At 42.7% G+C, this 121,896-nt stretch overlaps 3 protein-coding genes and 1 pseudogene across 7 annotated transcripts; 2 read left to right on the top strand and 2 right to left on the bottom strand.

The window, feature by feature from the left end:
* Positions 1–8,404: 8,404 nt before the first annotated feature.
* On the bottom strand, positions 8,405–35,325 carry LOC107979219 (annotated as a pseudogene).
* A 22,690-nt stretch (positions 35,326–58,015) lies between these two features.
* On the top strand, positions 58,016–60,817 carry Hsd17b10 (hydroxysteroid 17-beta dehydrogenase 10). The gene is made up of 6 exons (XM_027432118.2): positions 58,016–58,155; positions 58,513–58,677; positions 59,561–59,725; positions 59,842–59,970; positions 60,234–60,342; positions 60,512–60,817. Exons 1-6 carry the CDS (start codon positions 58,129–58,131, stop codon positions 60,700–60,702), a joined length of 786 nt encoding a protein of 261 aa, XP_027287919.1. The 5' UTR covers positions 58,016–58,128; the 3' UTR covers positions 60,703–60,817.
* Positions 60,818–60,938: 121 nt separating this feature from the next.
* On the bottom strand, positions 60,939–71,975 carry Ribc1 (RIB43A domain with coiled-coils 1). 4 transcript variants are annotated; one of them, XM_027432116.2, is made up of 7 exons: positions 71,832–71,975; positions 65,966–66,082; positions 64,205–64,286; positions 63,678–64,019; positions 62,091–62,209; positions 61,277–61,671; positions 60,939–61,180 (listed from the first exon to the last, which is right to left on the bottom strand). In XM_027432116.2, exons 2-7 carry the CDS (start codon positions 66,080–66,082, stop codon positions 61,099–61,101), a joined length of 1,137 nt encoding a protein of 378 aa, XP_027287917.1. In that variant the 5' UTR covers positions 71,832–71,975; the 3' UTR covers positions 60,939–61,098. The 4 variants fall into 4 exon arrangements, with proteins under 4 accessions (XP_027287917.1, XP_027287916.1, XP_027287918.1 ...); XM_027432115.2 differs by lacking the exon at positions 71,832–71,975 and adding an exon at positions 71,307–71,469; XM_027432117.2 differs by lacking the exon at positions 71,832–71,975 and adding an exon at positions 71,159–71,274.
* Positions 71,597–113,389, top strand: Smc1a (structural maintenance of chromosomes 1A). Of its 2 annotated transcripts, XM_027432112.1 has the most exons (25): positions 71,643–71,751; positions 77,481–77,669; positions 77,762–77,874; positions 80,947–81,150; positions 81,242–81,480; positions 82,716–82,974; positions 83,070–83,210; positions 84,701–84,783; positions 84,928–85,135; positions 89,147–89,332; positions 89,418–89,597; positions 89,695–89,841; positions 89,933–90,070; positions 91,113–91,229; positions 91,335–91,441; positions 95,115–95,256; positions 98,844–98,989; positions 99,082–99,235; positions 100,102–100,212; positions 110,089–110,245; positions 110,819–110,973; positions 111,096–111,247; positions 112,417–112,486; positions 112,677–112,787; positions 113,122–113,389. In XM_027432112.1, exons 1-25 carry the CDS (start codon positions 71,643–71,645, stop codon positions 113,203–113,205), a joined length of 3,702 nt encoding a protein of 1,233 aa, XP_027287913.1. In that variant the 3' UTR covers positions 113,206–113,389. The 2 variants fall into 2 exon arrangements, with proteins under 2 accessions (XP_027287914.1, XP_027287913.1); XM_027432113.2 differs by lacking the exons at positions 77,481–77,669; positions 77,762–77,874 and having other exon boundaries at positions 71,597–71,751.
* Positions 113,390–121,896: the final 8,507 nt, after the last annotated feature.

The raw sequence follows: 121,896 nt of genomic DNA, 5'->3' as shown, positions 1-121,896 counted from the left end.
ATTTATAAGCATGAAAATGTCACAAGGAAATCCATTTTTATGTTAACCAAAAAATAATGCACTGCTGGAGAGACTCCGTGGTTAAAAGGATTGGCTGGTCTTCCAGAGAACTTAAGTTCAAGTCACAGCACCCACATGGCAGCTCACAATCAATAGAGTCTTCTTCTGACCTCCACAAGTACAGGTATGCGCACGCGTGCGTGCGCACACACACACACACACACACACACACACACACACACACACACACACACACACACGGAATGAAAATAGATATCCAGGGCTGGAGAAACAACAGTTCCGGGGTTTCTGACACCCTCACACAGACATACATGTAGGCAAAACACCAATGCACAGGAAATAAAAATAAATTATATATTAAAAATAAATAATATTCCAGCGGACAAAACTGTGTGGTCTGTGAATGCCAGTCAATCTTCCATCACAATATTTGCTGACTAGGTACATGGACAAATTTGCTATAATAACAGGGATGGAAGTTGGGCTAGGGCTTAACAACATGACCTGTCTCTTATCGTGGATGGCATAGTTAATTGTATTACTAAGTGCCTGAACTACCAACCAGGAGAGATAATTTAGTTCCTGATGTATTATTTCCAATAAGACCCACCAGCCAGTCACATGATGGTAATTAGATCACTATATTGCACTTCTAACATTATTAAAGGGAACAGAGATGTATCCTCAGAGGAATAGAGAAATATTCTAGATAGTTTTCCCTCCCCTACCCATAGTACTTTTGTCAGCACAAGTACCAAAATGTGTGAACTCTTCTGCACAGCATTGCCCCAGATCCACAAACTCATCTAGAAGCAGAGCAAGTGCTGCTTTGGGTTCATGACTAACCAATTAACTGGTTTTATCATACCATCCTAAAGCACCTGACCTAACTGAAAGGATCATTTGCTAAGTAGTCAATTGTGATCCCAGTGGGGAACCAACTGAGAAGTGTGATTTTTAAGATATAATACATACTTCAATCTAGAGAAAATTATGTAGTATTGTATTTCATAGCCAAAATTTATTCCTAGAATCAAGAGGTATAAATGGGAGTAGCAACTCTCAACATTACAATTAGTAGCCCACTCAGAGCTTTTACTTCATGGCTCAGCAACTTTGAACTCTACCAGTTTGGAAATTTTAGTCCCCAAGGAACTAGATGTTTCCTACCAAAAGGCACAAAAATGATTCTACCAAAAGAGAAAGATAAACGTTTTTGGACATTTAGGGTTTCTTATGCCAGTGAAACTACAGGCAAAAGAAGGGGATTTGAAAATTAATTCAGCCTGGCATGGTGGCACACAGGTTTAATCTCAGCACTCTGGAGACAGAAGCAGAAGTATCTCTGTGTGTTGAGTTTGAGGCAAGGCAAGCAAGTTCAGGCCAGCCAGGGCTACATAGTAAGACACTGTCTCAAAAAGAAACTATTTCACTAGTTTCAGTTGTTGATCCTAATTATCAAGAGGAAATTGAGCAGTTGCTACATTACACAGTGGAAGCAAGGAGCAGTTGTGCAACCCAAAAGCTTAGTGTGCTTTTTAGTACTTCAGTGCCAGGGGCTAAAGGTTAAAAACTACAGCAACCAACAGTGGGCAGAATGACCAAGGCCCTTTAGTCATGGAAGTTTGAGAGGTTAGTCGAATACAAAAGAGCTTTTGAGGGTCTGTGTGAAAACAGGACAAATGAGAATGGATATTAGAGAAAAGATATAGATATTAATTATAACATCATGATTAATCACAGAACCAAGTGCTATAGTAGCTTTGCTTCTTTTTTTGTCTAAATATATGCAAAAATATATGGAAGCTGATTTTATAATTGGTTCTCTAGATAATGGGTGTCAGTGCAATTGTAATTAAATTTGAGGAATAACTAATATAGGCAATGATGAGCCAAAAACCCATTTCCCATAGCATGCAACAAAACAACTTTATTTCTATCGAATAAGATATATCTGGGGCTGGGAAGATAGCTCAGTGGTTAAGAGCACTGCGTGCTCTTCCAGATGTCCTGAGTTCAATTCCCAGCAACCACATGGTGCCTCACGACCATCTGTAATGAAGTTTTGTGCCCTCTTCTGGCCTGCAGGCATACATGCAGGCCAAACACTGTACACATAATAAATAAATAAATCTTCTTAAAAAAAAGATTAAAAGATATATCTGGCATAGCATAGTAGCACATTTCTATAATCCCAACACTTGAGAGGCTGAGACAGGAAGATTATGAGTTTGAGACCAGCCTATGCTGTGTCTAGCATGACTTTGTCCTAGAAACCTGACTGGGGTGATGAAGGAATGAAGGAAAGGACACACAGATCTACAAATGGAGAAATTGGGATCAAGTGGGCTGTACTCCCTCTGATGGAGCAGCACCAACTATGCACAACCAGAAACCTCAGTGCATCTATTGTACAGCATGAAAAGGACAGTGGGGGGCCTATGTAGGGGAGCTCTCTTGGGTTGCAGTTATCTGCAAAGAGGAGGCTGTGGTTGCCAGCTTTTGTATACAATGTCAGCATCTACAAATGGACCAGAGGAGGGCTTTTCCATTATGAGACTTACCTGAGAAAGACTTTGCCAATTCCCATGGATCTGAGGCCTTGGTCCTTGTCAATAATATACATTCACTCAAGGCTTCATTTACCCCCTGACACATTTATTCAAGACTTCCTCTACTCCCCCAGAGGCCTAGGCTACATAGTGAGAGAGATCTTGTTTCAAAAAAATTGAGAAGCTTCTTGGCTGTATTGAGAAGGTATGGTGGTGTAGCTCTGTTGGAAGAGTATCTGCTTACCTAATACATGAAGCCGTTGGTTGGATCTCTAGCTCCTCATAAACCGGGAATGGTGATACAGGCATAACACTGGGGAGATGGTGGCAGGAGGTTCAAAAATTCAACACCTAGCAAGCTCAAACCCGGCCTAAATACATGGGCCTTAAAAATAATAATAGAGGAGTGGTGAGGTGGCTCAGTGGGCAAAGGCATTTGCCACCAAGTCTATAGAACAAAGTTTAATCTCCATGACCCACAAGGTGGAGGGAAAGTACAACAAGCTCTTGGGTACTGTGGCACACCCTCCCCAACACACACACCCTACACACACACACACACACTAATTAAAATGTAATTAATTTCATTAAATAGAAAAATGGAATAGAGAATTGATGAGAAAGATGAATACAATGATTCTTAGGACTTGTCTCTCATTTGGTGAAAAGATTAATTCTTGCTTTGTGGCTTGTTTGTTTAAGACAGGGGTCTCTGTCCCCAGCACTTGGGATGCAAAGGCAGATGTATCTCTGTGAGTTTAAGGCCAGCATGGTCTATAAATTCAATTACAAGACAGTCAGAGCTACACAGTGAAACCCTGACTCAGGGCGGGGGAAAAAAAAGACAGGGTCTCATGTAGTGCAGGCTAGCCTCAAACTCTATGTAATGAGGCAGCTGACCTTAAACTCCTGATTTTCCCAAGTTCTGGGATTCCAGGAGTATGATACCATGCACTGCCAGATATATTTTATGCTTTAGCTATGTTTCTATTTTTGTGATAAAACACCATGACCAAGGCAACTTATAGAAGAAAAAGCTGATTTGGGACTTATAGTTTTAAAATATGAGTTTATGATGTGGAGCAAAGGCATGGTGGAAGGAACAGCTAAGACCTCACATCTTGATCCACAAATAGGAGGCATACAGAGATACTGGGAATGGCACTAGTCTTTTGAAAGCACAGAACCTGCTCCCAAGGGCAGACCTTCTCCAAAAAGTCCACGACTCCTAATCCTTCCCAAACAGTTCCACCAACTGGGCCCAAATATCCAAACATCTGAATCATTCAAACCACCATATCTTGTTAGATAGAAATAAAGTTGTTTTATATACTATGAGAAAGTTTTAATACAAAGATAATTAGCCTGGCAAGGACTCATATTTCCCAAACCTTCTGCTCACCCATTATACCAATTAGTGAAACTGTGAAACCTCACTTATGTCAAATATAAAATACAGAAGCCATGGTGTGTTTCTAGTCTCATTTTTTATTCTTTTTTCTTTTTGTTTTCATTCTCTACAACACTTTTTAGAAAAAGAATTGCCAGTTGGGCAGTGGTGGCACATGCCTTTAATCCCAGCACTCAGGAGGCAGAGGCTGTGAGTTCAAGGCCAGCCTTGTCTACTGAGTGAGTTCCAGGACAGCCTCCAAAGCTACAGAGAAACCCTGTCTCAAAAAAACCAAAAAAAAAAAAAAAAAAAGAATTGCCTTGGCAAGATACTTTTACTTTTCTGTTCTTTTGTGTAACACTGGAAATACTCATTTTGTCCAAGAATTTGGAGGTTCATCCTGGATTTCAACCCCATCAGGAAGACCATTCAGATTTCCTTCCCTTGGGAGATAGGTGTCCCCTTCTGAGTTGCAGTGACTCCTAAGGTCTCCGGTGAACTACTTCTTGGATCAATAACTATTCCATTACAAAAAGGGTTTTGGCAATGCAGGAAAGGGCCCAAGTTAGCACCATGGTGACCAGGCAAGTCTGTGCACAGGCCAAGAATAAGAAGTGCTGTTGGATAAAATATCTTGGGGTAACCCTAACCAAACAAGTGAAAGACCTGTATAACAAGAACTTTAAGTCTTTAAAGAAAGAAATTAAAGAAGATACCAGAAAATGGAAAGATCTCCCATGCTCTTGGATAGGTAGAATCAACATAGTAAAAATGTCAATCTTGCCAAAAGCAATCTACAGATTCAATGCAATCCCCATCAAAATCCCAACACAGTTCTTCACAGACCTTGAAAGAATAATTCTCAACTTTATATGGAAAAACAAAAGACCCAGGATAGCCAAAACAACCCTGTACAATAGAGGAAGTTCTGGAGTCATCACCATCCCTGACTTCAAGCTCTATTATAGAGCTACAGTCCTGAAAACAGCTTGGTATTGGCACAAAAATAGACAGACAAACCAATTGAATTGAATTGAAAGCCCTGGTATTAACCCACACACCTACAAACACCTGATTTTTGACAAAGAAGCTAAAATTATGCAATGGAAAAAATAAAGCATCTTCAACAAATGGTGCTGGCACAACTGGATGTTGGTTTGAGGAAGACTGCAGATAGATCCATATCTATCCACCATGCACAAAACTTAAGTCCAAATGGATCAAAGACCTCAACATAAATCCAGCCACACTGAACCTATCAGAAGAGAAAGTGGGAAGTACCCTTGAATGAATTGGTACAGGAGACTGCTTCCTGAACATAACACCAGTAGCACAGACACTGAGACTGACAATTAATAAATGGGACCTCCTGAAACTGAGATGCTTCTGTAAGGCAAAGGACACAGTCAGCAAGACAAAACGGCAACCCACAGAATGGGAAAAGATATTCACCAATCCCACATCTGACAGAGGGCTGATTTCAAAAACATACAAAGAACTCAAGAAGCTAGTCACCAAAACACCAAATAATCCAATTAAAAAGTGGGGTACAGAACTAAATAGAGAATTCTCAATAGAGGAATCTAAAATGGCTGAAAGACACATAAGAAAGTGCTCAACATCCTTAGCCATCAGGGAAATGCAAATCAAAACAACACCGATATACCACCTTACTCCTGTCAGAATGGCTAAACACCAAGGACAATTTATGCTGGAGAGGATGTGGAGATAGGGGAACACTCCTCCACTGCTGGTGAGAATGCCAACTTGTACAGCCACTTTGGAAATCAGTATGGCAGTTCCTCAGGAAAATGGGAATCAGTCTACCTCAAGATCCAGTAATTCCACTCTTATTAATATACCCAAAAGAAGCACATTCAAACAACAAGGATATCTGTTCAACTATATTCATAGCAGCATTATTTGTAATAGCCAGAACTTGGAAGCAGCCTAGATGCCCCTCAACTGAAGAATGGATAGAGAAAATGTGGCACATTTACACAATGGAGAACTACTCAGTGGAAAAAACAATGGAATCTTGAAATTCGCAGGCAAATGGATGGAACTAGAAAAAACCATCCTGAGTGAGGTAACCCAGTCACAAAAAGACAAACATAGTATGTATTCACTCATATGTGGATTTTAGACATAGAGTAAAGGATTACCAGCCTACAATCCACACCGCCAGAGAAGCTAGGAAACAAGGAGGACCCTAAGAGAGACATACACGGTCCCCTGGAGAAGGGGAAAGGGACAAGATCTCCTGAGAAAATCGGGAGCGTAGGGGAGGGGAGAGGGAGTTAGATGAAAGAAAGGGGTAGAAGAGGAAGAGAGAGGAGGACATGAGGTAACAGGAAGATTGAGTTGGGTGAAGAATAGAGGAGAGCAAGAAAAGAGATACCAGAATAGAGGGAGCCATCATAGTTTTAAAGAGAAATCTGGCACTAGGGAAATGTCCAGAGATCTACAAGAATGACCCCAACTAACAACCTAAGCAATAGTGGAGAGGCTACATTAAATGCCCTTCCCCTATAATGAGATTGATGACAACCTTATATGCCATCCTAGAGCCTTCATCCAGTAACTGATGGAAGCAGAAGCAGGCACCCACAGCTAAACACTGAGCTGATCTCCTGGAATCCAGTTGCAGAGAGGCAGGAGTGATGAGCAAAGGGGTCAAGACCAGGCTGGAGAAACCCACAGAAACAGCTGACCTGAACAAGGGGGAGCTCATGGGCCCTAGACTGATAGCTGAGAAACCAGCATAGGGCTGATCCAGACCCCCCTGATCATGGGTGTCAGTTAGGAGGCCTGGGCAATCTATGGGGCCTCTATCAGTGGAACAGTATTTATCCTTAGTACATGAATGAACTTTGGAAGCCCATTCCACATAGAGGGATACTCTCTCATCCTAGACACATGGGGGAGGGTCCAGGCCTTGCTCCAAATGATATGACAGACTTTAAAGATCCCCCATTGAAGGCCTCACCTTCCTTGGGGCGCACAAAGGGGATGGGATAGGGCGTTGGTAGGGGACAGAGGAGGAGGGGAGGGAGAAGAAACTGGGATTTACATGTAAAACAAGCTTGTTTCTAATTTAAATTTTAAAAAAGAATCTAAAAAAAAGAAATGCTGTTGGGAATATCAAAGTATTTCCTTCGTAGTTGGAATATTCTAGCTGATTTTGGGGTGTGAATGAGTGAGGGGCCATGCCTCTAAGGGACTCTCAATTTACATGTAAGAAATTTCCTCCTTAGGGATGGGGTATTGAACATCTAATGATTAAGGATGGGAAATAATCAGAAAAAAACTAGTAGCAAGAAAAATGAAGAAAGGAAATATATTCTTGCAGACAGAGGAAATCAACTCCTCTGGCCATCCCAGAGGCTCCCTCACCCTATTCAACATAATCCTGCCTGCCCTGACCAAGGAGAGATGGAGCAATGCAAGAGACCTCCAAAATCTAACTTTAACTCTCTTAACTTCCCTCTCTCTAGGTATGGGATGCTCCCTTCCTTACCTCTTTCCCCAGGTCCTGGAAAACCTTGAACTTATGTGTGGGAAGGGAGGGAAATAGTCACTTGGAGTGGTTAGACCACATGGCCGCAGGTAGCTGCTTTTCTAACTTAATAAAAATGCCACACAAAACTACTAACCTTGTAATTTAAATTTAACAAATTGTATTAATTTGGTTTCTATTTGTGTGATAAACACCAGGACCAAAGGCAGTTTGTGGAGGAAAGGGTCTTGTAGTCCATCATGAAAGAAAGTCATGGCAGGAACTCAAGGCAGGAACTTGAGGGCAGGAACTGAAGCAGAAGGAGTGGAGTTCTGATTACTGGCTTGCTAAGCTTGCTTTCTTATATAACCCAGGACCACCTGCCCAAAGGTGGCAACACCCAAAGTGGGCTCTCCCATATCAATCATTAACCAAGATGGGGGAAGAGCTCAGTTTATCATGGAACTGAGCTCACTATAAGCAAAAAGTAGCCATGTAGTTTGTCACCATCTTTAACTGATGACATCATAAAGATGAGACAATCATGTGACTCTGCAACCATGTGACATCTTGGTTAGTGATGTCATCAAGATGGAGACAATCACATGGCATGGCACCATCTTGGTTAGTAGCATCATGAAAATGGTGAAGGCCATGTGACTTCACCACTATCTTGGTTTAGTGCAGCCACTTCCCAGTACCTTTAGGGGATAACCACACCCCATTGTTATATCTGATCATTTGTTTGTTACTTTTTAAAAAAATGACTCACCTATTTTTATTTTATGGGCATTGGAGTTTTGCCTGCTTGTATGTCTGTGTAAGGGTATCAGATCTCCACATGGGTGTTAAGAACCTGGGTCCTCTGGAAGAGCAGCCATCTCTCCACCCCTCTTAAAGACTTATTACTGACTGAAATCAGAAGCACTCGGCTAGGACAGCCTACATCTTTTGGCATCCCCTGTGTTTTTCTTTGGCTTCCTCCATTCTCTTGGCAAAAAGTTTAGCATATTCTGCAGTCTCCTCCTTGTTTTCCTTAGTGTGTTGTTTCTTCAGAGCAATAGGTCAGCATTTGTGTCATACAACATGTGGAGTAACAAGACATTGAATCTTGAACGCATTGGTCCTGGGCTTCTGACCTTCTTTGTTTAAGGGCTTTCTCACAACATATTGGTGGACATCGTCTTCTTTAGATAGACTGAAAAACTTTCAGATTTTTCTAGTCCTTTTGGGCCCCAACTGTCAAGGCACAATAGTATCTGTCAGGCTGCCTTCTCTCTCTAGTAACTAAGCTGAGAACACTCAGATTGGCATCCGTAATGCATCTTCAAAAAGACATGGGCTTCTTCTTTCCAGTTCTCCTTAGTCTATAACAGGCATGCTGTTTACTCAATAGCAAGCACACTCTGCCATGAGTCAAGACCACTGATTCAGACCACATAACCCTTCCACTCTTCACCCAGAGCATCAGCAGCTACTTCTGTGATCTCGCACTGAACTCATAGAAAGCTTGCATTCATCATCTACTTCAACCAGTTTCTGACAGCCGTAGTTACATTTACTGGTTTCCAGGGGGGGGGGTCTCAAGAATTTTCTCAGAAATGTGTCTCCAACACTAGACAGATATCAAAGGGAGCTGATCCTTTGAAATACCTTAAGTTGGAAAGTTTGTGTGAATTTACCATAGGCCAGAGAACACTTAGGTGTTATGGAATTTCCTGTCCGGGTCTGCAGCCACATCAGACCCAAATGAACACTCAGAGACTTATTTATATTAATTATAGTACTATTGGCTGATGATTAGGGCTTCTTATTGGCTAGCTCTATCTTAATTATTAACCCATTTCCATTAATCTATGTATTCCCACATGGTCTTATCTTACCAGAGAAGGCCTCACTCTCATCCTCTCTTTCCTGGGCTCACATGATGATTCCCCTCTGCCTACACCTCCTAGAATTCGCCTCATCTCCTAGACCCACTTATCTTGCTGCCCTGTTGGCCACAGTGTTTTATTCATCAACCAATAAGAGAAACATATGCACAGAAGACATCCCCATCACTTAGGAAGTCATGTCCCAACCAGCACCTGAAGGATGGATTGCCAGATGCTAGACTTGCTTCTGCCAGGCATCAGCTACAACTCTTGGAAGCAAGAACTCCTGCTTGGGTGGTGGCTGGAGATGTAAGCTGGGCTGGGTTGTAGTGCCAGCTCCTTTGCCATTGTTTCTCTAACTGTGAACATTTTTTCCCTTCTTAAGATGCTTTTGCTCCATTCTTGTTTTGTACTTTTGTTTCTACCCTTGTCAAGCCCTGGGAGCATTTGCTTTGCTACTGTTTTCACTTTCCACTTACAATGACATTGACAGGCTAAGGAAAAGAACAGGCTAGTGCCATACTTTCCAGGTTCTTTTAGGTTTCATTATTTTCTGGGTTCCTTTAAGTTACAGGTACTTAATCCAAGACTGCATGTGGTAAATTACATTGTGGCTTTTCAAATCCACATTGCCTGTCTGGTGGATTCCTCTTTAAAGAAGGAAATTCACAAGCTTGGCATGAGGGTGTATGCCTTTAAACTCAGAAGCAGGCAGATCTCTGTGAGTTTGAGGCCAGCCTGGTCTACAAAATGAGTTCCAGAACAGCCGGGGCTGTAGAGAAACTGCCTCAAAAAAAAAAAAAAAAAAAAAGAAAAAAGAAAAAAAGGAAATTCACTCTGCTATCATTGCTATCATGCTTGCCTCCCTATCTAGATTGAGAAATATGATATGTACTGACAGATTATAAATTTGAGAAAAGTGGTCAAAGAAGCTGTTGAAAGGGGAATACTGGAGGTTCAACCCACAAAAGAACCAAGATCTTCTTGCTTCATATAATCATTATATTATCCTACAACTTGATCCCTTTATAGGAGGGAAAGTACTTAATAAGTTTTTCTTGTTGTTTACTTCCATTAGCAGGCACACCCAAAATAATTGTGGGTTCATGCTTCCAAGCAGTTGATCATGCTAAGTCTGTCTATGGAGGTCTCAGGTTAGACATTGGTAAAGGCAGACTCCTCTGTCATCTTGATAATCCTTGACCTTGGGTGCAGACTGACACTCACCCACGACCTTATAAAGTTTAAAAGTATCAAGGGGCGACACTTCAAAATCAAATGTTTTGTCTCACACAGGACTCTAATTGTGTATGTATGTGTGTCCTCTCTCTTGTTAATCTCACTTTCCAGTACGTGACCCAACAGATGATAAGACAAATCTATTCAAGTTCTAAGAAAAATAGGTGCTTTGAGTCCACCAGTTATCACTGGACTCAGCTACAAGCCTTCAATCCAGTGTAAACCAATGGGTTTTGTACACCAACATTTATCTCATAGTAGAAAGATGTCTGTGTTTTTAAAAAGACAGCTTGTGCATGGAGAGGGTAGGGAGGACCCTCTGTCTAACAATTTCTCAATAGTAACTCCAGCATCATAGTTTTAGCAGAGATTTCTTAGTTGAGTCTTTTTTTTTTTTTTTTTTTGAGACAGGGTTTCTCTGTGAAACAGTCCTGGCTGTCCTGGAACTAACTGTAGACCAGGCTGTCCTTGATCTCACAGAGATCCACCTGCCTCTGCTTCCCAAGCTGTGGGACTAAAGGCATGCACCACCACCATATGACCTTAGGTGAGTCTTGATGAATGTTGTAAACAATTATGTTTTGCTATAGCTTTGCTGCTTCTGTGTGTCTGCTACATACTCTCATCCAAAACCAACAAAAGCAGGTGGATCTCTAAGTTCAAGGCCAGCCTGGTCCACACAGTAAAATCCAAGATAGCCAGGGTTATAGAGATACCTTGTCTCAAACAATAACAAGACCAAAAAAGCATGGTTATGGTATATGGTTCTATGTACTGTACAAAGATTGTCTTTTGATTTCTCTAAGGTTTACAAAGGCTGATAGTTTAATAGTATATGCACTATTTATTTTATTATTTATTAATATTAATTAATTATTAATTATTAATTATTTAATAATATTTATTAATTTATTACATTGACCTATGTATGTGGTTTGGATTAAGCTTCTCATATTACGCCTATAAGCTAAATAATTTTGATCTTCATAAGACCAGCTGTGGCTTGTTGATTGCAAATGTTCCTTCATAGAAGGAGAGGGTAAGGAGGACCATTGGATTTTCACCTGAGTATAAGTCCTCTCCTCCAAGCCAATCATATGCAATTCTTCCTTAATCACACACAGCCTCATGGTTTGGGGAGGAGTCAGAGGATATAGGCTGGGAAAAACTAGAAAGAGGGCAGCTCTGCCTTTTTGGCTATGGGGAAATCATCATACATACTGGATGAAGACTTTCCAGTGTGGCTGCTTTCAGGTCATCCTCAGTCCTGTCAGGGACCCCTCACCCATGTTCTGTAAGGGTCTTACAAGGAGAGGATAGACATGTCTTAGTTCCCTCCACAGGGAAAAATTCTCACAACAAATGGTAAATTTATCTGTTAATGTTTTTATGCCTCATGGTAATAAATAAGAAAGAAAACCAGTAAATAAAGAAAATGGTAGCAGGATGCAAAACTGTAAACGGTTTTAGTAAAGAATTTGTGTACAAAGATTAAGATGTCTGGATGTTTCCAGAATAGAAAATAAAACTAGAGAGTTATAAAGTTCTAAGTAATTTATTTAAGGTATGTAAAGGATGAGACTTAGCGATGATGCATATGATTATGTTAGTTCCTTTTCTATTGTTGCAGCGGTGGGGGGGGGAGACGACATCAGGACCAAGACAACTAATAGAAGGAAGGGTTTATTTGGGCTTATGGATCCAAATGGTTAATAGTTCATGACAGAAGAGCAGAGGTGGCAGGCTTGCAGCTACAACAGTAAGCTAAAGGTTCACATCTTGAACTGCAAGGAGGAAGGCAAGAAAAAGCACTGGGAATGGCTTGTGGCTTTAAAAACCTCCAAGCCTACCCCCCAGTGACGTAGTTCTTTCAGCAAGGCCACACCTCCTAACCTACTCAAACAGTACCATTAACTGGGGACCAAGTATTCAAATATCTGAGCCTGTGGAGGATATTCTCATTCAAACCACTAGAATGATATTAAAATTTCTAAGTTCAAAGTTCAATATATTGATGACAAACCTCTGCTTAAATCAATAGAGATATTGATCTGTTCTCAATAACAATCACAAAGACTGGCTTAAAGAAAAAAAAATTTAGCTGGGCGGTGGTGGTGCACACCTTTAGTCCCAGCACTTGGGAGGCAGAGGTAGGTGGATTTCTGTGAGTTCAAGGTCAGCCTGGTCTACAGAGCTACAGAGAAACCCTGTCTCAAAAAAAGATTGATTTAAAAAGAAGAACAGAGGCTGGAGAGATGGCTCAGAGGTTAAGAGCACTGACTGCTCTTCCAGAGGTCCTGAGTTCAATTGCCAGCAACAACATGGTGGCTCATAACCATTCACTATGAGATCTGGTGACGTCTTCTGGTGTGCAGATATACATGGAAGCAGAATGTTGTATACATAATAAATAAAATCTTAAAAAAAGAACAAAAATGTATGTATAGTCAAAGTTTATTTATGAGTGTTTGGTTTTTGCCCAAGCTTTATCTAAATATTACACAGTATTTAAAAGTACCCGACTGATCTTCTGGATGTTCAGTAACCATATTTTGACCACTAATGTGGTCAGAAGGATTTAAAAGGAAAATATTTAACCTCTTGCCAAGATAAGGTCAACTAGGTCCCAGGGATCTGTGGGACAGCTCTCAACATATCCTGTAACTATTGCTATGAAAAAGCACATGGAGGACCTTGGTGGATTCCATGGCTATTGGCCAGTCAGCTTGTTTATTAAACCAATCACAGTGACATATTTCACACAGTATAAAGGAATATTCCACAGCATAACCTGACAGTTGGAGTCTTTTAATTAGGCCATCTGGAGGAGTACCCCTAAACTACCATACCCAATACTCCAAATTCAACTGGAAGAAACCAGAACAGTCACCACCCCAATCCTATAATGTCAGTGAGGGTTACCTCTTCAGAGGCAGTAGATGGAAAATTGACTAGGGTGTTTAGGGTAAAAAGATCTCAAAGAAAAGCAACCAATGTCTTTCTTGAGTAAAAGCCAAAAGATGTCCTTGGTACTGTTAGCAGCCCCATCTTGCCAGAAGCCAAAGATGCCAAAATTGTTTTGAGGACTCTGATTATTAATCTGGTTCCTAAACTTCTATAAGGTTACTTTTTCAGAAGGAACAATAGTAAAATAGTAGTAAAGGCCTGTTAAGACAAAACTCCTTCTGGTCAAGAGAATAGAATTTCTGGCCAGGATAAAAACCTCACATTTCAGTTGAACAATATCAATGACTTGGTTAAGGGACCACCTTAAACCACGCTTAAGCTATCATTTATCACAACAATAATTTACTGTTACTAGAGACTTGTTACTAGAGACTTCAAACAGCCAACATATGCTAGCAAAGGTAAACGTATAATAAAGAGGGGAATAAGCCAGGCAGTGGTGGTGCATGCATTTAATCCCAGCACTCGGGAGGCAGAGGCAGGCCACCTCTGTGAGTTCGAGACCAGCCTGGTCTAGCTAGTTCCAGAACAGCCTCCAAAGCCACAGAGAAACCCTGTCTCGATACCCCCGCCAAAAAAAGAGGAGAATAGTGAGAAACACTTCTTTTTAAAAAAAAAAATCAAAGGTACTTAGCCTAGCAAGGACTCATGTTTCCTGAACCTTCTCCTTTCTCTTTGTGTCAATTAGCCAATCACACCAGTTTGTGAAGTCAAACACCCACCAATGGAATTTGATGCATTTACCAAATACTTCAGGGAGAAAACACAGGCGCCCTGATGGCCCCTGTGTTGGTAGCCCCATTTGGATTGAGGTGCACTCTTTTTGAAAAGAGAATTGCCTTGCCAAAGTGCTTTCGCTTTGTGTGCCCTTCCGCTTTGTGCAACACTGAGACTATTCATTGTTTGTTTATGCATGTAGAACAGTGTGCATGGAAGCTGCTCGGCCAAAGGGGTAGATTATCACTCGCCAGTCCCCCCACCCCACCCCCTAACTTTCAAATTCAACCTTTTTTGTCTACTCTGTGCAAATGGATCTGGTTCTTTAAAGTATTTTTCCCTTTGTCAGGTGGCACTGAAGCCTTACCAGTAGAGGGCAGCGGAGAGAAACGTGAAGAAGGAGTTTGCTTTATTTGTGTGCCATCTTAGCAGATGCCTGTAGCACTTGCAGCTTCTCCAGTGTTTGGCTAAACGGGGAAGCTTCACATTGCCAGTTTAGAAACTAGTGCACCAACCCTCCTGAGCTCAGTTGAGGAGGGGAAGGAGGATAGGAGGGAGGGAAGAAACAGGGTATTGCCCCCCCCAAAAGGCTAAGGGGATGGGTAATTTCACATTGCAAGTTTAGAAGCTAGACTGAGTTTAGGAGCTAATGTTAAAATTTTTGCTTAAATTAGAAATAAAAAAGGAGGAGGGGCGGATGAGACATAAGACTAAGAGACATATTAACCGGTTTATTATAGGCCCAGTAGAGTAGGGAGACTAAGAGAGAAGAGAACATGGTTAATGGCTGACCACCATGGCCGGTTGCCAGAGAGAAGAGAAGAGAAGAGCAGGAGCAGGAAGAAGAGTAGAGAGAGAGAGTATAGAGAAGAAAGAGAGAGAAAGAGAGCATAAATGGGCAGGGGTCTGTCTTTTAAAGGGGTCCTCTGCACCTGTGTGCAGACTTAGTTCCCATGGAACAACCCTGGGCTGACCAGGGTACTGCCTATTCCACAGGTAACAGGGGCAGGCCAGCATAATGCCTGAACCTTTCAATCCCACCTTTACTTATTATTTAAAAAAGGTGGGATGTTGGACATGGCAGGTTAAGGAATAAGGACGTCGAATTCTCAAGACTGCTTCCTGCTGACGTGGGGGGCGATGACCATCTTTGGGGGACCTGAGAAGGTTGGGGTGCTGCCACATCCTGGGGCAGCTGGTTGTTTCATCACAGTCCAGGCTGTATGGAACTCCCTGGCGCCTCTTAGACCTGGCAAGATGTTACCAAGCACCCATATAGTGGCTCACAATCATGCATAACTCCAGTTCTAGGGGATCCAACACCCTCTTCTGAACTCCATGTGCTCCTGATGCACATATATACATGCAAACAAAACATTCATACACATAAACAAACAAATCTAAAAGTAACTTTTATAAAAGGGCTGGAAATGTTATCTCAGGGCTAGAGCATGTGCAATGAATGTCATGGTTCCAACCCCAGCACTGGAAAGGAGGGAAAGAAGGGAGCTGACGAAGAGAGGGAAGAAAAAGAAAGTGACTAGGGTCCCAACATCCCTGTGCACCTCTTTCTGATGCATGGTTACCAGCAGCACCTGGTAGTTGCCAACTGCATGCGATTTGCCTCTGGATCCAAAAGCATGCACAGCCTCTCCGCTTCCCAGCATTCGCACTGCATGGCTAACAGCACCAGTTGCCAGCAACTTTCCCTGGCACAGCAGTATTGCAGCAGAAAGTCTCCAGTTAGACTCCTTCTGCTATGGTTTGAATGTCATCCAAAAAATTCACATATTGGGGGCTTGGTCCCCACCCAGGGTGCTGGTATTATTATGAGGTGGTGGGATATTACACAGGGAGCCATTGAATACAGTGAATTATGCCTATTACCTCAGCTCTCAGAAGCCTAAGTTACATAGATCCTGTGGTTCAGCACACTGGCTATTCTTCCAGAGGACCCTGGTTCATTACCAACATGAACATGGTAGCTTACAACTGTAACTCCAGTCCCAAGACACCCAACCCCCCTTTTCTGTCCTCCTTGGGTACCAGGCATGCACAATGGTGCACAGACATACATTCAGGCAAAACACCTATACACAGAAATAAAAATAAGATGTGGACCGTTTATCCCAGCACTCTAGAGGCAACGGCCTTCAGAGCTTTTTGAACTCAAGGTAAGTCTGCTCTACATAATGAGTTCCAGCACTTCTGGAGCTACATTGTGAGAACCTGTCTCAAAAACAAAACAAACAAAAAGAGGTGGGGTTGTAGAAAACCCTAAGGTTAATTGATGGAGTACCATTGGAAGAGCTTGGGGAAGCCTGGTCTATTTTTTCCTTCTTATCTGGCAATGTGTTGGCTTGCTACCACATAGTCTTGCCATCAGTCAGGATCACCATGAGTTTCACAGCTAAAGGGGAGTCCTCACTAGAGTCTGTCCTATGCTGTTTAGACTGTCACCTTCAAAATGTGGGCTAAATAAGCCTTTAGAAAATGTTTATTTATTCTCTCTCTCTCTCTCTCTCTCTCTCTCTCTCTCTCTCTCTCTCTGTGTGTGTGTGTGTGTGTGTGTGTGTGTGTGTGTGTGTGTGTGTGTTTGCCTGTATGTATGTACACCACATATGTGCAGGTGCCTTTGGAGCTAGAAGGTGTCAGTTCCTATGGAACTGGAGTCACAAGCAGTTCTGAGCTGCCTGGGATGGTTGTTAGAAACAGAACCTAGGTCCTCTGCATGAGCAGAAAGCATTCAGGACCGCTGAGCCCTCCCTCCAGACCTATGTTAACCTCCCTCAGGTAGTTCATTAGAGTAACAAAAGAACTGACTAAGAAACATCCCATGAAATGCTTTCTTTAACATCCTAGAGAGTGGCTTCCTGTCAAGTTCCAAAAAGCAGACTTCCAGCAAGTTCTACCATTTGGTGAACCATAGCCACGTTGTCTCCAATAAAGACTGGTTCTCAGCCATGAGTAGAGGGCAGCAAAGGTCTGTGTGGAAGTTTCCCTTGAGTGTTGTTATTTCAACTGTGTTTGTACTTTTCAGTGCTTTCTAGAATATATGGAGTATATTTTCAGATGGGTTCTCATATGTAGCCCAGGATGGCCTGGAATTTAGTATGTAGCCCAGGCTGGTCTTGAACTCAGAGATCTGTCTGTCTCTGCCTCATGAGTGCTGGGATTAAAGGTATCCGCCACCACTCCTGGCTCTGACAGATATCAATAATAGTGTAACGTCCTTTTCTTTCTATTCTATCATCTGGGTCATTTTCCTGTGTTTTCCCCTACTGGTGCTTATATTTCTCTGCTTCTTTGCATGTCTGACAATTTTAATTTGCATTATAGTTTATCTTTTATTAATAATAATAATAATTATTTGTTTTGCTGAAAATGGAACCTATGGCCTTTTAAAATTGTTTTTATTACAAATAGTTATTTAGCTGTGTGTGCATGCATGAATTCATGTGTGTCTGCCAAGTCTCTTCCCCATCATGTAGGTCCCAGAGATCAAACTCAAGTCATCAGGCTTGGTCAGGCACCATATCTGCTGAGCCACCTCACCAGCCTTGGGCATACAAGGCAAATCCTCTGCCATGTGGCTAGAATTGTTGTTGGATGTCAGACATGAAATCTACCTTTTTAGTGCTGAATTTGTCATATTTAATTTTTTTTTCTGAGACACCAAGCCACACATTGGGAGCTTGTTTTCAACCAGGCTAAGGAAGATTGCTCTTCTTGAGTTTGACAACTAGTTCTTGTGAGATTTCCTCACCTGTGAGTGCTCACCAAGATCCAACTGGAGACATGAAAGCCACCACTGGAAGTCTCCAGGGCTTTCTTTGTCTGTGCAAGAGTTAGCTCTGTGTTAGTCTGCCTTGCCCTGTGAGTATTACCTGCCATTATCTCCAAATCCAAACTGTGTCTTCTAAACTCCTTTTGAGTATTAGTCAGAAATCTCCTAAGGAACAGAACTAGGAGGGAAGGGGGAGGGAGGTATGGAGAGAGAGAGAGAGAGAGAGAGAGAGAGAGAGAGAGAGAGAGAGAGAGAGAGAGAGAGAGAGAGAGAGAGATGATTCATTATCTACACAATTGCACAATCCTAAAAGGGAACTTATTAACTTATTAGATTGTCTGGCTGCACTCTCAGAGTGAAAAAAAACTCAGTAGCTACCAAGTCCAGGAAACTGGAAGTCTTAGAACAAGTGTGACCAATGATGCAGCTTGAGTTTTAAAGCTGAGGCTTTAAACCCATCCCCCTGGAGGGTTTGCTGCTGCCAAGTCTTCATTTCACGGCTGAGCATTCTGAGCCTGCTGTCTATGGAAGGAGGGGTGGAAGCAGCAGCAATAATAAAATGTTCCCACTCAAGTAAGGTCAAGGGCATGCACTTTTTCAAAAAGTTTCCTTTTGTTCTTTGACAATATCTGAAATGTATACAATGCATTCTGATTACTCTCACCCTCCACTCGCTCATCTCCCGCCTACCATTGTCAACCCTCCTCCTCAGTGCAATTCCCTTCCCGACATTCATTTCTCTCTTTAAGAAAAATTGTGACCTGTTTAGTATAACTAGGCCCATGTGTGGGACCATGGGTGAGGAACTAAGTCCATTGGAGCCTGGTGGTCTCTCCAGTGGGTATACAACTGAAGACAATGACAACCCCCTGCAAGAATCTGTCAGCTATGACCTCAGGTCTTGCATAGACCAGCTGACCTCAAACTTAGAGCAATCCTCCTGCCTCCACCTTCCCAGTACTAGGATTATAGGGGTGTGTCACTACCCCTACCTCCTTCCCACTTTGGTTTGGATGGTACAGTCCACATTCAGGGCAGGTCTTCCTGACTGCATGACAATTACTTCTCAGGAGACACCCAGAAGGATACTTTACCAATTTTCAAGGTGGCTCTCACTGCAGTAAGGCTGACAGCCAGGATTGATCACTGCACCCTCCCTGCAGCACTTGGGAGAACTCTCCAGACAATCAGGATTCATCCATTTGTTTTTCTTCTCTCAGGTAGCACGATAGCACCTTTCCTGTGGCCTCACATCTGGAAGCGTTTGCTTCACAGATATTACCTGTTTTTTTTTTTCCTTGTTGTTTTCTTGTTATGACAAGAGAATAATCTCTTCTCTGTTACTTCATCATGCATGGAAACAAAAGTTCCTCTTCTAATCTGCATCCTGAGATCCTGTCTTCTGGAACACAACATTGACTCGTCCGTAAAGCCCCTGTATCACAACATCTCTGAAGATAGGGGTCACTTTGCTCTTCCAATGGAAACATAGGTGGCTTTTTTTTTTTTTTGACAATACTGTAGCTCCCTCAAACCATGACCATTTTTCTCTCCCACCAGTGATTCTCAAGACACAAGTCCTTCTGGCACTTCATGGATGACACCCCCCCCCCACCTGCTCCCTCCTTCCTAGGGAAATCCCACAGCTCTCACTCTTCTTTATCACTCCCCTCTCCAGGCTCCTTCTCATTCCCCTTCAGTTTTTGAGGACTTTATTCATGAGTCACTACCACACTATACCTCACTTGTGCAGGCTTTTTTTTATGCAAGTGCTCATGTGTGCACATGTTTTGTGGATATATGTGCATGTGTGTGGTCCATGTGCACATATGCACACATGGAAAAAAGACAGGGGTTGATATCAAGTTTCTCCTTGATTACTATCTCCACTCCCACTCCCAAGACAGGCTTTCTCTGTGTAGCTCTGGCTGTCCTGGCACTCGCTCTGGAGACCAGGCTGGCCTTGAGTTCACAGAGATCCACCAGCCTCTGCTTCCCGACTGCTGGGATTTAAGGCGCTCACCACGAGGCCCGGCTCCATCTTCATTTTTGAGATAGGCTCTCTCACTTGAACTGGAACTCACTGATTGACAATGCTGACTGGGCAACCAACCCCATCATAGATCCTCCTATCGGTATCTCTCAACCCCCAGCACTGGGCTCATGGAGGCCATGCTCAGTTTCATTTTGGGGGTTTTTGCTTTTTGAGACCGGGTTTCTCTGTGTGACAGCCCTGGCTGTCCTGCTCAGTTTTTTCTGTGAGTGCTGGGGATCCAAACTCAGGCCCTTATGCTTCTGCAGCAAGCACTTACTTACCAAGGGCCATCATGCCCAGTGTTTGATTATGGACTCAAAATCCACTTTCTAATCGTCTGGCCTCTCCACTCATATTGTATTACTCTGCATCTGCCACCAACTACCACTGTTATATTGTAGGCTCTGTGGTTAACAATATCGTCAGGCCCTCAATTTCATTCATTGAAGGTTACACCTCCGCTCCTCCTAGCTTAGCTCACCTTTCTTTTATTAATGATAGTTCTTGAGACAAACAGAGGAAATACACGCATGTAAATACAGACAGATGCCTCTTAACTTACAGTGAGATTACATCCTAGTAAACCCAGAATCAGTTGAAAATATCATAGATCAAGAGGCATTTAATATACTTCAGCTACTAAATGACACAGCTTAGTATAATAGTGTGCTTAGAGCATTGGCTATTTCCCCTCATGACTGGAAGCTACCGCTAACCCGCTGATAATACCGAGCATGAGAAAGACCATACTGTATATTGCTAACACAGAAAAAGGCCAAAATAAAAAATCCCAAATAAAGTTCAAGTGAGTACATATTACTTTCACACCATAGTAAAGTAGAAAAATAGTAAATTTGACCTTCATAATTCTGAGACACACATACACATAAATAGAGAGAGAGAATGGGAGAAAGAGTATAAGGAATTGGCTACCATAATTAATGGGGAGAAAGCTCCAAGAGCTACAGATTGAGTCAGCAAGCTGGAAACTTAAGTTTGAAGGCCTGAGACCCAAGAGAATCACTGACGTATGACCCAGACATAGAATGGCAGGCTCGAGTTCTAGGAGGAGCTAATGTTTCAGTGTGAGTGCAAAGGCAGGGGAAAAGTCAACATCCCAATTCAAGAGTATTCATGTAAGTATTCTGTACTTTGGAAAGGTCAGTCTTTTTATTCTAGTAGGGCCTTCAACTAGCTGATCAAATGAGGCCCACCTATTAGGGATAGCGACCTTCTTCACTTAGACTACTGATTTAACTGTTAGTCTCATCCCAACACTCTATCACCATAACACTAAAAAGAATGTTTGACCAAATATTTGGGCATCCTATGGCCCAATCCAGTTAATACACAAAATTCATCATCACACATCTGTTCATTAGCAATTTGACACCCATACACATCCTTAAACCATACATAATCTTAAACCATACATAATAAGAATTGGGTGGCTCCACCTCACCCCTCCAAAAGTAACAGCTTAGATAGAAAGCCATCAAGAGAACTTTTAAAACTGTGATATGGATGCTAACGTGTAGCTCTCCACAATTGATGGCTTCTGGAAGGGGTGCTGGTGGGGAAGGACTCAGTTCTATTTAAGGGGCAACACAAATTGGATTGTTTTCCTTTCTTCTTTTTTTTTCTGGGTGGGGGAAGTTTCACAGGGGAGAATACCTGGGAGGATTGGGAAGTGGGTGTGCTTGGGGTTCATGAAGTGACACTCTCAAATAATAAATAAAATATTATGGAATAGAGAACTGGGTGTGGTTGCACACACCTGTAATCCTACCACTTGGGAGACCAAAGAAGAATGGATTGATTGAAATCAGTCTGTGCTACATAATAAGGTCATAAGCCCTACTCTCCAAAATAAAGAGAGAGAAAAAAAGGACAAGGACACTAACAACCTAACCACCTGTAATGGCTAATATTGGTTATCAACTTGACACACCTGCGCAAAAGGACCCTCTATCAAATTGGCCTGTGGCTATGCCTTTGTGTGTTCTCTTGATTGCTAATTGATGTAGGAGGCTCTAGGTCACTGTGGGCAGTGCCATTCCTATACAGGGCTGTATAAGAATGGTAGCTGAATGTGAGCAAAGTAGCAAGTCTGTAAGCAGGACTCCTCCATGGCCTCTGCTTCAATTCTTTCCTCCAGGTTCCTGCTTGAACTCTTGCCCTGGCTTCTGTTTCCTCACCCTGCTGCTTTTGGTCAGTGTTTGATCATGTTATAACTGTTCTATTACAAACACTTGCCCTCTCCCTAGAAGAAAAGGAAAAGTTCTCAAATGTTGCCTCTTCTTTTTAACAAAAAATGGTTTTATTACATCTTATGTACATGAATGTTTTGCATGCATGCATGCATGTCTCTGCATCGTGTGTCCGATGAGGTCTTAGGAGGGTGTCAGATCCCCCGGAACTGGAGTTACAGAGCTACCATGTGGGTGCTGGGAATTGATCCTGGGTCCCCTGGAAGAGCAACCAGTGCTCTTAACTGCTGAGCCATCTCTCCAGTCCCTATTTCCTCTTCTAAATATCCTATAACAAATACTGATATAAAATGAATACAGCTAATGACAATGATGAGAGAGGAAAGAAAACAAAGATACCTAATTCATAGATATACTCTTCTCACAATAAAGAGGAAATATGATTAAAAGCCTTGTTTCTGTAACTAAACTCCTAGTTATATGTAGTGTTGTAGAATGTTAAAGATGTGTTACATTCATTTATGCTGTGGAATATTTGTTTAATGATGCAAAGTTCTGTTGCATTTTTTATATTGCATTTGTTTAACTCTGGAAAGCTTTGTTACTTTGCCTGCCAAAACACCTGATTAATTGGTCTAATAAAGAGCTGAATAGCCAATAGCGAGGCAGGAGAAAGGATAGGAGGAGAAATCTAGGCTCGAGAAAAGGAGAATAGGAGGACGCCAGCCACTCAGTCAGCTATGGGGTAAGAAGGAAAGAAACATATACAATAAAGAAAGATAAAAAGCCCAGAGGCAAAATGTAGTTAAAGAGAAACAGGATAATTTAAATTAAAAAAGAAAAACTGGCTAGAAACAAGCCAAGCTAAGGCTGGGCATATGTAAATAAGAATAAGTCTCAGTGTATTTATTTGGGAGCTGGGTGACGGGCCCCCAAAGAGTAAACACACACACACACACACACACACACACACACACACACACACACACACACACACACTACAATACAGTACTACTCATGACTACCATCTTTCTTCTACTCATTCTTTCAACTGCTCCCGGTTCTTTACCTAGAGCGATTCAAACCTTCATTTCTGAAGCATGTGGGCCATGGGTAGTCCTGTCTGGATTAAGCTGTCATAGTTTTCCATTGACCTTTGTAACAAGTCATGTTAACTCTTAGAAATGCTCTAAGCCTTAAGTGTAAGTGATCCCCTGTGTTCCAGAATACTCTTCCTTACCTCCCTTTAGTGGTCAGGACCAACCACTGCAGCCCACACCATAATTTCCTTCCTTGTCTATTGGCTCTGGCACAAGGAACCCTAAATGGCTGGATGCCATTCTTCACTACTAGGGCAATGGAATCACTATTCTGTCTCTAGAATTCATTCCTCTAGCAGTAAGACCTCTAGGCCGCAGGAATGGGAAGCACCTTATGACTCAGGCAAGCCAACACATGGAATTAGCCATGTATACCCTGCAATCTATATTAGAACTGACAGGTTTTGTCTGCCCATTTAGCTTTTGATACTTTTATATGTATATATGATGCATTCTGATTATGTTCTCTCAGTCCTCTCTTAGCTCCCTCCCATTTCTGTAATTCCCCTCCCCATCTCTACCAGTCCCTTTCCCAGATTCATGACTTTGGATTTTGTTTAATGCTCTTTTATTTTATCCATGGCCATTCATGTGGCCATTGGATCGAAACTATCTATTTGAGCCTGATGGGATCACCAAAGGGCACACAACTGAATGTAATGGCCACCCCTATCCCTGAATCTATCAGCGTATAGATCCGCAATGGGAGGTAAGATTCCCCACAGCCTCTCCTCCATCTATGCCTGCAGTCATCTGCAGTTGCTGTGAGTTTGTGATTGCAGTAGCTGTGTCCTGCCCAGAAGATGCCATTTCATAGCACTTCTCTCCACATCTGGAACTCGCTCTGGAGACCAGGCTAGCCTTGAACTCACAGAGACCCACTTGCCTCTGCCTCCTGAGTCCTGGGATTAAAGGCATACACCTCCATCCCCACGACGAATAGTACACACTCTTAGCCATTGAGCCAGGCATGGATTTCTGCCTATGGTTTGGATTTCAAGTCCAATTCATAGCAGTAGTGCCACTATTGCACATGCCTGGCAGGTTGATGTTGGTGTGCATGATTCATAGCTTGGGCAAGACTATTGCTATCTTATCTCCCCAGCAATCTGCATAGCACTTTATGGCACTATGAAAGCTAGCTGGCAGTGAGGAAGCTTCCAGATTAGTGGAACCAACTATTTTGAAGATGTTTTAGGACATTAGTCATCTTTTTAAAAATAATTTTTATTTAAATTAGAAACAATCTTATTTTACATATCAATCCCAGTTCCCTCTCCCTCCCATCCTTCCCTGCCCCCACCCCCACCCCCATACCATTCCCCATCCATTCCCCAGGGAGGGTGAGGCCTTCCATGGGGATCATCAAAGTCTGTCACATCATTTGAGGAAAGGCCTAGGCCCTTCCCCTCGTATTTAGGCTGAGAGAGTATCCCTCCATGGGGAATGGGCTCCCAAAGTCCATTCGTGTGCTAGGGATAAATACTGGTTCTACCGCAAGAGGCCCTATAGACTGCCCAGGCCTCCTAACTGACACCCATGTTCAGGGGGCCTGGTTTGGTCTTCTGCTGGTTCCCCAGCTGTCAGTCTGGAGTCCGTGAGCTCCTCCTTGTTCAGGTCAGCTGTTTCCCCGGCCTGATCTTGACCCCTTTGCTCATCACTCTTCCCTCTCTACAACTGGATTCCAGGAGTTCAGCTTAGTGCTTAGCTGTGGATCTTTGCTTTTGCTTTCATCAGCTACTGGATGAAGGCTCTAGGATGGCATATAAGACAGTCATCAATCATTATAGGGGAAGGACATTTAACGTAGCCTCTCTACTATTGCTTAGATTGTTAGTTGGAGTGATCCTTGTGGATCCCTGGACATTTCCCTAGTGCCAGGTTTCTCTTTAAACCTATAATGACTCCCTCTATTAAAGTATCTCTTATCTTGCTCTCCTCTATTCTTCCCCCCGACTCAATCTTCCCGATCTCTCATGTTCTCCTGAACATAAGATACTAACAACAGAAAAACAATAGATGAAAAGATGTTTGTTTACTGTTATACTTTTTTTTTGAGACAGAGTTTCTCTTTGGCTTTGGAGACTGTCCTGGAACTAGCTCTTGTAGACCAGGCTGGTCTTGAACTCACAGAGATCCACCTGCCTCTGCCTCCTGAGTGCTGGGATTAAAGGTGTGCACTACCAATGCCCAGCTTACTGTTATACTTTTGAGAGGGGATTTCATATAGATCAAGTTGGCCTCAAACTTTCTATGTAGCTGAGGTTGACCTTGAATTCCTAATCATCCAGTCTTCACCTTCCAACTGCTGGAATTACAGATGTGTGCAACCACACCTGACCTCTTCAACAAAGGTCTAAGCACTCTAAGAAAAACAGTTAAGGCTAAAGAACTGGTTAGAGAATTCTCAGAAGAAACACAAAAGACCAGTAGTTTTTGGAGTGCTCAGTATCCTTAGCCATCAGAAAAATGCATACTACTTTGAGATTGCGTCTCCACCCCCATCATAATGGCTGTCATCAAGAAAATAAAAGCTAGCGAGTATGTAGGGATAGAGGAGCCCACAAATGCACCATTGACTGGCAAACTTGTACAGCCATCATGGAAACCAGCATGGACACTTCTCAAAAAGCTAAAAATAGAAATTCTGTATGATCCAGATGTACCACTTCTGGGCTTATACCCGAAGGGCTTTATATTCTACAGAAATACTTGCACGCCCATGTCTACCACTACTCTTTTTATGGTACATATACGCAATGGACTTTTCTGAGGCAGGGTCTCTTATAGCACAGGTTGACCTGAAACTTACTATGTTGATATGTAGCTAAGGATGACCATGAGCTTTTGATCCATCTACCTCTAGCTCTCAAGTTCTGGGCTTACAGGCATGTGTCATCACTCCTGGTTTTATGTGGTGGTGGGGCTCAAACCCAGAGCTTCATGCATGTTAGGTAAGAACTTTATCAACTGAGCCACATCCCCAACCCAGGAGAGAATTTTATTGAACCACAAAGAAAAATGAAATTTGGAGGAAAACAGATGGGAAAGATTATATTAAGTGAGGTAATTCAGGCTCAGAAAGACAAACACCACATGTTCTCTCTTATATGTAGATCCTAGTTTCTGGCTTTTATATGTGCATTTATGTAGGAGTGGGTGTGCATAGATCCCAGAAAACTATAAAGGAGCCCATGAGAGAAGAAAATATTCTTTCAGAGGGAGTAGTGGAACACATGTGATATGAAAGTGGAAAGGAGGATACTGGCTGTGGGAAGGTTCAAGCCAGGGGGAGTGGGTAGAGAGATGGGGGAGGGTAACCAAAACTAATGCTATATGAAATGGCCATAAGGAAATCTCATACCTGATAAGATAATCAAGAAATAATTAAAAAAAATACTTTGAGCAGAAGTACTATACCCTGTAGGGGTGGATAAAACAACTCTCAAAAGCTATAGGTTATTTAACAAAAACCCCAGTGCCAAAGGTGGGATACTTATGAGTTGTTATGGAGGTTTCTGAGGCCCCCAAAACAACATAAGTAATTACCATTGTTGTTGGTTGCCCACCAGAACTAGATAGTAAGGCCCTATTGCCGGAGACAACACGTATTTTAGTCACAGGACACAGCTGGAAGTGTCTTCCCTGCTGATTAACCCTCAGTGCCAGAGATGCTACAGAGAGTGAAAATTCTCAGGCAAGAGATGCAATGGCACCAAGTGTGTGGCAAACTTTTTCACTGGGTTTGATATCGTCTTCCAGGAAAGAATTCCTGTCTAATACTATAAACCTGGTCAAAAGCCCATGGCTTGGAGGGTCCATAGGTCCTAGTGGGGAAGTTACTGCTGTTACTTGCTAAGTGGACAATGATGTCCCTATCAGTCCCCTTCTAAATAACTGTTGCTTTGATCTACTATTTTGTTCCACTCAACTTCCTCTTGGGGGAGGGAGCGAGTAAGCGCAGACTCAAAGGGAGACATGCAAGTTGTAGCAAGCTCAGTTTGTTTCAGGAAGTGGAAGCCTTATGTACCCCCACCCGCCGAGAGGAAGGGGACACTGTAGCGCTGCCATCAGGGTCTTTTGTGGCGGCTGGAGACTGGTTCTGGGTCACCTTGTCTCATGGCATGGCAGCTGTTGCCAGGGGCTCCATTGGCAGACCTTGGTTGGCTCAATTTGGGGAAGTTACTACTGCATGCTCAGTTAGCTGGTTTAGTCCACTTTAGGCCCCCAAGGGCCTGTTGGCCCCCAGGCCCTTTGTGCCTGGGCAAATATCCCCCACAACTGTTTATGCTATATTAGTGATGCTGTCAGTTTTATCAGAGAAGCTTCAGTAGTGACCTCAGAGACTCATAATTAGTCGAAGTACTGAGAGTAAATGGCTGTTGGATATTCAGCTATAAATGGGATATCATTCTTTCTAAGGCTCAAGGAACATTTAAAAAGGAACAGTGTCCTGGCTAATTTTATGTCAACTTGACATAACCTAGAGCCATTTGGGAAAAGGACTCTCAATTGAGAAAATGACTCCATAAGACTGACCTGTAGGCAAGCCTGAAGTGAAGCATTTCTCTAACTATTCTTTTTTAAAGATTTACTTATTTATTTATGTATACAGGGTTCCATCTGCATGGATCCCTGAAGGCCAGAAGAGGGCACCAGATCTCATTATGAATGGTTGTGAGCCATCATGTGGTTACTGGGAATTGAACTCAGGACCTCAGGAAGAGCAACCAGTGCTCTTAACCTCTGAGCCATCTCTCCAGCCCCCTATCTAATTATTCTTTATCAATAAAAACTTAGGAGTCAGCTATCAGGGTAAGAACCTGAATAATCAGAGAAGCAGCAGAAAAGTGACTAGTGACCTCCTCTCTCTTTCCTCTATCCAAAAGGGCCAAGAACCTTTTGGTGGGTAGGGGGTTCAAGACAGGGTTTCTCTGGTTTTGGAAGCTGTCCTAGAACTAGCTTTTGTAGACCAGGCTGGTCTCGAACTCATAGAGATCCACCTGCCTCTGCCTCCCAAGTGCTAGGATTAAAGGTGTGCACCACAACTCGGCAGGGCCAAGAATCTTTCTAAGCCTTAACATACTACTTCCAACGTCTTCTATATGTCCTCAGTCCTCCAAAACCTCTCTGGCTAGTTTTGGTCAGCTAGTAATTAGCTCTACTGTCTGATTCAAAAACGATCTTTATTGGCAGTCTCAAAAGTGTCAGAGTGCTATCAAAATATCCCACAATACTAGGATATTTTTTTTCTTTTTAAAAAATTTTTGTTTGTTGTTTTGTTTTTTTCCTGGGGCAGCGTTTCTCTTTGTAGCCCTTGTTATCCTGGAACTCACTATGTAGACCAGACTGGCCTCAAACTCACAGAGATCTGCCTGCTTCTGTCTCCTCTGCTGGGATTAAAGGCATGTGCCAGCACTGCCTGGTGGCATTTTGTTAATTTTAGTAATTGATATGGAAGAGCCTAGGCCATTGTAGGTGGTGCCATCCCAGAGATGCTGGTCCTGGGTTCTATAAGAAAGCAGACTGAGAAAGTCATGTGAAGCAAGCCAGTAAGCAAAACCCCTCCAGGGCATCTGCATCAGATCCTACCTCCAGGATCCTGCCTTGTTTGAGTTCCTGTCCAGACTTCTCTCAGTGATGAATTCTAGTGTGGAAGCACAGGCTAAAACAAACCCTTTTCTTCCCAAGTTATTTTTGGTCATGCTTTTTTTCAACTTTTAAAAAAAGAGTTTATTTATTTATTATGTATACTACATTCTGCTTCCATGTATATCTACACGCCAGGAGAGGGCACCAGGTCTCATAACGGATGGTTGTGAGCCACCACCATGTGAGTGCTGGGAATTGAACTCAGGACCTCTGGAAGAGCAGTCAGTGCTCTTAACCTCTGAGCCATCTTTCCAGCCCCCTGGTCATGGTGTTTTATCACAGCAATAGAAACTAAGACAGACAGTGAGAACTGGAGAAACAGAGAGAGAAATGTGAATTTCTGATTTCCAGGCATAATATGGCTGTTGAACCCACAGCAACTGTGGATTATCTGTACAAGATGTGTATAAGATTGGGACTATAAAAAAACAGAAAAAAAAAGATTGGGCCTATCAACACCCTGTCACAGAAGGGGATGGCATTCCACTTCTTCTCCAAGGCTTTATATGTAGTTAATGGTTGATAGGATCTGAGGGGCAAGTGAAATGTCTCGGCACTTTCCACTTGCTACCAAAGAGGATACTGAGAATGGCAGGAATCTTTTGATACCTCAAAGCTTGCTCCCGGTGATGCATGTCCTCCAACAAGGCTACATCTCTCAATCCTTCCTGAACAGTTCCACCAGGTAGGGAACAAGTACTGAATATATTAGCCTAGAAGGCCATTCTCATTCAAACGACCACAGTTAGCATCTGTGGTCTTTCAGAACTTGGGGAGCATCAGTATAAACCTTTCTAGCTTTTAAAGACCCCATGAAAAAAAATAAGCTGTTCATGGTACTGGCATAAAACCAGATATATCAATCAGCACAATAGAACTGAAGGCTCACACAAAAATTCACACACCTACAGACAACTGATCTTTGATAAACCAAAAAAAAAAAAATCAGCCTCTTACAAAACAAAAAACCAACCAATCAACCAACCAACCAACCAAACAAACAAACAAAAAACTGGTGCCAGTGAGACTGTATAGCTGCATGTAGAAGAATGAAAATCGATCAATATCTATCACTCTGAACCAAACTCAACTCCAAATGGATCAAGGATCTAAGCATGACACCAGATACACTGACTATGGTAGAAGAGAATGTAGGGAATAGGCTTTATATGCAGTTAATAGCTGATAGGATCTGAGGGGCAGGTGCAATGTCTCAGCACAGAACACCATTAGCACAGGCATTAAGATCAACAACTAATAAAAAGGACATCCTGATGCTGAAAAGCTTCTGTATGGTAAAGGACACCATCATTTGGTGCAAAGAAATATATATATGTTGGCACAGATCTACTTGCTTATCTATGTTCATTATTGCTCTATTCACAATAGCTAGAAATTTAAAATAGTCTAGATGTTTAACTGAAGAATGGATAATGAAAATGTAGTATATTTACAAAATGTAACATTATTCAAAAATGAAATTATTAAATTCTCAGGTAAATGGATGGCACTAAAAGCAATCATCCTGAATGAGATTACCCAGACCCCAAAAGACAAATATCATATGCTTGCTCTTATATGTGGATGTTAACTTTTATGCTTTAGATTTTTATGTTTGGATTAGAATATCCACTGAGCTTAGGTAGTGTCTAAGGTTTCTATTGCTATAATAAAACACCATGAACAAAAGCAACTTCAGCAGGAAAATGTTTATTTCAGTTCCATATTAAAGTCTATTACTGAAGGAAGTCAGGACAGGAACTCAAGCAGGACAAGAACCTGGAGGCAGGAGCTGATGCAGAGGCCATAGAGGAGTGCTGCTTACTGGCTTGCTTTCATATAATCCAGGACCATCAGCCCGAGGGATGGCACCACACACTACGGGCTGGTTTCTCGGCTACTGATCTTTAACTGAGAAAATGCATCACAGGCTTTTGAAGAGACTGGAATTTTAGGGAGAGCTTGGGTATTTTAAAGAGACTGAACTTTTAGCCAGGTGGTGGTGGTACATGCTTCTAATGCCTGGGCTGGGAAGGCAGAGACAGGCAGATCTCTGTGAGTTTGAGGCCAGCCTGGTCTACAGATCAAATTCTAGGACATCCAAGGCTACACAGAGAAATTCTGTCTAGATTCCCCTCCCTAAAAACAGTGACTGGACTTTTAAGGTGTCTGAAGTTTTAAAGACTGGGAATTTTAAAGTTTGGAATATGTTTTATATTGTAGTATTGAGGAAAGGAAAGGTCATAGTTTAATAGTTATGTGTTTGTGTATCAAATTGATGGGGCATCAAAGGTGCTGTCTGGTTTTATGTCAACTTGATACAAGCTTGAATCATTTTGGAAGAGGGAACCTTAATTAAGAGGAGGAAGAGAGACTCAAGCTAACATACTTGTTCTTTCTTGCCATGTGATATCCCTAGCCATGTCATGATACAGCAGGGAGGCCCTGACAAGATATTAAACAGATGGTGGTTTCATGCTCTTGGATTTCCTACCTTCTAAAATCATGAGCCAAATAAGCTATTCTTTGTAAATCACCCAACACCTGATACCTTGTTACAGGAATAGAAAATGGAGCAAGCCAGTCACTATACTAGGAAATGCTCGAGTTTGCCTTTGAGATTTTACAATTTGGAATAAGGACTCCCAAAACAATTTACATATTTAGTTCTGCAAATAGATACTTAAAAAGCAATTTGGTAATTCAGTGACAGATATTGTAACAAAACAGTAAATATTTTGTTCATGATAAAGAGTTTCAAAGAAGGAATCTGGACCCCAGCTCAAAGGGGAAAGATAGTTAAAATAGTATTATTTACCTTAGTTGGTATTTATAATAAATGGCAACTTTATTTTATTTTTTGGTTTTTCGAGACAGGATTTCTCTGTGTAGCTCTGGAGACCAGGCTGGCCTAAAACTCACAGAGATCCGCCTGCCTCTGCCTCCCGAGTGCTGGGATTAAAGGCATGCACCACCAATGCCCGGCATAAATGGCAATTTTAATTACTCATAATCTATTTATAGTCTACCTCTTTAATTCTTCTAAATAAACCACAATTCAAACTGAAAAAAATCAATTTGACAGCACTCAGGAGGCAGAGGCAGGCAGATCTCTGTGAGTCTGATGCCAGCCTGGGCTACATAGTGAGTTCCAGGACAGGCTCCAAAGCTACACAGAGAAACCCTGTCTCGAAAAAATCAATTTTGGGGGTGGGGGTGGCTGAAGCGATGGCTCACCAGTTAAAAGTAATTTCTGCTCATCTAGAGCAGTGGTTCTCAATCTTCCTAATGTGTGACCCTTTAACACAGTTTCTTATTTGGTGACCCCCACCACCACAAAATTAATTTTTGTTGCTATTTCACAACTGTAATTTTGCTACTGTTATGAATCACAGTGTAAATATCTATGTTTTCTGATGGTCTTAGGTGATGTTGGACCCAAAAATGAAGTCCAAGTCCGGGAGACGCACCCCACAGAGTCACTCACAGGACACAAGTTCGATGCAAAAGCAAAAGGATTTTATTCCAACGCGTTGGGGTCGTTCCCTGGGAAGAGAACGACCCCGAGTTTCCAAAGCAGGCAGTTTTTATGTCTTTTTGGTCACTAGGCAGGAGTGTGACAACATATTGATTGGCTATAACATAGATGAGTCATTTACTGATTGGTTGGGAACTGAACTTACAATTTTGCCCACGAGGGGTTTGGAATGTTATTTTGGTTTTTACACCTGCAAGGCCATGGGATAGCTAGTGGTTTTTCTGGGAACTTATACTTATTCTCCAAACTTGGGTGCTCTGTAGCAGGGTAACCCATAACAATTTTTAGAAACCAGACAGTTGTTGAAGATAATAGAAACTAGTAATAATAACAATTTCCAGAGACTGGTCATCATGACCGACCATTTCATGTGTTCTTTGTCCCAGAGCTGTGTGTTCCCAGAGTGATTTTTAAATACATGCTGGTGGGTATCAAGCTAGGCTTGAGTTGGGGTCTTTCAGTGACCCCTGTAAAGGGGTCATTCAACCCCAAAGGGGTTGCAACCCACGGGTTAAGAACCACTGTTCTAAGGGATCTGAGTTCCAGTCCCAGCACCTGCATCAGACAGCTCACAGCTGCCTCTGACCCCAGCTTCATGGCAGCTGATGCTGTGATGGTTGGTCTTAATGTCAACTTGTCACAAATTAGAATCACCTGATTGGGGGGAGTCAATTAGGGAATTGTCTTAATTGAGGTGGGAAGACCAGTTCTAAATGTAGTTGGAAACTTCTGGTGTCAGCCCAGATATTTTTAAAGGGAGCACAACAAGAAGGAAGGTTATTCACCTTTTTCTTACTTGGCCTTCCCTCTTGTTACCAAATTGATTTACCTTGTTGCCCCTACTGTTTCCTTTGCTGATATCACAGACAGTACTTTCAGATTTCTACTCTTGACAAGCACCTCTCTAGGAAACCTCCTGGCTTTTGGTACTACATTGGGATGGCTGAGGCCCCCAGTGAGTGGCCTAAACAATGACCAGGTTCTGAGGTACTTATGTGTGATTCAGCTGTTCGATTCTGAAGTAAGCTAATTTAGTTATATGTGTATATTATTATATATAAAACATTCTATGTAAATCAGTCCATGCTGTCACTTCTGTCCCTTTAGAAAACCCTGACTAATACAGATGCCCTCTTCTGGCCTCTTCACTCACCCACACACGTGTGGCATATATTCCTACAGACACATACAGAGGTAAAAGTAAAAGAAATGTTTTATTTACAAAGGTCATTGACCACACATGTTTTGGTCACAGTCATTAAATCAGCACAGAAATGTGATTAATACATCTTAGAACAGTAATGTGATGTCAAATTCAAGGAGAATCTAAATATCTACAGTTAAAGAACCTGGTACTTAAACATACGAAACACTTAAGATAAAAATGAAAACTTAAAAATGCCGAGGACCTTATAACACAGGAAAAGGAACCAGAAAGAGTTCAGGGAATTCATAGCATGGCTGAAAACAAACCGGCACGGAGAATTCACACTCTTGAAGTATGCGACGTTACACATTTGGAAAGAAGAGTCCAAAAAGGTTCAGAAGAGTAATACTACAGGATACAGACTATATCCTAGAAACCTCATACCCTGAAACTCAGAGAACTCCAGCATTCCAAGGTATTTATAGCCCTAAGACGGAGAAAAAGAAAACATCTCAATGAACTCACATCCTCTGACACAGGCTTCCAAACACTTCAGCACCTCATTTCATGGGTCAGCAACCCCCAAATATTTCTTGAAAACATAAACTCCAAATGTTCAAGATCCTCATACTACTGGGAAGTGGAACATCAAACAGTTTGAAGACTTGCATAGTTTCTCCAATGGTCCAGAAATGTGATGGAAGCCAATAGTCCCAGCTGAGAGAGAGGCAGTTGATCCCTTGAGCTCAGATGCTCAAGGCCAGTCCAGGAACACAGTGAGACCCTGTCTCTTTAAAAAAAAAAGAGAGAGATGGAGCCAGGCAGTGGTGCTTTAATCCCAGCACTCGAGAGGCAGAGGCAGGCGGATCTCTGTGAGTTCGAGGCCAGCCTGATCTATAGAGTGAGTTTCAGGACCGCCAAAGCTACACAGAGAATCCCTGTCTCGAAAAAAGATAAATAAATAAATAAATAAATAAATAAATAAATAAATAAGAGATGGAGGTAAAATGACTCACAATAAAGGAGCTTGTCACCAAACCTGATCCATTGGACCCACATGGTTGAAAGAGAGAACCAACTCCTATATGTTGTCCTCTGACCTTCACACACATGCTGAGGTAGACATGAATCTACACACATTAAACAAATGTTAAAAAGACCAGAAGTCTTACATTTTCCTCATCAGATCCAGCCTTCTGTCCTCCAAGAACAATAGTCTAGGTGGTTTGTGTGACATGGTTGCTGTTTTCCCCTTCCAGCCAGGGAGCAGGCTTTTTCCAGACTTTCCCAAGCCTTGTGAATGCCTAGTGGTGTTCTTGGCATATAATCCTGCAAAGCTGTAGGAAGTCCCTGTAGTGGTTTGAACCAGAATGTTTCCCACGTGCTCAGATATTTGAACACTTGGTCCCCAGTTGATGGCACGGTTTGGAGAGGTTTAGGAGGTGAGGCCTTGTTGGAGAAGTATGTCACCAGAGACAGACTTTGCAAGTTGAAAGCCTCACACTCTACAGTTCGCTCTCTTTGCTTCATTCTTGCAGTTGAGATTTGAGCCCTTTAGCTTGCTGTTCTTATCACCATGACTACTACTTGCTGCCATGCCGCTACCATGATGGACCCTTATCCCTCTGGAACCACAAGCCCAAATAAACTCTTCCTTCTATAAGTTGCCTTGGCCATGGGGTTTTGTATTTTTATATTAATTTTTTTTAGTTTTTTTGAGACAGGGTTTCTCTGTGTAGCTTTGGAGCCTATCCTGGCACTCGCTCTGGAGACCAGGCTGGCCTCGAACTCATAGAGATCCGCCTGCCTCTGCCTCCCGAGTGCTGGGATTAAAGGCGTGCACCACCAACGCCCAGCTATTAATTTATTTTATATGTATGTTTTGCCTGCATGTATGTATACACATGGCATATGTGCATTATGCTTTGTAGTGAAGACCGCTATTTGACCTGATCTATATAAGATGGCTTGAAAATCGCTTCAGAAACCCAGAACTTCTCACCACCTTCTCACTGTTTCAACAAGAATCTCTTCACTCGCAGTGGTGGTGGCACACACCTTTAATTCCAGCACTTGGGAGGCAGAGTCAGGTGGGTCTCTGTGAGTTCAAGGCCAGCCTGATCTATATAGTGAGTGCCAGGACAGGCTCAAAAGCTACACAGAGAAACCCTGTCTCAAAAAAACTAAAAAAAAAAAAAAATCCCTTAGCTGGTTTGTTCCACTAGACCACTAGACACCAAAGAAGTTGCACTCTCCCACTTTTCCCTCCCTAACTGGCAATTCTCAGTATAGGGGTGAGAAGACTAATTCTAAATATAAAGCAAACCATGGTACTTCTCAAATTCTGGAAGAGCCCCCATCTCACATGCTGAGAATAAAAACCTTGTGAAAATGATAACTTTTGTGGTTTTCTAGTCATATTTGTTTGTAGGTGCATAAAGAAGTTCTGGTTAGGGCTGGAGAAATGGCTTAACGGTTAAGAGCACCAGCTGTTCTTCCAGAGGACCTGGGTTCAATTCCAAGCACCCACATGGCAGCTTACAACTGCCTATAACTCCAGTCCCAGGGGATCTGGCGACCTCACACAGACATACATGCAGGCAAAAAAGGAATACACATAAAAATAAATCTTAAAAAAAGTAGTAGTCCAGGTTAGATATACTAATAAACTAACAAGGGTGGCTGAAGAAGAAGAGTGCCTATCATTTTATGTTATTTTTCTACTGCTGTGATAAAACGCCATAACCAAGGCAGTTTATAGAAGGCAGGATTTATTTGGGATTATGGTTCCAGAGGGATAAGAGTTTGTCTTGGTGGGGAGCATGGCAGCGAGCTGCAGGCTGGAGCAGGATACTGAGGGATCACATCTTGAATCACAAGAAGGAAGCAGAGAAAGGAAACTTGATATGGCCCTTGGCTTTGAAACCTCAAAACCTACCCCTGGTGTCATACCTCCTCCACCAAGGACACACCTCCTAAATCTACTGAAACAGTGCCACCAACAGGAGATTGAGTTTCCAAACATCAGAGCCTATCTATGAAGGACATTATCATTCAAATCACCACATAGCTTTTAGTCCATTGGTTCTCAACCTGTGGGTTGCAACCCCTTTGGGTGTCAAATGACTCTTTCACAGGGGTCGAATATCAGATATCCTGCATACTAGATATTTACATTATGATTTATGACCACCATAGCAGAATTAGAGTTATGAAGTAGCAATAAAAATAATTTTATGGTTGGGAGTCACCACAACATGAGGAACTGTATTAAAGGGGCATAGCATTAGTAAAGTTGAGAACCACTGCTGAAGTTGTTCACACCTTTAATCCCTGAATTCAGGAGGCAGAAGCAGGCTGATCATTCTGAGTTCAAGGCCAACCTGGTTTATACAGTGAGTTCTAGGTCAGCCAGGGCTATGTAAGCGAGATCCTGTCTCAAACAAACATAAACATTAATTTGAGGGCACAGGAGATAGCTCAGTTGATACAGTGCTTACCATGAGAGCATGAGGACCCGAGTTCATTCCCCAGCACCACATAAAAAGCCAGGTGCAATGGTGCATGCACATCTGTAATCCCAGCACTGGGGAAGTAGAGACAGGAGGATCCCTGGGGCTTGCTGATCAGCTATTCTAGCAAACCCCAGGTTCAATAAGGGGTTTTGTTTCAAAGAAATAAGATGGAAGGGCTGATGAGGTGGCTCACATGGTAAAGGCACTTGCAGCCAAACCTAAAAACCTGAGTTTGATTCTGGAAACACATGGTGGGAAGAGGAAATCAAGAACGAACTCCTAAAAGTTGCTTCTAGCCCCAGAGCATGCCCACACACATATACATTCACATACAAAAGAAGTAAATAAATGCTAGTAATAATATGAATTCAACAAACAAGATGGGGAGTGACTGAAGAACACACCTATTGTTGATCTGACCTCTACATGCAATGTGCAAACAGACACCACACACACAAACACACACACACACACACACACACACACACACACACACACACACACACACACACCCTTGGAAGATCTCACAGATCGCTTAGTCTCCCACTGGTTTTGCCATGGGTAACATCTGACATGTTAGTTCTTATGATAAACAGTTGTCTAGGTTACTTTTTTGAATTGAAAGAGACTTTGGCTGAGGACATTTACTCTTCACATGGTCCTGAAGATGACTGAGGAGATGGGTTGGCATCTCTGCCCTTATTATTGCATCTGTCTCCTTTCTTGCCTTAACCCTTGTGTCAGATTCTACTCAGGTCTGTATATACACATGCCAACTATTTAAGAAATAATTTGCCCAGAATTATAACATAGGGTTCACTAGTCTTAGACTTAAGTTAGTCTTTCTTCTCCCCTTCCAAGGCTAATGACACCTACCCACCAGTAACCATAATGAGAACCAGCAGAGCATAAAAGGAATGACAAGAAGTAGTGTGAAGAAAAGTCATGTATATTCCCCTTTTACTAACCTGTCTGTCTCCTTCGTTATTCCTGTATTTATAACCTCTCGACTTGCTGCAGTTGAGACGTTTATTTGTGAGTGGAGCTCTCACTTCTCCATCTTTGTCCACTGAATAAAGCCTTTTCTGTGCAGTCCCAGGAAAACCCATGGTGCCACACTTAGATCACTGTGTTAATTGCCTGCACGTTTGTTGGAATTGTCCATTTGTACAGGCTTTTTCCAGACAAAGATTATCATTTTTTCTGTCTTCCTTCCCATCATAAAGGAAGTACTTAAAATGTTTGCTGAATTTTGTTACTCTGTGGGGTTGATGGGCATTCATCATGAAAAATTGTTGCTTTCTCCTTTACAGCCCTGATAACTGTGAACTACCCAAAGTAACTCCATTTTGTTTTCGTTTTAGCCAACTCCCGAAATGGACTGCAAACCCAGCCCCTCCAGTCCTCCTATCCCCCCATCCTTCCAAGCTAACCACATCCTGTTAAGCCGAACATTCTCATTCTTCAGCTTTGTGCTACGGGTCCATTATTCTCCAGTGTAAAACTGTTTGAATCAACTGAACTAAAACTTTTGAAAACACTTCCCCCACCCTTCACCCCCCATGGTAGCCTGCCTTTGGTATGATGTAATTGAGGTTTTTAGTTTATAAATCCTACCCTGCCTCCCTCGGGGTCAATAGTCTTTTCTGGTGTAAGCCTGCTTTCTACCTCTGGGAAATAAAGGACTCTTAATGTGACCTTCATTGAGTGGCATTCTTCCCTGTGTGTCGCGTGGGTACAACAACTGAACACTACCGTCTAAGACTGGTGTGAACAGCTCTAAGGATACCGGATTATCACCTTCATCTTAGCTCATTTCTATCAATAGACTGTAGGCCTAAGATCTCAATACCTTATTTATATCACATTATCAAGGCAGTCATGAAGGATTAAGATCTTATTAATGTTAACAAGCCAGTCTTTAAGTACTGCCCCCTCAGCTAATTCACTACCTAACAAATTGCCCTGCTTAGTCAATGGTTGCAACTCTGACTATACATTCAACTCAGCTGGAGAGCTTTTAAGCAACTTCTTACTCAGGCCTCCATACAGAGCAGTCATATTAGAGCCTCTGGGGTGGGAGCTAGGCATCAGTAGTGTCGAAACTCCCCAGGTGATCTCAATGAGGGCCAGAGTTGAGAATGAGAATCGCTGATAGCTTTAGAGAACTCTCAGCTGGCTCTGACTGCTTCTTTCCCCTCCCTTTGTCCACCCTCACCTCCAAGTTCCCTTCCTCTCCTTCTCCCTTGCCTGCCTTCCGGTTCCTCACCCCTGTTGTCTGATAATGTAGAGTCAGTAAGCCTGGGGCTCCGTCATCTTCGGGCAGGTCATACACTCTCAGGTTCTTGGTTTCTTCTCCAATCCAGTCATGACACTTGTGTTCACAGGAAATAAGGGGCTGTGAAATCCTTTGGCTGCTGAAGAACATGGGCATGTAAGAGATATCTATGCTCTGAGTACCAATGTACACTATGATGAGGGATTAAGAAGTCATCCACAGAAGGTGCCACATAGAGTTAACACAGGTCTAAAGTTTCAATGCAGGCAAATGAAACTGTATTGTGATTAAAAGCTACTAGAAAAATCTTCTGTATACATTCATGTAAAACGAAAGGGCAAAACATCTACAGGGATTATACACTCCACACTCAGGATGAACATGACTATGGAGGGGTAGGGGTGGAGTACATGATCTACCTAGGAAGTGGAGCAAATATATTTCTAATGCTTTATTTAAAAAATTAGTTTTGTGCGTGTGTCTGTGTGTATATGTGTTCCGTGTGCTTTTTGTTGTTGTCTTGTTTTTCTGGGTTCTTTCTTTTTCTGTTTTCTGTGCTGACTACTTTTATGTCAACTTGACACAAGCTAAAGTTATCTGAAAGGAGGAAATCTCAATTGAGAAAATGCTTCCATAAGATCTGGCTGTACTCAGAAATCTGTGGGGCCTCTTGTAGTAGATTAGTACTTATCCCTAGCATAGGAATGTACTTTGGGAGCCCATCCCACATAGAGGGATACTCCCTGAGCCTAGACACACGGGGGAGGACCTAGACCCTATACCAAAGGATATGGTAGACCCTGAAGACCCCCTACAGAAGGCCTCACCCTCCCTGGGGAGCAGAAAGGGAATGGGATAGGTAGGGTGTTAGTTGGTGGGGGGCAGGGGAGGAGGGGAGGGAGAGGGAACTGGGATTGACATGTAAAACAATCTTGCTTCTAATTTAAATAAAAAATAGAGGGAAAAAGATCTGGCTGTAAGGCATTTTTTAAATTAGTGATTGATGGGGGAAGGCCTAGCCCATTGTGGGTAATTCCACTCGTGGGCTGATGGTCCTGGATTCTATAAGAAGCAAGCTGAGAAAGCCATGAGGAGCAAGCCAGTAAGCAGCTCCCCGTTCCTGCCCTGTTTGAGTTCCTGTCCTGACTTCCTTTGGTGATGAACAGCAATGCTTATGTGTCAGCTAAATAAACCATCTCTTCCCCAACTTGCTTTTTGCTCATGGTGTTTTGTCACAGTAATAGAAACCCTAACTAAGCAGAGTGTTGGTGGTGCACGTGTTTAATCTCAGCACTCGGGAGGCAGAGGCAGGTGGATCTTTGTCAGTTTGAGGTCAGCCTGGTCTACAAGAGCTAGTTCCAGGACAGCCTCCAAAGCCACACAGAGAAGAAACCACGTCTTGAAAAAAAAACAAAAAACACAAACAAACAAAAAAAGAAACCCTATCTAAGACATTATCTAAAAAGAGAGAGAGAGAGAAGGTATGGAGTTGGATGCATGGGGGAAGTGGCAAGGATCTGGGAGGAGGTGAGGGAGAAGAAACCATGATCAAAATATATTGTATGAAAAAAACCAAATGACCCATTTAAAAAATGGGCTCTGGATCTGAACTGAAGGTTCTCAAAAGACGAAATGAAAATGCCTGAGAAATATCTCAAAAATATTCATGGTCCCTTGCAATTGGGGCAATGCAAATCCAAACAGCTTTCTTGCTAGCCCAGTCAGAACTGCAAAGATCAATGGAACAAATGATTAAGAGAATGCAGGGAAAAGGGAACTTTCATTCACTGTTGGTGGGATTAAAAACTGGTGCAACCACTGTGGAAATTCGTGTGGAGATCCCTAAAAATCACTAGAAATAGATCTGAAATATGATCCAGCTATATCCCTCATTAGCATATGCCCAAAGAACTCAACATCCTACTCCACAGACACTTGCTCAGGCTTCTTCACTGCCACCCTATTCACAATAGCCAGGAAATGGAAACAACCTAAATGTCCTTCCACAGATGAATGGTTAATGAAAATGTTGTACATATACACTATGAATACTACTCAGCTACAAGAAAATGAAATCGTGAATTTTGCAAGTAAATAGATGGAACTAGAAAAGATTATATTGAATGAGGTAACTTACACTCAGAAAGACAAACATCACATGTTCCCTCTCATCTGAGGTTCCTAGCTCCAAGTCTTCAATGTAAGTACATAGCCTGAAGTAACTTCCGAAACCAGGGAGGTAAAAGAGACTGTGGAAGGCGTGCAATAGAGAGGAGAATAATAGGGTATGAGTGATTTGAAGGCAGAAGTGGGAAAAATGATGGAGGGCTTTAATTAGGGAGGGGAAAGGAAGATAATTTACAAGGAGGAGAAAGCAAAGTAAAATAACAAGTATGCCTGAAAAGTTGTAAGGCGTCATATTATTATCTAGCTACCTATAATTACATATGATACATATGAATCTGTATATACATATACTTACATAGTTTAAATAAATTAAGTTTTTCCTGTCTGGGCTGACAAAGAGCCATAGACTACTTAACAAAACCCCTAACTCCGGTTATGAGAAGCCCTCTTTCAAGTTGTTGGTCAGTATTGTCTAAGAGACTCCCAAACATTCTAAGCATGGCGTGTTAACCTAAGGGTACAATAGTGGTTCACACACCCTGGCAGTAACCACCAGCTCACTAATTGGACCTAAGACCCACTAAACAAGAGGGTACTGGAATACTAGCCAGCTACCCAGGGCTAGTAAAATCATGCATGTTGGAGGTGTACGAATGACTATGATTTTTTAAAACCAGAACAGTTCCTAACTGCATTTTAAATATTTATCCTTATACCTAAAGATAAGTGCTTTTCTCACTCCTCATCAAAGAAACTTCTCTTTGCAACAGATGGAAACCATTGTAGAAAACCACAAGTGATCAAAATTTGGCAAGCAAAACATTGTATGCTTCCTAGTCCCAACTGATATGTCTGTCTATAGCACACATCCAGTACCTAAGGCTTGGGGATCATTGTGGAAGCGGGGGCAGAAAGACTGTGAGAGCTAGAGAAATGGTAAGTTTGCTGTGAGGTTGTGTTTCCAAGAAATGTCCAAGAGGCTCTATCCCTGAAGTCTCATCAATATGGCAGCTAAACATGACCTGAATGACAATGACGGGAATGGACATGTTATGGGGAAAGCTTGTTGATGCCTCAACCCTAGACAAAGAACTTTGGTGAATAATGAAAGTGGAAGAAATTATCTTCCATGGGAAAGAGCCCCCACATAGGATATACAGTACCAAGTGGTCAGCCCTATGATCATACACATACACGAAACATTACACAGACTGAACAGGTTTTATTTCTGTGTTTCTGTATATGTAACAACAATGAAAGGAGAAGAGGCTATGATTTGAGAGAGACAAGGAGGTGCATGTAAAGGGTTGGAAGAAGGAAAGGGAAGGGAGAGTTATGTAATTATAATTTTAAAAAATAAAAATTTATTATTAAAAACATAAATATGGTCTAAAGAGATGCCTCAGTGGGTAAGAGCATTTGTGGCTCCTGCAGAGGCTGGGTTCAATTTCCAGCACCCACATTGGGTGGCTTACAGCTTCATATAACTCTAGTTCCAGAGGATCTGGAGCCATTTTCTAGCCTCTGTAGGCAATATACACATATACACATATGGCACACATACAGACAAGTACACAAGCACACACACACATATACACAAATAAATAAATAATTAAAAACCTAAATATATAATATGCCAAGTATGGTCATGCACACCTTTAATCCTAGCACTCGGCAGCAGAGGCAGTGAGTCTGAGGCCAGTCTGGGCTGCAGAGTGAGTTCCAGGCCAGAAAAAAAAAAAAAAAAGATAGCCGGGCGTTGGTGGTGCACGCCTTTAATCCCAGCACTCGGGAAGCAGAGGCAGGTGTGTCTCTGTGAGTTCAAGACCAGCCTGGTCTACAAGAGCTAGTTCCAGGACAGCCTCCAAAGCCACAGAGAAACCCTGTCTCTAAAAAAACCAAAAATAAATAAATAAATAAATAAAAATAAAAGATAAAAGAAAAAGAAAATAAACCTACATGAGGTGGTAGCGCACACCTTTAGTCCCTGCACTCAGGAGGCAGAGGCAGAGGCAGGAGGATCTCTGTGAGTTCAGGGCCAGCCTGGTCTACAGAGTGAGTTCCAGGACAGGCAGAGCTACACAGAGAAATCCTGTTTCAAAACAATAACAATAATAACAAAAAACCCTCCAAAATCAAAGAACAAATCCTACATGAATATATAAACTTTATACAGCTGGGGGTCAAACATCACAAAGTTATCTGAGTTCTACCTCTCAGAGCTACAGCATTAACAGTTTTCTTTTCTTTTTTGGTTTTTTCAAGGCAGGGTTTCTCTGTGTAACTTTGCAGCATTAACATTTTTAAAGGAAAATAATAGGCATTCCTGTCACCGTGCCCCAGTTTATTCCTATTCTCCACCAAGAATAATGCCAGGAACAGAGAAATCTTGGAATTGATAGCTGCTTCAAATAATTTTTATAAGATCTATTAACTCAATTAAGTTGTTTTAAAAATCATTTTTTCTTGTTCCTTTGCTTGTTTTTGTTTGTTTGTTTTTTAGGTTTTTTTGAGGCAGAGGTAAAACAACACTGGCTGTCCAGGAACTCACTCTGTAGACCAGGCTGGCATTGAACTCACAGAGATCTGCCTGCCTCTGCCTCCCAAGTGCTGGGATTGAAGGTGTGCACCACCAACGCCCCACTGCTTGTTCTTGGTTTTATGAGACAGGGTCTCACATTACATTCCTGGGCTGGAATTCACTATGTGGAATGGCCCCAAACTTCCAATGTTCTCTACTTTTTTTTTTGTCTCCCACATGATAGAGTTAGAGGCATGTGCCACCACATCCAGTTTGGAAGCATTTTTTAAGATTAAGTTTTAAGTTTGTATCTATTTTGTGTTTTTTAATTAATTTTTTCATTTATTTTACATACTAATCAGTTTCCCCTCCCTCCTGTATTCCCGTTTTCTCCCCCCACTTTCCATCTACCCCCCATCCTCTCCTCCTCCATTCAGAAAGGGGCAGGCCTCCCATGGGCATCAACAAAGCATGGCATATCAAGCTGAGGTAGGACCAAGCTCCTCTCCTGCATCAAGGCTGGGCAAGGCATCCCAGCATGGGGAAGAGGTTCCCAAAAGCCACCTCATGTATGCACAACCCATGTATGGGTTCCCAAGTTGCGCAGGTGAAGGCATCTGATCCCTTGGAATCGAAGATCCAGGTCTTTGTGAACCCTCTGATATGGATCCTGGGCCTCTGCAAGAGCAGCAATACACACTTAACTGCAGAGCCATTTCTCCAGCTCCCTTGGAAGCATTTTGTGGTCATTTTTGCATTCACTGTACACAATAGTGTGTTGTGTTGGATGTTGTAAACAGCAATTTCATGATGTTTTGCTATGTATTATTGCTTTTCTCTATATGTTACCAGCACTCATTCAAAACCAGAAGCATAACAGTTTATTGCTCTGCTTGGTGGTGTGAACCTGGGAGAATGGAGCCTAAAAATGAGGAGGACTAAAGTCTCATGTAATAACCAACTTTATTCAGAGCGTCAGACAATTTATACTCTGAGGGTTAAGAGAAATCACATGAGTAAAGTGTCCAGTCTCAAGGACAAGTCCTACTTACTAGACAAGCTGCACATGGTGGACAAGTTGCACATTGCAAAAACCTGTTTTTCCATAGAGGCATATAAACAAATAACAATAGCCAGTTGCAATGAATAATCTAAAGTGAACTCACTCCTATCTGCTGCAACTGGTAGAGGCATGAAATCATAATCCAAGTGCAATTCTGTATCTTGGAAGAAACGGAGGCCACAAGACTCTTGTCTTGTTTTCTTGGAGTTTTCTCACAAGTACTAGGAATTCCCCTTGCACCACTACATTCTTGGACTGTGTTCTGACAATAGCTATGGTAGATCATTCTCTGGACTGTATGAAGTTCAAAAAGAGGCATTTTTTTTTACTCTCTTCTGTTTTCTGTAAGATTTACTTGGAAATTTACAAAGCTCCATAGTTTAGCAGTGTGTATACAGGTAATATTAATTTATTACATTTTCCCGTATGTAGCTTGGTCTCAGCTATCTTTTATTAACATGGTGTTAATGGTTTAATTAACATGTCCTCTAAGTCAAACAATTGCTACCTTCAAGACCAACTGTGTTTGCTTACAGATCATCACAGCTGGGTTTATGAGTTGTTGATAACATTAAGGAGGCTGGATATTTTTCCAAAATGAAAGAGGATTAAAAAGCAAGCTATAGCCGGCCGTTGGTGGCACACGCCTTTAATCCCAGCACTCGGGAGGCAGAGGCAGGCGAATCTCTGTGAGTTCGAGGCCAGCCTGGTCTCCAGAGCAAGTGCCAGGATAGGCTCCAAAGCTACACAGAGAAACCCTGTCTCGAAAAACCAAAAAAAAAAAAAAAAGAAAGAAAGAAAGAAAGAAAGAAAGAAATACATAAAGGTATGTAAAAGATGAAACTGTATGCATACAATACTGAAATTTCTGAAGTCAAAGTAAACTAAATTGATGTCAAACTTCTTAAATGCGTCTCTAATCAGTTTATTTAAAAGTGTTGGAGGGTGGGGGGTGTGTGAAGAGATGGCTTGGTAGTTAAGAGCACTTGCTTCTCTTCTAGAGGACCCAGGTTTAATTCCCAGAATCCATATGACAGCTCACAACTGTCTGTAACTCCAGTTCCAAGAGATCCAATGTACTCTTCTGGCCTCCACAGGCACCAGACATGAACATGGTGCAAACACATACATGCAGGCAAAACAAACATACACGTAATATATATATATATATATATATATATATATATATATTATATATATATATATATATGTAATGTTTGGGTTTTGCCCTAACTCTACTAACTACTACACAGTAGCTCAAAGAATCAGATGGGGCCAGGCAGTGATGGTGCAAGCTTTTAATCCCAGCACATGGGAGGTAGAGTTCGAGGCCAGCCTAATCTGCAGAGTGAGTTCCCGAACAGCCAGGGCTGTTATACGGAAAAACTCTGTCTTGAAAAACAAACAATGCACCAGATAGGTGTAACTGATTTCCTAGGAGTACATTAACCATACTTAAAGGCCTATAGTGATATCCTCAGGGGGACTAAAACAAGACAGTGTTTTCCCTCTTGCTCTCCAAGGTCAATTAGGTTCCAGGGGACAGTAGAACAGCTCTCTAACTCTCTGGTAACTGTAGAGAGCCACTGTTCTCTTCTTCAACCATGGTGACCACTTGGACTCAGAAAAGTGCAGGCTCCAGGGCCATGCTGCCTGAGTGGGAAGTCTCGCTTGCTTTTGACTACTGTTGCCACATTGGGATGCTCTGTTGGTGCTTCAGAATACAGGTAAAGGAGGCACTGGCACCCTCAGCAAACTGAGGAGTTCTAGAATCTCCTAGAAGCAGGCCAAGTCAGGACTTGTGGCTTCAATTCTGAAAATAGTTCACAACTAGCTGGTTTATGAAGCAGACTTGGAGATTTTGTTAATGATATTTTAATACAGGCTTATGTACGACAATTATGAAAAAAGAGGTACTCAGTAGAAAGTAAAACATACCCCAATGTGGGTGGTACAGGCTCTCAAGGAAGAGATGCAGCCCAATGCTTTACTATTAGAAAGTATATTATAAAGCATATTATATTATATATAAGGTATATAATATAAAGTATTATATATGCTTTATAATATACTTAATAATATTATATACACTATATATAATATACTATTGTAAAAACATATTATATATGTGTGTGTATATTATATTATTTCAGTGGCATTTCGAAATTACTTTCTTATCACTGAGTGGTTCCTGAGAGGCATTTGATAAGCTCACAATCTATAAAGTAGACAGTCTAGCCACACAGATATATGAAGCTTCATAAGATATATCTACTGAAAATAGTTTTGCTTGAAAATCTCAGACTATGTTTGGGGAAAGGAATGATGGTCTGCCCAAGGTCATATACATTCTGGCCTTAAGCCTGGATCATTGCTTTTTTTTAACATAAACTACCTATGAAAGGAGTATAACTGTATGTTGACAGCCTTTTACACTCAATGTTCCTGACTGCTGCAATTCTTGCTTCTCAGTTGGCAAGAGGCTTTAACTGGATTCTGGAATGGTGGGATCCTTTCTTTTGCACATCCCCATAATTTCCCCTCCCCCCCTTTTTTTTTTCGAGACAGGGTTTCTCTGTGTAGCTTTGGAGCCTATCCTGGCACTCGCTCTGGAGACCAGGCTGGCCTCGAACTCACAGAGATTCGCCTGCCTCTGCCTCCCGAGTGCTGGGATTAAAGGCGTGCGCCACCAACGCTTGGCTTTCCCTTTCTTTTTTAATATTTATTTTTACTTTATTTATGTGCATGGTGTGTGTACCACGTGTGTGCGGGTGCCAAAGGAAACCAGAAAAAGGTTTCAAATCTCCTGGATCTGCAGTTATAGGTGTTGGTCATGAGCTGCCTGATGTGGGTGCTTGGATCCAAACCCAGCAAGTGGTCTTAAACACTGAACCATCTCTCTAGCCTCCAGTTCCCTGAGTTTCTATCTTGCCTTAGCTAGACTTTCCAATAATGACTTTGTTTGCACTACCCATTTTATAGGGTGATGGTCAGAGTTAATATATTCACTACACAACCTCACACGTGGCATGTGAGTCAAATAGTATGACGGGAGGGGGCTTAAGATCCTACTACATTATGATAGGGGCACAATGATAGGGTACTGCATAGCCTATATTGTAAGTACACATTTGTATGTCATTCTATAAGAGGGAATCTACACGCAGACACAGACACAGACACTGACACAGACACACACACACACAATGTATAATGGTTGGTTAGTTTGGGTTAGCTTTCAATTTAAATGTCATTCAAACAACTGGCTAGGAATGCAAGACTCAGTGGCCATCCTGAACACACCTGATTTCACCTGCTCTTAGAATCTAAACAAGGCCAGCTCTGGTTAGTACTTGCAAGATAAGACTCATTATTTTTGAGAGAGAGAGAGAGAGAGAGAGAGAGAGAGAGAGAGAGAGAGAGAGAGAGAGAGAGAGGGAGGGAGGGAGGGAGGAGGGAGAGGAGAGAGAGAGAGAGAGAGAGAGAGAGAGAGAGAGAGAGAGAGAGAGAGAGAGAGAGGTGGTACAGGCCTTTAATCCCAGCACTTGGGAGGCAGAGGCAGGCAGATATCTGTGAGTTTAAGGCCAACCTGTTCTACAGAGCGAGTTCCAGGATAGCCAGAGCTGTTACACAGAGAAACCCTGTCTCAAACAGTCCCCCTCAAAAAAAGAAAAAAAGGAAAGAATGAATGAAAGAAAATTATAAAATAGTGGAAACATCGGATAGACAGGGAGGTAGGGGAAATTGTTACAGGCCTTAGACACTATCTGGTGACATTCCTTGGCTTTTGGATTGGTGGAAGCTCTTGGTCTGCTAAGAATACGTTATATGGCTGTGAGCCACCATGTGCTTTTGCTGGGAACTGAACTCAGGTCCTCTGGAAGAGCAAGCAGTACTCTTAACCTCTGAGCCATCTCTCCAGCCCCCAGACATTGGGACTTTCTGAGGGACTATGAGTAGCTCAAGATAATTTGGCTCTGTTCTGCAACATTTTAGCTCCCCATAGTCACAAAGTTAAGTCATTTGACCTTGTGGAATTTTTAACACTGATATGGTTTTTGCCCCACCCACACTACCCATCATGCTTTTTCTTTGGGAACTTCAGTTGGCATTACTGACAGGCCATTGATCATGGCCCAAGTACCTTGTAGACATCTGCTCAGATAGGGACATTTCAGAGTGAAGCAATTGAGGCTGGATGAACAATCAAGACTTATTACAGAAATTGCCTCTACAGAAATGTAGACTGTGGGGCTGGGGAGATAGCTTAGCAGTTAAGAGCACTTGCTGCTCTTCTAGAGGACACTTGGTTTCTAACATCCACACTGGGCAGTTCACAGCTAGCTGTAACTACAGATTCAGGGGATCGAACTCCACCTTCTGGACACCCCAAGCATTCTCATACACATGCCATGCATTCACACAGACACATACATACACATAAACAAAATCTTAAAAACTCTCGTGAAGGTTGGAACATTTGTCTATCGTCCATTCTCACCCCTGGAAAGTGTTGCCCTCTGCAATGGTCTCTTTAGTCGTTGCCCACTGTGATCCTTGAGAACACCTCACTTTACCTCATAATAAACTCTACTTCTGCACTACACTCTGTGTGCCTCATATGAGTTTTTTTCCTTATGGAGCTCACATGGGCCAGGGAACCAAGGAGAGACCAAATAAAGATTCCAGTGACATCTTAGTATGTCTCCACCTGGTTGAGATTGGACCTTCTTTATCTTTATCATGCTATGAAAACCTCCTAAATTTCTAGCTGTGTTCATCTCCTTGGAAAGGAGGGTCTTCTGAGTAAACACCTTCCACAAACCACAAACCTTTGGAAAAGTCACAACAGAGGGGACCTTAGATATCAGTTTAAACAAGTAGATAAGTAAAAGTGTTCTGTCTGCTCCTCCCTCACCAAAAAGCTGCTTTTTAGTCTATGCAGCGTTTTGTTCTGAATTATGTTTTTATTTTCTTTGTTTATTTTGTGTGCCTGTGTATGTGGGTGGGTGCATACATTTGACAGCATACATGTGGACATCGAAGACAAGGAGCAGGAGTTGGTTCTATTCTTCCACCATATAGGCCCCAGGGACCAAACTCAGGTTGTCAGGCTTGGCAATAAGTATCTTTACCTGAGCCATCTTGCTGCTCCTGTTTCCTTATACAAGTGATTATAACTTCAGATCAGGCGGGGCTTGGTGATACTTGCCTTTAATCCCTCCACATGGGAAGCAGAGGCAGGCAGAACTCTATGTGTGTGAGACTAGCCTGGTCTAACTAGTGAGTTCCAGGCCAACAAGGACTTAAGAGCCTGCCTTTGACCAAAAAAAGCAAAAACAAACTTTAGATCACCATTCTAGTTTACCTATGTAATGACATTGCTGGACCTAAAATGTTTTCCACTGTCACATCACCCTCAGATGGCCCTGTAGCACTCTACCTCCATCTATTTGGTCCCCCTTGACCATTGGCCCGCCTGATATCAAGAGTAGAGACTCTAAACCAGTGGTTCTCAACATTCCTAGTGCTGTGATCTTTTAATATGAATTATAATGTAAATATCTGTGTTTTCTGATGGTCTTAGGTGACCCCTGTGAAAGAGGTGTTCAACTTCCAAAGGGGTCATGACCCATAGATGAAGAACCAATGATCTAAAGCCTTCTATGCCTCATTCCAACCATAAGTGGTCAGATCAACTAGATGCCCATTTCCTAAATGATTTTAGGGCTTTCATTCTTAAAGTGGGATTACTGTCTAAGCAGGTAGATATTAACAGGCTGAACGTCACTTAGGATGGGCCTTTCTCTCATCACCACCATCTTGTAAAACCAGGAATTGAAAGTGCAACACTGATGACTGGTCAAAAGAACAGGATTCTAAGGGCTGCAGAGATGGCTCAGTACTTAAAAGAGAGCATACTCCTCTTGCAGAGGATGGATACGAGTTCAGTTCCCAGCACTGACATCTCTCAACTGGTTGTAACTCCAACTTCAGGGGAATCTGACATCTCTGGCTGCAGGCATCAGTATTTGCATACATACATGCATGTGTACACACACAGAGAGCAAGAATTAAAAACTAATAATAAAAATATATCTTTTGCCGGGTGTGTTGGTGCACACCTTTAATCCTGGCACTGGAGAGGCAGAGGCAGGCAGATCTCTACTAGTTCAAGATTGGCCTGGCCTATAGAGTGAGTTCCAGGACAGCTAAGGCTACACAGAGAAACCCTGTCTTGCAAAGTCTTTCTTTCTTTCTTTCTTTCTTTCTTTCTTTCTTTCTTTCTTTCTTTCTATCTATCTATCTTTTTAAAGATACTTTCTTTAACATTATTTTATGTGTGTTGGTATAAGGATACACAGATCCCCTGGAATTGGAGTTACAGACAGTTATGAGATGCCATGTGGGTGCTGGGAATTGAACCCAGGTCCTCTGGAAGAGCAGCCAGTGCTCTTAAGCACTAAGCCATCTCTCCAGCCCTTATCTACCTTTCTCATGATGGAATCTGAAGGGCAGGCAAAATGTCCACCAAAGCCCATGACCTGAGTTGAATTCTAGGAATCCACATGGCCAAAGGAGACATCAACCCCTTAAAGTTGTTATCTGCCTTGCATATACATGCCTACCCTCATGCACGTATGCATGATATGCACACATAAATAAATAAATGTAAGTTTTTAAAAGAACAAGATCTGAGTCATATTTCACACTGTGTAGTGACACGGCATTCTAAACTGTCTAGAAAGTCATAAAGTCAGTATTTAACTGTGGCTTTCTAGTGACAAAAAAAGCCAGAGGGATACCATTGTTCCCTCCCTAAATTAACCCAAAGGGGCCTGTCAATCACTTGGACAGGAAAACACTCCCCAGGAAAGCTGTCAGGTCTAAAGACTTTGGAAACAATATAAAGCCTGTCTAAAAATGTAAGTCAGTACCACAGTCTCTCTGGAAGTTGTCCCCTCACTCCTTGAGAATGCAAGGAATACATTCCTCTGCAATTGTCTGTTTGGCCATTGCCCACTCTTATCCTTGAGACTGCCGCACCTTACCTTGTAATAAATTCTACCTATGGTCTATACTAAAGAGAAGGTGAGAAGCAGGTGAGATGGCTCAGCAGGTAAAGGCACTTATCACATAAGCCTGGTACCTTGAGTTCCGTTCCCAGCGTCCCAAAGTGAAGAGAGGACCAGCTCTATAAAAAGTGTCCTTGGAACTTTACATGTGTGATGCAGTACATATGGCTCTCATCATGTTCACACATGATAATAAATAAGGACATTTTATTGAGATAAAGGGTGCCTTTGAAGCTTTGCACCCCTACATGCAGGATCCCCACTTCAGAGTGCTGTTCAAATCACAAGAGCAGGGGTTTCAGCGGCAGCTGTGATCCCTCCCAGGCAGATTCCTCTTCTTTTATTCTGGTTTGAGTCTTTTCTAATTCTACCCTGGGCTGGAACTAAGTGGAAGATATTACTTCCTCATCCTCCCTATTTGGGGTTGCTGGGACTGTGTGAGAAACTACCTCCCATGAGCTGGAGAACTGGGAGGCCCAGAGAAGGCCACACCCCAGCATCTGCCTCTGACTACAAGCAGGTGGAGTGCTCCACTTTGCCTCATCTCTGTTAGCAGGAGGGCTGGGGAGGAGTTCCAGGGGAAGAATGGCTTTGCATTGAGTGCCATAGACTCCCTCCCACTGATTTCCGCCTCCTGTTTGAGGCATCTGTCACTCCTTATACTGGTGCCAGCTGCTTTCTCCTTTCTTGACTTTATTCCTACCTGTTTTCCCTTGCTTTTCTTTGGGCTCTTCATATCTCTTTTTCTTCTTCCCCCACTTTCTTCCTTGCTGTTTTCCTCACCTCCTTATGTCCAGGATATGGTTGTCACCCTCCCACTCCTTATTGCTCTAAAAAACCAAAACAGAGAATAAAATAAAAATAAAAACCCAGCTGGTCCTATACCAGCCTCACTGAGTGTGCAGAAGACTCCCAGCTTTGCAGACAGCCTACTTGGATTGCTATGGAAAGGATGCAAGGATTCCTCCATGCAAGGATTCCTCCATGCAAGGATTCCTCCATGGTTGTCTAGGGCAGATGGATTATAGGTGGAATTTATACTGTATACTGATTGGGACATTTACTGAGTCCACCAGAAGATGCAGGCTTATTGCACTATCATTCATATGCATCTATTCACCAAGCAAACAATGCTATTCCCTTAGGCACCTAGCCACGTGTTATAGCTTAATACGGATACAGAGGTCAAACTACATCTTTAGCCTTTCAGAGGGTAGGAGGGTAGGTGCTGGCTCAGTGGCAGGCATATGGCATTGTGGGTGCCTGAGAAGGAGTAGCTCACTATACTGGGAGTCATTTGTCGGGTAGAACTGTTAGATTTAACAATAAAAAAATACAAGGTACACACAGATTTGTACCATATGTTTATCTCGTAATGCTACAGAAAGAAAAGTGGGTTAAGTTTTGTCATAGCCGGAAAAGGGTAAAGGAAAGCTAAATGGTAGGAAAGAGTTAAGCAGGCGTGTAGCCTTGACTGAGGAGAAAAAAATAACATTGTCTCTTGGAATTTTACTTTCTCTTTATGTCAAGAACCATATCCAAGCTGCCTTGAGAAGTAGAGAAGTAGACAGTACCCAAATAACTGCCTTGACTTTTCTGTTTCTGCTTCCATAAACATGCTTACTTGCTTTTAAAAATTAAGTAAATGGGCTAGACAGATGGCCCAACTACTAAGAGCACTGGTTGCTTTCCCAGAGGTCCCAGGTTTGATTCCTAGCACTCATATGGTGGCTCACAACTATCTGTAACTCCAGTCCTAGGAGATCTAATACCATCTTAAGACCTTTATGGCCACTGCATGCATGTGGTGTACATGCATACATGCAGGCAGAACACCATGCATACAAAATAAAAATGAAGTTTATTTGAAAAAAATGAAAATTGGGAAAAGTAAATTTTCTGATAGATATCTGTGACCACACAGACTAAAATTTAAAGCCCACTAGAAAAATGCCCAAAAGTGATGCTGTGTTGCCAATAAAAACTGTATGAGGCCAGGTGGTGATGGCACACACCTTTACTCTCAGCTCTTGGGAGGCAGAGGCAGGAGGACTCTGTGAGTTTGAGGCCAGCCTGGTTTACAAAATGAGTTCTAGGACAGCCTGGGCTGTTATGTAGAAAAACCCTTTCTTGATAAAACAACAACAACAACAAAAACCCAAAACAAAGCCAAAAACCCTGAATGAGACAATGGATTGGAGTCCTATTATTTGAAGCACTAGCTTCAATAATGCTATTGACCATTAACAAAGCTGAGTTCTCCATCTTTTCAAGTGCAGTCTGGTGATCTCCTTCTGTGACAATCACACCACTTTAGGAAGCTATAAAGTTGTGCATTATTACCAAAAAGTGTAGTGTCATGCTGGCTGAAGTTAGACAGTCCACATCTGAGGCTCCAGGTACGCCAGGGATACATGGTGAGATCCTCTCTCAAAAAGAAAACCAGGGGGATTGCTAAAGTTATAATTAAGCAAAGATAACTAAAAATTGGATTTTAGGAACAGGCTTTTGTTGGCTTGCTTCCTGAAGCATCTTTTTAAGAGGGACAACAGTAGAATCTGATCAGTTGAAATAGGCTGGGCAAGAGCTTTTGGATGGTGGTTATAGGAAAGTAGGAGAAAGGAAGTGCCAAATCTAAGATTCATTTAGGATTGGGAAGTATCACAGTGCCAGAGCACTTGCCTAGCATGCAGAAAGCCCTGGGCTCAATTGCCAGCACCGTCAAAATAAAACAAAGAACCAAAGACATACTTAGGAATTATATTAATGGGTCTTGGCAATTGATTAAATTAAGTAGTGTAGCAGGCCTTTTCTTTTCTTTTTCTTTTTGTTTGTTTTTGTTTTTTTGAAACAGGATTTCTCTGTGAAACAATCCTAACTGTCCTGGAACACAGTCTGTAGACCAGGCTGGTCTTGAACTCACAGAGATCCACCTGCCTCTGCCTCCCAAGTGCTGGGATTAAAGGCATGCACCACCACCACCACTCTTTTTTTGTTTTGTTTTGTTTTGTTTTGTTTTGTTTTTTGGGGGGTTCTTTTAGTTCTTTTAGGCCACCAACCAGCTCCCAAATCATGACATGAAGACTTATTATGAATGCTCAGCCAAGCTTAGGTTAGTTTCTGGCTGCTTTTTTTCCCCTTTAACTTAAATTAACCTGTTTCTCTTTATCTACCTTTTACCTAGGGGCTTTTAACCTTTCTTTCTGTATGTCTTACTTTCCTGTTTCCTCCAGTGTCTGTCTGACAGCTGCCTGGTTTTGGGCCCTGGCACATCCCTCTCTCCCTTGTTCTCTTCATTCTTCTCTCCTATTTATTTTCTCTGTCCAGAAGCCCTTTCTCTACCTAGCTATTGGCCATTCAGCTTTTTAGTAGACCAATCAGGGGCCTTAGGCAGGAAGGTGAAACAAATGCAACACATCTTTTCATAATTAAACACACATCCTCATAGCATTAAACAAATGCACACCTTTACACAGTTAAAGTCATGAAGGCAGACATGGTGCTAGAGAAGGAGCTGAGAGTTCTATATCTAGATTGGCAGGCAGAGAGAATCAGACTGGGCTTGGCTTGAGCATTTGAGACCCCAAAGCCCACCCTTAGTGACACACTTCCTCAAACAATGCCACATCTACTCCAACAAGACCATACCTCTTAATAGTGCCGTTCCCTCAAAGCACCACACATAGCAAACACTCTAACCTACTGGACTATCTCCCCAGCTCAGAAACCAGATCTTTGGAGCCCAATATGGTATTGCATATCTCTTCTTCCATCCAAGTACTAACCAAGCCTGACCCTGTTCAGCTTCCATGATTAGATGAGATCGGGCACGTTCAGGGTTACCACCCTATGGTATGGCTATAGATACAGGTCTCTTCTCAAAATCATATTATTAATCCAAAGTTGTGGTAGTTACTAGTGCCAGTTCTGTTGTTAGCATTTGCTTCTGCTTTGCACACTGGGAATCATTGAATACAGGGCTTTGTACATGCTAGCAATTATTCTACAAAAACATTTAGAACGTGAGTCTGGGACTGGTGAAATGGCTCAGTAGGGAAAGGTGCTGTAAAGCTGGATGATCTGTATTTGACTCCCAGAATCCACAAATCCACATGCTAGAAGGAGAGAAGCAATTCCTACAATTGCCCTCTGATCCCACACAGTATGAACACACACACACACACACACACACACACACACACACACACACACACACACACAAATAAAATAAAATAAAGATTGTGAAGCTAGGCAGTGGTGGCACAGGCCTTTAACCTCAGCACCTCAATGTAGTGGCATCTTGCCTTGCCAGTGAACCACACATAGTGGCCACAACCTTTGGGCGTGGTTTCAGGTGTAGATGTTACTCATTATAAGATAGAGGAGGGGCTGGCCCGAGCTGTCTTGGTTATGGAGAACATAAGGAGACTGCATCTTCTGGAGCAGGAAGATGGCGGTGGTTATTTACTCTTATCTGTGTAAGTGCTTCCCTAATAAATACCTAATTATCATCTATCTTGGGTCTGGTGGAGTCATTTAAACCCCGCCTTCACCTCAGCACTTAGGGGCAGAGGCAGGTGAATCTCTGTGAGTTCGAAGCCAGCCTGGTCTACAGAACGAGTTCCAGGACAGGCTCCAAAAGCTACACAGAGAAACCCTATCTCAAAAAACCAAAAATAAAATAAAATAAAGATTGTTAATCTGGTGCTAAATCCTTTGATAAAGTAGTGAAAATCAATACAGGTATGCTGGCTGTCAACAACTAGGAGTCCTTGAGGGAAGTCCATTGGAGAATACTTAACATAGAAAAAAAACATAATGCAATTACAGTCAGAAAGTGTAGGCTGAGATTGGTGGGCCTGAAGACTTTGGGTTGAGGAAAAACATAGATGGAAGACAGATTAGATGTCCATCCTAAAGATTCTAATTTAGATACTAGTGAAAGCTCTTTTAGAATGACCAGAGACCTGAGTTTTTAACAACAGGCTGTGGATGAGGTCCAATCTAGTGTTCCATCTAGGCATCGAACACAGGAACATAGTAAAGGCTGAGGTGATGAAAGATGCCCTGGAATACCTGTTTTGTTATCCCCTCCACCCACAAGAATCAAGTGTGATCCTGTCTGACCTCTCTCCTTGCCTAGACATATTTGTCTCTGTTGCTGCTGCTTCTCTGTATCTCAGAAGCTTCTTTTTCTTTTCTTTCTTTTTTTTTTCACTCTCCTCAGCTGAGTATTCTGGAACCTGCAGTTGGGCTATTTGTAGCTGTTTGTAGAGTACTTGTTTAACGGGTACAGGGCCTTGGAGTTTGCTTCCATTACTGAAAAAAAAAATCTGGTTCTCTGCCCCTTTCGTTGTCTGTCCTGTAATTTCGTCTTTCTCCAAATGAACTGTGTCCTCCTGGGAAGTATGGACCTGTTACTCCTCTTCTGTGTATCCGCAGTACCCGGTAGAACCTCGCAGATAGGAATCGGTTTCACTTATACTTGAAAAGTTTTACTGAGAAAGGGACTCAGTTTCTGGCGTCCTCTGGTGGAGGTGGCTGCATGCCAAATGGTTAGCTAGAGAGCGGGGTGAAGGGGTGGTGATACCATGCAGGTGCCACCAGGTTGTTTTTACAAATAAAACGTTCCCTAGTCTGAGTCCTCGCCTTTCCCCTTTCCAAGGTCCCTGCGCAGCAGGCTACGCCCCTCCCCTCCCCCCTACCGTGCGCAGCCGCTGCTCCCCGCCCCAGTAGGCGTCTCTATGCCGGCCAATCAGCGAGCGCATGTGCAAGAGGGACTAAGTAAAAGCCCTCCTCTGGTGGCGAGACCGGTGCAAGATGGCTGCGGCGTGTCGGAGCGTGAAGGTAGACTGCTCTGTGCCTCTAACGTTTGTTTTTACGCAGGCTAGGTTAGGACTGCGCTGGCATGAACTAGAGAGGAGAGATCGGTGCCTGAAGGAAAGGGTCCTGCTTATCCGGGCCTGGGTTTGTGGTGGTTGGGCTCAATAGGTGAACGTCCAACTGCATGTGTGTGAGGGGTCACAGAGAAACTCGCGTGGGATGAGACACACACCCCCTCCCCCGCCGCGTCAGCGGTGTGGAGAGGAAGCACACTGGAGTCACTGACTGCCCCTGCTTCTTCGCAGAATTCAGGAACTGGCAGGTGAAAGGGTGGGGGTGGTTTGGACATTAGCAGTTCGTTTCACGTGTACCTCTTCACAGGGCCTGGTCGCAGTAATAACTGGAGGAGCTTCGGGCCTTGGCCTGGCTACGGCCGAAAGACTGGTGGGACAAGGGGCCACAGCTGTGCTTCTGGACCTACCTAACTCGGGGGGTGAGGCCCAAGCCAAGAAGTTAGGAGAGAGCTGCTTGTTTGCCCCAGCCAACGTGAGTCAGGACTTTACCGGAGTGTGCATGAGGAAACTTGGAGGGGGGAGGGTTGCTCCTAATTACTGCCTGGGTTCAGTCAGATGGTTTAGCCGGTAAAAGCACTTGCTGCCATCCATAACAACCTGAGTTTGATCCCCAGGACCCACATGGTATAAGGAAAGAACAGACTCTGACCTCCACACATGTGCTCTGGCGCAAACATGCCTGCACATGCATACAAATAAATGTAAGGGTGGTGAGTCCATCTCTCTTCATCTTTTGACCTGAGTCCCTGAGCACATAACATCACCTGCAGTAAGAATTCTAACACCGGGGCTCAGCATAATGGGCATGAGGACTGGACACACCAGGATTTCCTGGAGGAGATATGAACTGTTGGAAATGCCTATCTTGCCCAGTGATTTTATATTTACAGAGTTTACAGAGTTGAAAAACCTGAACTCAGCAGGAAGGGGTTTAAAAAAAAAAAGATCATGTTCCTGGGAGTAATTCTGCAAACAGGGTTGTATTGGAATATAGCTTAGTGGTACAGTTCTTGCCTAGCATGTGGGAGACCCTCAGTTTGTCAATTCTGCAAAAGAGAAAAAGCAAAACAAGTTTGTATAGTGCCCCAATTCATAGCAGCTGAGAATTACCAGGGGCTTATCACTCCAAAGAGAGTATAAATTTGAAAAATGCTTTGCAATACTTTTCTATAGTTCCTACCATTTTTCCTTTCACTTGTTTTTATCACAACTCTCTCTTGGCTTTCTTTTGCTCACACAGTTCTGTTCCTATTCAATTCTGTTCCCATTCAAAGACTGGGCTTCCCTACTCTCTAAGTTTAGTGCTCTGTGTATGCCAGGAAATGAATACCTTCCCTTCATTTCTCCCTTTCAAGGTGACCTCTGAGAAGGATGTACAAGCAGCTTTGACTCTAGCAAAAGAAAAGTTTGGCCGCGTAGATGTGGCTGTCAACTGTGCAGGTATTGCAGTGGCAATTAAGACATACAACCAAAAGAGGAACCAGGCCCATACCTTGGAGGACTTCCAGCGGGTTCTCAATGTAAGGCCTTGGCAGATCTCCAGGGGTAGGAATAAAAAATGTCTGGCTGTAGGCACTCAGCTTTTAAGCAAACAAAAGGCCTTACATCCTACATCGTGGTTCTACCCACCCTCTAGGTGAATCTCTTAGGCACTTTCAATGTCATCCGCCTGGTCGCTGGTGAGATGGGCCAGAATGAACCAGACCAGGGAGGCCAACGTGGAGTTATCATTAATACTGCCAGTGTGGCTGCCTTTGACGGTCAGGTATGTGGATGGGGCAAAGTTCTTTTTTTGTTTGTTTGTTTGTTTTTTTTGTTTGTTTTTTGAGACAGAGTTTCTCTGTGTAGCTTTGGAGGCTGTCCTGGAACTCACTCTGTAGACCAGGCTGGCCTCGAACTCACAGAGATCTGCCTGTCCCTGCCCCCTGAGTGCTGGAACTAAAGGCATGTGACACCAACGCCCATCGATTGGGGGTTGCAAAGTTCTTGTGGGGGCTCTCCCACCTATGATCTCCACTCTTTTTCCAGGTTGGACAAGCTGCATACTCTGCATCCAAAGGGGGTATAGTGGGCATGACACTGCCCATTGCTCGAGATCTGGCTCCCTTAGGCATCCGTGTGATGACAATTGCTCCAGGTAGACATTTCTTTCTCTTTTTTTGCCATACTTAGAATTGGGTGGGATATGTAGGCAGATGGGAGCAGATACCCACTACCTAGGTATCAGCAGCTTAGCACTAAAGTGAGGAAGTAGCAGGTAACTATGAAAACAAGACTGAACCTTTGATTCTGGTGCTCTTGTCTAGGTTTGTTTGCCACCCCACTGCTTACCACCCTTCCAGAGAAAGTACAGAACTTCTTGGCCAGCCAGGTGCCCTTCCCCAGCCGACTAGGTGACCCTGCTGAATACGCTCATATGGTACAGACCATAATTGAGAACCCATTCTTGAATGGAGAGGTCATCCGGCTTGATGGGGCCATTCGAATGCAGCCTTGAAGGGTGGCAGCAGGAAAAACACCAGCTTCTTTTCAGCTTGAAGGAAACCGAACAGCCATTTTGTAACTCTGCTCCAGTCACCCTCTGTGCCTAATAAACTCTCAAACTTACAAGATGTGAGCAGTCTTGTGTACAAGGGGAACTAACATGGGGAAGAAAATGAAGGTTCTGAGGAGGATACCCAAGCGCCCCAGCCTGGAATGGGAAAGGTGGAATCTTACACTTGTATACTGTCACATTGTAGTGAATAACTTTATTACCTAGGGTAGAAAGTGGAGGTTAGGGCTTAGGTCTCTCCTACTGAGGAGAGCTTAGAGATAGGGGTGTGCAGCATTTTTTTCGAATCTTAGCCACCTGTGAGATTGATAGGTGACAAGGGAGATGACCACCCTGAGTTCAACGGCTGCTGGTGTTGAACTGTAGGTAATACTGGGCAGTAGGCTGGTTGGTGTAGATGACTGAATTCAGATAATTTTGCCTGTGAAAATCAAAGACCACAGGTGATATGCTTTCCTTGTCATTCCTTCCCACATAGCCCCTGTCTTCCACCCCACTGCTACCCTCTAGAACTCACTGCGCTTGTTGCTCCTTAGCTAACTCCCGGTTGAAGGAGCCCAGCCCTCTTCGAAATTCTGCACACAGTTGTTTCTCCTGTTCCTCCAGCTCCAGTGCTGCTTCAGCCAAGCGCCTGGTTTGGCATCCCCACTCAGCTTCCAAGGACTTTTCTGCTCTGCGCTGTTCCTTTTTCTCTTGTCGTTGTGTTTCTTGAGTTTTCCTGATGGCGGCTCGCTGCTCTGCAGTCATGCCCTTCCAGCAATAGGGCAGGACCCGGTGAGGAGCTTGAGAGCGCTGGGAAGCCTGAGGATTCTCTGTCAGTAGATCACTGGTGATTTGCTTCTTGACCTCCATGAGGTTGGTCTCCTGTTGCTGCTTTTGTTCATGGCGATGCTTCAAGGCCTGCTTATTTGCCTGGTGGGGTGCCCAAATTTAAGCATTTGGGGGCCCAGCCTTAAGAAACTTACTTAAAGGGGTGGAAAAAATACAGCCCTAGTAATCTCAGAGAGAACTGAGAAACATAATATGGATTTTTAATGACCCTAACAGTATGGTGGAGGGGGAATAAAATGGCCTGGGGAATTTCTCTGCACTTAGTCTGAGCGGTCAGGGAATAGGTCAACACCTATTCTTAAGTCACCCTGTATCTGGAGGTAGGGAGAGAGGTGACTTAAGCTTTAATAGGATCTTAGGTAGAAGGGGAGTCCTTGGGTAGATGAGAATGCTTGCACTGGTTAGAAATGGGGTGTGAGGAGAAAGTTGTGGTTAAAGTTCCCCAGGACTTTGTTTAGGCATTGGGGTAGGCTTAGTGCACTGGATAGTTCAAGACATACCTGGGCCCTGTTAGCATTGGCCATAGCAGTCCTCATGGCGGCTCGACAGGACTCCTCCAGTCTGGCCAGTTCAGCAGCTCGTGTGTCCACAGCTAGGCGCAGCTGGTCACTAAGCAAAGCTACACAGAAAAATATGGCCAGGGCATTGAACTTGCTTCTTCTAGTCCCCATTCCTAGTTCACTCATTAGCTATTTGTTTGACATGCTATATATTTCTGTGTACAGATTTGAGTGTCAAAGTTAGAATGATATGGAAGGAGTTACTCTTTGGGGTTGGGGTAGCCAAAGCACAGCAACTTGGGTAACAATGTAGTTCTGTTGTGTTTGAGTTATGTGGCCTTAAGTAATTTCATCTCTTTAAGCCCCAGTCTAAAGGTTATTTGTTGGGTTCTGAGGATACTACAGCATTAGCTCCTGACTCAGAGAACTCTTTGCCTAGTGCAGTGTGGTGGTATGTGCCTAATTCCAGTACTTGGGAGACAGAGGCAGGAAGATTAGAATGTCAAGGTTATCCTTGGTTATATAGCAAGTTCAAAGCCAGTGCGTGTTTTATGAGACCCTGTCTCAACACCTCCTACACAAGAAAAAAAAAATCCCTCCCTCTCTGGTGAAAGAGACAGATCAAATATGACAACAACCTGGTGAGGCCAATGGCAGAGATGCACATAAGCCTATCAAAGGTTTTGAGTGTGAAGGAAATGGCTCAGTGGTAGGAATGTGTGCTTAGCATATATGAAGCCCTGGATTTCATCCCCAGTACCAAAACAACAAGAAATGTAAAGGTTGAAGTTCAGAGATGAAGAGGAAAATGGCATGGCAGCCATGGCTACAGCATAAGCAAAGCTACTAAATTTTCCCCAACTCTAGCCATACACTGGTCTTGCTGTTCCTAGACCCTGTCAGACACTAGTGATTGAAAGGTGAAGTGTGAGTAGAAAGACATGGCCCTTTCTCTAGTGTAAAAGAAAGATATGGCCACAGACTGTATCCTAATAGTAGTTGCTATTCTATGGGATGTGAATTATAATGCCTATTTTAAAGATGAAGAAACTGAGCTGTCAAGGTGGCACATGCCTGGAACCCCAGTATACAGGAAGCTGAGTTCAAGCCTACCCTAGACTGCATATACATAGTGAGAGCCTGTCTCATGAAATAAGGAAAAGACAAATTCAGTTACAGAGAGGAACATTCATTTGCCCAAAGTAGAAAGTAAATAGCACTGTAAGTCAGGCGGTGGTGGCACATGCCTTTAATCCCAGCACTCAGGAGGCAGAGGCAGGCAGATCTCTGTGAGTTCGAGACCAGCCTGGTCTACAAAAGCTAGTTCCAGGACAGCCTACAAAGCCACAAAGAAACCCTGTCATGAAAAACAAAACAAAAAAAAAAAAGAGAGAAAGTAAATAGCACTGTAAAATGCTTCCTCCAGGTAAGTGCCAAGAAATCATGAAGAGTGGCTATGGTGTCAGTTGCTGAAGGAAGTCAGGGAACTTAGGGCTTGTACAGACTAACCTTTCTGCCTCAGCTGGATGGGTAACTTTCCCACACAATGCTAGCCCCAGGTCAGGAGCTCCCTGCTAAGCTACTTACCCGTACGCGCCTCCTCTTCTCTGGCTGCCTGTTGCTCCTGCAGCTGTTTTGACAGGTTGTATCTGAGTTGCTCCTGCTGCATTCGCAGGCATGAGGCCCTCTCCAGGTCCTCTCCAAGGAAGCACTGCATGCTGGATGGACCAAAGCATGGGTTTCTGTCAAAATAAGAGACTGGAAACTCCTGGAGGTGGTTTGGATCCCAGAAGTCAAATTCGTGTCCATTCTTGAATTGCTGCCTTTGCTCCCGAAAATCCTGTACTTTCTTGGACAAGCGACATGCCCGTTCTGCCTCTTCCTTCTCTAGCATCTGGGCTACCAGATCATAGTGCACATGCTTGTTACCTAGGAGTGATTGACAGGGACATGAAGACATCCCAGAACAGAGCCCACTCACCTTGGCCTCTGCTCCTCATCTGGCTTGTCTTCTAACTCCAGAGCCTCAAGCTCTATTTAGAGGCATAATTGCCCAACTTCAGTCCCATCTTTCTGGTTTATACCTTTGTTTTGCCCCAGCCTTGAGTGTTTACCATAAGCCATTTCTTTGCTTCGCTCTATTGCTTCCCGCAGCTTCCGTTCTTCCACCTGGTAGTTCAGGGCATCCACATCCACCTGGATTGCAAAGGAAAGAGCTAAATTAGAGTAGGGTCTCATCATGGTACACTGAATATACTCTAACAGATGCTGTTTAGAAATTACCCCCTTCAAAATCCCCCTATAGCTCTTCAGGATTTACTGTATAAAGTTCTAACACTGAACAAAGCTTGTAAACACATCTGTGGTTTAGCTGCTGCTTTTGCCTTTATCTTTTTGTACCTCCTTTCCGGGTCCCCTCTCAAATTTGTCTTCCAGTTCTTTGCACATCTTAAGCAGTTTCGAACCCACAGCCTTTGCTCTGTTTCTTTCCCTTGGGAAGTCTTTCCTTCCTTCTTTATCTAAACTTTGGTTTACCCTTCAAGATTTATTCAGGAAAGTTCTACCCCATAATCTAGGACCCATTGTCCATATTGTATTGACATTGATCTCTATTATCTCCTCCACTAGGCTGTGAGCTATTTCAGGGTAGAAGTTAGGCCTTAGTTATCATTGTATTCCCCACTGTCCAACATAGTGCTTGGTATAGAGCAGGTCCCGGGGAATTCTTGCAACCAGGATCTATGTCAGACCACTCAAACATCAGTTTGTTTGTAGTCAGGTAGCATCCTCTGATTTTTCAAAGTTGACACCTCAGTGCTTTATTTGGTTTCATTTTACAGAGGAAGACAAGATAGGTTATGTACCATAAAGCCACATACATAATAGCAGACCTGGCTTTGAACACAAGTATGGTGTCTTTTCTAGATCATTAGGCTGCATTCGTTCTCTATCCACCTATTCAGCATCCTTTTTTTTATTAAAGCAATCAATATTTTCTCTTTCATTATAATTCACTTAAAACATTTCAAAATAGTACAAAAGGGCATACAGTTTAGTGAAGAATCAACATCCCCTTAGTCTCCATCCCTCAGCTTGTTTCATAGTTGTGAAGGTTAATATTGTCAACATGGTCTAGTAAGATGGTTCAATGGGTAAAGTTCAAGCCCGAGAGAGTTTGCTACCAGAGAGTCACATGGTGGAATGAGAGAGCTGACTCTCACAAGTTATCTTTGGACCTCTACATTCATGCAGCACCTCATGACCCCTCCCAAATAAATAAAGATACATAAGATACTGTCAGCTTGATAGTATCTAGAATCGCTTAGGAGAGAAACCTTTGGACATGTTGATGAGGAAGTTTCGAGATTGGATTATTTTAAGTGGGGGGTACCTGCCGTAACTGTAGGCAGTACCATACCATGGACTAGGGTCCTGGATTGAATAAAAAGGAAAAAAGTGAACTGAATTCTGCTTCCTAACTGTGGGTGCAAAGTGACCAGCCATTTTCTGCTCCTTCCCCCTAATAATGGACTATATACCCAAACTGAGCCAAAACCAAACCCGTCCTTCCTTGTGTTTGTCATAATAACAGGAAAAATAACTAATATATCATATTTAGCCGGGCAGCAACCCCTTAAGAACCAGCTACAGTCCAAGAGCTGACCAGAGAGCCAGCTGTCACCCCATCACCTGTCCCTGCACAATCCTGACTTCCTAAGCCTGCCCAGGCATATGAGGGTTAGTCCTCCAGTTCCTTCCTTTCCAGTCCTAGGGCTTTCTTGAATCCAGAGGGTCATAACACACTGCTATATTCCTTTCTAGACATAAGAGGAAGTAGCTCCAGTCTCATAAAGTGGTTTCCATTACCCACTCACCCCCATGACTCGGTTCCGCACGTTGAAGAATCGGCATTGTCGTTCCTTTTCTCGAATTCTTCTAGCCTCAATGGCTGCTATCTCCTTGGGGTCTGGTGTGAGGTCTAACTTGTACATCTGGAGCAATGAAAGGTGGAATGGACTGTTGATGCTGGCACTGTCCTTCACTATACTGTACCTCGAGTTCTTTCTCCCTTATAATATCTTACATGCTATGATCCAGATTTTACTTTCTGATGTTTCATATCTATGTCCTCAATCTCTACTGTCACCACACTAAGTCAAGCTTCAGTCTAAAGTCAGACAATATTCTCAGAATCCTTGATGGTCTGTTACTCCAATGCTATACTCTCTGCCCTGGCTACCATGGGGGTCTTTCTGAAAGCAAGTCTGACCATTGCACTCCTTAGCTTAAAGCCTTTGTAAGCTGGCCCAGGTGCAGAGAATAAGAGACTGCAGAATACTTAGCCCTAAATGGGACATCTATATCACATCCTCTCCTCCCAAGGCTCACTACCCATTGCAAAGGGGGTGGAAAGACTGTAGGAGACGTGGTGGATGAATACAGGGAAATCGTGTCTTTAGACATAGCAGGGGCAGCTGTAGGTATGAATTCATGGGAATTTTGACAACAATATGCACAAACCCTGGGCAAGCTCAAGCCAGACCAAATCCCAGCATTCAGAAAGGAAGTGGGCACCAAGACTCACTCCTAGTGAAGGAGCTGTTGGGAACTGATAGCTTCTGGAAGAAGAGAGTCAGTTTTCTTGAAGAGTGTAGAGCCTATTCTTTATTTTTGTTTGCTTGTTTTTCAAGACAGAGTTTCTCTGTGTAGCCCTGGCTGTCCTGGAACTCGCTCTGGTAGATCAGGCTGGCCTTGAACTCAGATCTGCCTGCCTCTGCCTCCTGATTGTTGGTATTAAAGGTAGATTTCTGTAAGTTCAAGGCTAGCCTGGTTTACAAAATGAGTTCCAGGACAGCCAGGGTGGTTACACAAAGAAACCTTGTCTGTAAAAACAAACAAACAAAAGTGTGTGCCACCACGATCTGCAAGCCCCACTCTTAAGTTGACCATGTTCCAGTAGAAGGCCACATATTCAATAATATATTGTCAGCACGAATTGGACTTGATGGGTGAAAAAAAATAAAGAGCACATAAAGTTGGGTGGGCAGGGAAAGGGGGCTAGATCTGGGAAGAGTTGGAGGAGGGGTAAATACGATCAAAACACATTGTACAAAATCCCCAAAGAACTAATACAATCTTGGTAAGCAGCTTTAAAACAAGTGTCCAAAAGATAATGTAAAATAAGTGAAAAAGGTAAGGTCCAACTCCCTTTGTTAGCACTCAAAAGGCCGGGGCAGGAAGATCATGAGTTTGAGGCCAGTCTGGGCTACATAGCAAGACTGTCTCAAAATATAAACAAAAAACCTTAAAAATGTTATTCATGGATTCCTATATATGCAATATATGAATATCACAGAGAGAACAATAATAGATTTTGCAGTACGGGGAGTAGTTTGAAAAGAGACAAAACATTTCAATGGGACCAGTAATTCCTGTATGTTGAGGGGTTTCTTTTGTAACAAGATTTTACTGTGTCATCCAGGCTGGCTTGAAGTTGTAATATTTCACCAGTCTTTCAAGTACTAAGATTACAATTATACCTACTTTAAGTTGGGGAGTTGGTTCATTGATTGCTATTTTGTCAAGCTTCCAAACCTACATATGGGCTATATAATATATATACATATACATATACATATACATACATACATACATATATATATATATATATATATATATTATATATATATTTCCCTGTTTGTGCCAACTATTTCACAGTTACAAAATGGTTATTGGAAGTTATAGCACTAGGAAGAGTTCAAGTACTTGAAGAGAGGGCAGCGTGCCTAGAGCACTGTAACCAATTGAGATAGTGGCATAAGACAAATTGAAAAGGTGTGTAGGAACTGGCTCTTAAAAGCCTGTAGTAATAGGCCTGGGAGTGTGGCTCAGTTGGAAAAGTGCTTGTCTAGCATACATGAAGCCCTGGGTACAATCCACAGCACCACATATAACTGGATTGAGTACTGCATGCCTATAATCTCAGCACTTTGGGGAGATGGAGACAGGAGGATCAGTAGTTCAGCGTCCTTCTCAATTACAGAGTGAGAACCAGTCTCAAGGAAATTGTCTCAAGGCTGGTGAGATGGCTCAATGGGTAATGATACTTGTCAACAAGCCTGATGATCTGAGTTTGATGCTTGAACCCACATGATAGAAAGAACCAACTCCTAGCCGGGTGGTGGGGTGGTGGTGGTGGTGGTAGTGGTGGCCCACACCTTTAGTCCCAGCACTCGGGAGGCAGAGGCAGGTGGATCTCTGTGAGTTCAAGACCAGTCTAGTCAACAAAATGAGTTCCAGGACAGCCAGGGCTATTACACAGAGAAAGCAGAGGAAAAAAAAAAAAAAAAAAAAAAAAAAAAAAAACAACAAAAAAAACCAACTCTTACAAGTTGTCCTCTGACCTCCACATGTGCATGCCCATGTTCCCCTCCCCCAACTAAATAAAATAAATGTAATAGTTTGTGTTTAAGCTGTCTCCAAAAAAGACTCCTGTATGAGGAGAAATACAAAATTTATGTTAGCAACCCTTCACCACTTATGTGTCAAAACTGGGCTTCCAAAAATATGAAGGAACATGGACCAATTATTTGGCTAAATAGGTAATTAAATAAAGGGGACATTTTATTTCAGAAAAGCTGCTTGTCAGTGTGATGAATGGGCAACAGAAAACAATATTGAAGAAGCTAGAAGGTCAATGTGGAGACCACTGAAGTTAAAAGACAAGGATATTGGCTTTAAGTAGGGCTATTTTAAGAAGAGGGAGGGCTGGGTAAATGGCTAGCCTCACACCTAAAAAGAGAAGGGAACATTGTGTTAGAAGAAATGGGAAGGATGTAAAGAGCTAGAGGATGGGGAGGAGTACTGTGAGCTGCCGTCTTTTAGACATGACAGGGCCATGCACTCATGAATTCACAGCAGCCGTGAAGGAGACCTGTACAACAACAAGCCAATGAACCTTCAAGCATTGGTGAGGAGCTCATGAGGCTCCATTCCTAGTTGAAGAGCTATTAGAAGTTGATGCCAATTAGAAGAATTGAGGAAGAGTCAATTCTTTGCAGGTCCATTCCATGCACATGTGGGAAGTACTATTGGGGAGTTACAAACAACAGGGGGGTATGATAGGGGTTTAGAGGAAAGAGGTTGGAGTGGGGATGAATATGCTCCACATTCATTGGCACATCTAAGAAAGCATAAAAGGATTTTTAAAAAGGCCACATGTGATGGCACATACCTTTAATCCCAGCATTTGTGAGGTAGAGGCAGGTGAATCCCTGTGTTTGAGGCCAGTCTGGTCTCCATAGTGAGTTTCAGGACAGCCAGGGCAATGTAAAGAGACTCTGCCTCTCCCACAAAAAAGAATAAAAAAATATTAAAACCAACCAAACAGCAACAAAAAAACCCCATGTAAAACAAATATCTCCCTATTCTAAATTCATAAAGATATTCTCATATATATTATTCTACAATTCCTAAAGTTTTGCTTTTATCATTTGTTTTTAATCCATTTGAAACTGCTGGAGAGATGGCTCAGAGGTTAAGAACACTGGTTGTTTTTCCAGAGGTCTTGAGTTCAATTCCCAGCAACCACATGGCAGCTCACAACCATCTATAATGAGATCTGGTGCCCTCTTCTGACCTGCATGGACATATGCAGACAGAACACTGTATACATAATAAAGAAATAAATCTTTAAAAAAAAAGAATTAGGGATACAGTTTAATTTTCTCCCAAGCTCCATGTCATCTTTGAAAATTAAATAGTAAAAATTTAAAAATTATATTAGATTTCAGCCTTTGGTTATTTTATTCCTTCTTGTTGACTGTGACTGTGACTGAGACTTTTTTACCAACAGCTTCATTTTTGGCTTCCATCAGATTCTATCAACTGAACTTTCTCACTTTCCCAGCTTTTAGGCATTCTTTAAAAACAGTTACAGGAATAGGACTGGAGAGATGGCTTGGTGGTTAAAAACACTTCCCCATCTTCCAGAGTACCATCAGGTATTTTACAACCACCTGTAACTCCGGCTCCAAGGGACCTGATGTCCCGTGATTGTGGCATACATACATACACACATACTTCACAAATAAAAATGAATCATTAAATAGTTACAAATCTGGGTGGTAGTGGCACATGCCTCTGATTCTAGTACTCAGGAGGCAGAGACAGATGGATCTCTTGAGTTCGGAGGTCTGCTTGGTCTACAGAGTGAGTTCCAGGGCAGCTAGAGCTACACAGAGAAACCCTGTCTGGAAAAAAAAGTTACAGGAATAGCTGTGGAGACCACCTTCTGAAAATGGCACTAGCCTATAAATTCAAACTGTTGCCATACTATAAGGCCACTAAAGGGAAGCCTCAGGGTTGCTAAGAGCATCACTTAGTAATGAGCAGGCATAAGATAATAGAAGGTGGATGAAAGGATGAAGGCTGGAAATGAGCAATGAATGGATAAGGGCAGGGTATTAAGAAGAGAGAGGAGGGCCGGGCGTTGGTGGCGCACGCCTTTAATCCCAGCATTCGGGAGGCAGAGGCAGGCGGATCTCTGTGAGTTCTTTTGAGACCAGCCTGGTCTATAAGAGCTAGTTCCAGGACAGCCTCCAAAGCCACAGAGAAACCCTGTCTCGAAAAAAGAGAGAGAGAGAGAGAGAGGAGGGGAACGGAGAAGCCAATGAGGGAGGTAGACAAAGGAGATGAGAGTGAAGAGAAAGATGGGGATGAAGGTACAGTGCCATAGACATATGATGCAGGCGGAATGGGATTGGGGAGAAACACGTAGTAAGGAGAAAGGGGAAAAGGACAAACTGGAGCACTGGCTTAAGGACTTGGACCCCTGGTGTTCACACAAGACACCTTTCTCAGTACAGAATTCTAATTTTCAAGCTCGTAAGTGGATTGGGTCCAAGTTGGCTCTAGGATTTACATGGCAGCCTTTGAATTCCGCTTTGGGAAATAAGAGAGAAGCAGGCGATAAGGGCAGTATCTCAGAACACAACTTTCCCCAACTTCTATTTCCGTTGTCAAGGAGTCTAGGAGTGTCCTCATCCTCCTTCACACTCCAATCTTACCTCACTCAAGTCCTCCCTAAGATCCGCCCTTCTAGTCCAAACTGCCCACCCCTCCCAGGGTGCCTTCTAATTTCCGACTGGAGCCCTAGACAGCCCAGACTACAAACCACCGCCTCCTACTAGTCCTTAGCAACGGGGAGGGCATAACCTTGCTGTGACTTCTGTCTCAGCAAGCGTGGGCTCAGGCCCCGCCTGCCTTCTGATTCTCTCCCAAAGCGATAGTAGTCCTTCTGGGGACTAAAGCTTCCCCAGTTCAGTCCGTTACCGCTTTGACTGTTGCAGAGCAACGACAAAGGGGGGCGGGGTCAAAACACCCACGCACGAGCCGGAAGTGACTGGCCTCTGGCCCCGGAAATCCTCATTGGCTTGTACTTATTATCGCGAGGTTTACCGTACACCCGGCTTGCACCGCGGTATTTCCCGCGCGGGCTAACCTCGGTTCCCAGGAGTAATCTGCGGCCTCGCCTACGGTAGCGCCGCTGCCATGGGGTTCTTGAAGCTGATTGAGATCGAGAACTTTAAATCGTACAAGGGTCGACAGATTATCGGACCATTTCAGAGGTTCACCGCCATCATTGGACCCAATGGCTCTGGTGAGATGATAAATCCGGCTGCGGCCCTGCTGGCGTCGCGATCCGGTCCCCCTGTCCATCTCCAGAATAGTACAACCTACCCCGTGCAACCTGAGACGCTTGAACCCTAATATGTTCCTTGCTCTCCTTGAGGGGGGATTCGACTCGAACTCTCTCCCGCTTCTGCCATATGCTTAACTCGAGCCCCTTCCCAAATGTCAGGTGGCCGAGTCTTGTGCAAACCCCCTCTCTGGGCAGAATGGTATGGGCGGGACTATGGGTTGCCTCGCCCACAACCCCTCCCGCCAAAACACGCTTTCCTGGAACTTGCTGACAGTTGTTTGGCCTGTGGCTCCTTTCTGCTCTGCGTTGTACCAGGTTCCTGGTCTCAAGTTCGACACATTTGGGAAATTTTGGGAATGTTGTCTCTGCCTTGGCATTCGGTCCCAAATAGTATACTTTCTGCTTTAGCCAGCCCCACTCCGCAAACGCGACTCTCACTGGAACGCTCGTTTTTCCCTGTGTGCAGCTGTGACACTTTTGGGATTTTAGACACAACACTTCTCCCAGCAGAGTGGGATTCCGTTTCTCGCCCCTACACACCTAAGAGATGTTGCCTTGATTTGCCGCTTTCCTACCAGGAAGCCCTAATGAGCCTGAACTTGTTTGTTTGCCAAATTTGTTGAGTGCTTCCGGTTTTATCGGTTAAGTTTATGCGGAAAATAAGTCAAGTCCGTGATCCCAGGAAACTTATTTAGAGGAGAAAGAAGTTAAAGTACAAAATATAATATTCAGGCCGTTTTAAATGCTCTGAAAAAAAGGGGTTAAAGTTGATAGCTTAAATTGACTTTGGTAGTAGGTAAGCCTACTTTTCCAGACTTAAGCCTGCTATCGCAACATCTTTTTTTTTTTTTTTTCCCCGAGACAGGGTTTCTCTGTGTAGCTTTGGAGCCTATCCTGGCACTCGCTCTGGAGACCAGGCTGGCCTTGAACTCACAGAGATCCACCTGCCTCTGCCTCCGAGTGCTAGGATTAAAGGCATGCGCCACCAATGCCTGGCAATCCAGCTGTTTTTAAAAGGCCCTTGGCCCGAGTCCTTACCCTCTCTATTATTTTTTTTTTTTGAGACCATATCTTATGGTTTCAAATTTCAAATTTCCTTATGGTTTCAAATTTCCCCTCCCCAAGTGAGTATATTCTACCACATCTTCCTTCTGCATATCTTTCAAAGTTTGGCTCTGTGAAGCATCCCTTGAACCCTTGGTTCCCACTTTATAAATTGCTCTTTCTCTCTGGCACACAGACGGAAATTTCCCTCCCTCCCTCCCTCCCTCCCTTCCTTCCTTCCCCTTCCTCCTCCCTTTCTTTTTGGTGTTTTGAGGCATGGTTTCTCTGTGTAGCTTTGGAGCCTGTCCTGGAACTCACTGTGTAGATAGATCAGGCTGGCCTTGGACTCACAGAGATCCACCTGCCTCTGCCTCCTGAGTGCTGGGGTCAAAGGCATGTGCCAGCATAGACTATTTTCTGTCACAAATTTATAGTACCTGTGTCTGTATCTTCATCACTAGTGTATGAGTGTCCTCAAGAAGCCATTTCTTGAGATGTTTTGTTAGTGAGACTTTGTTAGTGTTCACGAAGCACATTAGAAAAAATGTTTACAACACTGAAGAATTGAGTAAAAAGGCTTGTAGTTGTAAGGTGTTATCCTTGAAAAAATCAAGGAAGAAGCTCAAAGGTTGGAAATTGATACTTGAAAGATGAATTCCAACTTATGTGCTAGTTCTGCTGTAACTGGAAGTGTGGTTGAATCTAGACTGTATAACAATACATCTGTCCTTCCATCCACCCATGGCACGGTTTCTCTGTGTAACAGCCCTGGCTGTCCTGGAACTGATCTGTAGACCAGGCTGGCCTCGAACTCACAGAGATCCACTTGTTTGTGCCTTCTAAGTGCTGGGATTGAAGGTGTGTACCACCACCCTGCGGATCTGCTGATTGTTGAACGCCAGGTTGATCTTGGTTTTTTATTGTTCATTTGTTGAGATAGGATCTCATTTCAGACTGGTCTTAAATTCTTACTTACTTCAAGGATGGCCTTCTTATCTTCCTGCCTCCATCTCCAGAGTGCTGGAATTACAGGTGTTCACTTCCACCTGGTGTAATACAGTGTTTGGGTTTGATCTGAAGGCCTTGTACATGCTAGATAGGCACACACTCAGCAGGGTCACATCCCCAGCCTCACAAGGTTTATGTTTTTAAGGTGTTTAACAAACAGTAACAGAATGAAGGACAAATGAGCAAGGATCTTGGAGCTGGATGTTGTAGGGAGACTGTTTTTATCACCCTGTCAGTTGAAGTAAAGAACTCACTGACAGTTTAACTTGAGGAATGACTAGGTTTCTTCCTCTTTAAAGTAGAGGAAATGCCTATTTCCTAAGACTTTTGGATAAGCTAAATTGGGTAATTAATGTGAACATGAATCACAAAGTTGCATGAATCATGTGATGTAGTATTTTTAAGAAAATAGCTGATTCTGCCTTGGTATTTTAACAAGTATTAAAAAGAGTTCAGGATGCTGTCAGATGAAAGAGAAGGCTGTGGAGATGGCCCAGTCTGTAAACTGCTTGCCACACAAGTATGAGGACCTGAGTTTGAATTCTCAGTACCCACTTAGAAAGCTGGGTGTGAGCCAGGTGGTGGTGGCGGCACATGCCTTTAATCCCAGCACCTAGGAGGCAGAGGCAGGTGGATCTCTGTGAGTTCAAGACCAGCCTGGTCTACAAAAACAAAAAAAAAAAGCAAGCAAGCAAGCTGTGTGTGGTGGTATATACTCATAATCCAGAACTGGAGAGGTGGAGACTGGAGGATACCTGGGACTTGCTGGCCAGCTATTATAGCTCAGTTAGTGAGCTTCTAGGCCAAGAGAGATCCTGTTTCAAAAAAATAAGTTCAACAGTTATTTAAAAAAAGACACCCACCATCAACCTCTAGCCTCCATATGCATGCACATACACACAAATTGGATATTTGAAAGAAGCTCCATATAAAAATAGTGTACTAATGATATAATTTTGGTAATTTTAAAAGTTTGAGAACCTGGTACTTGCTAGGTGTGATGGCACATACCCATAGTTTCAGCACCTGTGTGGTTGAGGCAAGAAGATTGCTATGAGTTCCAGGTTAACCTGAGCTGCATAGTGAGGACCAGGGTTGCATAGCAGGGCCCTGTATCAAAAAAAATTGTACTGGTTTTGCTACTTTAGTTTGTTTTGTTAAGTTTCTCTCCTTTTCCCTTGTTTGATCAAGAGACTGGACTGAGTGATTTCAAAAAGTACAAAAAGTTTTCCCAGTATGTGGTTCAGTGGTACATATCTGAGCAGACTCAGAAACATGCCAAGTTTCCTCTTTAATGTTTTTATTTAATTATTTTTAAAACGACATTTATTGTGTGTGTTTGTATCAGAGGTTGATGTTAGTGTCTTTTTTTGATAAATCCACCTTATTTCTTTATTTCAAGACAGGGTTTCTCTGTGTAACAGTCCTGTCTGTCCTAGAACTCCCTCTGTAGACCAGGCTGGCCTTGAACTCAGAGATGTGCCTGCCTCTGCCCCCTGAGTGCTGGGACTAACGGTGTGCTCCACCAACACCTATCAATTCCATCTTGTTTTTTGAGATGGGATATCTTATTGGATTGCAGCTCAGCAACCGGTCCATATTGCCTGTCGAGCAAGCCCTGTCTCCACTTTCTCAATGCTAGGTTATGGGCCTACTCCATCATACCCAGCTTTTTAAGTGGATGCTAAGACTCCAAACTTAGATCCTTTATGCTTGTGTGGCAAGCTTGGTGCATGTGTGGGGGTCAGAGGACAGTTTTGCAGGAGTCAGTTCTCTCTTTTCTCTATGTGAGTGCTGGAGGTCATACTCAGGTTATCTGGCTTGGTGGCAAGTGCCTTACTCTGCAGAACCATCTCACCAGCCTGTTCATAGGTTTTCTTATACCTTCTTTCCAAGTATTGTATTATGAACATGGTCAAACGTATATGTGCTAGCAGGATATGGTGGTGTAGGATTTTAATCACAGCACTCAGGAGGCAGAGGCAGGTGGATCTCTGAGTTTTAGGACACCCTGGTCTATATATACAAAGTCAGTCTCTCTCTGTCTCTCTCTCTCTTGTACTCACTTCAACATTTGAAAATAATTGAAGACTTAATAACAGTTCACCTTCAAGTGCTTCAGCATTCATATAAAATCGTTATCCTGGGGGCTGGAAAGATGGCTCAGAGGTTAAGAGCACTGACTGTTCTTCCAGAGGTCCTGAGTTCAATTCCCAGCAACCACATGGTGGCTCACAACCATCCTTTATGAGATCTGGTACCCTCTTCTGGTGTGCAGATATACATGGAAGCAGAATGTTGTATATATAATAAATAAATAAATAAAATCATTATCCTGTCTTACTATTTCATTATTACAATAAATGAGTGGGGGGGGGAAAGAGTTTTGACTTTTATTTACACACTGCTGTTTATTATTGAAGGAGATCAAGGCAGGAATTCAAACAGGGAAGGATCTTGGATGCAGGAGCTGATGTTGAGGCCTAGGGAGTTGCTACTTACTGGCATTCTTTCTCTAGCTTGGTCAGCTTGCTTTTTCATAGAATCCAGAACCCAGCACCCAGAACCACCAGCTCAGGGACGACACCACCCCCATGGGAGGGGTGAGCCCTCCCACAATGATCAGTAATTAAGCAAAAACAAAGGAAATTGTTTTTGTGTCATCATTTATCTAGTTTTTCTTTAAGCTTCAAGCTACCCTAATTGCTTCCCAAAATGTCCATGTTTCTTCTTTGGAAACAGAGTCCAATCATAGTTCATGCTCTCAAGTTTTAATCCTAGCATGTGATTGTGAAGCCAGCCTGGATTGTGTAGATATTGTTTTCTTAAAGCAAAACAAAACAAAATATTAGCCTATAGTAACATCCATATTCTATTTGCATATATTTCAGTAATGCCTTATATTCTAGAAGGTTCTCTCAGCCTTTCCATTTTAGATATTGCCTTGTGCCTGATGAACCAGGGCCTTGTGTGTGCTAGTAAAGCCCTACCTCTTATTTATACTCCTGATACAGATAGGTATTTGTTGTTTTTTGTTTTGTTTTTTTGAGACAGGGTTTTTCTGTAGTTTTGGTTGTTCTGGAACTCACTCTGTAGACCAGGCTAGTCTGGAACTCAAAGAGATCCACCTATCCCTGCCTCCCACCTGTTCCTGCCTCCCGAGTGCTAGGATCAAAGGCGTGCATCACCACCACCCAGCTAACTTAACCACTTTTAAGTGTACAGTTTAACAGTGTTAAATATAGTCACATTTCTTGTGAAACAAATCTCTAGAATTCTTATGTCTTGCCCCTTGGTTCAGCTTGCTTTTATCTTTGCTTGGTTGAGGTCAAGCTACCTGGTTTGCAGGGTAAAAGTAGTATCTGTCTGTTATCATATTAAAGGTTGTAGAGCAATCCATTCTATGAATACCTGTTTCTTTATATGGGGTTTTAGTTTCTCCTACTATAAGTAATAAATGCAAAGGAACTGTTTTTCCTAAATCATTGACTCAGTTTTCTGTTTATTTTCTGTTTTCTATTAGTCTGACATTAGAAAATAGAATAGAAAAGAGCACATTTCTATTCTCAATTGTCCTTTATTTCCTTCCCATCTTTCTAATGTTCCCTCTTCTGCTGTGTCCCCTTCTCCCTTAGGTAAGTCAAATCTCATGGATGCCATCAGCTTTGTGCTTGGTGAGAAAACCAGCAACTTGCGGGTAAAGACTCTGCGGGACCTGATACATGGAGCTCCCGTGGGCAAGCCAGCTGCTAACCGAGCCTTTGTGAGCATGGTCTACTCTGAGGAGGGAGCTGAGGACCGCACCTTTGCCCGTGTCATTGTAGGTGGGTAAGGCTGATCAGAGTCCATGGAAGCAGATAGATTCCTAGGATGGGAGTACTTCCTGACCGTTGCTAACTCATTCATTGTCTTGTAGGGGGCTCTTCTGAGTACAAGATCAACAACAAAGTTGTCCAGCTACATGAATACAGTGAAGAGTTAGAGAAGTTGGGCATTCTTATCAAAGCTCGTAACTTCCTTGTCTTCCAGGTGGGTTATTTTTTAAAAAAACAGGGTCTCACTGTGTAATCCTGGCTGCCCTGGAACTCGCTATGTAGACCAGGCTGGCTTCAAACTCACAGAAATCCACCTGCCTCTGCTTTCTGAATTATAGGATTAAAGACATGCACTGCCAGGCTCAGCAAAGTACTTTCATTTTTTATCCTTAAAATTTTTTATTTGAAGATTTTATACAATGTATTTGCATTGTTTTCACATTCCCTCTTTTCCCTCCAACTCCTGTGTCTCCCTAACTACCTCCTCTGGAATTTTATGACCTTGTAGGTAGGTAGGTAGGCAGGTAGGTTTTTTTTGTTTTGGTTTTTCGAGACAGGGTTTCTCTGTGACTTTGGAGGCTGTCCTGGAACTAGCTCTTATAGACCAGGCTGGTCTGAAAAGGACTCACAGAGATCCGCCTGCCTCTGCCTCCCGAGTGCTGGGATTAAAGGCGTGTGCCACCAACGCCCGGCTGGATAGATTTTTTTAAAAAGATACTTAATTATATGTATGGGTGTTTTGCTTGTATGTATGTATGTGTGTACCACATGTGTGGTGTGCCTGGTGCCCACAGTACAGAAGGCAGCATCAGACTCCCTGGAATTGGAGTTACAGATGGTTGTGAGTCATCGTGAGTCATCATGCAGGTGATGGAAACTAAATCAGAGTCCTCTGCAAGAACATCAAATACTCTTAACCACCGAACCATTATTCTAACCCCTGTATTTGTTTTATTTATTTACATACACACCTCTACTGAGTCTGGTTATTATTTGCCCTTATTTGTATGTTTAGGGCTGAAGTCTTGCTCTTGTGGGGATAGGGTGGGCAGCGGGGCAAATGGTTTTCCCTCTCTTAGCAGCTATCAGAGTTTGAAAGTTTCCTCTATCCATATTGGTATGTCCATTGGTATTCTTCATAGGTCTTGTGCCAACAGCCATACTGTTATGAGTTCTTGGGAACACCATCTTTGTCCTGTCAGGAAGAAACTATCATTCAGGAAGAAACTATTATAGACCCTCAGGCTCCTATAATCTTTCTGCCCCCTCTTCTGAGATGTGCCCTGAACCACAGATGTAAGGGCTGTGTTATAGATGATACATTTGGGGCTAGGCACCCTATGGTTACTTATTTTCTGCATTTTGTCCAGTTGTGGATCTCTCTAACTATCTCTGTTGGAAAACGAAAAGAAGCTTCTTTGATGACATGTAAAACTTGTACCTACCTGTGGGTATATGGAGGAGTATTTAGAAGCTAGCTGGAAACTGTATTACTTCAGTAATGTGATAGTAGTGACAGTAGTTGGTTCTTTTCTGTGGGCTTTGGGGGGGGGGCGTTTCGAGACAGGGATTCTCGGTAGCTATGGAGCCTATCCTGGAACTCGCTCTGTAGACCAGGCTGGCCTCCATCTCACAGAGATCAGCAGCCTGCCTCTGCCTCCTGAGTTCTGGGATTAAAGGTGTGCGCCACCACCACTCAATTCTTTTCCTTTTTTTTTTTTTTTTTTAAAGATAGGGTCTCACTATGTAGCCCCGACTGGCCTCCTGAGTCCCAGGATTAAAGGCATGTGCCACCATGCCTAGACTGTGGGCATTTAAAAAATTATTTTATATGTGTGAGTGTTTTGCTTGCATGTCATGGAAACCAGAAGAGTATGTTGGATCCCCTGGGAGTAGGGTTACAGTTGGTTGTGAGCTGCCATGTGGGTTCTGGGAATTGAACTGGATCCTCTGGAAGGACGAGCCACTAGTGCTCTTAACTGTTGAACTACCTATTCAGCCCCCTTTGGGGTGTTTTTAAATCATTATTGGCTATTTGCTGTTTGTTGGCCTTTCCTGTCCCAACTAGGCCTGCTTTATCTCCATCTCTGAGTTTGTGTGTCTCCCCTAGACTAATGTAGTACATTCTTTAGTGGGCTTCCTAATTCCATTCTGGCCTCTTTCAGTTTTCCCCTCAGCTGGGTTAGTCTAATAACACAAGTCTTTTTTCTGTCTTTCTGTAAAGCAAGTCAGTGATTCTTTCTTGTCTTAGGATGGTTGTTCGTAAATTGTAGTTCCTAGACCATCAGTATCAGCACCACTTGGGAATATGTTACAAATGCACATTCTTAGGCTCCATTCTAGAGAGATGAGCTGAAGAGACTCTGGGCACGGTTTGTGTTATACCAGGCTCGAGGTTATTGTGAAGCTAGAGAAAGTTTGAGAACAGTTGACTTAGGATGAGAAAACAAACTTCCAAGCCTATTGTTCAGAAAACACTGTCATTTGATTTTTTTCCTACCATAGTAGCCTTGTCTTCCAGTAGTCTTTTCCTCACTTTTGTACTCTAATCCAATTAAACCACTTGTTCAGATTCATTTGTTGTTTTGGCATACATGCCTTTGCTTGTTCATTTTCCTGCATGTCGAATTGTGGGATAACCTTTTCTGGAGGGAGGGGAAAGGGAGGGGGAAAGGAGGGGGAAGGGAAGGGAGTGTTTGAGATACTAGGGATTAAACTCAGTTCTCTCATGTACTATCCCCAGCTTGCTCTCCTCTTTTCTTGGTTAGTTTCCCCATATATTCCAAAGTCAGCATAGATGTCCCCCTTGTAAGGGCTTCCCAAATAGAATTCCCTACCTAAATTTTTTGCCTCTCAAGCTTGAATTTTCTGGGTTGCTTTAGTCATTGCACACAATATACCACTGTGCTACCTTTTATTTGTCTGTTTGTGTTCAGAGGCAGAGAGTGTGCCATTAAAGCCCAATATGGCTGACCTGGTGGCAGAGGCCCATACTCCCACCTAAAGCAAGACGATTTTACGTTTAAGGTTTACCTGGGCTAAAGAGGAAGTTCAAATTCAGCCTAGACAACTTAGTGAGACCCTGTCTCACAATAAGAAAAGTAAACAAAGGACGGGGAATATAGTCCAGGGGTGGAGTACATATTGACCTTTAAGCCTCAGTAGTTACACGTCCCCTTCAAATGTGGCACAGGTTGGGGTGAGGAGGGTTGATAAACTTTTGAAGTGGGCAGGTTGAATTGAGCTAGCAGAGGTCTAAATGGGGCAGTGTTTTGACCTTTATCAGGGTGCAGTGGAGTCTATTGCCATGAAGAACCCCAAGGAGAGGACAGCTCTATTTGAAGAAATTAGTCGCTCTGGGGAATTAGCACAAGAGTATGACAAGCGGAAGAAGGAAATGGTGAAGGCTGAAGAGGACACACAGTTTAATTACCATCGCAAGAAAAATATTGCAGCTGAACGCAAGGAGGCCAAACAAGAAAAAGAGGAGGTTTGTGGCCTGGCTGCCTCTTAGATCCAAAAGACTGAAATAAAGGCAGCTCCTTACTGATATAGCCTTATCCCCATTTCTATTTGCATAGGCGGACCGATACCAGCGCCTGAAGGATGAGGTGGTACGAGCTCAGGTACAGTTGCAGCTCTTTAAGCTTTACCATAATGAAGTGGAGATTGAGAAGCTTAACAAGGAGCTGGCTTCTAAGAACAAGGAGATTGAGAAGGACAAGAAGCGGATGGACAAGGTAGAGGATGAGCTGAAGGAGAAGAAGAAAGAGCTGGGCAAAATGATGCGGGAACAGCAGCAGATTGAGAAGGAGATCAAGTAAGAGGCACTTCTGGGCCTGTAACTTACGGGAAACTAAGCAGCTGTGCTTGGGGTCCTCTGAGCTCAAAATCTACTATTGGTACTAATTTGTTTTTCTTCCCTTGACCAGGCACATTTCTTGACTTTCAGTTAGTACAATAGAATATCGAGAACTCAGACGCTAAGAACTGGACAGTAAGGTAGCTCAGCCTTGACATAGCTCATTGGGGAAAGGTGCTTGAGGCCAAGCCTAGTAACCTGAGTTAAATCACTGGGATCCATATGATGGAGGAGAGAGCTGAGTCCCACAAATTGTCCTCTGATCTCTGCGTGTGGGCACTAACAAGTGTGTGTGTGTGTGTGTGTGTTACAAAGAATTAAAAAAAATAAAGTTGACAGGTTAGCAGGTAAAAGGAAGCAGTGGAGCTGTTAGATGACCAAGGGGGCATCTAGAAGAGAAACACTAAACTTAAATGACAGGGATGTGAAGTGATTTGATGAGATGAAGGCAATTCAGTAAACAGGGTATTTGTGGAAGTTTTTAAATGAGAGACCTGTCTTAGGGTTGGCTTCAATCTTATGGGACAGTGTTTTGACATTTATCAGGGTTCAGTGAAATCTATTGCCATGAAGAACCCCAAAGAGTTGCAAGGGTTGATGCAGGGGTATTTTGTCCTTTGGAGTGACCAGAATGCCAGGCACATTCTGAATGCCAGATGATGGTTGTTGTAATTTAAGAAAAGTGGCAAATGAGAGAAAGACATCATGCAATAGAGTTCAAGCAAAGGGGTTTTTAATTAGGAAAAGGGATCATAAAAGGACGTGGGGAGACCGGCCTCAGGAGACAGGAACAACAGAAGAGAGGAGAAAGGGAGGAGGGGAAAAGAAAGAGAGAGAAGGATGGGAGGTGGGCAGGGCCCTTTTAAAAAGAAACATAGTGAATATAGACAGGTGGTGCTCTTAGTGGCTGCAGCTGAAGACATATCCTGTCAGAACTCTTAAGGACAGGCCAGTACAGATGCCTGAATACTAACAATGGTAGGTTCCAAGAAGTACTCAAACTGCACCCTCCTGGGTTTTTGTTTTTGTTGTTGTTGTTCTGTTTGTTTTGACGATCTGTAAGGCATTAGGCCCTTGTTCTTTAAGGTATTTCCATGAGGTTGGCTGGGAATACATAGGTCCCTCTTTTGGGATCAAAAGCCTGGGAGCCTCCCTTCTGCAAGGCTAACTGTCTCTCTTCCCTCTGACAAAAGGGAAAAGGACTCAGAGTTGAATCAGAAGCGGCCTCAGTACATAAAAGCCAAAGAGAATACCTCCCACAAAATCAAGAAGCTTGAAGCAGCCAAGAAGTCTTTGCAAAATGCTCAAAAGCATTACAAGAAACGTAAAGGTGACATGGATGAGCTGGAGAAGGAGATGCTGTCAGTGGAGAAGGCCCGACAGGAGTTTGAAGAACGAATGGAGGAGGAGAGTCAGAGTCAGGGCAGAGACTTGACCCTGGAGGAGAATCAGGTAAGTCTTGAAAGGCTTACTGGTAAAAAGATCAGTGATTTAAATGTATGCTGACTTAGTAACCTCTCCTCTTTTCCCGTTCTTAATTAACACAGGTAAAGAAATACCACCGACTGAAAGAAGAAGCTAGCAAGAGAGCAGCCACTTTGGCTCAGGAGCTGGAGAAATTTAATAGAGACCAGAAAGCTGACCAAGACCGTCTAGATCTGGAAGAGCGGAAGAAAGTAGAGACAGAGGTAGGCGAAAAATTAAAGGATGAGGTGTGGGGGCGTTGCTCAGTGGCAGCATGTGTTCAGCATATTTACCCTGAATTCAGTTCCCAGCATCAACAACAAGCAAAAAGATCAGGGGTGATAATCCCTAAATAAGAAAATAATGACAGTCTTAATAACAACAGAAGTTTATATCTGTCAGGCAGCTACTGTGTGTTAAACACTATGCTTTATGTGTATTCACTTATTTAAGTTCTTCGTTTATGATTTCCTTTAGGGGATAGTTACTATTATCCTCGCTTTCCAAACAAGAAAACTATCACAGTGGCGAAGTAATCTGCTTAATAATAATAGTAATCCCATAATTACTTAGCTACAGGTTTAGGATGTGAACCTGGGAAGGCTGGCTCTAAAGCTCATACTGTTACCAAATACACTTCACTTACTGCTACTCTAGTATCAGTAATAAAGATAGAAAATTCTTATGTTATCCTAAGAACCTATAATGTTCTAGGCATTCCACTAAACATTTATTTTAAATATTTAAGAGAACATTGTCGGCATTAGTATTAATGCCTACCATTGTTAGTACCCTGTTTCAAGTACTTGGTATTCTATGAAGTGGGAATTACCTATATCTTACAGATAGACAGCAAGGTCAGAGAGGTCTGTGAAGCTTTATTTGACTTTTGAGCCTTAGATTGTGAGGAAACTTGGGCTGAAACAATACCTTTGAGGGTTTTTTTTTTTTTTTGATTTTTCAAGACAGGGTTTCTCTGTGTAGCTTTGTAGACCAGGTTGGCCTCGAACCCACAGAGATCCACATGCCTCTCTGCCTCTTGAGTTCTGGGATTAAAGGTGTGTGCCACTACCGCCCAGCTTCTTTGAGAGATTTTAGAACTCCTGGAAGCCCCATCTATCAGTAGACTGGGTTTTATATGTGTTTCTGTTTTTTTTTAATTTATAAATTTATTTTATATCCTGACCAAAGTTCCTTCTCTTCTCCTATTCCCTCCCCCCACCTCCTTCCTCCCTCCCAACCCATTCTTCCATTTCTGTTGAGAAAGGGGTAGGCTTCCCATGGATATCAACAAAACATGGCATATCAAGTTGCACCTCCCTATATATTAAGACTAGCCAAGGTGACCCAGTATGAGGAGTAGGGTCCCAAAAGACAGTCAGAGTCAGGGACAGCCCCTGCTCCCACTGTTAGGAGTCCTGCAATTACATCAAGCTGCACAACTGTGACATATATATGTAGAGGGCTTAGGTCTGTCCCATGCAGTCTCCCTGGTTGTTGGTTCAGACTCTGAGCTCCTATGAGCCCTGGTTAGTTGATTCTGTGGATTTTCTTGTAATGTCCTTAACCCCTCTGATTTTTTAGTAGGCCTCCTGCATTAGTGACAGATCATGTTGGACTGTTGGAATTTGGGATGAGTGGGGTGTAAGCCAATACCACATGGGCTTGGGTTAGCTGGCTCACCCTCTAGTAATGGAATATATTTATTGCCCAGGCGAAGATCAAGCAAAAGCTTCGGGAGATTGAAGAGAATCAGAAACGGATTGAGAAGCTAGATGAATATATCACCACTAGCAAGTATGTGGCTTGTGTGTCCTCTCTTCTCCTTCCACATCTCTTTTGTGTTTATCCTGCTCCTCTTCAGGCAGGTCTACCAGAGTCCTTCAGTCACAGATATTATCTCACCAGAAAGGCTAACTCTTGTATTTTCTTACTTTGCAGGCAGTCCCTAGAGGAACAGAAGAAGCTGGAGGGAGAATTGACAGAGGAAGTGGAGATGGCCAAGCGTCGTATTGATGAGATCAATAAGGAGCTGAACCAGGTGATGGAGCAATTGGGGGATGCGCGCATTGACCGGCAGGAGAGCAGTCGCCAGCAGCGAAAGGCAGAAATAATGGAGAGCATCAAGCGTCTCTACCCTGGTTCTGTGGTAAGACTGGAGGGGGACTCTTTGTGAGCATGTATTCAGTCTCACTGTCAACTTTCTCAGTCACCCTGTGTTGTATGATATGGGGAGACAGGATGCACACACTCACTTCAGAAAGGGAACCCACAGCAGAAGTAAGTAATGGCTGCACTAAAGTCCAACATAGTGAACTAATGAGTTTTTACTGGGATTACTAACAGGACTATGAGTGAGGGGTAACTTAAAAGGGAGGAATGACTCAAGAAAAGCAGCCATGTCACCAAAATGCCCACTCCAGTGGCCGTGACAACTTACAAAAGTGACAACCCTGGAGCTCTTGGCACAGCTTTCAGACAGATCAGAGTTAAGAATCTCTTCTTTCTGCAGCTGTCTGTCAGGGACTCCTCCTCCAGCAGCTGTCTACTTCTATAAAGCTGAGGAACCCCTTCTTGAAACTTACACGTTTCCACTTTCTCAGACATGAAACTAAAGTTTCCAAGTCTCATGAGGCTCCTTCTCCCTTCTGGAGGGAGTGCCAGTGTGGAGGATACTGCTGTAGAACACTCTGTGAAGACAGGATAGCTAGTCCTACTTTTATATCTGGGAAAATGGAAACTCAGCTAAAATGTCCTACCCATTGGATGGGTGAGATGGTTCAGAGTTAAGACTATTGCCCACTCTTCCTGAGTTTGCTTTCCAGCACCCATATGATACTACACAATCTCTGTGACTATTTTTAGGGGATCCGGCACCCTCTTCAGACACACGTATCTGTAGACAAAACACACACATCTAAGATAAATTAAAAAATAAAGAAAAGCATAGCTTATGAGAGAACTGCTGTTCATGTTCAGTGTTTTGTTTTGTTTTGTTTCCCCCCCCCTTTATGGTTTTTCAAGACAGGGTTTCTCTGTATTGTTTTGGGGGCTGTCCTGTAACTCACTCTGTAGACCACACTGGCCTCGAACTCACAGAGATCTACCTGCCTCTGCCTCCCAAGTGCTGGGATTAAAGGCATGTGCCACCACTGCCCTGCTGTTCATGCTCAATTTATCCTGACTTTTTTTTCCATTTAAAAATTTTATTTACTGGGAGCTAGAGAGGTGGCTCAATGATTAAGAGAAAAGTTGCTGCCCTTTCAGAGGACCTAACATAACAGGTGGTTCACAATTGCCTGTAACTACAGCTTCAGGCGATCCATTGACTCTGGTCTTTGAGGGCATGTGCACATGCATGCAAACACACATAATTACAAATAAGAAAAATAAAGTTAGTGTGTGTATTTGTTAGTATGTGTGCCACGGCAAGCATGGATCCAGCTTGTTTGAGACAGGGTCTCGTGTTGGGTTTGGCGTTCTTTTTTTGTTTTGTTTTGTTTTGAAGATTTATGTGTATGATTGTTTTGTCTTCATGTATTATGTACACCACATGCATGTCTGGTATTTGCTGGGTTCAGAAATCGTCAATCCCCTGGAACTAGAGTTATGGATGGTTGTGAGCCACCAAATCGGTGGTGCTCTTAACCACTGAGACATCTCTCTGAAGCATCATGGTTGTTTTTCTGCTGTCTATGCCAGGGTAGCTGGCCCACAAGTGTCCTGGGATTCTCCTGCTTCTACTTCCCATGTCCTCATAGGAACCATAGGATTATGAACAGTGTGTGCTACCATGTCCTGTTTTATGTGGATATGTCAGATATGACTGCTTGGAGCTGTCACAGTGGCTTTGGAGCCAGAGTAGGCTTTTCCTATATTGTATGGGGTCTGCTGTATGAGATAGGATTAAAGCAAAGTGCTCTTCCTGCTCACATAGGCAATAAATGCAGCACTTCAATTCTGATACCAGATATGTGTGTGCAGGAGTTCTCCAGACACCAAAAGTTCTCCAATAGACTCTAGCTGTGTGTCTTATAATCCAATTCTGACACTGCTGGAGGTAGCATCAGATAGATACCATAGGTTAAGGACTCAGTCCCATAAGATGGCCTTTCACTTCAGATTACAACTGCAAGCCTAGACTGTGACCTGTGGTTCTGACCATCTGATTGAAAATTAAGTTTCCATGACCTACTTCATTGGTTAATTTGCTAGAGTTCCTTGTGGTTTTTCAGAGAATCACATTTATTCTGTGTGCATGGGTGTGTGCGTGTGTCTGTCTGTCTGTCTGTGCATGCGTGAAGATCAGAGGACTATTTGCAGAAATCAGTTCTCTCTTTCCATAATGTGTGTTCCAGGAATTGAACTCATGTCATCAGGCAATTGCCCTCAGCTGCTGAGCCTTCTTTTGAGTTATCCAGAAGCTCCCTGAACCAATCAATCAATCAATCAATCAATCAATCAATCAATCAATCAATCAATCAATTTTGAGGCAAGGTCTCACTGTATACTCCTGGCTAGCCTGGAACTCATTATGTAGACCAAGCTGTTGTTGAACTCAAAAAGATCTGCCTGCCTCTGCCTCCTGAGTCCTGGGAGTAAAGTCATGAAAAGCCACACTCAGCATGAACATAGAACTTTCAATGTTTTTGGTTGTTTGTGTTTTCTCTTTATATTTTAATTTTAATTGTGGGGATGTCTGTGTCTTGTGTTTCCGTTTGTAAGCTTATACTTGTGAATGAGGGTGCCTTAGGAGGCCAAAAGAGGGTATCAGATCCTTTGGAGCTGGAGTTACAGGTGGTTGTGAGCCATCTGACATGAATGCTTGGAACTGAGTTCAGGTTCTCTGCAAAAGCAGCAAGCACTCTTTAACAGCTGATTCATTTCTCCACTCCTGAGCTTTTGCGTTGGGGGTGTGTGTTGGTTTATAGGCATAACTTATTAAATCATTGGCTATTGGTGATCAACTCAACTTTTAGTCATCTTTTCCTCTTAAGTGTGGAACAGGGGACTAGAAGGTCCGATCTTCTAATCTTGCCTAGGTCTCTGTAATAACTAGCTCTCACAGGAAAGTTACCTAGTAGTAGTCAGTAGTCAGTCAACTCATTATGACTTTAGTTTTTGGAAATGTATTAGGAACCTCAGTCTATGGCTAAAAGTATATGCCATAATATCATATTTCTTCCTTGGACTTTGAACACAAATCGTTTACATCAAAACAACCAAACATAAGGTCAAAAGATATACTGGCAGGTCTGGAAAGATGGCTTGGAGGTTAAGAGCACTGGCTGTTCTTCGAGAGAATCCTGGTTCAATTCCCAGCACCCCCATGGCAGCTCATAGCTGTCTGTATCTCCAGTTCTAGGGGATCCAACACCCTCACACAGACATACATGCAGGCAAAAACACCATCGTATATTAAAAATAAAAAGGAATCATTAAGAAAAGTTTTAAAAGATACACTTGTATATTACTGTAATCCCATTCAGTTATCAGTTAATAAGTAACCACTATAAAGCTAAGTGCCATGGTGTATCTCTTTAATATCAGCAATTGGAAGACAGGCAGAAGGATCATGAGTTTGAAGCCAATCTGGGATACATAGGGAGATCCAGGTTAGTCCCTGCTAAAAATAATGAGACCTTGTTTCAAAACCAGAAAAGTTAACTATTGTATCATTCAAAAATGTCTTCTAGGTGAGGCTGTTAAGGCTTGTGGCCTTTCAGTTAATCTTGTCTGAATCCAAAAGCAGTCTTAGGAAACCTGTAGCTTCACCTTTTAAACCTCCAGTATAATTGATTCTAGAGACAATGTGATTTCTTTCTCTGAGCTGCTTCTGAGGTGTTAATTGGGTCTTCCATCATGTAACATGTTTATTCAGTCCTTAATCCTCCTTTAATCAAACTTCTGTTTTTGGAAGGAACATTAGAATTGATCACTGTACTGGTCTAAATTGCTTCTAGCCATACAAGTTTAACAAGGGCCTCCCCTAATTCATTCCCATTTTAGTGGTATTATACAGGTGCAAAAATAGAGGACTGACTTCACAAATAAGCAACATAGATGCATTCATTGTTCCTTACACCGATTTTTATCTTGCCCTTCTTTGTGAACTAGTAATTGGGATTCCTAAGCCTTATGTTTTCCCTTCTTTACTCAGTATGGCCGCCTGATTGACCTCTGCCAGCCTACACAAAAGAAGTATCAGATTGCTGTGACTAAGGTTTTAGGAAAGAACATGGATGCTATTATTGTAGACTCAGAGAAGACAGGTCGGGATTGTATTCAGTATATTAAGGAGCAACGTGGAGAGCCTGAGACCTTCCTGCCACTTGACTACCTGGAGGTAAGGCTTATGGGGGGCAGTTAAGTTAAGGCAGTGCTGAGGGACCCCTCACCTTGGCTTTATATTAATAAGATTCTTCACATAGGTAAAACCTACAGATGAGAAGCTCCGGGAGCTGAAGGGGGCCAAGCTGGTAATTGATGTGATTCGATATGAACCACCTCACATCAAAAAAGCTCTGCAATATGCTTGTGGCAATGCCCTTGTTTGTGACAATGTGGAGGATGCCCGACGCATTGCCTTTGGAGGTCACCAACGCCACAAGGTATGGCCCTCTTTTCCCAGGTTGGAGCTGGACAGGTATAGTACTGGAGATTTCTATTTTCACCATCTCCCCCGCCTCCTCTCTCTGGTGTGTATAGACAGTGGCACTGGATGGAACCCTTTTCCAGAAGTCAGGAGTTATCTCTGGTGGAGCCAGTGATCTCAAGGCAAAGGCACGGCGCTGGGATGAGAAAGCAGTAGACAAACTGAAAGAAAAGAAAGAACGCTTGACAGAGGAGCTGAAAGTAAGTGACAAGTAACAGTGATCCTTCGGAGTAGGTTCCTAAGCTCAGGTTGGCCACTTACCACATGGCCCTTTTTTCTTGTCCTCTTTAGGAGCAGATGAAGGCGAAACGGAAAGAGGCCGAACTACGTCAGGTGCAGTCTCAGGCCCATGGGCTACAAATGAGGCTGAAGTACTCACAGAGTGACTTAGAACAGACCAAGACAAGGCATCTTGCCCTGAACCTCCAGGTAGGGCTTGGTCTTCATCCCTGTTCTCCAAGGCCATCCTAGGTTGCACTGAGGATGGGGAATTATCCACTTTCCTTCCGTTCTGTTCAAGATAGAAGAGCAGAGAGTCAGACACTGGGATGGGGTGGGGGCATCCAGATCTTCTGTCATCTCTATTTATTCCATTAAGCAACTTATTTAAGTTCTTTGTCAATTTTCTCATCTTCATCTACCAAATGGAAATTATTGTCTGTTTTGTATGATTAGTGCAAAGATGGAATTCGTTAATATCTATAATGTTCTTAGAACGGTAGGCACTCAGTAAATGTTAGGTGCTATTATTAATGCAGTTCATTCAATAAATATTGGAACTTCTGAAAGTCAATTGAGCTGGGCGGTGGTGGCACATGCTTTTAATCCCAGCACTCAGGAGGCAGAGGGAGGCAAACCTCTGTGAGTCCAAGGCCAGCCAGGTCTACAGAGTCAGTTCCAGGACAGGCTCTGAAGCTACAGAGAAACCTTATCTAGAAAAACAAACAAACAAAAAAAGTTAATTGAGAGTGAGCAACAGGGCCAGTGTAGTGGCATATGCCTATGGTCCCAGTACACTGGAGGCTGATGTGGAAGATTAGAGAATTCAGGGCCACTCTGAGCTATGTAGTGGGATCACATCTCAAGGGAAACAAACAAAAACAGTGAATTAGAAGAATTTCAGTGTCTATGGGTTGGGGTATATTAGTATGTTCTTTGGTAATTCTACATTTTCCCAGTTTACCCAAGCTAGAGGTATTACGTAATACCTAGAGTCACCTTCTTCTGAAAAAAACAGTCCAACTTGTAAACTATATTTGACCTAGGGGTTATCAATACAGGATTGTGGACCTACAACTAATGATGTTTACTGTGTGCCCAGCCTTAAGGATTAAAGGTTTTAGAACTTGACTGGGGTATTGATGCTAAGTCAGGCTTTCTCAGTGGTTGCTGACCATGGGGCTGGTACTGGCAAGGAAGTTCTTTTCCTCCACAGATTCTAATCTCTTGTCTTTCAACCTGTTGTCTGTAGGAGAAGTCTAAGCTGGAGAGTGAGCTAGCCAACTTCGGGCCTCGCATTAATGATATCAAGAGAATCATCCAGAGCCGAGAAAGGGAAATGAAAGACTTGAAGGAGAAGATGAACCAGGTTGGTAGAGGGTGGACCATGCCAGCATGTTTATTAGGACAAGACTAGGTTTAGAAGTAGGACTTCAATTAATAATGCCTCTGCCCTTCCTGACTTTTCCCTCAGGTGGAAGATGAGGTGTTTGAGGAGTTTTGTCGGGAGATTGGTGTGCGCAACATCCGAGAATTTGAGGAAGAAAAGGTGAAGCGGCAGAATGAAATTGCCAAGAAGCGGTAAGTGAAAGATTGTTATAAGATACCGGGATGCATGCCTACAGCCTGACATCCTCGAGAGTCATGTGTGTCCTAGGGCAGTGACCAATTCTTAGAAGCATACAAACTTATTGTAGGGAGGCCAGAAAGAACAGTGAAATCAGGTAGATAATATGTCAGGATAGTGGGTAAAAGTGCTAGCTTTAAATCTGGTTTACCCAGATTAAAATCATTACCTTGAGACAGTGGTGCCTATCTTGTGGCATTGGGGGGAGGATTAGATGAAATAATCTTTTTTTTAGATTTATTTTATATATTTTATTACATACACAGTGTTCTGTCTGCATGTATGCCTGCAGGCCAGAAGAGGGCACCAGATCTCAGTACAGATGGTTGTGAGCCACCATGCGGTTGTTGGGAATTGAACTCAGGACTTTTGGAAGAGCAGCCAGTGCTCTTAACCTCTGAGCCATCTCTCCAGCCCCTAGATGAAATAATCTTTGTGAATTATTCAGCATAATAAATAGCATCTACAAAGAACAATAAACATTATCTTTTGTTTTGCTATTATCCTTGTGTATTGGAGGTTAGGAATGAAAAGAAGTTCCAGGCTGGAGAAGTAACCAGAAAAGAAGCAAGCCCCTCTCCCTCATTTTTTGTATATTCTATTCTATATTATGTTATTATATTATACTGTATTTACCTTTGTTTTTTTTTAAGGTGCAGTCTCCCCTTGCAGTGCAGGCCTCCTCATTTTAGTTTTTTTATGGTATATGTTCATTCATTCATTCAATCCTTTTTTGGTTTTGGTCTTTTCAGATAGTCTTGCTTGGAACCCTGATTGGTCTGGTACTTACTGTGTAGCCCGGGTTGGCTTAGAACTCAGCAATCCTCATGCCTCAACATCCCCAATGCCGGGATCATAGGCATGTGCAACTATGCCCCACTTTAATAAGCCTTTTGAATATCTACTTTGTACTGGATTTTCTTGTGCTAGATATTGGAGGAGGTAAGGGAAATGTAGGTTAGACAGAGATGAACATGATAATAGCCACCACTGAAGGAGGTCACACCCTGGAGGACCCTGGGTCTCAGTTAAGAGTTCATTTAGAGGCAGACATCTACTGGCATATGCCTGTAATCCCAGCTTCTTAGGATTCCAAGTTCAAGGACAGCCTTGAATACGGTAAAAAAGGAAGAGTGCTGAAAGTGTTATTCAATGGGAGAGCACTTGCCTTTATAATAGCATGTATGAGGCTCTGGGGTTCAGCCTTTAATACCACCATTTCTATAGTAAATATTCATTGCTTTCCTACTGCAAGCTAGGTTCAAAGGATATAAAATAGGATCTGGTGCTTTGTTTTTCCCTCAGTGAACTTACAGAGTTCTTGAGGAAAAAGTGGATGATGAATTTCAGGACAGAATGGTTAGTCAATAAAATGGAAAATTTCAAGGAAACAAGAAAACTAGTAAAAAGTGGTCAAAGAAAGAAGAATTTGAATCTCGGAAAACTGTAGGAATTGTTTGATTTCTTCATCAGAGAAATGCCAGTTAAAATAACATAGTAGTAGTATTTGCTGAGAACAAGATGTCTTCTTTATTATATGGAGGTACACATACATACTTACTCACTCTGTGGGTGTATGTCCCAGAGAATCTTATTACAGGATCATAAAGAGACACGTTTGAGGGTTGTTCATTTGGGCATAATCTGTATTATTGACTTGTTAGTGGCAATATAGATGGCCACCTTTGTGAACATAGACTTGAAGTATTGTAGAGCAGTTCAAACAAGAATAGATCTATAGGCAGTAACATGGACAACTTACAAATTTGTTATGGATTGGAAAAATGAATGAGATGATATGGTACATTTGTATAAATTTTAAAACAGTGATGTTTTGTAAGTATGTGACTTTTAAGACTTGTTTTTATTTGTGTGTGTGTGTGTGTGAGAGAGAGAGAGAGAGAGAGAGAGAGAGAGAGAGAGAGAGAGAGAGAGAGAGAGAGAGGAAGGAGGGAGAGAGAGAGAGAGAGAGAGAGAGAGAGAGAGAGAGAGAGCCATGTGTATGTTAGTTCCCGAGAGAGAGAAAATGAAAATATGCCATGCGTGTGTTAGCACTCGCAAAAGCCAGAAGATGGTGTCAGATTCCCTGGAATTGGCATTACAGGTGGTTTTGGGCCACTTGGTTTGTGTTCTGGGAACTGAACTCAGGTGCTCTGGAAGAACAAAGTGCTTGTAACCACTGAGCTGTCTCCCTAGCCCAGGATGTGTATCACTTTGAGATCTGTATTCACAGTAAGGAGAGATAACGGGAGTAGAAATCAAAGGGAGAATAAAGGAGATAAAGAAAGGGTCTTGCATAGAGAGTAATGACAAATCTGTGCCATTTGACTAGTGCAGCTCATCTGAAATTCAAAAAGGAGAGAGCCAACAATATGTTACAGAAACTTAGAACCTGCCCTGATGTATCAGGAAAGGCATTAAAAGAACAAGGAGTGGTGAATTAGAGATCTGAGGAGTGAGTAGGATTTAGCCAGCCAAGCAGGGACAAAAAGGAGTTCCAGCCAGTAACAACAGCATGGTTAGAGATGTGACAGAGAATGCCTTGTTCTGAATACTAAGTAGTTTTGAATGCCTAGAACATAAAAACCGGGTCAGGAGGAAGGCAGGGGAGGTGGAAAGGTCAGTAGGGGCCAGATCACCAAGGGCTTTATGAGTCATACTTAGGAGATTGGCCTAAAAATTACATACCTCAAAATTGTAGAGTTAATTACATTCCTTTTGGATTATAGTGACTAATAGGTTTAAGCTGCTAGCATGACGTCTGGCAGCATCTATCACAACTATATTGAGGATTGGTGGGGCAGTTGGAAGCTAGCCCTGCTTGGCTGCTAGTGTCTATACGCTGTTAAAGTACTTTAACAGTTTCTGAAGAGGTAAGGGAAAGGACAATAGCAAAACAGCAGGAATTCTTACACTACCAAAGCTCTGCCCCTTAGGAGCTTCTAAAATCTTGGGGCAGAGCTCAGGATGCTAGAAAGACTCAAAACCTTTGGGTAAAATAAGCTGTTGCAGCCAATATTCCTCACATTGATGGTAGCTAAAATCTACTGAGTGGTTACTCAATAACAGATGAGGAATCTGCAATATAGAGAACATAACTGAGATTGCACTATGTCCAGGTGGAAGAATTGGGATACTAGCACTATAAGTCCATTACATTATACTACAGTGATGACATATAGGAAGGAGCATGGGTTCTGGTGTTAGACTTGGATTCCAGTGTCATATGTGATATTTGCTTAGCTGTTAGCTCTGTGGCCTTGGGCAAAGTTTTTTTTTAACCTCTTAGCCTAAGTTTCCTGTATAAAGTAAGGGTATTAATGCCTAGTTATGGGAGTTGTTGAGTAAAGAAATAGAGATAATCTGCATAAAGTACATAGAAGCTTGATGGTTTTAAATGAATCTTTTTTTTTTTTCATGTCTCCTAGTAAATTGGGAAGGTGCTGGAGTCTCCAGTGTTTAAAGGGGGATAGATGGAATTTGGCTTAGATTCCTCTGTCTTATACTAGAGTTCCAGCTTCTGGGCACAGTTTGGTGTACATGTGAGTGGGTGAAGCCATGGTGACTGAGACTTGGCAGTAACTCAAGAGGCCCTGGTCTAAGTCTAGTTCCTCTTTCTTTCTACAGCTTGGAATTCGAGAATCAGAAGACTCGCTTGGGCATCCAATTGGATTTTGAAAAGAACCAGCTGAAGGAAGACCAGGACAAAGTACACATGTGGGAGCAGACAGTGAAAAAGGATGAAAATGAGATAGAAAAGCTTAAGAAGGTAAGGAAGGAGAAAGCCAAAAGACAGGGTAAATAGGAATAGATACAATGTGCGCAAGTATAATACCTGCAATTTATACATTTTTCACTTTATAAAAAACACCAAGACCTTATAGGGGAGAAGTGAGTATGTGACATGAACATTCCAAAAGACTGAAATAGCTCATAAACATAAATAAAGCATCATTGGGTATACTTTAGTTCCTATCGCTTAAAGATTTGTGGGTTTATGTATGTGTTGGCTGTATGCACATGAGCTCTGGTGCCCATGGAGGCCCAAGAACTGGATACCCTAGAACTGGAACTATAAGCAGTTGTGAGCTGCCTAATGTGGGAGGCTGGGAATTAAACTTGGGTCTTCTCTGACAGCAGTATGCCCTCTTAACTGCTGAGTCATCTCTCTCCTGCCTCACATTATCTAAAAGTTTTTATTTTACATTACATGCATATGTCTGTTTCTATGTGTGTCAGGGTATGCCCATGTGTGTGTTGGTACCCTCAGAGGTCTGAGATGTTGGATCTCTTTGGAGCTGGAGTTACAGATAGTGTTTTGAGCTGCCTGATGTAGGTGCTGAGAACTGAACTCAGGTCTTTTGAAGAGCAGTTATACCCCCTTAACCACTGAGTCATCTCTCTAGCCTCACATGATCCAAAAATTAAAAACAAATCCAAAAAAATGCTTCTCATTACCTCATGGCGCAGGAGACCAGTATTCTTATATAACATTCTAGCATGTATCAAAAAGCTTCAGAATGTGTTTATGCCCTGTAACTCAGTAATACCTGAGGAGGTAATCCAGAGTGCTGGCAAAGCTTTGTGCAAACACATTGATGTTTCTTATAAACATTATTTATAGTTCCAATTTGGAGACTACCCATTGCCCATTGGAAAGTAGGAATTTAGAAAATTATGTGGCATTATGTACTTACATAATTTAGTGGTCTGTAAACTTTAGCAACATACCCATGTCATTTAAAGCAAAAGTATTTTCTAAGAGAGCCAGGACTGCTTAAATCCTGTTGTTATTTAAATATAAAAATGAGTATTTGTGCTGGGTGTGTGGTGGCACAAGCCTTTAATCCCAGGTAGAGGCAGGAGGATCACTGAGTTCAATGCTAGCCTGGTCTAAATAGTAAGTTCCAAGACAACCAGGGCTATGTAGAGAGACCCTATCTCAAAAAAAAAAAGTGTGTGTGTGTGTGTGTGTGTGTGTGTGTGTGTGTGTGTGTGTGTGTGTGTGTGTGTTTATAGTGCCTAACTAAAAGCCAAGACAAACCTTACCAATTAAATACTAGCAGAATGAATAAAATTTGTATTTTTTGTTTGGTTTTTCAAAACAGGGTTTCTCTGTAGTGTTGGAAGCTGTCCTGGAACTTGCTCTGTAGATCAGGCTGGCCTCCAACTTGCAGAGATCCACCTGCCTCTGCTGGGATTAAAGGCATGTGCCACCACCGCCTGGCAAACTTTGGATTTATGAAAAGGGTATATTGTACTTTTAATAGATGTTAGAGAAAAATGATTTAGAGAAGGTCAGTAATTGTCTCAGCCTTTAATCTCTTAGAACTCTATCCTAAAAACCTCGGGGGACTGGCTTGACTGATTATTTTCATATTTTTGATCAGCATATGGTGTCACCAACCAGCTGAGTGAGCCATAGGGTATTTTCATTATTTCATACAACCAGTATTTGATTAAAAACAAGAAATTGGATCAGTATAGGTTAAATCCTGGCTGGCAACCAAGTCTAATCTCTTAATAGTCATTTTTTTCTTTAGCTCTTCTACTTTGTCAACAGAAGCTTTTACGCATTTTCCTTAGCAGTTTGACTGATTCTGTTTAGCCTTGCCTTTGAGGTCTAAGCTGATTCTGTTTAGCCTTGTCTTTGAGTTGTTCTGTGTTTATGTTGCCCCCAGTCACTTGTTTGTAGTGGCTGTAGGTGAACAGCATTTCATCATCTGCTCACTTCATCCTGAGGTGTATAATACCCTCAACAGCTTTGTCAGACTTAGCCTGAAACATGCTGGTGGGGGGTTAAGGATTTCTGGGAGCCCACAAAGGTGAGGAGCAGGAAGCAGCAGTGAAAGAATGGGCTGGCAAGTACCATTAGAGGCATAGCTCCAAGTGTCCCGACCCTAAATTCAGATTAGCCACATAAACTCAGTGCAACAGATGATGTTTTAGTGACACACAGCCATCTCATGGTATGACTATGCTAGTGTCTGCTGTAGTCATGCTGTTTGGCATGCCTGTGACGCTGTGTTTTGTGTGGTGGCTTTTCTTACATTCTTTCTCTTTAAATTACTGTGAAACCCTTGTTCTGTACAGCATTCCTTCCTGAGGTGATTTGGTTCTCTTGGTTTGAACATATCACTTGACTTTTGTATCTGCCTATATCTGTTCCTTGTGTATTTTCTTGATTAACCCTTAGTGATCTAGAATAGTGTTACTGGAATCTTACATGCACTTGCAGATTAGGTAGTAAAATAATGGGACAGGACTAAATTTACATCTGGATGCCCCAAGAGAGTGCAGTTTTGTGACTTTTTACTTTATTTTGAATAGGTTAGCAGAATGATATCAGAACAGTACACCTTTGTTTGATGCTTACAAGAGATTGTAGGAACCCCTAGCCCCCAGCAGAACAATGCCAGTCTCTTGTATAAAATGGTGCCTTGTTTGTCTGTAAAATATGCACATCTTCTTGAATCCTTTAATTCACCTCTGTATTATATCTAATGCAATGTAAGTAGTTGTTGTTACACTTTATGATTTAGTGGATGACAAAAATAGCTTAACATTCAATACATTTTGAAAAAACAAAACATGAACATACTCAACACACATAAACATAATTAAAATAAAGCAAACCTTAAAAAAATAGATTGTGGAAGACACTTGATATAAACTTGTGGCATATGCATAGATATGAATATGTGTACACACACACACCTAAAAGAAAAATAAATACAGATATTATGCTGTATGTGACAAAAGTTTTTTTTATTTGAATTAGAAACAAGATTGTTTTACGTGTCAATCCCAGTTCCCACTCCCTCCCATCATCCCCTACCACCCCTACCCTCTACCCCCCACTAAAACCCTACCTATCACATATCCTTTCTGCTCCCCTTGGAGGCCTTCCATAGCAGGTGACAAAAGTTTTGATTTGGAAAAATACTTTAAACGTAAAACAATGAGCTGGGTGATGGTGGCACATGTCTTTAATCCCAGCACTTGGGAGGCAGAGGCAGGTGGATCTCTGAGTTTGAGGCCAGCCTGGTCTACAGAGTGAGTTCCAGGACAAGCAAAGCTGTCTCAAACCAAAAAGAAGAAGAAAAAAAAACATTGATTTTAACCTTAAAGTTGTTTGTAAGGCGATGAAATATGATAGAATATTTACATCCTTAGTTGGGGAAAGCAACCAGATGCTTTAGGGAAGGATAAAAAAAAGTCTCAGGAGTTGTGTGAAAGCAGAGATCATTGACACACAACTCCAACACACTGCCTTTTGGGAAGTGGGGGGGGGGCAAAAGGAGAAGGTCCCAAGCTGAATCTATGCTTCTTGCCTTATTCCCCTGCTGGGACCAGGAGGAGCAAAGACACATGAAGATAATAGATGAGACCATGGCTCAGCTACAAGACCTTAAGAATCAGCACCTGGCAAAAAAGTCCGAAGTGAACGACAAGAACCATGAGATGGAAGAGATTCGCAAGAAGCTTGGGGGTGCCAACAAGTGAGTGGATTCCAGCTTGGGATGGGTGGAAGTAGGTGAAGCAGGCAGCTTTCCAGATTGGGTCCTTAACATAGCTATTTGGACCTTTTTAGAGAAATGACTCATTTACAGAAGGAGGTGACAGCCATTGAGACCAAGCTTGAACAGAAGCGCAGTGACCGCCACAACCTGCTACAGGCCTGTAAGATGCAGGACATCAAATTGCCGCTGTCAAAGGGCACCATGGATGATATTAGTCAGGAAGAAGTGAGTATATGGTAGATGGTGGGAGTGATCTGTGGACAACTAGCCAGTGATGGGAGATGAAAAATGGCTGTGAAAGACAGGCAAAAGTTAGGACCACAGGCAGAGAGTTGTGAGGGATGTAAAGATGGATGCAAAAGACATGTGGCAAGGTGGAGGTAACGAAGTCAGGCTTTGCTATGAGAGGAACATTGACTTGATAGGAGAGCTGCAAGCTAGTGAGTAGTCAGACAATGGAGTGATTCATTAATTCATCTTTAGGACTTGAGCTTTTAGCTCTATCAAATACTGAACACTGGTAGGAGTGAGAGTTGAGGAACATTAGTCAAGAGCACAGGAAAATGGGAAACTGAAGGACCTGAGACTTGATGTAGCTGCAATGAGGGAGGTTGGCCAGAAGAGGGTTGGGTAGGGGACATCAGCAATGCAGAGGTAAGGAAGTTTAGGTGGAGGGAAAGGAGCTACATCAGAGGAGCCAAGGCGTTTTATCAATAGGAAGTGAAAGATGGTAGTGAGTAGTGGAGAATTGTAACTGAGGGACTCTTGTCAGATAGCCTTTCAGTGTAATTCAGTAAAATATTTTGAACACTAGTATCCCAGATGCTGCTAGACCATGACATAACCATTCCTAATTTTAAGTATAGCTCTGCTAGCTGGGCATTGTCCTCACATTTGAAATGCAAAAACTTGATGAGAGGTACAGTCCAGTTTTCAATTTGGATCTTCCTGTTGGCCTCTGCCTCAGTGCCATCTAGCAAGGTGCTTCCTCAAAGACATTGAAAGCTTCAAAGGAACCCCTCCCTCATCTCTAGAGGAGTACAAATGGCCAGTCTGCTTCATCTGCCTCTCCCTCCACCTCAACATTGCAGGGTAGCTCCCAGGGAGAGGAATCAGTGAGTGGTTCCCAGAGAACATCCAGTATCTATGCTCGAGAGGCCCTCATTGAGATTGACTATGGTGACCTGTGTGAGGATCTGAAGGTAAGAACTCTGTGGCTGGCGGGCATTGGCACCTTCTCAGCTGTCCAAGAAAGTTTAACCTATTTTGGGTCATATGAAGTATGGCTGAAAGGGAAAGAGCCAGCTAGGGAAGAATAACTGAGTTGGGAGCCTCTTACACCCTCAGTTGCCCATATGTCTGTCTGTCTGTCTGTCTGTCTGTACGTATGTAAGTACTAGCCTAAGCCCAGGTGCACGCAGAATTTAAAAAATAAACAAACAAACCTGTGCAGTAAACAAGGAGGCCTTAGCTGCTTCTCAGGTACTGCTGGTTGGCTAGGGATCTCTGTAAGAAACACATTTTACCTAATAAATATATCCTGACCATTACGTGAATACATATTGGAAATTAACATCAATAGCTGGTCCCAGGTACTGCCCTCCATTACCATTGTGATTATCACCTTCACTGTCCTCACCTCAGCTGGCATCCCTACACTTGGTCCCACAGCTTACCTCAAACTCCAGCTTTCTTCCCCAGATCTCCCCCTTCAGTGCCTCTCACATGCTGGGAAACAGAAATCTAAGCTTCATTTTTACCCCCCCCCCACTTACTTTGCATGATTGACTAATTACCAAGTTCTGTCAATTTTGCCTCCTGAATATATTGAATATTCTGTCTGGCTTGCTTGCTTGTTGTTGCTGCTTCATCTCTCAAGTGCAGGCCACTTCACACAGCTTCCTATAGGAACTAATCTCCAAAATATTTTCTGCTTTGTAGTCTCCTCATTATTATGTTCAGGGGAATCTGATTTTTTAAATTTATGTATAATTTCAAATATACATAGAAGGAAAAGGGTATAATAAATAACCGGCACCAGTCATCTATCTTCAGCAGTTAGTAACATATGGTCAATCTTGTTTTTTGTAACCCCCAGCATGGGACTATTTTAAAGCACATTTGAAGCATTGTTATGTTCATGATTACCTCAGCGTGTATCTACAGAATATGAGGGCTCTTAAGAAAACATACTATACTATCATACACAATAAAATGGCATTACTTTTTCTCTCTAATATTCAGTAAATGTTTTTGCATTGTCCGTGTCCAAGTCAGGATTCAAGTGTGTTTTCATTTGCTTTTCTGTTGCTGTGATAAAATAGTAATCAAAAACAAATCAGAGAGGAAAGGATTTGTTCAGGTTTGTCCTAGTCCCAGTATGTCTTAGGGTTTCTATTACTGTGAAGAGGCACCCTGACCGTGGCAACTCTTATAAAGGAAACATTTAATTGAGGTGGCTCACTTACAGTTCAGAGTTTCAGTCCATTATCATCATCATAGGGAGCACAGCAGCCTGCAGGCAGACATGGTACTGGAGTAGTAGCTCTAAGAGTCCTATATCTTGCATGCAACAGGGAGTTGACTGAACATTGAGACACTGTGTTTCCTATCCTGAGCATAGGAAACCTCAGAGCCCACCCCCACAATGACACACTTCCTTTATTTAACAAAGCCATACCTACTCCAGCAGAGCCATACCTCCTAATAGTGCCACTGCCTATGAGATTGTGGGGGCCAGTTACTTTCAAACTGCCACACAGTCCATCACTGAAGGAATCCAAAGAAGGAACTCAAAGAAGAACAGGGACCTGGAGGCAGGAACTAAAGCGGAGGCCATGGAGGAGTTCTGCTTACTGGCTTGCTCAGCTTGCTTTCTTACACCACCCAACACCACTTGCCCAGGGTGACACCACGTCAGACTTGCCTACAGGTAATCTAATGGAGACATTTTTTTCAATTGAGGTTCCTCTTCCAACATCAATGGATGGTATCAAGTTGTCAAAAGACTAACCAGAATGAAAAGCACTGCCCATGTTAATATTGGTCTCTGCTAGGCAGAGGCAGGTGGATTTCTGTGAGTTAGAGGCCAGCCTGGTCTCCAGAGTGAGTGACAGGATAGGCTCCAAAAGCTACACAGAGAAACCCTGTCTCGAAAAGAAAAAAAACAAAAACAAAAACAACAAAAGATTGGTCTCTGCTAATTTATAACTTTTCCTATGTCTGTCTCTCTGTCTCTGTCTCTGTCTCTGTCTCTGTCTCTGTCTCTCTCTCTCTCTCTCTCTCTCTCTCTCTCTCTCTCTCTCTCTCTCTTTCTCATTTGTGGAAGAAACCATGGCATTGATCCTATAGGATTTCCTGCGCTCTGTATTATATTCTGATTATATCTCTGTGATATTGTTTAGTTATGTTTGTCTTTCCCCATATTTCCTATAAGCTGGTAAATAAATGTAGAGCTTGAATTTGAGTTCTTGGTTGTGGCAGTGAGAATGTAGCATATGTGGTAATGTAGAATTGTAACTCTTTGCATCTCGTCGGTAGATATTTGCTGGTCATGACACAGTTCCTTGAACATGCTCACTTGCTCTCAGACGAGTTTAGGAACCCTCCTCCACACTCAAGTCTAGCATTTAATGCTCTAGCATTAAACAGATTCTCCTGCATACTTTATTATTCATTTATTTATTTATTGAGACAAGATCTCACTACATAACCCTGGGTGTCCTGCAACTCTCTATGTTGGCCAGGCTAGTCTTGAACTCAGAGATTCTCTGCCTCCCAAGTGCTAGAATTAAAGGCAGGTACCATCACACCTGGCTTCCTAATAATTTAAATTATCTCCAGCTTAGTTATAATGCCTAGTGCAATGTAAATAGTTACCTACTGAATTTAGGGAATGATGACAAGAAAAAATTACACATTCAGTAATAGTCATAATTTTTTTTAAATACATTTATTTTTTATGTGCTTGTGTGGGTGTGTACCATGTGCATACCCCCTGCCTGTGGAGGGTCACAAGAGGTCACTGGATCCCTTCAGACTGGAGTTACAGACAATTGTGAGCCACCATGTAGGTGCTGCGAACAAAACCCAGGTCTTCTCCAAGAGCAACAAGAGCTCTTGACTGCTGAGCCATCTCTCTAGCCCCTGCAGACAGAATTTTTTTAAAGGGTATTTTCAGTCCTTTTTTGGTTGAAACCCCAGACCTGATTGTGTGAGAAACATTGATGCTAGAGGAACCAGTAAAAAGAGGAACAAATATAATTGCCCAAATTTAATCTGTGGCAAACTTTCTTTCTTTTTATATTTTGAGATGGTCTCATATTTTGCCGAAGCTGACCTCAAACTCCTGGACTCAAGCGGTTTTTCTACCCCAGTCTCTTGAGTAGCTGGATGGGAAATTCCAAAGGCCAGAGAAGGCTATGGCTATTACACAGCAATAGAGTGCTTACCAATTGCACAGTGCCCTTGGTTCAGTCCCTAGTAGAGCAAAGAGCAAAAGAGACACTGGTACAGACTGAGAAACCAGTCAGCCAATCAAACTGTGTGCATCTAACTTGAACCCATTGCAGAGAAATGAGATGGAGAAGCTACAATCATATAGGAAAGGCAGCTTGATTTTTCTCCTTTTATCATCAGTTCACATAGTTATGAATTGCTTCTTTGTATTCTTAGCACTTGTCCACCAACTTGTTTTCTATCATTGTGGGTTTATGAGTTTAAGTACATATGCTGTGTTCAGTCTGCTGTCTTTAGCCAGTGGGAATGCATTCAGGTTGGTTTCTGCTTCATCTTGACATAGCCCTTTGTAGTCTTTATTCATTTCCCTTAGTTCCTATTATGTCCAGGTTCATCCTCTATGTTTCTTACTCCAGACGAGGAACGAGCCATTTCCCTGAGAAGCTCTTGATTCTTTTATTCAGTGGGAAATGCTACTATTTAGTAACTACCATCTGGACACTGGAGTGCTTAAGGCAGCTGACTGCTTCATGTTTCTATAACTCTTAAGTAGATTTGAAGGAAATATACAATTATTACAGAGTTCATATTGATACTAATTAAAATCGAAAATTTTAGTTTAACATCATTATCCTTAGGTTCATGCCTCTAATTATTCTCACTGAAAAGTCCCCCTTTTAAAATAGTGCCTATGTATATATATATATATATGATGTATGTGTGTGAAGTCAAAGTACAGCTTTATTCTCTCCTTCCACCATGTAAGTCACAGGGACCAAACTTAGGTTGTCAGTCTGAGCCAACTTACTGACCCAACTGTATCATATTTGCTTTCTCTTATCTCACTTCTCTCCCTGGCTTTCACTCTAAATTACATGCACACATAGTTTTTCTTTTCTGTTTCTTTTTTTACTGAACACTGTGAAGAAAATACAGACCATAAGATAGTTCAACTCTAGAGCTAGGTATGAGGGCACACCCCTGTAATTTCAGCACTCAGGATGCAGAGGTAGTGTGTTTGATGTTGTATTTCATCTTGGGGTACTCCTATCAGGATTTATCCATTATTAACTAACGGTGCTGAGTTTAATCCCATAGTTACAAGTGTTGGTTGCCAGGTTCCTCATTGCTAAGCACATACTTTTGCTTTTTCATTAATTAGCAAGGAATCTTTAGAGTGGTGCTTTGTCATCTTGTGAACATCTTGTTTCCCAATAATTTTTTTACCTAACATTTCTCATGTTTCTATTTAGTTTTGTTTTCTAACTGTGCAGGATCATATGGTTTTAAAATCAAAAGTATAAAACAATGTACATGAAGAAGATTCAGGCTTCTATTTCTGTTCTCTTCATAAGAAGGTCACTTTTTAATTAGTTTTTATATTGCCCTTTTACAAATATGTTTGTATGCAATTGCATTCATAGTCTCTCTTCCTTTTAGATAATAGTAAACTATTATATACTTTTAATTTTCACTTAAAAGCCTATTTTACAGTCAGTTCATAGAGATTTTCAAACAGGATTTTATTTTCTTTTTTCCCATAAATTGTTTGTTGTTCAACATGGCTGTGACTTTTCAGTGTAGGTTTTTTTCCCCACTATGGCATTTTTCTAACAAGATGTTTTTGTTTTTCCCCCTTTTTCCCCATCTCTCCTCCCTGCCTTGTGCCTTCCCACACTCAGTAGCTTCCTTTCCACTTTCATATGTTACTTTCCTCCACGCTACCTTTCTTAATGCTTTTTGTGGTCCCCTTTCTAGTTTTATAGTCTATACCTACTCAATCTTAACACCCCTTATTTATACATGTACAAACATTAAAAATTTGGAACATTTGTCCTTCTGAAACTGGGGCACCTCACTTAATATAATACTTTCCACTTCCATCCATTTTCCTGAAAATTTCATAATTTCATTTTCCTTAATAGCTGAGTAAAACTGTTGTTGATACATCCCGTATTTTCATTATCTATTCTTCTGTTGATTTGACATCTAATCTGGTCCTATTCCCTTGCAATTTTGAATAGTGTGGCACTAAACATGAATGTGCAAGTGTCTCTGTGGCAGATTCTAGAGTCCTTTGAATATATGCCCAAGACTAATATAGCTGAGTCATATTGTTAGTGCTATTTTTTGTTTAGTTATTTATTTGAGATGGGGTAGTTTGAAACAATCTCTCTATGTAGCCCTGGCTTTCCTGGAGCTCAAAATGTAGACCAAGCTGGCGTCAAACTCAAGAGATCCTCCCCCCTTGTGCCTCCCACGTGCTGGAATTAAAAGTATACCCTACCATGCCTGGCTATCTTTAATTTTTTGAGAGGCCATATTGATTTCCTTAATGACAATATTTACACTCCTAGTAGCAGTGCATAAAGTCTATTCTTTTCTCACAGCTCACCAGCATTTATTGTTGTTTTCTTGATCATAATCGTTCTGACTGAGGGTGAGATGGAATCCCAAAGTGGTTTGAATTTGCATTTTCCTACTGGCTAACAGTAGTAAACATTTAGTAATATAGTTACATGTACTTATTGTATATGCATATCCTGGCACATAGCATACATGTGGCAGTCAGAGGACAGCCTCCTGGAGTCAGTTCTTTCCTTTCACCTTGTGGGTTCTGGAGTTTGAACTCAAGTTGGGCAACAAGTACCCTATCCACTGAGCCATCTTGCTGGGCCTTTTGAAATATTTATTGGCCATTTGTGTTTCTTCTTTTAAGAATTATCTGTTCATTTCATTAACCCTTTTATTGATTGGCAATTTCATGCTTTGGTGTTTTACTTTTTGTAATTCTTCATATATTCTAGATATCAGTCCCCTGTCTGAGGCTTAACTGGCAAAGATTTTCTCCCACTGTGTAGGCTGTTTGTTCTGCTGATGGTTTCTCTTGCTATGCAGGTTTTTTTTTTTTTTTTAGTTTCATGTCCCATTTACTGGTTCTTGGGACTATTTTCTATGTCTTTTCTGTCCTTTTCAGAAAGGTTTTTATACCTGTAACTTTTGGTATATTTTGTGTTGCTTTTGTTTTTCAAGATAGGGCTTCTCTGTGTAACAGTCCTGGCTGTCCTGGAACTCACAGACATCCACCTACCTCTGCCTCCTAAATCCTGGGATTAAAGGGATGTGCTACCACCGCCCAGCTAGGAGGCCTGTAATACTTTCAGATTTGGAGGTTTCATGGTTTTTGTTTAGGGTAAAAGATCTGTTTTCCAGTATATATTCTTGATGCTTTTGTCAAAAATTAGATGCTCATAGCTGTGAGTTTATTTCTGGGTCTCTTGTCTTATTCTTTTGGTCTACATGTTTGTTTTTGTGCTGCCACTGGGTTGTTTTTATTGCTATGTGATATATTTTTTCCTTAATTCTTTGAAAATTTCATGTACCCCTCTCCTCAGTCTTCTCAGATCCAGTCCTCCTTCCCTACCCACCCAACTTGGTGTCATCTTCTTCCTACTTTTTATAAACCCATCAAATCAAGTCAGTACTGCCTCTATATTCTTGGATCTGTGGCTTTTTACAGATCTGCCTGCTAGGGGCCACACCCTTAGAGAAAACTGGCTGCTCCCTCTCCCAGCAGCTATCAACTGCCAAGAGCTCCTTAGCTAGGGGTGTAACACAATTTTAAGTCAGGTATTATAATACCTCCAGCAATGTTCTTTCTACTTAGTATTGATTTGGCTGTATGTGGTCTTTTGTGTTTTTGTATTAACTCTTAGATTTTTTGTAGCTCTGTGAAGAATGCTGTTGGAATTTTGATGGGAATTGCATTGACTCTTAGGTTACTTTTGGTAATAAAAGCCATTTCACAACATATTCTGCTAGTCCAGGAGCATGGAAAGTCCCTCTGTCATTTGATATCTTCTTTAATTTGTTTTTAAGTGCCTTAAAGTTTTCATTGTATATGTCTTTACATCATTATTCCTAGGTGCTTTATTTTGGGGGCAAGCTATTGTGCATAGGATGTTTTTCCTAATTTCTCTCAGGAAGTTTGTTGTTGGTATATATGAGAGCTACTAATTTTTATGTGTTGATTTTATATCTTGCTGCTTCACTACAAGTGTTTATTAAATATAAGAGTTTTCTGGTAGAGTGTATACGCTCAAGAACAGAATCATGTCTCTAAATATGAGTAATTTCACTTCTTTGTTTGCTATTTTTATCCTTTTTAGGGCTTTTTATCTTTATGGTTCTAGCAAGACTTTCAGCACAGTATTGGACAAGAGTGTAGAGAGTTGACTTCCTTGTCTCATTCCAAAATTTAGAGGAAATACTTTCAGTTTTTCACTACTATAAAGTTGGTCATAGGTTTGTCAGATATAACATTTATTGTTTTGAGGTATGTTCCATTGTTCCTAATTTCTCCAGGACTTTTATCTTGAAAGCATGTTGAATTGTGTTAATGCCTTGTCTCTATCTATAAAGCGATGCTCGTGTATTTCTGTCCTTAAGATTATTTATATGGATAGCTAGAAGGATGGTTCAGCAATTAAGAGTGCATACTGTTCTTGCCCAGGACTGAAGTTTGGTTTCCAGCACCTATGTTAAGTGGCTCACAAACTTGTAATGCCAGCTGTAGGGAGGTCTAACACTTGGCTTCCCTGGTTACCAGTGCTCGCATGCACATGAGCACAGGCATACACAACAGCTGTGGTTCTTCTGCATAAGATCAAGCCAGTCAGCATTCTAGCATGGTCAGCTAGAGAGAGATGACACAGCAGTTAAGATCAGGCATCACTCTTGCTGAGGACCTGAGTTTGATTCCTTGCACCCATTACAGGCAGCTCGACCCCCTGTAATGACAGCTCCAGGGGATCCTCTGTCCTCCACTGGGTACCAGCATTCATGTGTACAAACCTATATACAGGATCATACACATAATTAAAAAATAAAATCACGTTCCAACATGAAAGGCTCAAGAGTCCCCACATCTAGCTGAACGTCTATTAATGGTTGATAAAGTCTGTGGGAGAGTTAGTTTTCTTTAAGGAACTAAATTTGAAAGGTGGACTGTGTTCCAGTGGATGGCCTCACACTCAGTAAACATATTGGACTCAGTAGGATTTGGCGGGGGTTTTTTAAGTTACTTTTGTTGAGAGATTGAGAGAGAGAATATTCAGTTGGCTGGATAGGAAGAAGTTGGAGGGAAGAAGAATATGAACAAAATATACTGTATGAAAATTTTAAGTAAATTTATAAAAACAACAGGCAATTGAGGGATGAAGGAGTAGAGGTGGGTGTAGGACAGTGGTTCTCAACCTTGCTAATGCTTTGACCCTTTAAAACAGTTTCTCTTGTTGTGCTGACCTCCAACCATAAAATTATTTTCATTGCTATTTCCTAACTGTAATTTAGCTACTGTTATGAATCATATGTAAATATCTGTGTTTTCTAATAATCTTAGGTGAACCCTGTGAAAGTGTGGTTCAACTCCCAAAGGGGTCGTGGCCCACAGGTTGAGAACCGTTGACCTAGAAGGAGGAAGGGGAAGAATGGTGGTGAATATGATCAAAGTGCATTATATGCAATTTCACACATGTACATGATACATGCTTATCGCACGCACCCTCTCCCATCTCTCTACTGCCCATCTACTCACCCCACTTCCGTACAAGTCTCTTTCTGGTGTTCATGTCTGCCTATTTTGTGACTGAGTGATTAACTGGGGCTGTCCAAATGAATAGATTTGGAGCTGCCTGGTGGGGCTTGGTTGTCTCAGCACTGGGTACATAACTGGAGAAAATGATTTCACCTCTATCAGAAACTCAATAAGCAATAAGGGCCATGGCCCCATGAACAACAAAGTACCTTCTCTCCAGCTTCTGCCTGTGATGTTCGGCTGGATAAAAAAAGAAAAGAAAAGAAAAGAAAAAAATCTAAAAACAAAAAACATCTCTACTCTTTCATCTTCTACTGTTCATCCTGTAGGCTTTAACTTACATTCACGCCCAGACACTTTTCTTGACCACAGAGTCTGAATCAGGTTCCCTTCTTGTATGCTGATTCAGTACTGCTTGTCACTGTCTTTACATTCATCCTGCACTGTTCTGACTGTTTACTTAGCTGTGTTTCTCTGTTAGCTCCTTGAGTTCTGTGAATACAGGAACAGCTCTTGGTGGATATTCAGTTAAAGTAGTTATTAACTAAAAGTGGCAGTGAGGCACAAATTCAAACATGCATTTACAGTAGCTATAAGGGACCCCAAACCAAAATTGAGTGGAATTTGCTCAGATACAATGATTTAAGAGGAAAGCATGAGTTGCCTTAGTTATTGTGGAGCTGTAAGTGGAGGCCAGAGCAGTCTGTGAGGAGCTTTAAGTCACCCTGGAATGGTGCTGCCTCATGGATTGGGCTAAGTCAGAGAGGGCCACTACCAGATGTTCCTCCAGAGACAAATAGGTTGGCAGGATCTGGAGGAAGAACTAAAGGCTAGAAAGCCACATTCACCTAGAATTTCCCATAACTGTTAGGACAGTTACTTTAATCTAGATTCTGTGAAAGCCACCAAGCTGGAGAAGAACTTGCCTTCTGCATAAGAACAGATCCCCAAGTTCCATTCATCTCTCAGGTGGTCTGGACTTGGGGTCAAGTGTTCCTTACTGTTGCTGGGTGTGGGGTTACAGGATGCACAGGCGGAGGAGGAAATCAAACAGGAAATGAACACACTACAGCAAAAGCTGAATGAGCAGCAGAGTGTACTTCAGCGCATTGCTGCCCCCAACATGAAGGCCATGGAAAAGCTGGAGAGTGTCCGAGACAAGTTCCAGGAGACCTCAGATGGTAAGACTGGCCTTTCTGGCTTTAGATGAGAGCAGAAGACCGAAGGTATGGTAACAGTGGACTGGTATATCACACCAGCTCCTGGGTTTTGTTTTGTTTGGTTTTGGGTTTTCAAGATAGGGTTTCTCTGTGTTGCCCTGGCTGTCCTAGAACTAGCTATGTAGACCAGGCTGGCCTCAAACTCACAAAGATCCACCTGCCTCTGTCTCCTGAGTGTGCATCACCACCGACCAGCCTATCATACCAGCTCCTGATTTTTCATACTTAAAATTGCTGGCTACCCTAACCAGTGGGGGTTATCTACTTGCTTTCTGGGGAGCAAATGATGGTGCCAAGATAGCTGGTAGTGCTCGTGGAGGAATCTCATGTTTGTGTGGCTCTAGGACTAGACTGTGTGGTGGCCAACTGGATACTGATCCTTGTAGGGCTCTGTTCAGGCATTTCTCTCTCTCTGTAGGTTGTCATTAGAATTTTCATTTACAGGTCATTCTTGGCACGGTGTGGTTCTCAACCCTGGCAGAACCCAGGGCACTAAGAGTTCATCACCTGCTCTTTTTTTTTTTTTTCTGGCAGAGTTTGAGGCAGCACGAAAGCGAGCAAAGAAGGCCAAGCAGGCGTTTGAACAGATTAAGAAGGAGCGATTTGACCGATTCAATGCTTGTTTTGAATCTGTGGCTACCAACATTGATGAGATCTATAAGGCTTTGTCCCGAAACAGCAGTGCCCAGGTAGACTGGAGCCCCTTGTGCAACCAGCTCTTACCTACCATTCTTTCTCAGTTGTTCTTCCCTCTTCCCATCACCATGCCCACCCACACATCCGGGTCCTCGCCCCCTCTATCTTCCCCTAGGCATTCCTGGGCCCTGAGAATCCTGAAGAGCCCTATTTGGATGGCATCAACTACAATTGTGTAGCCCCTGGCAAACGCTTCCGGCCTATGGACAATTTGTCAGGCGGGGAGAAGACCGTTGCAGCTCTGGCCTTGCTTTTTGCCATCCACAGGTAAGGCTCTGCCCCATAGGCAGTTGATAGAGAGACAGAGCTGAGGCAACCAGAGGCTCTGGGGCCCAAGGATATGCAGAGATCTGCATAGGTGAAGGTGTTTTGGTATCTGTATTATATCACATTTTCCTGTCTATCTACTATAGCACATCTGCCTTGGTTTTTTTGGACCTGTCTTCCCCATCTATCCTCATCCACTCAGCCTATCCTCCTGGTTCCTGTGTATACTTAGTTCTATTTCTTGGCTTTTCCTCACATGGTTGCTGGCTAATAAGCTCTTTCTGTATGTATCTAGCTTGACATACCTCTTCATTCTCCTCCCCTTCCTCTGGGAAGTCCTTTGACCTCTAGCGTACCTTGACACTTCCCCATCCCAGGCCAGCAGTGCTTAATTAAGTATGACCTCCTACAAATTAGCATTTGATTGTTGAGAGCTTGGCAACAGGTGAGTCAGATGTGGTCTCTGGCCTAAGGAGCTCAGACTAGAGGAAGCCAGACACATAAACAGAGAGTAGTGTGGGTGGTGTGTGTACATCTTACTATCAGTGTGTGGATGGGCCAGGGGAGGTTTTTAAGGTAAGTGATGGGCAGGGAAAAAAAAACATGAGTAGCATTTGGGGGTAGAAGAGGTGGCTTAGTTGTTAAGAACCATGTTGGCTCAGGACCATCCATAACTTTATTTCAGGGGGTCCAATGTCCTCTTGTGATTTTCTTAGGCATCTGGCATGGACATGATACACATATATACACTCAAGAAAAGTATTCCTACACATAAAATAATTTTTAAAAGAAAAGTTAGCTAAGGAACCCAGCAAACATTCTAGGCTGAACTTGCGGTGTGTATGGAAGCAAGGAGGCATATCAGAGCATGATGTCTCCCCAGCCAACCTGGAATGGAAGCCCTGTTTTTTTGGTTTTTTTTTTTGTTGTTGTTGTTGTTGTTTTTTGTTTTTTTTTTTTTTTTTGGTTTTTTGTTTGTTTGTGATCCTAGGGGGGATAGTGGCACACAGAGCCAGATACCGAGGAGGGAATTTGGGGGCCTAGAGCACTGTAATTTAAGACTTGGGTTATTTGGTCTCTGAGTACAGTATTCTGACTGTGGGACTTGCCCACTGTTGTTGCTGCCCTCTTTCTGAGTATTAGCTCACGTATTATTAATTCCTTCTCAGCTATAAGCCGGCTCCCTTCTTCGTCCTGGATGAAATCGATGCTGCCTTGGATAACACCAACATTGGCAAGGTGAGAGAGCAAGACAGCTGAGGTCTGTGAGGGAAGCCCCCAAATTGGGGCTGGGTTTTAGAGAGCAGTTCCTGACTGTAGCAACCAGTATCCTTTTCTTAGTCTCTCTTACTCCCTACCCCGACCTACTTACCTTGACTGGAAAATGGGAGTTTTAGGTCTTGAGCCTTGCTAAATACCCCTCCCTCAGGTGGCAAATTACATCAAGGAGCAGTCAACTTGCAACTTCCAGGCTATTGTCATCTCCCTCAAGGAGGAATTCTACACCAAGGCTGAGAGCCTCATTGGAGTCTATCCTGAGGTAGGGTGAACTAGGCTCAAGAGCCAGTCGTCTTCCTGCCCATCTCCCCAAGGCAGGAGTGGAAGGGTGGAGGAGGGTAGGGAACCAGGTCCTGAGCAGCCATGTGGGCTTGTTAGAACCCTGCCCTGAATGTTTAGCCAGGCAGTGGAGACAGGAGGAAAGTGTAGAGGCAGGTAAAAAAAGAAGACACTTGGAATTGAACACTTTCTCTCATATGCAGAAAGAACCACTGCCTGGCCTTTGAGCAGATACATAGGGAGGCCGTTTTTCAGCCTTTGGTCCTGGGCTGTATACCTTTCTTAATTCTCTCCTGACATTTTTCCCCCTCCTTCAGCAAGGGGACTGTGTGATCAGCAAAGTTCTGACTTTCGACCTCACCAAGTACCCAGATGCCAACCCCAACCCCAATGAACAATAGCAGGAATTCTGCCCTCTTGTCTGGATCCTGGAACTGCCCTTCTGTCCATCTCCTGGATCTCTCTCATCACCCATTATCATGGATTCTCTGGACAGCATACCCCCTATGTATATGTACGTTTGTGATTGCCTGTGTGCATATAGATTTGTTTGCAAAATAAATATTGGACACCTGTTTTGAAGGAGCATAATCTGAATTTTATTCCAAGGGAGCACAGGATGACAGCACACCAGATGGGCAAAAGTACCCAGGACCTCATAGGAGTTTTAGGCAGTCACTAAACTGCCCTCATTCACTCTTTTGTGTACTCATTCGTGTATTCATCTGACACATAATGAACACCCTCGATTTGTCTGGGTCTATGTTTAAAATACTGAGTTGAATAAGGGACCATCTCTCTCTCTGTTTGTTTGTTTTTCCAAGACAGTTTCTCTGTTTAACAGCTCTGGCTGTCTTGGAACTTGTGTAACCAGTCTGGCTTTGAACTCACAGATCCACCTGCCTCTGCCTCCCAAGAGCTGGGATTACAGGTATCTGTCATCACCACCCACTTTAGGGACCATCTCTTAATGGGAAGGAAATGGTAAGGTAACCAGTGAGTCAGATATCACAAGTACCTTGACAAGAGGATCACTACTTCCATGCTTTGTTGAAAGGCTGACATTTGAGCCAGCTTTGACAAATTGATAAGATTTAGTCAGGGGCTAAGAGTAGAGGATGCTCAGGGGAGAGCCAGTTACAGGTCTGCTTCCACTTTTTAACACTTACTAATTGTTGCTGAGCAAATCGTTTGACCTTTCTTTGTGCTGGTTCCCTCATTTGTAAGATGAGGCTAACATTTACCTACCTCATAGGATTTAATGATATTAGGTTCTCACTAAAAACCTTATCCATGTGTGGAGCACCACTAAATACGAGCCCCTCTGAATACAAGTCTTGTTATTCATGAGCCTGGAAGGGTTTCTGACCCTTTTAAGGGACCGAAGAAACAACCTTTTAGCTAGGCATTGGTGGTATGCGCCTTTAATCCCAGCCCCCAGGAGACAGAAGCAGGCGGATCTCTGTGAGTTTGAGGCCAGCCTGGTCTACAAAGTGAGTTCCAGGACAGTCTCCAAAGCAATGCAGAGAAACCCTGTCTTGGAAAACCAAAGAGAGAGAGAGGGGAGGGGAGGAGAGGGAAGAAAAGAAACTGCCACCTTTGAAAGGTGCTGGATGCTTTGGTTACCAAGAAAGGGCCAGGGCATGAATAGGATTTATCTAATTAATAGAGAGCCTGAGGAAGCCAGTAGTTTCAGTCATACATGGTAACTGTGCTTGGGCCTCAAGCTGGGTTGTCGAGAACTAAGTCTAGTAGGCTACTTGTGAGCCTAACTTGTTAAGATCTGGTTGGGAACTAACCTCATTAGCTATAGTGACTATGTTGATGTACAGTCTTGTGTGATGAGTTTAGCCTTTACTTAGTCACAAAGGTCATCACATTTGTTTTATTCTAAATCTCTATATTGCTTTTTTGTTTACTTTTGAAAATTAAGTCAGACTGGATGTGTCATGTGCCCCCTTTTTCCCCAAGATTTATTTGTATGTGTAGTGTGTATATCACAGGTGTGCATCAGATCCCCTGAAGCTGGAGTTACAGGCAGTTAATGAGCTGCCCAACATGGGTGCTGGTAACTGAACTCTGGAAGAACAGTAAGTGTTCTTAACCACTGACCCCAGTGACACATGCCTTTAATCCCAGCACTTGAGAATCTGAGGCAAGGGGATTGAAAGGTAATCTATGTCTGTTTCACGCTGTTGCAGTTTAATTGGGACTGGTTACTCATACTGGCTCCACCATAGTTTCACCCAGAAGTTCTAATTACACAGGGAGTGCATGAATCCATTGTCTTTAAGAAATTATACTGTGGGTTGATGAGATGGTTTGGTTGGTAAAGGCATCTGTTGCCAAGTCTGACATCCTGAATTGGATCCCTGGGACCCACATGGTGAAAGGTGAGACCCAGCCCCCTGCAAGTTCTCTGACCTCCACGTATGCCCATATAAGCCTACAAAAACCATGAAATCACAGGTTTAATGTGATAATTGTGTTTTCTAATATATATTACAAGGCATGACTAAACAAGCTTGTATTTAACCAAAGGCATACACCATCATTGGCCCATGTGCTATCATTTGGCAAATGCTGGCACAGTTTGTGGACCAGACTCAGTTCTAATTCCAGGTGTAGAAACTTGGACAAGTTACTTATGAGCCTCAGTTTCCTTTTTTTGAGTAGCCTTGGCTATCCTAGAATTCACTCTATTTAAACCAGACTGACATTGAACTCATAGAAATATGCCTGCCTCTGCCTCCTGAATGCTCAGATTAAAGGCATATGCTACTACCGCCTGCCTCAACACAGATTCTTAAAGATCACAGTTGCTATTTTCTGTGCCTTAAAGACAAAAAAAACTGACCCTCCCCCACAAGGGGTTAAATGCCCCACATAACATTGAGCTTGAACCCAGGTTTGTTTTTCTTTAATTCATTACAGTGCTTTTACATTGCAGAGGGGTTAACAGCCTTAGCTATACATCAGAATCACTTGTGACATCCACCACCACCCCCCCTTTAAAGATAAAAGCAATATATATATATATATATATATATATATATATATATATATTATGTAAAAATTAAAATAGTACAGAAGGGCTCTAATGAAAATCAGCAGTTACCTTCTACACCCCCACATTCCAAAGGATGTGGAGCTTTTCAAAAATAAATTGCTCTGGTCCCACCTCTGGAAATATGATTCAGTAGGTGTGGATAATAACCCAGATAACTAACCCTGTTATGGGATAGAGAGGATTACATGAGATGCCTTAGACTATGGCCCTGGCACACTGGAGCACAAGTGCTTTGGAGGGGCTTCAGAGTCCTCAGAGTCAGGGAGGTGAGATTCGAATGGATTAGTGACAGAGCCTAGACTCCCAATAAGAGCTCCTTGCTTCTTGCTCACTGCTTTCTGATGGGCACCATGGGGTATTTCTAAGGAAACTGAACCCAAGGAGAATCCCCTTCGAAGGAGCTAGGTTGGGCCGATTACCTAAGGAGTTGAGTGCTTTTCACATGAGTATCTTCCTTTAATCAGACATTTCATTCCGGAAATCTTAGTATTGCACACCCAGAATATAAAGATGAGTCAAATATTTATCCCACCATTGAGTAGTTAAGTCACTAGTTGGAAGCCAATTCATAAGCACCCTGGGGTAATCAGCTCTGTCAGAAGCATGGGAAGGATGTTAAAAGACATTCAAAGAAGACATTTTCCAGCCCAGGAGGTGATGCCTGAACTAACACTTGAATGGAATTCACTAGTTCCAGTAGAAGGAAATTCCCAGGCAGTGACAACGGTATGTATGAAGAGCTGGAGGCCAGAAACAGCAATTAAGGAGCACTGAAGCATAAGGATTGCAGGGGCGGGAAAAGCAGCAAGAAATGCTAAAGGTAATCAGGAACGGAACAACGAAATGTTTAATGGTAATTTTTATCTTATGTGTATGGGTGTTTTACCTGCCTGTGCACCATGCACATGCCCACAGAAACCAGAAGAAGGCATTGGACTCCCTAGAGTTATGAGCTAGCATGTGGGTGTTGGTGATCAAACCTGGGTCCTCTAGAGAGGCAGACAGTGTTCTTAACTGCTTTGCCTTCTGGCTAGAATTTGGGCTAGGGGACATTATACTTCCTGTACTTTATTAACTGCTTTGCCTTCTGGCTAGAATTTGGGCTAGGGGACATTATAGTTCCCGTACTTGCTGGACCCAAGAAACAGGCCATCCATGGGTTTCAACTTCCAAACCTTCCATTCAAGCATACGGGATAAGCCCTCAGTCTCAAGTGTTTACCAAATGACTAGGGTCCTGCAGACTCAGGAACCATAGCTTGAAGACCATGGAGTGGGGGAGCTATGAAACCAGCAGAAGACACTCTAGAGCCAAACAGACAAGACAGCCTGCATGGGAATGAATTAGGTTAGATATTCATTCTTTCTGCACCTAGGCTGTGGTTTCCTTTTCAGCCAGCATCTTACTTTGTCTCGAGCAAATAGACCAAACCACAGGTCAGGGTTGGAGAGAGCTTGTTTACTGGCATATTCCCTGCAGAAAGCCCAGTGCCTATATATATATATATATATATATATATATATATTATATATATATATATATATATTCTCCCTGGTAAAAATTCAAGTGAATGGATGCATGAAGGAGTGCATTTTCGAAGAAGAGGATGGAGATTAGGAACTATGAAAAGACCGGCTGTCTACTATAGACAAGGACAGTGGAAATGGATTGATTGTGTTGAGATATGAAATAAGATGATGAACTGAGGGGCTCAGCAGCTAAGAGCACTGGTTGCTCTTCCAGGGGATGAGGGTTTGGTTGTCAGTACCTACATGTCACTGAAAAGTCCAGTTTCTGGCCTCTGTGAGCACCAGGCGTGCATGTGGTACACAGACAAACATGGAGGCAAAACATCCAGACACATGAAGTTTCAAAGGGATGTACTTTGTTGACTTGAGTATTGGTGAGGTTGGTGACTGAGGATATATATGAATAACCATATTCCTACTCCATCCCAGTTGTCTTTTCCTCATCTATCTCTGAATCACAATCCTCTTTTAGCTTCCTCAGCACCTGGAACTCATCCCTCAAGCATTCTGTGTACTGCATAATTCCCCTGCATCCCCCAGTCACTGATTCACCCATCCAGTTCAATAAATTTTGGCTGAGCACCTTCTGTGTGCATTGAGACTTCTCTAAGCCAGGACTCCAATTCCCTCTTTCCTCCCTTAAAATATTTTTGATTTCCCCTCCCACTCCGGTAAGATGTATCCTTTATCCAATAGCGTATGAAGAGATACCCATTATACCAAATCTATAAGGAACTTAAAAATTCCTAACACTCTTGAAGAGAAATTAATTTCCCAAAGATCCTACTATTAGGAAGTATTGGAGCCATAAATGGAGGCCAGGTTCCAATCAGGACAGGTAGAAGTGGTAAGGAAGGTTGGTGTATAAGTAGGGCAAACAATGCTTGCTAATTATACTACCATCAAAAACCTTGTTCCTTCTAAGGGGCTTTTCTAAGGTAGGTTGCCACATTCTGTGCCATGGGACTTCACAGGCCTAACTACAAATGACTGGGATAGTATGAAAAACAAGGTAGCAAATTTCTGGGCTGGTTAACAAACAGCCTACTAAGTGGACTGGAGTAAGGATGCCATCTTATGTGGGCGGTGTATCTAATGGCATATGTGCATAAAATAGATATTTCAGGGAAGTTGAATCTGGTATTTGAAATAAGGGAACAATCAGAATTCACTGAGGCCAGAAACTACACGCAACAGCAACAGCAAAACTGTAGAAATCATAAATCATAGGGCTGGAGAGATGACACAGCACTTAAGAACATGGGCTGCTCTTGAAAACAATTCAGTTAGGTTCCCAGTACCCAGATGGCAGCCCGGAACTCTAGTTCCAGGGGATCTGATGCCCTCTTCTAGCCTCTGTGGGCACCAGACACACACATGATGCACATATGTACATGCATAACATAGGCACTCACATAACATTAAAATCATCTTCAAAAATTGTAAGCTGTAGGATATTTGTATCATGAGTTCATAGGACTGGCCAAAGGTAGCAGAAGCCACAAAACAATAGCAGCCATGATGTAGCAGGAGCCACAAGACAAACTGATTATGTAAAATCCATGAAGCAGCCAAAGGCCTGAATACATATACAAGACCCACAAGATAGCAGAAGTGATGAGAAGGCAAGAGGAAGTACCTGGCAGCTTGAACCATGTGGTACAACCAATGGGAACAGGGGGAGCAGCAGGGGTACTGACAAGTGGAAGTTAAAAGAATGAATGGATTAATAGAAGCCAAAGTCCCAAGAGCCACAAAACAGCAGGAGCAGAAAGTAGTCCTAGAAGTGGCGAGGCAGTGAAAGCCATGGGCTACAGACAGGGGAGCAGAAAGAAGTTAGTCAGTAGCAGTAGGAGGAGTATAAATACAGCCAGAAAGTAGTTGAGTCACCATTTTGGGAGGCACTAGAGAAAGGAGCAACAGATGCCTCGACTGAGGGGGTGACAAGATAAGCCAGGCTCTAGAACTGCTTTGGAGCGAAAGCCATTTCCAAGTTTGCCTGTGAAGCCCTTCCTGTCTCGTTCGTTTCCCTGCGTATTCTTTAAACACCCATCATTAATGCAAAGTGTGTCTGTGTTTCTTGTAACCTAAGAGGTTAACACATGTGTAATTCAGATGTGTGAAGACCGGGGAAGTTCTTCCTGGTGAGTTTGATGCAAGACATGGAGGTAAGAATTGTGATACTTTCGGTCATGTCCTCATTTTTTCATGTACTTTTCACTAATTTTCCTTGTTGATTCCTTTTTCTCATTTGTCTAATTCATTTTGTTACTGATTAGTCTGTGCATCGATAATGAGCCTTCACTCGTTCATTCTTTCCCGCATCATTTTTTCCATTCATCGGCTCTACGTGCATATATTGAATTCCTTTAGGCATATCAGGCCCTTAACTCGACTCCTGAGTTTTCCGGCCTTCAGAAATTCACAGTTTAAGTAGTGACTCAGAGCAGTGCACTAAATGTAGCAGATGATATAACAGAAGTCTAGATGGGGCAGGGTGAGCTTAGAGAAATCACTGGGTGGTTCTTTCTCCCTGGAGTCTGGTGGGTTGGAGGAATTGTTCAGCAACACCTTTATAGAAGAGGGTGTACTTCAACTGAGTCTGGAAAGAGGAGTTAGTGCATGCTGTCTGGGAAGGAACGGAAGAACTTTATGAAGAGTGCCTAAGCAGAGAATGTGTAAGTATACATGGGTTTCAGGGAGTAGTTCCTATTGGTCCATGCCATGGTAAAAAGAAGCCATGCAATCAAGCTTAGCTTTGATCTTATGAACAATGGGGAAGCTGTAGGAAGGTCTGAAACAGGAAAGTGACAGACATTAGGAATCTTAGCTGCAGCTAGTGTTATGTGAGTGCCAGCTAGGAGGCCAAGACAGTCTACGGTCCTCTAGGAACAGAGCCAGTCTTTAACCCTAGAGCACAAACGGACTTTGGGAGTCCATTCCCTATGGAGGGATACTATTGCAGCCCAGATACAGCAAGGAGGGCCTAGGCCCTCCCCTAAATGAAATGACAGACTTTGAAGGTCCCCTGTGGAGGGCCTCACTAACCCTGGGGAGGAGTTGGGGGGTGGGTTGGGGGGGCTGGTGGGGAACATGGGAGGGTGAGAGGGCAAGGGAATGGGGGGGGATGGATATGTAAGTATGAGCAGTAATTAAAGAATAAAAACAGGAAAAGAAAACAAAAAAAAAGAAGATTGGGAGTGGCCAGGTGGTGGTGCACACCTTTAATCCCAACACTTGGGAGGCAGAGGCAGGCAGATTTCCATGAGTCCAAGGCCAGCCTGATCTATATAGAGTGAGTTCCAAGACAGCCAGGGCTACACAGAGAAGCCACGTTTCAAACAATCAAAAGGAGGAGGAGGAGGGAGATTGGGGGTATAAAGCACTGACCTAAATAATGTATGTGACTAGTAAAGTGTACTTGAGTGGCGACATTAGAGTCATGAGGACTCATGGGAACCCTTGAGGTGTGAGAAAGTTGTTCTGCTAGAGGTCAAGATTATTATTATTATTCCTCTTTCCTCTTCTTTGTCCTCCTCCTCCTCTTCTTCTTTTGCATAACATGCAATTTCAGTTAAGAGTTTAAGATTAGGGGTTGGAACCAGGCGTTGGTGGCGCACATCTTTAATCCCAGCACTCGGAAGCAGAGGCAGGCGGATCTCTGTGACTTCGAGGCCAGCCTGGTCTCCAGAGCCAGTGCCAGGATAGGCTCCAATGCTACACAGAGAAACCCTGTCTCGTAAAACAAAACAACAACAAAAAAAGAATAGGGACTGGAGAGATGGCTCAGCAGTTAAGAGCACTGATTGCTCTTTCAGAGGACCTGGGTTCAATTCCCCGCACCTACACGATAACTCACAACTGTAACTCCAACATTTGACACACAGACATACAGGCAGGCAAAACAACAATGCAAAGAAAATAAAAAAAAGTTTAAAAATATGGATGATTCTAACTAGTGAAAACGAGGAAGGGCTTTCTGAGCTTGGGAAATAAGTAAGAAGATGGCAGTAAAAAACGTTTGACCGGAGCAGGGGCTCCATTTAAGACAGACTGAAAAGTTTTCCAAACTATTACATGAAGTCTGGAGGGACAAGGAATGGGGGGGGGCAGGGAGGGCTCATGGGCAGGAGTATCCTTTGTGCTTTCAAACTGGTGTGTGTGTGTGTGTGTGTGTGTGTGTGTGTGTGTGTGTGTGTGCGCGTGTGGTCTTTCGAAACAGGGTTTCTCTGTGTCCTGGCTGTCCTGGAATTCACTCTGTAGACCAGGCTGGCCTCGAACTCCCAGAGATCCACCTGCCTCTGCCTCCAGAGTGCTGGGATTAAAGGCGTGTGCCGCCATTGCCTGGTTGTTTTTTTTTTTTAAATTAAATGTTCATTTTAAAATGAGATAATGCAGACACATTGTTTAAAAAACTCAAATCAGGCATGTCTTTAATCCCAGCACTTTGGAGGCAGAGGCAGGTGGATCTCTGGGAGTTCGAGGCCAGCCTG

The sequence above is a fragment of the Cricetulus griseus genome, chromosome X, assembly GCF_003668045.3.
Source record: "Cricetulus griseus strain 17A/GY chromosome X, alternate assembly CriGri-PICRH-1.0, whole genome shotgun sequence".
NCBI lineage: Eukaryota > Metazoa > Chordata > Mammalia > Rodentia > Cricetidae > Cricetulus > Cricetulus griseus.
This window is presented reverse-complemented; position numbering and strand designations above follow the sequence as displayed.

Coding starts and splice junctions, on each gene's coding strand:
- Hsd17b10 (XM_027432118.2), top strand. CDS start 58,129: ATGGCTGCGGCGTGTCGGAGCGTGAAG. Junction 58,156..58,512: donor CGGCGTGTCGGAGCGTGAAG/GTAGACTGCTCT, acceptor ACCTCTTCACAG/GGCCTGGTCGCAGTAATAAC. Junction 58,678..59,560: donor GCTTGTTTGCCCCAGCCAAC/GTGAGTCAGGAC, acceptor CTCCCTTTCAAG/GTGACCTCTGAGAAGGATGT.
- Ribc1 (XM_027432114.2), bottom strand. Junction 64,020..64,204: donor AAGCAAAGAAATGGCTTATG/GTAAACACTCAA, acceptor AATCACTCCTAG/GTAACAAGCATGTGCACTAT. Junction 61,672..62,090: donor CCAATGCTAACAGGGCCCAG/GTATGTCTTGAA, acceptor GCACCCCACCAG/GCAAATAAGCAGGCCTTGAA.
- Smc1a (XM_027432112.1), top strand. CDS start 71,643: ATGGGGTTCTTGAAGCTGATTGAGATCGAGAACTTTAAATCGTACAAG. Junction 99,236..100,101: donor ATGATATTAGTCAGGAAGAA/GTGAGTATATGG, acceptor TCAACATTGCAG/GGTAGCTCCCAGGGAGAGGA. Junction 100,213..110,088: donor ACCTGTGTGAGGATCTGAAG/GTAAGAACTCTG, acceptor GTGGGGTTACAG/GATGCACAGGCGGAGGAGGA.